Here is a 144,179-nt window from a genome sequence, read left to right on the forward strand (position 1 = left end):
ACAGTCATTTCATACATCTGAAATTCTGATAGAGTCTTCATGCAGATAGGTTTTAATACTTGCTTTTTACGGTTGCTAGAAAACACTTTTTCAGCAAATTAAATCAACCACCTAATAAATCCAGATTGCCATATTTGTTATAGCTGCTGTTCATCCTGTTAAGAATTTTTCCTGTCTACTGTGGAGCAAATTACTCTTTGATTTGGACACAGCTGTTCCCTTTTATGAGTTTAGATGGTGCTGTAAGGTCTTTGCTTCTAGCTCTGCTCAGTGGGCTACTGAATCTGATTGGGGAACTTGGAAATAGGACTGGCTAATTGAAGCCGTGGCTCTTTGTTGTAGATTTGGAGAAAGTGGAGTGCTTTGCCTGGTAGGGATGATTCATCTCATGCTTGCATAGTTTTGAAATGTAATGACAGACTGTGAATCACTGCCACCATTGCTGAGCCAACAAATGGTTTCAGAAATGCCTTAAAATTACTTTTACGCCTTTGGTGCAAACACGCATTTTGTTCTGGGAGGGCGAGGGAGTGAAGTGCACTGAGGACGAGATTTTGGAAGTTGCTTTAGACAGAAATGAAGTTATCTGTTTTCACCTCTGTTTTATAGCTGTCGCTGTTCTTGTACAGTTAGTGTTGGTGCCAAAGTGGACTGCAGTTTTGTTAAGAAGCCTACTGATGGCTTAGAAATACTGATATTAAAGGAAATACAGATCCCATGCTTTACATGCGCAATCACAAGATGGTGAAACACTGAAGTTCTGAGTCGTGAGGTGAATGCATAGGACGAGCATCTAGTAGATTTTTTTGGTTTCTATTGTCAGAGATATTAGGTGGGGAGGGGGGACTTGGTGCATATTCATACAGAGGTATTTGCTTAGGTGCCACTTCCAGAAACTTATTAAAAAGTTGCTTATCCAATTATCTACCTCAAAAGTACTCTATGGGAAATGATCATCAAAAGGCAGTTGCTATGGCACTAACAATAACGGCAGTGCTGTTGTTCTGAGACTGTTTTTTGTACCACTCAGCCTAGTTATTTTTAGACTTCAGGTATGTTCTTTATTAGAATGTCAGATCGCATTTTGAAAGCAACCTTTATGTTTTGCTACAGGTGCTGATATTGAGAAGAGGGAAGTGGTTTGCGGGAGCAGGTTGGCATGCTTTGAAACTGACTTAATGTAAATGTTTACTTGTGATAAAATTCATATATGAAAAGACACAGAGATGTTAACAAACACACTAAAATCTTGCTGTGGCAATAAGCTTGATTGCACTTCAGCGTTAACAGTAGCCTTGTCTACTATAAGTCTGTGATGTTCTTTATTTTTTTTACTTTATGTCTTATATTTTAATGTAAATGCTGTTCTACATTGTTCTGGCACAAAAAATACTTCTGTACATGTGTTTTTTAGAAGGGGACATTCAGGACCTAAGCAGCTACTGGAAAACATCTATTGGATGTATCAGAGCTCTGTGACAGAGAAGTCTATGTTCCGTATCCAACAAGTACAGGTTTTGTTTGTTGGTATGTGTGTTTGTTTTCCACAGGGGAGAAGGAAGAGGAAAGATGCCAAAACCAAATGAAATAGGGTAGCCACTGGAGAGTTATTAAAGAAGTTAATTGTTCACAATATTTGTACAAAAGAAAAATGTCAGATACTCAACAGCTGTAAATCAGCATCGTTTTGTGACATAATAAATTATACTGATTACAGTATGTACAGAAGGTTTTATCTTCCATTGTTATAGTGAAAAAGATGTTCATTTGGGGTTGGGAGTGTACTGTAAATGATATGTCTTTCATCAGGCAAAATACCTCACCAAAACTCCTTTAGAGGCAGTAAATTTCCCTGGGAACTCTAAAGAATCCTGGAAGTTGCAGTAATTCTGTTCTCTGAAGTCCCTGCAGAGGTTAGTCATCATGAATGATTTCATATATCACTACCAAATGAGAGAGACATGCCTTAATGTAACTATATGCAGTGCTGGAAGCAAACAAAAATCAAAAGACATGCACTCTTATCAGACGTACTGAAGAAGATCCAGTACTTCAGAGAATTTTCCCCATAGTAACAGAACTTATTTTTCCTTCATTATTGCACATTTTACCTTAAATAACTACATAAATATGGACAGTCTGATTTTAAGAAGAATAATTATTTCTTCTTGGTGATGGTCCCAAGGATTCACACTTCTACCCACTCAGACTGGTTTTAAGCTCATGTAGCTCTGACTTCAGTGTGGTACCTTACAATTCATCGCCTGGTAGCTAAGTGAAGAAATAGGCTTTCAGCACGGTTGTGAATAGCTCACACTGACTTCAGTGGGAATTTTGTTTTGCCGAATAAGACCCTGAATCTTATGAGGGTAGATGCAGCATGCAGCAGGCATCTTCTGTGGGACCTGTGGGTGCATTCAGGAGCTGGGGATGCTCAGAGCTCTTCAGGATCAGCCCAGCACCTCCCAGGACTGTGTCCTGACACTGTCCTGATGGGCAATGTTCCCTCAGCACGTGGTACCAAGAGGTCTGGCTGGTAAAAACCATGGAACTGCTGAGCAGCAAAGTGGTATGACATCAGAGATTTTACTGTGACTACTAAAGAAGTGTAACGAGCATCAACCTGGGATAAGCCATTTATTTGTTTAACAAAACAGAAAACAAGGAGATTGTGTCACAGAAGGGAAAAATACCTTCTTAAAAACAAACAGAATATTCCTGTGATTATTTAGTAGTCTATTTTACCCCTATGACAGCCTTCAAAAATTAACTGATGCCTCCAAGCATTCAAGTAATGGTGCTCTCAAAGCTGTGTTAGCCACATAACTCAGTGAAATCCATGGGGGATCCTTAATACAAACAGAACCCTGGAAAATGTTGTGGTCAGCATCAGCACACCCAAAACTGCAGTAAAAATGGACAGAATTTATGGTAGAGAGCTTTTCAACTTACAGTTAGCTATTAGATGGGATTGTTTGCATTGCCTTCTTCAGAGCAGCATAATAAAAGTCAGCGTTTTATTTACATCTGTATGAGAGAAATGTCATTTGGGGAGCAGTTTGTTAAATAGCTGTAAATAGCATTTTTACTGGCCTCTTTGCATTGCTCTGTATCACTTTGGTTTTTTTGGAGTGTATCACTTCGGTTTTTTTGGAGAAGAGTGAGCCTATGCAGCTCTGCTGCTTCCTGCCCCCACGGCTGCAGAATCCGTCCCGTGGTTTCTGCGGGAGGCTGGAGGAGCAGGGTTTTCTGTGCCTCTGCCATATTTCTCTGCATGTTGACATCGCAGTTCCCAAGACAGCTAGAGAGGTAAACAGCTGCTGAATGCTTTCTTCCATATCACTCCTGCATCTTTTCTGGTGCTCAGGATCCCCAGTAGCTAAGCATACATGAACTCCTGAGGTTCAAATAGATCTTATTCCTTGATTTTCTGTTTCTCCCCACCTTTTCAGATGAGTTTTATGGCTGATTCCACATATGCACTATTCGCCTCTCTTCTTATCATTCTTCACCCTACTTCCAATTACACATCCTTTCAGTCTCTGTGTTATATATCTCTTTCCTCTGATGTTCCCATTGCTATACCCAGTCTCTCAGTGGGTTGCTTTTCAGCACAGCAGGCAATTTATCACACATGTGCGCACATGTATGCACACACCACACACAAATTGCCCCCTTCTGCCCCCCCTTCCAAAAAAAAAAAAAAAAAAAGAAAGAAAAGAAAAAAGAAACAGAAGGTGTCCCCTTTTGCACTTTCGCAGTGTGACTTTGCCAAACAGAGTATCAGTATCAGTTGCCTGATCCAGTCACTGGATGGTCTGTCCACATTAACCTGACAAACATGCAAAGGAACTTAAGAGTAAGATGACATAAAAAGAATCTTCTTTAAATTTAGTTTAGGACACTCAATATGTATATGTATGTTCTCAGATACACAGATGTTCCTTGGCTTCAAATGGGAATGACAACAATGGTGGCATAGCTGAAACGCGTCTCCCCTCCCAACATGGAAAACCTGACACCTTCAGAGATTCCTGCCTCAACAGCGCACCAGCCTTGCCAGAATACCTTTTTCCTCTGGCATATTGCTTTGCAGCAGTCTCCAGTTTTCATATTGGTCTCCTGAGCTGTACAGAAATGCCAACCTAGAATAGTTTATAACAACCAATATAAATTGTATTCATTACTAAGTACTGTATTGCAAGACTTCCTTGAGGTCATAACCAATGTTATATGCCCTTGTGCCACTGGCTGTACATAACCCTAATAAAGTATACTAACGCACTCTGAGATTTTAAATAAACAAGATAAATTGTGAAAGGAGGGAAGATATGCCATCCCTATTTACATGCAAAGAACTGAGAAATTAATAGGCTTACCAAGATAGAAAGATATTCCATAGAGAAGTCTGTATTTGGAGCAAATTTCAGGGAAACAGCTTTTTTTTGTTATGGACATGTCAAAAATATACAAGTTTCTGAGTAAACAAAAGCTTAATTTGTCAGCTGTTGTACTCACAATATGCCAGGCAGAAATGACCCTCTGAGCTTCTGAGAGGCACGATTTGGAAACTATACAATGCTTTTTGGAGCAGGACAAATCCCAGGTATTTCCAAACTTGGTAAAGGACACTGTATTTTCAGTTTTGCTTTAACTCTGCCTGGATAGAGAGAATAAACCCATCAACCTTACCCCAGTTCAAAGGGTCAGTCAAGATATAACTGTGCCACCTCAACACCTCAATGCACCTACATCATGCATAGTTGGCGCATCACACCATGTATGTGAAATGCATAATAACCATGTCTGATAAAAATACGCATATTATGAGGTCAGGTATGGAATGAGGCATCAGTACCAGAATTGTACTAGAAGACAAAGCATCAATATTTTGTGGAAACCAATGGGTATAAAAAAAAAAAAACAACCACCAAACAGAAATAGGAGTATAAACAAGAGCAGATGCCATGGTTTTCCTTGAACAGCAGTGGGCAGCTTCCATTAACTCTTGTCATTTTTCACGGTGACAAGGAGGACTGACTCCAGCTGGATCAGATGTCATCCAGAATTACCAACAGGAAACTAGAACCAATACAGCTGCACAGGCTTGACCAAAGACAAGCAAGCCAGTAGGGGTATGAACGAAACACCGGGCAAAGCTGGTGCCCTAGAAGTATCTTATCCAAACGTACGTGGCTGTAATGACCGGGGGTGCTGGGGTGCCTGTACAACTGTACCCTGTCATAGCTGCTCTGCTAAAATGAATTATAGGTGCAGATGACAAAAGCTTTCAACTGAGGGCCCCTGACACCAATTATGTGCAAATATTTGTGGGAAAGTTTTTATATTTATGACAGCAATTCGGCTTAGCCTATGCCCCATCTGTGTGGCAGCCTTGCTTTGTCTTGCACTCCTTACTTTAAAGGACCGGGAGAAGTATGGAGTATGCTGGAGTATGCTGTGGGTCATATATGTGGAGTCTCTGCCCGTATAAGCCAGGGTGTGGTGGGAGGTGACACGAGTACCCGTATCTCCTCCCACACTGAAACAATTGACTATCCAGACCTTATTTGAGAAACACTCCCAAATCCCACAGGATATTCGTAACCTAATGTGCTTTATAGAGATGTTTTTTGCTCAGTGGAAACTGCTCTGGCAAAGAGAAACAACTGTTTTTGAAAATGTAATTTTAAAATGCTGTGCGGATAGTGGCTACGCCTGAGCACCAACACAGAACCAGCAGTGGTCCCAGGACACTCCTCCTCAGCTCCGCAGGGCTGGGGATGGAGGCGAAGTGAACGACATGCTTAACCACGTGCGAGGTATGGATTATAAATGATCTGTGGGATTTGTTTTTCCAGACATGCATTGTTCCATAAAATTGTTCCATAAAGTTTTCAGTGAGCACAGGAAAATAGCATCAAGGCATTCCCTATTTCACTTCCCGCCAGCTGAAGAGCTCTGACAAGGATTCTGGTTACGATCTAGACGCTGCCATCACTAACACCCATAGAGAACTATTAAGTTTAATGGGACTGTACAAGTGTAACTGAGGTCAGAATTTGGCCATATTTATTTTCCACATATGTCCATAGTTACAGACCGTAACTCTGGGAAAACCAGGTTTAAAAAAAATATGAAAGCTTTTGCTTTCCAATAAAAATGCCAGTCTGGCTACATGGCTTGGATGTTGTTGTTTAGCCTTCTATTTTTACTCATCATCTTAACAATGAATAAATGACAGTTCTGAGGGACAGAAACCAGAGTTTATTAAACTTTTCTGTAAGGGTGAGAAGCCAGCCAACTTAAGTCTTCTCTCTCTTGTACTATGAAAAGTTAGTGCCCATCCTTGTTGAGTGTCGTCCGATCACTCTCTAGCCAAATGCAAAGTGAAAGAAAATGGCTCTATTTCTTTATTCGTAATCTTGCCTAATTTAATCAAAAAAAAAATAAAAATAAAAAAAGGTTTAGGTTTTAGGAACACCTTCAACTTAGGATTGATGATTGATTGATGATGTATATCCATGGCTTGCTATCAGTATTTTAACAGCTATAAACCAGTGTAAAATCCTTGTATAAATCTATATGATATTAGCTTATTCACTCTGATTTCCTCATTAAAGAAACCAACTAGCTTTGTTTACTTTGTTCTGTAGTATGTTTGTTAAAACATTTGGAATTTTATTTTTCAACCAGAGTAAAATAAACACAAAAGTCTTGAGCTTTAACATTTCTCTTCTGAGACTGGGCGTATTTCAACAGTTTTGTGCATTTACTAACTGTATCTTTCCTCATTTCTGTGATACACAGAAAACCAGTGACAGAACAACTTTCTTCGTAACTTTGTACCTTCTCTGATTCAGAACAGGAAAGAAAATCTAGCACAAAATTTGCCAAATTATTAGACTAAACCAGTTTTTCGAACTTGCCTAAGTCACTTGGAAACATGAAAATAGTTGAACTTGGATTCTAGTGGATGGTATTTGCAGAGCCTAAATGACTTTGAAATAACTTACAGAAATATGGTAATAAAATGTTTGCCGCTGAATAATATTATCTATCAGAGGTTACAAAATGGTCTGGAAATGAGTTAGTTTTGACAGAACACCAATGCTAACAAGGCAGAATTCTGTGGTAACACTGTGAGTGGTGGCACTGCCCAGAGACACCTCCTGCAATTTTCTCTTTTGTCTTGAATTTATCCCGAAGGGTAGATCCCTCCCCCTTACAAGTAATGATCAGAAGAATTTGCAAGTATAGCAAATCCCTGTTTTGTTTATTCATTCTTTGGAATATCCAAAGAGATGGCATATTGGATTTATATATGAAAATTAATTTTTTAAATTGTCTGTAGATCCTTAAACTGGGTCTAGCAGACTCAGTTTAGCAAACTCAGTTTGACTGACTCTACCGGGCCATTGGTACATTGCTGAAATTCCTAGGCATTTCTGTTCAAACAAAAGGTATGTTAGTGCTTCTGTTCATTTCTGTTACCTGTTCGTACACCCTCATTTGTCACTGCCACCTTCTTTTTGAGATAGACTGACCACCTCTGACACCATCCTCCTGAATCCTCTTTTGGCCTTGGAGAATGAAATCTGCCAGACTCAGTCAAATGGCTTGGTACTAACATCAGTGGCTTAATGCTCACATTTAGCTTTAGGTGGAAATCTTGTAATTTATCCTTCTGAACCTATGAAAAATAAGCATGCTTCAGAAAGCGAACTCCAAAGGAAAGAGCAGGAGGAAAAAAAAAAGGCAAAAATCAAAGCATCTGAAATGTTATCCAATGCTAATTATGGCAATATAACTCAGCAATACATTTATTTTATTTTTTTTTGTCTAATGAGGCTGGATATATGCAGGATTTGATAATTACTACGTTCTAATACAAATTTTTCCTAATCTTTGCTTCTTGTTTGCTCTATACATGAAGAGTTCTGCTGTAAAAGCAGCTGGGATGTCCTTTGACCTCTGAAGACATCAAAATGAAAGTCATATCTCTGAAAGGTTAACTAATCTGTGGAAGTACAGGTCCCTTTCATTTCTTTTAATACACATTACATAGCCCAAGATTAAGCCTGTTTTGGGTCCATTTATCAGTCATAACCCATTGCTAAATAAGGGTTAGGAATACCAACGACAGTTCTGACAGCTGATATGCTGAAGATAATTAAATTCTAATTGTTTTTTACCATTAAATTAATTCCCCTATGGCATACTTAGAATGTCTTTTTTAACAGGGCTTCTGATACTAAAGAATGAACTTTTTGTTAAGGATAGAGGGAAAAAACTACTTTGAGTTTAGTTGAATTGTATTTTAGCTACTTTTTTCTAGTTTTTACATATTCTGTTTTGCAGCCCTCCTGTAACTGGAAGATTACTCTGAGGAAAGTTGATTATAAAGGAGAAGAACTCAGTGCTACAAACTGTTATTTCTGCAATGGAAAATTATCTAATAGTAGAACATCATACCAATAAGAAGGTAAGTAGAGAGGCCTCTGAAAGTTAAGGGTTGGTATTTTACTTCCTAAATGGGGATACACTAGAGTAGCTGGGTGGGGGTTGGTGATTATAAGAGGCTGGGTTCAAATTAAAAAAAAAAAAAATCATCTAAATTCGGTACTTTCCATGAGCTTGGGGAGTTTGGTTGATCTCATTATATCATACCGGAGGCCAAATGTGACAATTACTTTCCATACATCCCTACTCTTGAAGTTGTTCTCATTCGGTTTTGGCTAGGGTTATCTCTTATTAGTGTAGGATTAAAATCAGCAATTGTAATGTACTTGAAGATTAGTTATAGAGAAAAAGTCTGTGACAGACAGAACAGATGAAATCACAATCTTTCTTATCTCCTGTCCACTACAATACATCAGCAGAAGAGGTGAAATCCCATGTATTTTAGCTGTAACTGTATCATTTTATATTTTTTATTTTTTACAAACTGTTAAGCAGGGATAATAATAAGCTTGGTTTAAATACATTCTAGGGAAAAAACATTCATCCAAAGCTCACCATTTTCAATAGAGGCACCTGTGTGAACTCTTACTTTGTTTAGTTTACATTTTCAAGATTTTTGAGGAATTAGAGGGGAAAAAACTTCGTATAGTCAAGTAGATCTAAAGCTACCCACAACAGACATAAAAAGGCAAAAACAAGAATAGAAGAAAAGAAAAAGATAATTGCTTGATGCTCTGGGACAACTAATAATTTGTTTCTTGTATTAATCATCACAGTGGCAGATTTCCAGTTTCTGACTGTTTATATATAGTTCTGCATGGTGGGTTATGAACATGTATGTAAATATTTTCGTAAGTACTGTCTTTTCAAATGTTTACGTATTCATCTTCTCCTTTGAAATAGTAAAATAATACATCAACACAACAGCAAATTCTGCACTCAGCCCATCTAAAAACACTGAGCCTCGAGTATATCTAAGCAATTAGTAATGTATTTGCAGCACATTCCTATGTTAAGCTTCATCTCTCTTCTCAATACAGTGTCATAAATTGTAAGTAAGAGAAATGGCTTGGCACACAACAACTTGCCAGGCAATGAATTTGAAATAGTCAATGATTCATCATCTACCTCTTCAATTCTTTTTCTTAGATGCCTTTAATGTGCCTGTAAAATTCTTTAAATTGCGGGTGGCTATAGGCCTTTCTTCCTGGTCCTTCCCCAGATAGGTTTCTGCTAGGGTTGATTTTTGTGTCTTCTTACCTGTTATATCTTGATTGCTTCATCCTCAGCTAAGACAATTTCAGCCATTTCATTAGTTTTGTGGTTTGGGTTGGGTTTTGTGGTTGGTTTTTTTTTTGTTTTGGTTTGGTTTTTTGTTTTTTTTTTGTTTGTGGTTTTTTTTTGTTGTGTTTTTTTTTTTGTTTTTTGTGTTTTTTTTTTTTTTTTTTTTTTTTTTTTTTTTAGGGAGAGTAATATATCTCATTTTCTTATCCGGAGAAAGTCTCTGCTTTTTCTTTTAGGAGTTATGGCATACTTTTTCAAATTGTAAAACTTTTTAATCAACTATTTGCTCACTGAACCTGCCTGTCCTGTTTATTTCCATTTTTGCTTAAGACTTCTTTAGCTCAAGTGGAAACTATTTCATAGTGTGCAAATCTGTATATGGCCCCAGTTCAATGCAGGACTTAAACATTTACCTAACTTGTCTTAAGCTACTTCCAGGACTAAGCTCATCCACAGGTCTAAGCCCCTTGCTGAATCAAGATTTAGCTGTAGCACACACAAGGCAAATAATGCCAGAAATCATCAGAGCCCCATTGATGCCCACAAGCTGAGGATTCAGCCCAACAGTCTCTGCTGATAACCTTGATTTGAGTAATTAACAACAATACAGGATTGTTCCTTTGGGTTTCCATTTTGCGACTAACATTATGCATGCAAATGCATTTCAGAGCAGTTCACCTCCCTCTACTCTTGCAATCCAAAAGTTACCTTAATCTAACATAATTTTCTAGGTTGCTTCTATGGTTAATAAAAAGCAATGGGTGTCTTAGAAAGCCTGGATGACTAGCTTGGATTAAGTTTTACCAGAGTTAGGTAATAGGAATCCTATTCTTTGCATTAATTAACTTTCCATGCTAAAGTACTCATTTCTGAGTAGTATTCTAGAATAACATTTTTAAACTTTGGATCATAATGTAGTGTAAATATTCCTAAGGATTAACAAAGTGTGCAAAGTTTAATCAAGTTTCTGCAATTCTGTAATCAAATGCATGCTCTGATTTCTTTTAAAATATGAAATCTGCAATAAAAACATAAGAAACAGTGTCTTACAGATGCCACAATTTGCAGCATGTAGATGGCAAAAATTAACTTACATTACATACTGATGCATACAGAGGAGGTTTTAAAATGTATCAGAAACTGAGCAAAATCTTCCGAGTTTCACAAGAAATGTACTGCTGTCCCTGCTGGCTTGTCAGTCAAATCTAACGCCTCTCTTTCTGGACAAGCTGTTGGCTCGGGGTGCATGGAAAAGGGTAAAGGAACCAAGGGGAGGGGCAGCTGCTTCCTGTGCTGGAGATATCTTTTGCCTTGGAGACCAAATATTGTGAAATTCTTACCAGTCATTTTATATCAAAAAGATAGCATAATAACAGAGAAATTGCCAGACTAGCTGAGATCAGCGACGTGCCTTACCCAGTAGCTTGTCTCCAGGTCTGACCAACGCCACACGTTTCACAAGAAAGTATTAGAAGTATGTATGATGGACAACTATGCCTAATACATTTTTTATAAATCTTGCTAAAGTCAAGGCCTTAATTAGATATTATTAGTGTGAGCTCAAGAAACTAAAGCAGATATTTCTTTTGTGAAGTACTTCAACGTGCTGGATTTTTACTGTTTTGAAATTTTATAACACCAAAGCATCATAGTGAAAAAAACCCGCTTGATTTACTTTCTTATATACCTTTACTTATCAAATTCCAGCTGTAAAAAAAACCCCAAAAATAAAATTACTTGTGTGTGGGGTAGGGGGAAGGGGGAGTTTCCATGCGTTGAAACTATAAGGGTTTTTAGAAATGTTTGGATCTGTCAGGTCAGCGCATCATTGGGTCAGATAGTTCCAATGCTGCAATAATGAAATATTTTGCTGTCCCCTGAACCCTTTTGATGACAATAGCACTCCGTGCCTGGAAAAATGTTTAAATGTTTAAGGATGTTTTTTCAAACTAGATGTCCCAAAGACATCAAAGTACTTTTGTCAAAGGTCTGTCTGACAGTTACTTGTTTGTTAATGATGGCAGAGTATGTAAGACTTGAGAGAAGCACATTTTTATTCTCTGACTAGAGAAATTTTTTTTCTTTCCTTTACACCTTTCTACTCATTACTTGTCTAAAAAAAGCAATTCTAAATTTGTTATTCAGCTAAACTTAGGTTTTAAAAGAAGGACTTATGATACTTTGGGGTTTTGTCATTGGAAACACCTCAGGTGAGGTGTTAAGGGGACACAGAGGGAGAGGGTGCGAGATACCCCACTTCCACTCCTGTTACCAAAGCAGGTAACAGAGCTCTTGAAGTTGTGCTTCTCTTGGGACTCTTTATTAAGCATTTTGGCATATGATCCTTTACAATCTCCTGAAGGAAGACCTCCTCCCAGCTGTCCTTCAAAAGCTCAGTCTGGGTCTGGGGTAGGAGGGGTCCATGCAGCAGCAACACCAAGTACAACCCCAGGTCTGGTAGCCTGGGCCCCTCAGAGCCTTGCCTCACCTCTCTGCTGCCACCCACTCACCTTGGTTTTCTCTTTTGTTATTTCTCTGACTAAGGACTGTGACTTTTCTGAAGGCACACCAGAAAAAAAAATCAAAAATTAGTTAAACACAAAAGCCTCATTGATTCCCCATGTTTGCTTATCATTTTGTTCTGGACACCTAACCTGACACAACTATTTATTTATTCTTTTCGTCTGGAACCAGAGATTATAACTGTAATCACCTTGTTCTGAAAATGCCACATGCAGAAGTACAAGCACACATAGTACCTGGCCTTATTTAGATGCATGAGGCATTTAAGATTTGGCTGATTCTCTGTCAGTTCCACTAGAGTTGTTCCAGATAAACACAAATGTAATGTTTTTGCTCACTGTTTATCCCCACACTGGGTGATGGGCTGAATACTCTCAAATTCAATTTGTGTTACTGCCTTGACTTAGGGCTGAGGGTCCCATAGCCAGGGTAGATTGACCAGGTTTGTCCTGGAGCTGACACTGAAGCCTGTCTACGTAATTTGACATTTTCCTTCATTTAACTGTGGCAAGCTGTAACTGGAAATGCCGTGGAGTTGTCTTGAGAAGATACGCTCCCACCTTCTCTTTGCTTCTCAGGCACAAACCCCCCTGTCCACCAGCTGGATTTTTGCGTCTCTTGAGAGCTCATATATGCAGCAGTTTATCTACAAAATGGTTATAATTTTGCCTCTGTAAATGAGTCATATTTCTCCATCGTGCAGATATACTTTGTTCATGCTTTGATACTGTGGCATCCTCTGTTATGTCTTAGATAAACATAATCCCCACATTACAGCACAGTGTCATAAAATGTTACAGAAACAGACACAACATAGGCCAGAGTGAGGACCTCCTGGTGTAGATGGCCTTGGAACATTATTTTCCAGCCTCTAAAAGCATTTGCAAATGTTTTCACTGAGGATACATTTTCCATTAGTATTTCCATACATATTTCCTACAAACCAGCGTCATGTACCGCGTGCCCCGAAAAGCTTTCTCTGCATGCTGCTGCTGTTCTGTGCTGTAAACAGCTGCAAAGCCAAGGCCAGAGAGGCACATGCCAAGGTGTGCGTACACAGTATATATTTGTACAAAACACATCTATTTTTCAGAAGTGCTACCTGTGTGGAGATTTTGTCTTTAAATTAGCCCAGAGGCACTAGTTATATTTGTTACTTCAGGGCCATTGCTAGGCATAAGCCTTCCAATTTCTGTCTCCCACCAAAAGCTTCTCTTTCTCTTGCTCTTGACTTCATCACAATACATTTCCCATACACACTTGCCAGTGATGTGCAATGTCAGATTCTGATGCAAGTTAAAACTATCATAGGATCATAGAATGGTTTGGGTTGGAAGGGACCTTAAAGATCACCTAGTTCCACCCCCCCTGCCACGGGCAGGGACACCCCCCACCAGCCCAGGCTGCTCCCAGCCCCATCCAGCCTGGCCTTGAACGCTGCCAGGGATGGGGCAGCCACAGCTTCTCTGGGCAACCTGTATTACAGTCCTCGTGTGACATACACCTAGCTTTCAAATATTAATTTTAAACCTGTGATTTTGGAATGGATTGAAATTTTATCTTTTTTTTAAATTGTTTTTTTAATCTGCCCTACTAATAGTAATTCGTTCTGTCATATAACAGACACTATTTGCACCTGACTAGTTACAGGGTGGGCTTTGTTTGGGGTTTTGGGTTTTTTTTCAAAGAAAGTAACCACGCAGGATTTGAATGTGAAGCAAAAATGGGCCCATGATCTGTATATGTTTAGACAAGAGGCAAACACTGACTTAGAATGAAGATCAAGACTTCTGTGAGTGTTTTTTGTCCTTTCCTATTCTTGCACATCCACCTGGAACATCTAAAGGCTATATTGTAAATGTCAGGGTTAAGTTCCCTCTTTCTGGTTCAGTGGGCATGCAATGATAGACAAAAAATGTTCTCCTTCCAAGTTTAAAAATGCTTGAAAGTTTTATCATGTTGAAGGTTTTCTGGATTTGTTTTTTGTAACTGCAGTAAAAACTTACTATTAAATGCCATAAACCCTAGAAAATACACGTAAATATTATCACTAAATTAATTTTGATTGAGCATGCATTCAGTTGCTTGCCTTAATGTATTTCTGTATGTAAAAGACATGAGTTTTGAAAGACAATTGTAACTAGGTAAGTAATCTTGACTCTGTTTATAACTCGAAGATGTACAATATATATAGTACTTATAAACCTACACATACATACACCTACACACATATAAGAATACATGCAACAAGAAATGGATTTGAATTCCCTGCTGAGTGTGGCGGCAAGCCCAGAGACCTGCTGTCCTCACCGAGAAGGGTAACAGGGTACCAAACACTGGGCGGGCAGTCAGGTATCTCCCAGGTCAGCCAGCCTCAAGGGCTCAGCCATGGAGGTGAGGTTCCACGGGAGGAGGGCAGGCCGAGTCTGCAACCCCACACTGAGAGCAGAGAGCATCCCCTTTCCATTGCATCTCCGGGCTTCTGGCTGGGACCACAAATATGCTTACTTCCCACTAATGGTCCCAGGGCCATGCCAAGCGTATAGAAATGGAAATATCATTGTATTCCTTCTGGGAAAAAAAATCACATTATCCTTTTTTTTCCTTTTCAGACAGACTACATTTATGCGTTCCCTCTGTTTTTTTCTCCTGTGCTTCATTTTGTATTTACTTACACTGAATTTCATGTGACATTTTATCACCTGTTGCTCTCTTACAATCTCTTGTTTTTTAGTCTTTTACAAATCTGTCTCTTACAGAGCTTGACAGAATTTGGTCCTGTGGGTCAAACCTGGCCTTCAATGAGCAAATTGCAGAGAGCAGCCAGAAGCTGCATTGCCTCAGCAGGAACCAGCCCTGACCCAGCTTCCAGCTCCTCCCTGGGTACTGGGCAGAAGGGCTGCCAGTGCTACCAGGACTGCCATCTGCATCTACTACCGCTGGTGCTGGGTTTTCCTAACATGGTTCCAGACTTCTGGAAGTGTTCCTGTTCCACATCAAGACAGGAGAAGGAGGTTCAGCTAGCAGCCTGCTGAGCTGATGCTGGCCCCCATTTACCTGCTCCCCGACAGGGAAGAGGCTGGAGGTAACCAGAGCAGCTCCTGCTCTGCCTGCCTGGTTTTTGTGAGCTATACATTTCTACTGCATTGACCTGAAAATCACTTGATAGGGTAGAGGGATATTTCTTAAAGGACGATTAATTCAAGTTAATTAATTCTGATAAAGAAAGCTTTGGTTGAACACGTTAACATTTTGAATTTTTTAAAACAGGAAAAAACCTCCAGATATTTAATAAAAAATTTCCTAACCACAGATAGTCACAACGAGATCACATTTTTTTTCTGACTAAGTTAATTTGTGGAGATTGTAAATAAATATATTTGCCGCAGTTTTGGGGCACTGTTAATAATTTTTCCTATTACTGGTTTGGATCTGTGTGATTTCATTAACTGATAATTGCTTTTGATGTGGAATGCAGAAGGAGATAAATGGCTCATGAATCAATAAGTGACGAGATTTCAGAGTTGCTTATTGATTTTTATCTCCAATTTACTCTGCATTGAATTTAATTATAGCCATTACACTCCATTTGTTTGAAAAAATTGCATGTAAATATTTGCCTGAAGTTTCTTTTGTATAATTCTACCTCATTTGTTTAAAAATTTGTTATGACTTTCAAGTGGTCGGTGAAATTCCTGTATTGAGAAAATATCCATGTGTATCATCCCTTAATCATTATGTGGAATCACTTGATCAGTTTCATGAACATTTATTAAAAAAAGAGTTTATGTAAAAGTCTTCATCCATGTAGTAGTAATCCTAGGTGATTTCTTCTATTTCAATGGTCTGCTCACCTGAAAGTGTATTTTAAGTGGAAAAGAACTATGCAAATAAAGAAATAGTTGTATGACCTGGTATGGAACTACTTGTTCCTACATTTTTTAAGCAAAACTTTCTGATTTTTCATTTTATATTTTAAGACTAAACTTGCCTAAATTTAATAAGGATAAAAAAGTCTTAAACTGAAACTTCTGCTTTTGAATTTCAAAACATGTTTAATTTAATCTAAAATAATTTTCTTCAAGTATTTGGGTTGGTAAGAAAATGGAAATATTTCTGTTCCATTGTGATTATATGTTTCTGAGTATCAAACTGAAAGAACACTTTTCATTACAGTGATACAGACATTTATTTATACAGATCCAGGGTTTTTAAAGGAAACTGATAATTCTGCTGTCATGTGAAGGATTTTCTTACCATTATAGCTAGTTTTCTGCTAAACCTAAATTTGGTGTTATCATTATAGGCTAGTAAATTGCCCATTAGAAACATCAGCCCAGTACAAAGATTTAGTACTTTTTATTAGTGATTTAATAGAGGAGTCAGTTTTCTATAATATGACCTAGATATATTTTCAATTGTTAAAAATCCTTTGTGAAGAGACCTCTGATAAAGGAAAACTGTCAAAATTATGATCATGGAATGACACCCGTTTGATTCCTTGAGAATCATGGAAATCACATGTAGTGAGGTCCAGTCTCAGTCAGGTAGGGTATCACAAAAAAGAAATCTGGGAACTCTGATGTCTTTCTTAATTTCTGAAAGCAAATCTCCTGTGGACTGCACTTTTTCAAATATACCGATATTTTATAGAGCAGTCTGCTTTCTAGCTGTGAGTCGGGGATTTTCTTTTATACTCATACTATCTACGATAGCAACTTTGTGTGGCTAAATTCCCTTTAGAACATCCCAGCCCCAGCGTATTTAGTGCTCAAGTTTATGCATGAGGGTCCTCAATTAGGAAATGCAGAATCAAACTTTTGGCCCTGTCATGGGAATGGAAAAGCTTAAAAAGGAATATATTTTTAACACCTATTAGTAAGCCTTGCTTCAGAGCGAATTAAGATCAGTTGAAGTACTTCCATGCATTTAATTTGGCTGTGAAGGAGCTCTGAGCTGATTGATACTCATGACAAACACCTATGCAACTTTCTACTTTTACAGAACTACATTACACATTAAAAAGACGTTGGTTATTTTGTATTGTCAAGGAAATAAAAACTAGGATAAAAATGTTTAATTGTGGGTGGTGTTTTTTTAATTAGAAGTTGCTTTTTGGCAGAATACAAGATTATTCAGGGGGATACAGAGATGGAGAATCTCAGAGTCTGTTGAAAATTTTCTATTTCTATTCAAAAAAACCCTCTCCCCCAAGTTATGTGGCCAAAGCCTTGAAGATCTGCACAATGGAATCCCATAAAATACCATTTTTTGTTCAAAGTGTTTCTCAAGGAAATTTTCTTTTCTTAGCAACCCTAGCAATATATTTTACTGTACTTATGGCAAGCAAAACAGTAAATGATTTTTTGCATTAAGTATGGAAAGGAATACAGAAATTTTAGACTGTAAAATTTCACAGCCATATATTTATAAGTTTCTAAGGAGACCCATATAGAAATGACATATTTTAATTTGATTCAAATAAAATAACATAGATGATTCAAATGGTTGTCTGGCAGATTTTAATTGTAGATGATCCACTTAATTAAAACCTGTTTAAAAATTTTTAAGCAGGAATTATATGGTGTGGCAACATGTTTTCCTCTAGGTTAAGTTTGTTTTGGCACCTTTTCTATTGATGCCTCAAACTGGAATAACACCTTAACCTCATTTCCTAAGAAAAGGAGTTAATGGAAGACATTTCTCCACTCATATAATGTGAGGTAAAGATTGATGCAAAAAAATATTTAGTTTCTCTGTTATGTCTTCACTCTCTCCACTGCATCTGTTACTCTTGAGTAGTTCACAAGACCCACCTACTCTCCCTCAGGCTATCAACTGCTCATATATTAAATTATTTTGTAATTGTTTTATCACTTTCAGTCTCTTCTCTACAAATTCCTTAGTACCTTTCCTGCTTTTCTCTTATACTTTATTGTCTTTTACACTTTTTCTTTGTGGACATTCCTAGTGTGGATTTCTGAATTGGTTTAACCAAGTTTCAGTCCTGTGCCTAGTTTTCCCAGAATTTCTGAAAGGTTTCTAATTTTTTTCAGCTTTTCCTATGCTTTTCCCCAAAAATTTGATATGCGCCTTCCCTAAATCTAGACTTTTCTGCTTATGCAATTCCCACAGTAAATCTCAAGAACACAGTTAAATGCTGTTTTGTGTTTTGTCTGTTACAATTATTTTCCTTCCTTTTTGCCTCCCTGTGTCCAGGGCTAGAATTACAATCAGTGATATAGTTTACCTTATCCTTTTCTGCCCCCAGATTCAAGCAAACTCTTTATTTCAGCTGTAATTGCTCCTTGAATCAATGTCTCTGAGTCATTTTGGACTGAGAGAAGAATTACCTCTCACATACTGTAAAACTGGTTGTTCCAATGTGATTATTTAAGCTGCTGAGACAGTGCTTCTCTAAACAATTTTCTGCTACAATAATTGGCCTGTTTCTATGCGTGCAGTCATTTTCCTGCGTCATTCTGTTGTTAGATTTAGTTGTATCTTCAATGTCCCTTAGCAGAGATTCAGTATTCTCAACATTGTCCAAAACTGAGAACCCAGCTCTGCTAATATGTTTGAATTCTGAGAGACAGAATTAGTAATTTTCTGTAAAGATCCCACCCTTTAATCACAAACACATTTCTTGCCAGCTGGACCACAGCTATTCGTGAAAGCAGAGGCCAGAGAATGGAAATCTTCCACCACTTTCTGCACTGCTCAGAACATTTCAGGCTCCCCACGCTGGCCTGTGGCACTGGTCATTGCCCTGAGCATCTGCCTCTCCAGCAGATGGGGAGCCCAACGTCAGCTCCTTGGCCACATCACAGAACTGAGGGTGGGGGAAGAATGATGTGAAATCCTAAAACCTGGGTGCTTGGGATGACCAACTGAGATGTCATCCTTCACCCTGCAGAGGCTTGGCTCCCCTGGTTCTCTCCCACCTCCCTTTTTTCTGTGGTGCCACCATCAGACAAGAGGGCCATGCTAGAGCTGCCTTGGAGCAACATGCATGGTGACAGGTTGACCAGTAAACACAAGTAACTTGTTAGCCAGGTATTGCCATGTGGAGCAACCAGCAGCTGAGTCCTGCCTGGCTTCAATCTTTGTATCCTGTCCAGTTACTGATTTCTTCTTCTCTTTCCGATCTGCTTTGAAGTGGCCAACAGAGTTCAGAAAGTCATCGAGAAGAGAGGGACTCAAAGACAGGTAGACAGGCAAACAGGGAGCATGGTCACCTGAGCCTCATTTCATTAGGAAATAACACTGAAAGGGTGGGGGGAGAAGAGAGGCAAACAGGAGTCAGAATTAACATTGCAAAATCTGAAATATTTCACTGTCAAGTATAATTGTAAGGAACTGTGAAAAGTCAGCTAGTTCAGCCCTCTCAGGAAAGAGTAAGGACATGTACATTGCTCCTGATCAATGGTTTCAACTGAAGAAAATGTTCAGTTCAGGTGACCACAGAGCTCCTGGGTTGGTGCGCCCTTTTCCTGAAGGCCAAAGTTGTCACTTCTGGAAATGGAGGTCTTTCTCCAGTCCCAAATATACAGAAAGAACAATCTATCAGTCTCTTTTTCTTATACGTCTAATGACTGATGGTCTGCTTTGACCCTTCTTTTTCTTCAGCTAAAAAAACCCAGCTCCTTCTGTGTTTCCTTGGAATTATTAAACCTTATGTAATGTCTGAGTCTCTTTCCTAAAGTATCTCGGATCCATCTCCCTCTTTCCAGAAGTATGATATTCAGAACTAGACATCAGACTACACCTACAGCTGCAACATACAAAAATGCCTTATTTTATCTTCCGTATGACACCAATCATTAATACATGCAAGAACAAAACCTGTCTTGTTTCATGACTGAATCATACCCATTTGACGCTTCAAAGGTATGACCATGTTCTTTTCTGAAGTAGTGCTGCCGTGCCATATTTCCCTGTTCGGTATTTCTACATGTTTCTCTTTCCTTCATGTAGCATTTTGTCTTTTCAGCTTGTTGATTTGGAAAAATGTCTCTAGTTTATAAAGACAGTATTAAAGTCAGTTCTCCAAAAGGAGCATTACATTGTTTCTCCCTCTGAAGTGTAATGTCATGTAAAAAATTATTCAGACTAAGACTAAAACCATGGCAAAACAGAATAAGTCACTTGTGGAATCCCAAGAGAAATGGCCTGGCATTTTGACATGGACCCGTAGCTGGTTATTTAATAAGCAGAGTGGTTCATCTACCCATTAACATATGCTATTGCATCTAGACAATATTTACTCAATTAGTTTGCGGGACTGTCATGCAGTACTAAGTATGGATATGTCACATCTGCCTTCTCATCTTTCAAATAGGACAGTTACTCTGCCAAAACAAATGTGACTTCTTGGACACTATTTGTCTTCAGAAATTCATAGTAACTATTTTTATCACTTTATTACACTGCAGATGCTTCAAAATAGCTTTTATTTACTCGTTCTAGTATTTTTTTTAGCTTTTGAGTTTTCACTAAATGAGGATGGCCTCCTTCTTTTTCCACTTTCAGTTTTCCAAGATCTTCCCCACTGGCAACAAGTTTGCAAAGATAATTGCTGCTAATGCAGGTAAGTCCATACAAATCTAGAGGGCTGCATTAATCATGCAGCAATATGGATACTGGTACTGCATAATGTCAACTAGTATTCATAGCTCATACTTGGATTCTGCAAATATCACACAGGTACTTAACATTTTCATTGGTTTGGTGACTAAATTTAATATAAAAAATATATAAATTATCTACAGAAAGATGGACAGATCCCTTCAAGCAGTAAATCTGGTTTGCCCACATTCCATTTTTGCGGCACTGTGTTGCTAATCAACAATTCAGTTAGAATATATTTACAGTATTGACATAACAAGAAAACTGCCTCTGCATTTCTTTTGTCCTTTTATAAATTCTTATTCGGGAAAACATTGTTCTTCAAGAAATCACATAACCATACAATCAGCTTCAAGTATATGTTGAAGTCCTGTAAAAGACGAGTCTGTACTTGAAAGCTTTCTTGTAGTGGGACCTCAACATATGAAGGGTTAATCAGTAATGGAGTTTTCCACAGCGCTTCTCTGAAAGTGGAGCATTTTGAGCTTAATTTTTCAAAAAAAGAAAGGTGGTCTGAAATTTCTCCCTGGAATAGTCCCACCGACTGACTGGAGATTTAGAACCATCTTGAATTCAACAAGGAATAGCATATGGTATTTTGATGTTTCTCCAAGGATTTAAAGCCACATTACAACATTAAGTAGCTTTGCAAAAACAATCATAATTGTTTATTACAATTATACAAAAATATCAAATTATTAAACTCTGACTTTTTAACATCTATAAATATCTTGGTAATCACAAGCTTTCATAATAAGGACTCAGTCTCATAAATACTTTTATGAAGGTTTAAATCCTCTGGTGTACCACGGATGCACAGCCTGCAAGCATGGCTGTAATTCCTATCATGATCCTTCCTCTGAGATTTGCCTTTTTACGTCTGCATCATTAATTCTATGACTGGATTCTGAATCATAAATGAAAAAATTGTATGTTCAGCCAAGTTGTTGTCGTTATTACTATTATTATTATTATTATTAGTGTGAGTGTGTAAGGGATTTACTAGGTCTCCATCCTAAATTATTTATATCTGCCAGCTACTGCTCCTTCATTCATGTTTTCAGGTTTTAGTTGAGGAATTTACTTGCTGTTAATGTACATATAATTTAAGAAGTTGTTGTATTCAAGCTGAAGATTCATGCTTAAAAATGGCACCTAAAAAGAAATCTGTGTTTCACTGACGTGTGAAAGCAACTCTCCTTTGAAAGATAGGTGTAAAGGCTGTGACAATATAGGAGGCAGAAGCAGATACACACATGAGAAATAAATCAAAGACGTCATTTGAGACTGAAGAGAAGATATGGGATGGGGTGAAATCCACACAACAAACAGGCACATTAAAGCAAAAATGGAAACCCAGTAGTCTGGGAAGACCCTTGAACTCAGACTCACAACACCTGTGGTGTATTCATCACAACATTGGTAACTTGGTGTGGGATTATAGACACACTTGATCAAACTTCTGCACCTGATTTGCACAGCCTGTATTTAGCCATCTTCTCTAGTAAGATCAGATGAGCTTGAGCTACTGTCAGTACTTTTGAACAGTATACAATGTGACCTTGAACTTGGCTAAATCTACCAAATGCAAGTGTAGTCCAAGCAAATAATAATAATAAAATATTGTAGTTCTTTGTATGTCTAGTATAGTATTTTTACTTTCCTTCTAATATCAGGTTTATAAAATATTTCTTTTATTACTTCAGATGCAAAAATTAATCAGATTCAACCAAATGGACTTCAGTAGACCAAAAAATGAGAGTCCGTTTATTACTAATTAGTTATATTCCCTCCTTTGTTGTACCCATCAGTCCTGGAAAAAGAACACAGACTGAACAAGTGGTGCTGAAACTGTTAGGGTTCTCCATTATGCATATTCAAATACTTGGAAATTCAGTGGGAGTTACAGGAACAGATTTAATAGCAAAGGAGGACAAAGTGAGATTTTAATCCTTCTTTCCCATTAATATTGTCTGGTAAGGGGTGTCTGTCATATAAGGAAGGAAAAATTGTATGATTTGGAGACCCGTACGGCTGCATCCAGCATTAGATTTATGTGAATCCCCTTCCAATAATGTCAACAGCCCTCTTTCCACATTAATGGTGTCTCTGATTCTTAAGTTTTAAAAGGAAGTCCAGAAAAGGCAGCCTTTATCTAAGGAAATTAATTTATTCTCAGCTGTGGAGTTTGGGGATTCTTGTAGTCTATATAGAAGAGAGTGGTAGGATTTAATTAAATAAAAACAATGACAGTCTTGCTTATGAAATTTTACAGGAAGCCCTGTAGAATTGTGCCTCTACTGCGAGTTCTTTAGGTTGCTTCTGAAAAGGTCATCCTTTCCTATTAAATTAAATGGGAACAATCTTGAAAACTTACTTTAAATTTGTTTGTCTTTATTGGGAAAGCAGCAAGGGGGCTGCAGTTTTTCAGAAGTGCCTTACACAACAAGATTATTTCTACTGACTTCAGTGGGAGCAAAGTGCAGCTACCCCTGGGAAAGTTTGAAGGTCACATCTGAATATTAACAGTTTCCAAAATAGCCTTTTCAGGTTTGGATCTTAAACTTAACCTATCAGAGGGTCCTACTAGACTAACACTTCTGATATTTTGTTCTAGCAGGTCCAATAGTCACTTAATTGCAAGCACCTAACTGTCTGATTCTCCTCCCTTTATCATTCCAAAATCAATTGGCAGCAAGCCTACATGTGTTCTAGGGATCTGAAATCAAAACGTGCCATCAGGCTTGGAGCTACTAAAGATACCGGAGAAATATTTAGACTGCCAGCTTTGTTTCTTTGCTGTCTTTGTGAAATACAGTGTGCTATTATGGCAAGGACAGACCCATCCTTTGATGTGCCTTTGCTGGAGTTTTCTTCAGATTTGAGTAAAAGGTTCCTTCATTGCTGCTGTGAGCAGTTTATTAGCCTTTATTTCTTCCAGATACTGCTTCTTGTATATTGCCTTCCAAAAAGACAACGCTCTATACAGGTAAAGTCTGGTTAAAGTGGGGGATCTGGACTCCAGGAAGTTTCCCATGGAGCAGATGATGAAGGTGTGAGAGCAGCAGCAAGACCTGCCCATGATAGGAGGGGACTGCATGAATGGTTAGCAGGAAAAGACTAAAATACTACGACTGTGGATAAAATGCTTTTAAAACATCATCTTTATTAATATATCCTATTACTCACAATCTGTGTTTAAACCCCCTAGACCAGGAGGTATCAACCAGCTCTCAGAGGCAGGACCCTAGGGCAGCTGGACCACACTCTGGGATGGGAGTAGACCCTGGCATCCACCATCTGGTTGCTCTCTTTTCCTGTTTTTCAGTCCCAGCTTGAATCTCTGGAGGACCATGGCTCTGCACCACAATAAACACTTGACTGCCCACAGCTACAAATTCCCCATGGCTTGGGGCAGAGTCCATGCATGGCACTCTCATGGGCAGCAGTAGAGGCAGGCAGTGACCTGCGGGGTCTCCAAGAGGAGCACACCCAACACAGGAAGCCCTGCAGCATGCCAGTGAGGTGGTCTGTGCTTCCTTAGCTGGTAGGACCTGATTTCTGGGTTCGGATGGTGAAAAAGCTGAAAGAAATATGGAAGTGTTCCTTGGGAAGTACTAGAGTGAGACAAAAAATATGAATTGAAAAATGATCCTTAAAAAAAAAAAAAAAGTTTGAACTGGAAAAAATGTCCAGCATTAGAGATGTTTCTATTTTTCACGAAAAATGCTAGGCCCTCTATTATATAAAAATATTATTATACATCATATTGATATGGTTATCAATTTCAAGTTGCAGAAGAAAAACATACACACAGGAAAATGCAACAAAATGTTTTAGTTTGCCTGCTACCCCAAAAAACACCCTTTAGATCAAACCAACAGCAGATATTCCTGGTTTTTATTCTCTTCTTCCCCCCTTGTCCCCCCAAGCCTTGACTCTTTTCTCTTTCTCATCTTAAAAAGAGCAATATGGGTATTTAATTCAGTATAAGACATTGCAGGTAGCTTTAAATAATTTATTTCATTCTATGAATCAGTTACAATTCAGTTCACATATTAGCCAGAAAAAGGAATTGCTCTCCCGCCTTTACCCAGTCCTTTCATGATTTGAATTTCTCCAAGAATGCCAAAAATACAAGTTTGATACCCACCCTTGCACACGTAGCGTGGGTTCTGTCCTGATTGAAACAATTAACAAAACTCTCAGCAAACCCTTGCTCTGAACAAGGCAAAGGTGACCTTTAATCTTTCAAATCTCGAATTAGTCTCTTTTCCCTGAGGTATTTTAGCACCAGCATCTGCTGCTGACAGCCTTTTAATGTCCTTCAGCAATCACCGGGATGAAGGGAGTTAGGAACGGCTCTCCATCCCACACAGGAATGGTGCTAACTAGAGCAGTGACAGTGTCTGTCAGTTGGTGACTGGGCACCTTTGCAGGAAACTGGAAATGACTCCCCGGGTCCCTTTCAGAGAGGAGGGCACCGCGGGGTGGCTGCGTCTGCTGCACCTGAGGGCGAGTGCGGGCAGCAGTGTGGAGCCAGGGCTGGTGCCCAGAGCACCCGCTGCCCTCAGAGCCCATTTGTACCTCTCTGCGGCAGCCTGCAGCCTGGGAACTGGTACCCTGGGAACTGCACTGGGGACAGCCATGCTTTTCCATAAGAATATGTTCATTTGTTTTCACTGTTAGACATGCTGAGGAGGTAAAGCACAAGGATGTCATAAAATATTCTCAGTAGAATCATTAACTGGGAATAACCAGTTGTTAAAGGTGCCCTAGTAGTAGCCTTATTCAGTGAAAAGGGGAGAGGAGAATCAGTTTTCCCTGACCTCCCAGGTGCCAGCACTGCAGGGGGAGCTGCAGAAGAGCCCCGGCTCTGGCCACCCTTATCATCTGCCTTGGCAATCTTCTGGGCCAAAGACTGCATCACCCCTGCAGGGAGTCACCAAAACCCCTTTACCTTTGCACAGTCCCCTGGGGATTTCTGGCACCCAACAAAGTGACTTGGGAGCAGTCTCCACCATTACACACATGAAGTGAAAAAAAAACTGGACCAACCTGATTTTTGTCAGTTTGCAGGGCAACCAAGTTCTCTTTTTCCCACAGCCCTCAGGACAGAGCCCCTAGGGCCCACGCTGGGGCTGCTGCACTGGGGGCTCGGCTCTTCAGGATGTGCTGTGCCACATCCCCGCTTCTCTGACCTCTCCCTTGTTGTGAATCATTCATATTGCACCATTTGTCCTGTCTGTCACTTTTGATAACCCAGCAACTGCTACATCCACCGGCTTTTAATTACCCTGCCATTTAATTTGTTTAAAACATCTGTGTCCAGTTTCTATCTGGGGTCATTTTAATTGTTTGTAGCTAATAGAATTTGAAAGGAATATGATTTTCTTATATTTCGTTCTAAGATAATCCATTGTGGTTTGCTACAATCATCTGCTGCTGTTGATTTGCTGCCATACAGATGATTTCATTACCTGGAGATCGTTGTCTATTACCATAAAATCCCCATTTATTAACTGCCATATCAATTATCCACCCTGTTGCTTATTGATCTCAAATCTCCTGAGCAGCTGATCTCCTGGGGCACATTTCATTTTGAGTACAAACCCAGGGAGTTCACTGGAGCCATGATGAACCTTGTTCCTCAGGCCTACTGATCTGCTGTACTTTTATTGAGATGCCCACTGATGGTGCTATCGCCTGACAGATTTGGCACCACAGCAGTTTACAGCTCCTGTGATGCATGATTCTGCTGATACTGATCGGCTGTTTGCCACCGCTCTTTTTACTTTCCCCCTCCTCCCTGTGATTCCCACACTTTATTTGGAGGGAGGGGTTTGGTCCGCAGTTTCCATCTGCCTGCTCAACATTTTATTTTGTTTTCCTTCCTCTCCTCTAAGCTTCCTCTGCTTAGACACCTGCCCTCCTGTACACTCCTCAGTTGTGGTATCACCTTTTCTGTGTTTCTGTTATGCCATCTGCAAGTCCCAGAGGCATCTCTTCATTTTCCTCATGTCAGGCATTGGTGTCTAATTTTCGCATTCTTTGCTTCTACTTTGTGCCAGGACTCCTCCCTCCTTCCTCCTTCCTGGCCCTGTGGGAACCTTATTCACCCCACCACCTTCTTCCTGATTATCTCTGGTACAAAGCACAGACAGTATTAATATACAGCATTAATATAGAGAGATGCTTTGTGACTGTCTTGGCAGATCTGGCTTATCTCCTCTGTTGGGAGGCAATAACCTTCTTCCCTCGTATAAAACCTTTAGATGATATTTGAAGAAACACTGTAATAAGGTGGGAAGTATCCAATGTGGTCTGTCAAGCAAATTTGGATTCTACTAATGCATATACTTTTGCAAATCACTGTGATTTTCTCAAAAAAATTATGTAATTTATCTTATAAAGTACACATAAATAATTCTACACTTTGCTGAGAATGCTGGTATAACTATTAAAAAAAAAAAAAAGAAGCAACAATTCAGAGCTGACTGAATTGACGTAAGACTTAACTTAAGCTAAAACGCAAGTCTTGGGATCTGCATTAATGACTCCGGTGACCTCTGATCGATGAGTTAAAAGCAAATATTTGTGCTCTTCAGGAATTAGTGCTCATGCTAGGCATAGGCTCAAGCAGCAAAACCTTTGCCTGTCTCCTGATCTGAAACATGTCAGCACCATCGGCTGCTCTGGACCAGAGGTGTGCTCCGCTCCTCTCAGGAACTGCATCGTGCTTGGAGTAGCATCACCTTCACAGGAAAGTGGCCTCAGCCTGCGTGTGGGTTTCTTCCCCAGTCTGTACTTTGGTTTATGGGGTTTTTGTTCAAAAGCTGGCAACAGGCAGCAACAGACAGCAACCGAGGTTGCCCTGGAATTTAAGCAACCTCATATTTTCATGTGTAAAATTTCCTAGAAAATAATTGCTTAGCATGTAACTAGAATAAGGGTCTCTTGCCAAACAGATTCCTGTTTCTGTAAGCATTAGTGTAGGAGCTTCCCTCAACCCTGCTTAAAGTTGAATGAAAAAAAAAAAAGGGTGACTAAATAACACAAATGAAGTGACCAAAACATCTGACCTGTCTTACACAGATACTTAGAGAACCGAAAGGTTGTTTCTTTTAATTTAATTATATAAAAGCACTAACAATTTTATTTTGAGGAAGCATACTGTTATCATTGTAAGCTTTAAAACTGTATTTTATTTATTTACTTTTTTAAACAGAAGGTCCTCATTTTAGCTGGCCTTGCTGGGTTCATGCTACTGAACCAAAATAAGTGGCAATAACTGTTGTAAATATATGCTTAAGAAGTAACTACTAGAGATTTTCTATTTGCATTGACCTTTGATCTGCTGGGAATACGTCAGAGGGAATGAAGCTGACTGCAAGTGCCCCGAGGAGTGCAGTCCTGATGCCTCCCGTGACGTGAGCTCTCTACGTGTGGAGAAGGGCACAGAGGAGACTCCTATTAACATTAATGACTAGTGTGGGGTTGTGGCAGAAGGGTGGTTAAATACCATTTCATTGCCCTTCATTAATGCTACTTGATTCATTACTGCCTTCTTTGTCCTGGAAAAGCAGTTTAAAGTCTTCGGACAGCTCTGCCCTTACATATATCTCACCAGTGAGTGAGTAAACATAAGAAAGCACCAGGGCAAAGGGTTAGGGAAATATGAGCTCCAAAGAAAGACTCACAGACCATCCAATTTAGCGCTGTTTAAACCCAAGTGTAATAAGATGAGGTGGAGGCTGAGCACTAGGCAGCGAGCCGGTGCCCATGCCACGGTGCTGGCAGGGCTGTACCCAAGGGCTGGCTGCTCTCTGCACGCAGCCTTTGTTTTTACAAAGCTGTTTTGAAATGGCTTGACCTATGTTTCATGAGAACAGACTCAGCCTGGAGACTGCTGGGAAGTTAATGAGGGTTAAGCAGCTTCACCTCGATATGTCTCTTCTTCTTGAATGGCACTTTAAACTTGGCCCCACATGTATTGACTGACCAGGAGTTGTTATTCGAGTGCACCCACTGGCTACTGGAGTTCAAGCATCATCTGTGATTGATTGACTGAGGACATCTAATTACGCTGTCAGCATGGCACTGTGAGGCTGTGGAGGGTAGGAGAGCAGGAGAGCAGTCTGAGAGGAGGAGGATGTGGTGATGCAGGGTTAGGCAACTCCTGAAATTGCTGAACCTCCTGGGCAGAAGGAGTCAGACATCACCAGAGATATCATTGCCACAGAAATTAGATTATTGTAATTTATTATTTCATGGCAGTGGCTCTGCTCCATGCAGTCCAGGTGGAGGCAAGATAACACAGAGGCTGCACCTGTGACTGCTGCCAAGTGACCCTGGAAAAGGCTGGTAGTACAGACTGGTCCTGGGACCTGGAACTGTGTCCCTGTTGCTGCCAGCAAGTCCTGCCTTCCCTTGCTGCAGGAAAAAATGGGAGCTCTTCCAATGAAGGTGGCTGTGCTGAGTATAGAGTGTTGGGGACAGCCCACAGGGCAGAGATTAAAAAATTCAAAGTTACCCAAGACTTTCCACAGGGACCAGCCAGTTCACTCGGACCAGTGTCCAGGTCACCGCTGCAGAAAAGGAGATGTGGAGCCTGCCTTAAGTTGTATGCCATGCAGCAGCCAGGCACAAGCCTGCAAGGTTTGAGCCCAGGGGTTTGGTTAAGGAATAACCTCAGCTAAAGGAGAGGTCACCTGAGCACATGGCTTGGCAGACCATCACAGCCAGCCCAGGAGAAGCCAGTGACCCTGGTACAGGACAGCTACTCTGCCAGGTGGGAATTCGTCCAAATGAAAAGAACAACAAAATTTCAAGTGACTTTTAGAGAACTAGTTCCATGCTGAAGGAACAACAGCTGGAGGATTTTTTTCACTAACAACTGTTTTCCACCATTTTTTTTTTAAATGGGTTCATAGACAGGTTGAGTAGGTTTATATTGCATCATACTGGGAACCACATTTATTCTGTCGCCTCTGAAAAAAGAAGAACACATATCTCTTTGAATGAACTATGTTTTTTAAAATGCTCGTAATGAATGGAAAACCGTAGAACTACAGTATTTCAAAATACCAATAATGATGCAGATGCAGCATATGTATTTCCATAAGCAGAAATTTACACTTTGGTGACCATAGACATCTTCACTATTGGTTGTTGTGTGTTATTTTTTTTTTCAGTTTGTATTTGCCTATTACTGTTTAGTCCCTACTATATTATATTAAATTAATAAATCATTTATATTGGTCAGGGTATATGAATTTTATATCACAGCACTCAGACTTTTTATTTTATTTTTTAGTTAGCAATGTGACAGGAACACATTTAATGCCAAACATTTAATGAAAGCAAATAGAGCAAACATGAATAGCAAGTCTTCTAATGAATAAATCTGAATAATAAAAATCCCTGTGGAGCATAGAGGCAGATAGGTTAATTCTTTCACTTGAATTTTAATCCTGACTAAAAAAAATATCGGAAGAGTTTTCACACTTAACACTAGGCTGTCCATGAAACTCAGAGAAAATGAGCTTTTATTCTTAATATCTGGTCTATAGCTTTATTTGATTAATTGAATCAATGAAAGGATACTTATAATGTGATCTCCATAGCATCAGGGAGGATGGAACACCAGCAGTGCTGCTCTGGTTGCTGGTAAAACTTGTGGCAAATGAAACAGAAGAGCACTGATTGAACTGGTTCTGAAATGTTATCACAGAAGTATAAGACTGACCCCTCACCTCCACAACTCTTAAAAGCATTTCTCCTAACTAAAATTTACAAAGAAGAAGGGATTACAAGTCTGGTATCCATCATTCACTCTTCTCTAGTCTTTGAGCCTTGTTTTGTTCTCTTTTCAGTGGCTCTTGGAAGGAAAGACAATTTTAAAACCCAGGAGAAAAAAAAAAACCTCCATTGATTCAACCGCAAGTGAAAGTAAAAACTGATTTTTCACTTCGAAATGCCAGTTGATCTTAATTTAAGAAATATTTCAGCACTATTACTTGTTCATTTTAAAGGTTGCTTTTATTTTGATCATGAAACACTGCTGGTTGAAATAAGGGAAATGTAGATCTTGGAAGCACTATAAAAGTGTCCTGATTTCAGCTAAGATAGAATTAATTTTCTTCTTTGTAGCTGGTACAGCGCTGTTTTTTGGATTTAGTATGAAAATAATGTTGATAGCACACTGATATTTTAGTGTTGCTAACTAGTGCTTTCTTCAAGTCAAGGACTTTTCAGTTTCCCATGCTCTGCCAGCGAGCAGGTGCACAAGGAGCCGGGAGGGGACACAGCCAGGACAGCTGACCCGAGCTGGCCCAAGGGATATTCCATGCCATAGAACACCATGGTCAGTATATACACTGGGGGAGCTGGCTGGGGGCTGCTGATCACTGCTGGGGGGCTGGCTGGGCATCGCTCAGCCGGTAGTGAGCAATGGTACTGTGCATATTTTTTTTTCCCTTGGTCTTTATTCATCTTTCCATCTCCTATTCATTATACTACTACTACTACTATTATTATTATTATTATTATTATTATTATTATTATTAGTGGTGCTGTTGTTGTTGTTGTGGTTGTTGTTATTATACACTTTATTTCAATTGCTAAACTGTTGTTATCTGAACCCACAGGTTTTTCCTTCTTCTGATTCTCCTCCCCACCCTATTGTCATGGGGCAGGGTGAGTAAGGGAGCAGCTGCACGGTACTTAGTTGCTGGCTGGGGTTAAACCATGACAAGAAGCTATGGATTTTTTGGTTGAATAACTTTAAGCAGCTTATAACCTTATAGGGGAAATCAAGTTTCTATCAGCACATCAGAGTTATATGTCCAAGACTGGGTGATCTGTACCGATCTCAGCCTTAGCAAAGTCAATACATGTCTTAGGAATTAAAGGAGTGCAAAAGATGCCTACACAGTCTAGACCATTTCTGTGACTCTCTTTTTTAACTTTTTCTTTAAACTTGGCAACAGAAAGCTTATTAGGATTATTCACCAGCATAAAGAATATTTTTATTTCCTTCAATCTCCAATATAACATTTCCTACTCACTTTAAGGAATTTAGAATTGTAAATTTACTGCATGACAAACACTATATCTAAATGAAATCAACTCAGTGCAAAGGCAGACTTAAAATAAACTTTTAGTTTCATGAGTTGTTTACAGAGTGTTTTCTCCTTTTGCAAATATGGATGTCAAAACTAGATACTTATTTGTAGCATTCAAGAAGCACATGACTGAAGGCTAACCTTTGGGTTTGGCTGCAGAAATCATTAGGTCAAAACATCCCACAACATGGGTAAGATGTTAAGACCTGTTGGTTCAGAATTGCATTTCAAGAGTGTGATATCAAAGCCAACAACAGAACAACCTTTAGGATGGATAATAGCAACATGCAGAAAATGTCCAGTCGCAGGCATCCAGGCATGAAGATGGCAATACATTTCCTGAAAATCAGAACATTGTCAGTTTTTGTTAACAGCATTCAACAGCTGTATAGCAAAAATCTTAATACTAACTGTCCCTACAATAAAAGGCCGTTTTATTTCTTTGAAACAAAAATCAAGATAAGGCAAACACCAAATATTTTGTACATGCAAATACACATACACAATTCTTTTCTTTTAAGAAACAAAGGAAGTGAGACATTTTGTTTCTTTGATTTTTTTCTTATGAGAAGAGGTTTTATTAAAAGCTGATAGCTTTCAAAAAAGAAATGACAGCTCAAACAATGTTTGAAGAGAAAGAACCAGCCTGATAGCAGTTTTGGAAATTTGCAACATACATAGGAGCCAAAGAGGGTATACCATATCAGGCATTGAATAGAAGAAAAAAAAATAAATAATTGTGTACCCCTGCCTGGGTTATGGGTGAGCCAGGAATACCTTCTCACAGTGACATGAAAAGCAGATGCTCTAGCTGGCACTGTCACCTATACCTTCACACATCTCCAGGCTATTCCTCTGGGTGTACAAGTGCTTTACTAGGCTGACAGGGTCTGGCAAGCTGCTAGGTGTCTGGATGGCTTCAGATTTTCACACCTGAACCACACAAATAAAAATCAAAATAACTTCATGATGAGCAATGTTGAACCACAAATTTCTCTGGTAACTCTGTTGATGTTGACCATCTCCTTTAACAAACAGTCTGGAAGCAGGGTGTTTTTCAGATGAATGGTGTGGAGCATGCCTCTGAAATGGAGAACAAAACAGCAATTTGTAAAATAAGATAAATCCAAAGGTAAATGAAAGGGCAGGGAATGCCAGAGCATCAAATGAGCAATATGATGACAAATGGAACACCGTATTGTCTGTAAGGTGATATTAAGTAGCTAGCTATATGAACAAGTCAGATGGGTTCTACTTTCTTAATTTACAGTGAATGCTGTAGAATGAAGATCTGTACAGCAGTGGTCAAAAAACCCCAAAGCAACAAATAAGATATTATCGTGTAAAAGGATGGGACAGACTGTCTCTCTGAAAGTATTATAATGTCAGTGATGTGCCCTCTGCTACAGTATGTGCTCAATCCTGGTCAATCTATTTGAAAAAGAGATAAAGGAGATGTAGAAATAGGTGATGAAAATTGCTAAGAGCAGGGCACAATTTCTGTGATGAGAGATTGCCAAGACTGAGATTGTCTAGCTTGAGAAAGAGATGAATTTAAAAGAATATGACAAGACTATATAAAATACCAAATGCTATAAAAAAAAAACAAACAGTGTTTGTTTGTTTGTTTGTTTTTCTTATTTACAGTTACATTTTCTCTTAATGCAGGAGTAAGCAAGTCTCCAGTGAAAGTCAAGTAACATAACCTTAAGGTGGCAGGAAAATATGCAAAATTTAGTAGTAGAATTCTCTGCCACTGATCTTTCAGGTTTAGCCCACTACTGAAACCATTCATGTACCTATGCAGCTAAGGAGAAGAGGCATTGTTTCCCTAGTGGTTTAGACAGCTCTCAGACTGCAGAGAGGCCCCAAATGCCTTTGCTGGCCCTCCCATGTCGCCCACCACCTGGAGCCTGGGACCCCATCTGCGTCCTAGGGCAGTGGGTCCTCCTGCAGCCCCGGCCCCACTATCCCAGGCAGTGAGATGTGGCTCCTGAGTTTGGTGCCATGCTTGGTTCAGATGACAGGCAGGCAGGCACACTTACTGTGGAGACAGGGAGAAGGAAAGGAAGGAAATTATCACTTGCTATTAAGATAGGCTTAGCACACATGGATGTAAGGTTTGGATATAAATGGATAATGTGCCATCCCAGAGCTCAAGCACAAAAGTGTGCAAGCATGTACATGTAGACAGTAGCAATATCATATTTATTGGAGTAAAAATAGTAATTTATAAAATCACTATATCTCCAGTCACAAACTAACATTAACTAATGAAGACAAACCTTTCACTGTGGGCAAGGTTTTCAATAATTCTCCACTGTGAATATTCCTGCACTTTAGTTCCTTAAGGAATATTCCTTAAAGCCTGTGTGCTGTGAGAATCAGGATTGGGTTGGAAGAAAATTCGTACCAACCAACTTTTCTATTCCTGTCTTTCCACATCCCTAAAATATCTGTCACTATGTAACAGTAAATGGTGTACTGATATAAAATTTCGATTAGCTATAGAAGTGAATTTATTCACTCACTTGTTAAAATGATAAATTATAAGTGAGGAATCCTGAAAAGAAAAAAAAAAAAGGAAAACTGTGTGTTTCCACTTTCAAGGATAGTATGAGAAATAAGCTTCATGTCATAACCATACTGTAACAAAACATAAAAATAACTAAGAAAAATCAGTGTCCAGCTCAGAGAAGATACTCTGGATAGCCATGTCAGATATTTATATTCTCAGTGGAAGAGAAATAGCTCATTTGAAGAATGCATCTGCCATTTAAAAAGCTGGTAGAAAAATTCCTGCTTTACTGTATCCTCCAAATGGGTAAATAAAGGTCTTCAGAGTCTGACATGCAGATCACTGAACATGTTCTGATAATCACCCTTCAGAAAGCAAGAGAAAACTTCTGCTGATTTATATTGCTATGAGAAACTTTTGGTTTATTCCAAAACAATGCAGAGGCTCCCAGAACAGAATATGGAATGAAGTGCAAAGCAAATGAAAATATAGGAGATTGGTTTCTGAGACTGAAGCACACTCATTGAGAGAAGAAGGTGTTAATATAAATGAAAAGCAATTTAGAGTTTTATTCTCATTCACATGCTGAGAAAAAGTTGAAGAAAATTGATCTGGGGAATCTATTTTTAAAAAGTGAAAAGAAAAAAACCATCCAAACATAGGGTGACAATAAAACAAATATACATTTATTTCTGCAAACGGTTGAGGTTTAACCCCAGCCAGCAACTCAGCCCCATGCAGCTGCTCGCTCACTCCCCCCACAGTGGGATGGGGGAGAGAATCAGAAGAGTAAAAGTGAGAAAACTCTGGGTTTTCTCCGTGGGTTGAGATAAAGGCAGTTCAACAGGTAAAGCAAAAGCTTCGCACGCAAGCAAAGCAAAGCAAGGAATTTGTTCACCATTTCCCATGGGCAGGCGGGTGTTTGGCCATTGCCAGGAGAGCAGGGCTCCATCCCATCTAACAGGGACTTGAGAAGACAAACACCATAATTCCGGACATTGTCCCCCTTCTTTCTTCCCCCAGCTTATATGTTGAGGATGACATTGTATGGTGTGGAATATCCCCTTAGTCAGCTGGGGTCAGCTGTCCCAGCAGTGCCCCCTCCCAGCTCCTTGTGCCCCTCAGCCCACCCGCTGATGGGGTGGGGTGAGGAGCAGAAAAGGCCTTGGCTCTGTGTAAGCCCTGCTCAGCAGCAGTTAAAGCATCCCTGTATTACCAATGCTGTGTTCAGAACAAATCCAACATACATAGTCCCATACCAGCTATGCTGAAGAAAATTAACTCAATTCTAGCCAAGACCAGCACACAAACACACAGAAAATTGAGAAAAAGTTGGAAGAGAAAAAAACATGTAACCTGCAAGTGGCAACAAAAGGAATTGCTTTATCTTCATGTAGAAAGACAATCTTCATGTAGAAAGAAAGAAAACACTGTCATGTCTCGAACCTTACATTCAGCTCAGTCCTGCTAAGAAATCTTTGAAGGTAACTAGAAAGGAAGCACAAGGAGTTATTAAGTAATAAAATTTTTAGATAGCAAAACAAACCCCTAAGGTTTCAAAAAGGACAATTTCATCACTAACACAGTTCTTCTCAAAGATAATAAAAACTGAGCGGGGGGGGGGGGGGGGGGGGGGGGGAGTAGAAGAAATAGAATGCATCAGTACTTTTTAACATGCAAATTATTAATTTGAAGTTACTCTGAAGACCTGTTCCTTTAAAAAGATGTTCTTTTTGTATCAGCACTGCTCATTGCCTTTTTCAGGAGAAAATTGATGAGAAGTTCACTCCAAAACCACAGGAATACATACAAAAGCCTTTTCCCCACAGTAGTAAATGAGTCGTATGTAGAAAGGAGCAGTCTGATAGACATGTAAATTCCGCCTCTACTAGCAACATAACTACATGTGCAGCTTTGGGACTGTACGACACATTGCCCAGGAGAGGACAATCAGTCTCGTAAGAACGAAGTCATTAAGGACTACCATAGGACTGCATGAAGGGATAGTATTTTCCCTTTGCTGGATATCTTGGGAGTTGGACTAGACGACCTTTAAAGGTCCCTTCCAACCCAAGATACTCTATGATTCTATGATCTGTTAGGGATGATTCTGCTGAGAATGTGAAAAAGCAATGAGTAGTGAAGAGGCAGCAGTCTCAGGTAATGAGATTTCTGGCTTATACTTCTGTCTTGAATTACTCCAGTCCCTGCAATGTAGAATATTATTTTGTGTTGAAAATGTAGTCTCTAAATATAAAACAGAACATGTATTATACCACTAAAATGACTTTGATTTGAAGCTTATATTATTTCTGAAGTTTGTTAGCTTTTATCTGCTCAGAAAAGTAACTTGGCATTTTTATTTCAATTTAATCACAATTAAAACCCCTTGATTTGTGACTTACACTGTAAGAAGACAATAGACAAATGAAAAAAAATAGAGATAGTAGAATATTTTGTTATAAGAAATGTACATTTTATCCACCAGATCTCATTTTCCTTTACACTTTTCATGACTATTGAGCATTTGGAAAAAGGAATGCTAGCACTAGCAGTGCTGGCTTGGTGACTTTTGGGACACAAGTTCTAGACACATCCTGGTCCATGTTCTTCCTTATGCCAAATTGCCTGGTTAATTCTCTAGCTGAGGCTTGGCAGATCTGATAAAACATGACAGAAATCTTTTAGAAAAAAACATTAACAGCTTTTTCTGGGAATTTAAGGGGCACTCTGATATGTTGAAGGCTAATCTACTTATGTACTTTCCTTAGAAAGCTCTTCACAACGCTGGTCATCTTTATGCAGGAACTTAGAGCACTGCTCCATACAGGTCAGTAACCTCTCTCTCTCTGAGTTGTAAAAATTCATGTTCTAGTTTCTGTCCTTTATGTCAAAGAAAGTTTCTCCCTGGCTTCTGCTTGTTAGTCTTTGTCTTCTGCACTGGACCATGAAGGTTTTTTATTCCTTTTTTTCTGTTGTGAAACTATGTTCAGCAACGATGGTGTTTCTCATTAGTGACATCAACATGTATTTTGAGTCTTGCAAACCTCTAGGGCATAATGCTGTTTTTCAGCAAGGAGTTGATTATGCATCATGTTCCTCTCAATGCAGTGCCTTTAGACAGTGAGGAAAATTCCAGAGCTCTTCTCTGGGTAGGGTAAAGAAAACAAGCACCTCAGTCCTACTCACAATGTACCTGTGTTATTCATCTCTTACCTAAAATTACTCTCTTTTCTAAAATTACTTATACAGAAGTCTTTTTCCTCTCAGCATTTCATTTTCCTGCCTATGAACCTGTCATACTGTTATTGTCCAGAATGGACACAATATTCCACCTGAGCACAAAGGCATTATTATACCTGCAGTATTATTTTCTACTCCATTACATTTAGCTGTGTTTCCCTCTTTGGTCACTGTTCTGTTTTGGCATGACTGCCGTTTGTCATCATACAATCTGTTCACTATGCGAGTATGCTGGCTTTCCCTAGGTTCTTGATTTCTTCTAGCTATGCCCTGCCTAAATGGTTTGTACCTGAAAGGGTGGTCCTCTGATTGCCCCTGCATGTGGGCTGGGGGGATGCTGTCTGGGTGATCCAGAAGCAGATTTTGTGAAGTGAATGTTTTCACTTGAAACTTATGTTTGAGTTGTGGCTGGGGCACGACTGGGGCAGAAATACATGTTTGGTAATTACTGCATTTACTTCGAAGAAGCAGGGAACATATAACCCAGAGACTTAATGAACATGCTGCTGCTCAGCTGCTGCTGGGGTGGCTGTGCTGCTTACACTGACCTTCTATATTCATCATTCCTTTTCCTTTATAATATTCCATGGACTCTTTCTCCATTCAGAGCTCCATAATGATGGTGGCTGACAGGTAATATAGCACATAAAGCAAGCAGTTCTGTCTCATAGCTAAACAGACCACAATCAAAAGTAAATGAAGTAACAGCTTCATAGTTAAGAAATTCAAAGTGCAGATTCTGAAAAATGCATCCGTATTTATATCTCCACAAACACATTTAATTCATTGCAGTTGTGCATCTAGCTAACTTTTAGACACACAAATCTAGAAGTTGTAGACAGCAGTAACTAGGCGCTTCTGACTTAGACTGCGGGCATATATGTTTAATTTTTTCCCACTTTTTATTTTGCTCCTACATTTAGTTTTCATTGCCACATTTTAAAAGATAATGGAATTAAACTTCTATATAAAATAGAAAAGCTCAAACAGTGAAGCTTGCATTTCCTTCATCTTAATGTTCAAAGCAGGTAATTGGCACTATTTCAAGCTTCCTTTCTCTTAGGCTTCTCTCAGCACTTACCCCCAAGGCAAATGTCAGCTACATGGTTTGCGTAATTCCTGCCCTTTGTTCTAGACCCCAGAGGATTTAGATGCTTAAAGTGGGAGTTCAGTGGGGTCTATATGCCTAAATCCAAAACTTCAGCCCTCAAAATCGTCATAAAATCTGCCAACTATTTTTTGAGGCATCCAGTGCCTGTAGACACTTGTGTTTGTAACGTTAAAGACCCTGAGTCACCATTTTTTTTTAATTTTATTTTTCATGTATCTGAAGTGTCTTTAGTCTTGTCAAGGTTAGGTGACCTAACTTATACTGGGAAGCACAAAGTGTTGCTCTAACTGCTGTCTCTTAGGGTCTGCACTGGTAGACTGCGGCGGGCTGACCCTGGCTGGACGCAGGTGCTGCCACAGCCGCTCTGTCACTGCCCGCCCCAGCTGGGCAGGGGAGAGAAAACATGAGGAAAGGCCGGTGGGCCGAGATAGGGACAGGGAGAGATCACTCGCCAGTTACCGCCACGGGCAACACAGACTCGACTTGGGAAAGCAGTTTAATTTCTTGCCAGTCAAAATCAGAGCAGTATGATGTGAAATAAGAAGTAAACCTTAAAACACCTTGCCCCCCCTCCGCCTCCCCTCTTCCCGCGCACAGCCCACTTCCCGCGCGCTCTGCCCCCTTCCGGCGGAGGGGGACGGCGACCGGGCTGCGCTCGGTGCCCCACGGGCTGCCTCCGCCGCCCCTTCCCGCGCAGCGGGACGGCCCTCGCACTGCCCCGCTGCAGCCTGCCGCCTTCTCGCGGGGCGCAGTCCTCCATGAGCTTCAACAGAAGTCTTTTCCAGGGGCTGCAGTTCTTAATTAACTGCTCCAGCCTGGGGCCTCCGCGGCGCACAGCCCCTCAGGCACAGCCGGCTCCAGCCTGGGTCCCTGCCGGGGGGGAGTGGCCGTGCTCGCAGCCCGGCCCCAGCCCGGGCTTCTCTCCTCAGGGCGAGCTGCTCCAGCGCGGGCTGCCCGCGGGTCACAGCCTCCTTCGGGCACCCCCCTGCCCAGGCATGGAGACCTCCCCGGGCTGTGGGGGAGGATCTGCTCCCCCGTGGGCAGGGGGCACAGCCTGCCTCGTCGTGGGCTTCACCACAGGCGGGGGGAGCCTCTCCTGTGGTGCCTGGAGCCCCTCCTGCCTCGTCCTGCACTGGCCTGGGGGGCTGCAGGGCTGTTCCTCTCACAGTGCCTCACTCCTCTCTCCAGCTGCAGTTGCACAGAGACTTTTTCCCTTTCTTAAAACGCCGTCCCTGAGGCGCTGCCGCCGTCACTGCTGGGCTCGGCCTTGGCCAGCAGCGGGTCCCCCTTGGAGCGGCTGGCGTTGGCTCTGTCAGGCATCGGGGAGCTGCTCGCAGCCTCACACAGAAGCCACCCCTGTAGCCCCCCGCTACCAAAACCTGGCCATGCAAACCCAGTACACAGGCAGAGTTCTGTGCATCAGCAGTTGCTGGAGGAGGTGGCAGCATCATCTCTTGTGGCTCTGAAGTAACACTTAAAGGATTTCTCTCCAAATTTCAGTGGTGCTTTAAACCACATCTCCCATTTCCCAGAAAACTACCCAAGTGAAAAAGCTGTTTGCAAGGGAGAGGGAGACAGAAGGCAGAGGAGAAAGGGATAGTTCTTGTTTCCTTCTATGGAAAGAAAGCCACATTTAATGGAATAATAAGAGGGGTGGGGAATGCAAAATGGAAGGCAATGTTTTTGAAATAGTGGCTGAAATATAGTCCAAACCCTGTTTCCTAAACATGGACTTTGTGTGCATTTTACATGAAACAGTAACTGGATAAAACAATAATATGGTTATGGGAGCAGGAAAGAGGGAATTGAGTCCCTCCATGAAATTGCTGGGCGCAGGAGACATCACTCATTTTGCTTCCTGTTCTGAGTATGGTGAGCTTTTTATGAAACATGGGACAAAGCCAACAAAAGGGAGATGAGCAACTCCTCCTCTGTGAAAGGAGTACAGCCTACGTCTGTGGCAGTCTTCAAGGGAGGGTTCGGATCCCTTTCTTTGGCCACTTTTCAACCATAAGGCCGACCTTCTTCGGTTTTGGGAGAATGGGGCTAAGAACCAGGTTTAGTGAAGAGGATGGGCATGCAAATGTTCAAGGTGCAGCAGACAGCTTTTAGCTACCTGCTTCCCCTATTCCTCCTCCTCCCACCACTGCCCTTTCCCTTCTGGTTACTCATGCAGATGCCAGAGCCAGACCTCAGTGCAATGCAATGAAAGAGGCAGGTTAAAACCCAAGATTGAGCAGGCAACCACCTAGAAATAGGCAGCAACAATAACAAAGCCCCCAGAAAGCAATAACAACAAAAACCCAACTGAAAAACGCCCCACCAAAACAAGAATTCACAGCTGCCTTTTCCTCTCCTTTCCCTAGGCTTTGATATCTCTCTTGAGGCCTCATGCAGGTGCTTCTGTCTTATCTGGAAGCCAGGAACACTTCTTTTAAAGAACTGAGCATAGAAAGAAAATAATTTTATATAAAATGTTCATACCAGGTGGGAAACCCTGGTTAAATTTCCCCACCAAATATAAGAGATTAAGCTCCGTGCTTGCTGTGCTGTAGAAGACTGCCTTAATCACAAGGCTACAGTCACCTAATTCCGGGCCCTTGATTCTTCCCTTTGACGCTGCAGTGCCCTAGACTGTGGTATGCTTTTATCACCACATTCTTCTGAGTCTGTCAGCGCCTTATGCTCCACTTCCACACTGTGAGCTCTGCAGTTATCGTGTTCGTGCAACAGGAAAAAACTCTCCAGTGCTTAGAATTTGAGGATTTCTGAATCATGTTTCTTACCCTCAGTGCTGTAGAATCAATCAAATGAAGAAAAAAGAAAAAAAAGAAAAAAAAAAAGGTTATACATAGCAGAGCTGCTATGAAATAATTTTTTGCTATACCTCTCAGTCCTATAAAGAGCAGTCATAGTATCACAGTGGGATCCACTGAAAAACAAGATTGTTTTGACTTTTGATCTGGAGTGGGAATTGTCCCAGTATTTTTGTTTTGAAGTCCATGACTTTTCAAGTAATTCTGATTATATTTTCACTTTATTCTCAAATCCTTTGTCCATCAGACTCAGAAATGGATGGTGTTTTCTGATTGGCTTTGTTTGGCTTTTTATTTTCTAAATGCAAAAAATAAAGAAAAAGAAAATTAAGAAGATCAAAGATGTTTAACCTAATACTAGTCTGAGTCATCGAAGTCTGCACTATTCTCTGCAACTGAAACAAGCAAGTAAATGAAAGGCACTTCTCAAGCTTTTCCTCTCAGTTTAACAACAGAGGGACAATAAAACCCTTTACTAGAGTTACTAATAAGGACATTTCACTGGGAATTTTGAAAGAAGAACAGAAGTCATATATTGAAGTTTCTTCTTGTACTTGAGCAAACCCCCTAGGCCTGAGTGAACCAAAGCTCATAAGAGGGCATAATTTGTAATTTCTTAGTAAGGGTTATGTTTCCATAAATGACCCACAGCCAAGCCCCAGTGAGTATTTAAGTGCCTAAATTCAGTTGCTAGGAATGGCAGCCAGTAAGTGCTCAGGTAAAGCTTTCCATCTCTGGCTGGGTGCCCCAACCTTGGGACCTCAGTGGAAGGAGGTTATCCCCATTACACACTAGCATGAGACTGGAGTGCAGAAAAGTAGAGATGACAGCATTGTCACAGCAGCTGCCAAAAAACAGGGGAGGTGACTGTATATCTGTGGCAAGGTGTTGGCAGTGGGGAGATGCAGGTGTGGCTTTTGTGGGAAGAGGTCTCAGCTCCCCATGCAGGGGACAGCCATGCCAGCCAACAGACCCACTCCAGGGCAAAGATGAGCCCATCAGCCAAGCCCGTGATGCCTCTGGGAAAACATAGTTAAGAAAGAACAGAAAACACTGGACAGGCAGAGGAAGAGAGGAAAAACAAGAGTGAAAACCAGCAGAGGTAACACTGAGGTCGGAGGAGGAGGTGCTCCAGGCACAGGAGAAGAGTTTTACTGACAGGGATGGGGTCCCGTGGAGGACCTATTCTGGAGCAGGATTATCCTGAAGGACTGCAGCCCACATGGGAGCAGGGGAAGAGTATGAGGAGGAAGGAGTGGCAGAGAGGAGCTGTTATGGACAATCAAGCCCACTTCCCACCCTGCCACTTGGCAGAGGGGAGAGGAGTCAGAGTGAAGCAGTGCCGCAGACCGTGGGAAAGCAGAGAGGAAACGTGTTTAAATGTTTGTCTTTGTTTCTCACTGCCCGTATCTATTTTAATTGACAATGAATTAGATTTTTTTTTCCATGTTGAGGCTATTTCACCCCGACGGTAAGTGGTAACTGCCTTTATCTCCGCCCACAAGCTTTCTCATCCTATTTTCTCCTCCTGTACCCCTGAAGAGGGAGAGTGAATGAGCAGCTGGGTGGGCCAAGGCTAGCCCACCACAGAAGGTCAGAAACACATGCCCAAGAAAACCCTCAGCCAACTCTGGGCTCCCCAGAACAGGAGAGAGATGGAGTTACTGGAGACAGTCCACCAAGGGCCACTAATATGATGAAGGGACTGGAGCATCTCTCCTATGAGGAAAAGCTGAGACAGCTGGGATTGTTCAACCAGGAGAAGAGAAGGCCTGGAGCAATCTTACCAGTGTATATAAATACCTGAAGGGAGGATGTGAAGAAGATAGAGCCAGGTTATTTCCAGTGGTGCCCATGACAGGACAAGAGGCAATGGGCACACACTGAAACATGGGAGTGTCCCTCTGAACATCAAGAAAGAGTTTTCCACTGTAAGGATGACTGAGCACTGTAAGGATGACTGAGCACTGGAAGGGATTGCCTAGAGAGGCTGTGGAGTTTCCATCCTTGGAGACATATTAAAAAGCCATCTGGATACAGTCCTGGGCAAGTGGCTCTAGATGGCCCTGCTTCTGATGAGAAAGGAGGTTGGACGAGTTGACCTCCAGAAGCCACTTCCAACCTCAGCCATCTGTGATTCTGTGTAAATGCCAAGGGTGAAAAAGACAATTACATCCTTTCTAAAAATAGAAAGGTGACAGGACATGGAATCCTTTAAAGATCTCTTGCTGGTTGTGATAGAAATTCAGCAGAAAAGATATCACTTCAGAACAGAAATGTTGAAATAAGACTTGATTGAAATCTCTGCAGACCATACTGATTAACTCTGAAGAAGTTTTAAATGCAATGATTTTCCCCAGTTTTATTTAACCCAGTGAAAGGAGAATGAAGGGACAGAAATTATCATTGTAACATTCTTAGGACATTCAAATATTATTTCTAATTTAGCCAGGAGAAATGGTATCTGTCACTTTGTAAGACTGTAGTTCGTTATCTACAACTATCAGTTTTACCTGCCTCTTCTTAATTTACATGACAAGCTGATAACAGATCTTTGTCATTGTTACTGAATGTTTGTACTTTCATACAGTCTTCATAGTTTTATCTAACATAAATATTAAACTAGATGAACTTCGATTTTTTTGTTCATATAGTCTACCCAGAGTAATGTATTTCATCAGATTATCAATGCATACATAAAGTATTACTAGATGTTAACTCACTTTATAACAGATTTATTTTTCTTTCAACAATTTGTGTCATCAAAGTAGAAAACAAAATGAAGTAACACATTCCAGTTGTCACTGACATTTTGCACTACACTTCAATCTCTGTAACTCCATTAATTTTTTTGATTCCTAGGCCTTGCACTTTCTATTTTCCACTTCCAAACAATTACATAAATAATTAATTTATATTAATATATATTATTATTACATTAACATATTATTGTTATATATAATTACATCTATATTATGTATATGTGTGTATATAAAATCGATTATATAAATATATAATATTAAAATAAATATTTACTTAGAAGCACCACCAACTGAAATTACATTGCCTGTGTTTATTGAGGCTTGTTTTGAAAGCAGAGCTTCTTGAAGCTTGCACATGAACATTGCACAGCAGACATGCTGTTCTCCGACTTTATAGTGGCAATTTGCAGGTATTCTGTGTTTAACCTCTTGGTAGTACTCCTGTCCTATTGACTGTGCTGACTGACCTGGTGGCAGATCTTTCGGTTTGTTCCAATGTCAGAAAACTCCAAGAAGCCCAAGTATTTCAGCTCTTCCAACTGAATCTCCTAGTTAAACAATACACTCCAACAGATTTTGTTACCTATAATTTTCCCTTTGTCGATATACAGTGGCTGCCCCATTTCTAATTATACCTTTCTAAATGTAACTTCATCCTATATTTATATGATTTAAACATTTTTCTTGTATAAGAAATTCATGTGTTTGTCTGAGTCTTAAAAAATAAACATCGGTAAAAATGAAAGATAGGGATAACTTGAAAAATGTGTATTGTGTGTTATTTGACACATTTGAATAATCAACTACTACTTTGACATATTGACTTTGACTACATTTGACATATTAATATTGTAAATGTGTCCTGATACACAGAGAAGTAGTTATTGTATTTAAAATATGTGTGTCTTAGAAAGCAAGTGACTGTTGTTCCTGTTTCGTCAGGCATGTTTTGCCAGAGCCCGTACCAGCCCCTAAATCGCTGGGCATGCAGAGGATAGGAAGCATCATTCTGGCTCCCTAAATCCCTGTCATCGCTGGCCTGTAGTTTTTACTTGTATTTTAAAATCGCATCGTTTTTTTCCCCTCTTTTTTTTTTCTACAAGGAGCCTGGCTAGACTCCAGCTTCCAAGGCCCATCTCTTTAAGTACTTGGGCATAAGTCTATACGCTCACTTAGACACCTAATAAAATACCAGCATTTTCAAGACTGTCATTTCAGCTGATATGTGGCTTACAGATCTCTTAAGTCCTTCAGATACCTATTTTGCTCCTGAATAGTTTTGCAGATCTATGCAGGAGCTGTGGTTGCCCCATAACTAATTAGTTGCTCAGAGTCCTAGCTCAAAAATAAAAGCAAGCAGGGCAAATTAGTGGCAAAAGATATATCTGATGAGTGAGCCCTAACTCACTGGCATGCGAGATCAAGCTTGATAAATGTTTGCAAACCTTGGCTTGGGATGCTAGAAGATCAGGAGAGTTTATATAATAAGTAATGCAATATAATACAATACAAAGTAACACAATACAATGTAATATAATAAATATAATCTACAGAGGCTACTGTTGTCTCTAAATTGTAAATATTTCCTGCTAATGGTGCAGGTGCCAAACCAGTCAAAAAATCATCAATGCTGGGTAGGTTTGAACAGACAGCATCTAAAAATCAGCTGTCCTTGAAAAAGCAGAGAAGTTAGGCTTAGTCTGGCTTTAAGTTTAAGGGTGTTGAAATTTAAATTGCATTGTATTTGATGGGGTCATTTTCCAACATATTTAACATCCTAATGATTTCATTTCAAATACCTTCACTATAGGGCAGATAAAATCCTGAACCTTGACTGTAACCGAAGTCAAATTTTATGGCTTTGCTGCTGTTATTGGTAGGACTAGGTTTATAACCCACATTTTCTAAGCATGTGCAGATTTTTATTTTTTTTTGTAGGCTTAGGTTTGATCATTTCTGATGTTTTATACTCTCATTTACCAAGTCTGAGAAACCACAGAGGGCAAAAAAATTTATAGCAAGCATCTTCAAAGCGTGAATGTATTTTTCACACTCTTAAGGAAATTGTCGTTTTACTCAGTTGTCATTCTGACTCGAATAAATTAATCTTAAGAACATTAAGGGCCATTCATACCTAAAAATATCACTGAAGGGCCGTTCATACCTAAAAATATCACTGCTTATGGTGGATCTTGGGACACAGGTAGAGTAGTTAAAGCTCACAAACTGAGTTTGAGCATTGCCCCAATGTAGTGCCAAAGGCCACCTTAGCCAATCTGACAGAAAATGAGTACTCAGCAGATATACAGTCTTCATGGAGCCTTCTTGACTTTAACCCCTTGAGCCATATGGCTTTACCTTCTGGAATATCCAAGCTGAAGAATCCAAAAGGAAAAGGATAGCACATCTTTCCTGCAGCACATATTTCTGATAAGTAGATTTATCACTAACTTCTTCAGAATACCTTTAACTTAGCTTGGATATTTGACTTGAAATTCAGGGTGAGAGGGCAGAAAGGAAGTAATAACAATGTCTTTGTGTAGATGAATAGAGAATAACAATCTGTTAAACTAAAGTGAACTAGTAAGTTGAGTTTAAACTTAACTAAAACATAAGTAAGCCTTCTGTAAGCCATCAGAAGACTTAAAAGAAAGTCTTAAAGTATTCTTCTAGGTCCAGAAGACATTAATGAGCTGAATAATAATACTTACTATACTTTGAAAGCAGTAAAGCAGCTATCTAAGGTACACTGAAATATTTTATGAAGCAGCAAATGCCAAATGGAGGTTCAGGCTTTCAAGCACAACTTCCATTTATGTGAAAGTGACTTGCACAGTCAGACAGCTACACCACTGGTCCTGCACATAAATGGCATTTTCTATGAGTGTAGTAGCAGTTAGGCACCTGAAAATCCCATTTGCCATCGTGCCTCAAATTTGTTGGTTACTCATGTCTTCCAAACAAATTAGGCACACACAGTTTTCTGCTGCACAGATGTTTTGACAAAAATGAAGTACGAGTTGCAGCCTGATTGGAAATTTGATCCATATCTTATTTATGATCCATTATAGCAAAATGTTGGGCCCCATTCAGTAGGAGCTGTAACTATTCAGTGTTACACTCGGTGGAGGAGAAAGCTATGTTCCATTTTATAGCTGGTGGAAGCAGAGGATAAACAGGAGTGTACAGGATCTCTTGAGGCTATTTCTTCAGGTCTATTTATTGCTTGATAAAGTTTTTTACATAGATTAATTAATTCAGGGTATAAGTTATTAACCTACTGTATTTGTAGGTGCAAAACAAGTGCCTAAATAAAAAACGGGGTTTAGGTAGGTAGGGCCCCTGCACCCTCCTGCAGAACAAAAGCTCTTGTAATTCTGCTGCAAGCCACTAGGTGGGGAGCGGTAACCCGGAACGGAGCCCCTCGGGGCAGAAATCGCGCACACCCGCGGAGTACCAGCAAACCCAGTTCCCCTTTCCCGCAGCCCTTGGCGTGCCCAGCCCGCGCTCCGCCGGGACGCTGCGCTGCCACCTGCGCCCCCCAGGCCCCCCAGGCCCCCGGCCTGCGCAGGCAGAGCCCCGCTCGCCCCTGCCTGGCTCCCGCTCCCACAGCCGGCCGGGAGGACGGGCGCCCGGCTGCTTGAGGGCATCCTCCCAAGTCAGATGCCACTGGGTTCGTGAGGATTAATCTATTAATCTCGTAATTTTACATTATGCACCCACCTAATGAGTTCCTCAGCAATCTAGATAGTATCTTCTCTTTCCCCTTTTATCCTGCTCTTTATGTTGCCTTTTGTTACTACAGTTTTGGAATTTAACATCCTTGCTCTGTTAAATTGATCCAGCAGGACCTGAATCGCTGACCAGTTGCTGGAAAGCCTTAGTTAGCCTCATTTTTCTCTTCTCAGTGATTCTTTCTTTAAGGACTTCTCCACCTCCACCACACTCCCTTGATACAGCTCTGGTGGCAGAACATTGAGTTTTACGGGGAAAACATATTTCGAATTAGAAGCCTCAGTGTGGAATAACAAGCGTGACAGACTTTTTCTTTCTGAATGTAAATAATGACAGACCTGGAATATTTTTTTTCCCCCCTTTCACTTCCCCAGGGAAAAGCCTTTTTTTTAAGCCTTGCTGAAGGTAAAGCTTTAAGTGATGTAGGGGTGTAGCTAGGTAATGAGAATGTAGACAAGACCACAGGTCATGGTGGACAATCTACAGCAGCAATGACCAGTTTCTTGTATCTGAGCCAGACCTCTATGCTGCAAAGTCTCTATATTTTAAATAACTTCAAAGCTGAAGGTCCACGGAAGCTCTCCTGCCTCCTGTCCCTCACCTCTTCCTGGCCTGACTCCAGCTCTGAAGTGATGCTTGCCCAGATGTGCCTGGGCTCTCCTAGAGCTTAGGCTAGCCCTGAACAACGACCGAGCAAGAGCACAGGGACAGCATGGTGGCTTTAGGAACCTAAAACTGGCACCTAACCAACAGGACACTGGGCTTTTTCTGAACCCAGGGGTAAAACAGCAGGTTTCTGCCAAGGAGGATTTGCAGCAGGATCACCCCAGCTCCTGGGCTGATTGAGTTTGGAGCATGATTAGCCTTTATCCTAGATCCATAGGAGCTTGCTCTTCTTTCTTAACAAGGTTTCCATGGGGTTTGGTTTCATCACTATTGCCCTTCTGAAGGACATTTCATTTATTCAGCATCTTCCCTGACAGTTTACCAAATCATTTATGTCAAGCTTAAAATGAAGGTCCTTGCTTTTAATAACATAATGTCTCCTCCGTCAATCTGTCAAGGGGGTCTGCATCTCTAGATAATTCTGTGATAGAGGCTTTCATGCAATACTGTTATTCACAATTAACAGGAAAAAAATTACTGAATTTTGTCTAAAAGCAAAACTCAACAGCTCATGGCTGAAAGTTGATATCAGTAAGATTAAAGTGGAAATAATGAAAATATTTTGACTTTCAGGATAATTAGCCATACAAATACATTATCTAACAAATTTGTGGTTTTTTTTTACATTTGTATTTATTTTTCTGTCTTCCATATCTATCCTGAATTAATTTTTCTCTCCCATGTTTGATTTCCCTTTTTATCATAGCACACAAAGTCGGAGGCTTTTTTGGTTATCATATAAACCAAAATCTACCTAAACACTGTATGAACTGTGATCCTCTAATTCTTCTGGTGCTATTACTCTTAAAACTATCATTCTTTGCTGTACAAGTTGCACATCTCAGTGCTGTTAAGTTCCAGAAAATAGCTATTTGGTTATGCTGTTTGTAAATGCCAGTCCAGTGACTTCCCTGTAAAATTTTTGAAGAAATGGTGTGGTCTATAGTTCCTTGTTCACATCTAAGCTTTAGAGAGACTTATGGCAAGTGCTGGAGGCCATGATGCCTGCGAACCTCTCTACACTAAGCTAATTCTTCAGTGGATCTGACTTGAGTTGTACCAGTAGCTTAGCAGGTGGTCTAGACAGGCAGCCACCTAACCGTTTCTCTTCCCATGAGCATTAACTAAGAGTTAACCCAGTGCAGGTGTGATTATATTCAATTCTGTGCAGTGTGTTGTGCAAGTCAGACTATGAAATGGTAATAGCTTCTTCTTAAACACTGTTACTGCTATTATCTTAATTGGCTTCACTCTAGGTAATACACTCCCTGGCCTCTGCTTTCATGGCAGGTACACACCTCTCCTTTGTTACACCTGGTTTGTAGAAGATGTCAGAGGTCCCTCAAGGCCCCTTAAAAATCACCCCAGTGATTCGCTCAAGTGACTCACAAGCAATATCAGCGTTTGGATCTTTAGGCATTTGTCCACCGTGGCTTCAGGGTTTCTGAGTTTCTTGATTTTCCAAGCCACCAAAGTCTGGAATGGCAAAAGTAGTGTGATGGGACTGTGTTTTGAAGCAGTGATCTTGCTAGCATGTTGCAAGACCACTCACAGTCTATCTGAGGCCAAGCGGGCTATGAAAGCATTTGAAATGAAAAGGAGAGTGCAGAAGAAAGCTTCAAAAAGCTTTCTCGTGGCTTCTTGAAGGTGTAGATATCTAGTCAGGGGCAGGGAAATAAGAAGTCTTGCCTTGGCACAAGTCCTTAGGCACCAGTGACCCTTTTTAAAATGGCTGCTGTCAAACAGCTTCTCTTTTTCCCAGAGACAAGATGAGGGGAGACCATTGCCTGCCTTGATGACCCATACTGACTTTGGCCTCCTTTAGATGGTATCTGCATCCCTCTGGGCTTCCAAGCTGTAATCTTTGTAAGGGCAGGTGTCCTCTTTTGTTCTGCTGTTCTGTGGTTATGGATGCTGAGCAAGCATGGTCATTTTCTATTACTTAGGTTGTTACAAACTACAGAGAACTTCAGAAATGCCCACTAGCAATACATGGTCGTAAGAGAATGCAAAGTAACCACATCCAGGACAAAAGCTTTCATCTGAAGCACAGAAAGAACTTAAAGACATCCAGCTTCTCAGCTGGATAAGAAAACATATTTTCACTCCAGGAAAGTTCATAAACCCACAAGTTTGTCTACTAGGTGCAATATCAACTTATTCAGTCATTGCATTAATGCTATCTGCTCCATGTGATTTATTGTTATTGTTTTGTGCTATGGCAATGTCAAGAGGCGATAGATCTGAGGACCCCCAGAGCTAAGTAATATATACAGATGCAAGTAGATTGTCTCTGGGTTTGAGTTCCCCCCCCCCAAAATCAGGGACTGTAAGAGAGCTGTGGTCATGGAAAGCAGTGTCTTGCCCATGAGCACACACAAGGATGGACCAGAGTTGGAAGTTAGACCTAAATTTCTTGCCTCATCTGGGAGGTCCAAGTCTGCTCTGCCTCCCAGCTTCACATCTTTCAGCTTATGAATTAAAAATCCATCATTTAACGTAAGTACCTGATATTGTTTTGGAAGTGGCAAGTCTCCCAGAGGCTCTCCCATGTCCTATTGTGATGAGCGAGATGAATTTCACACACCTACCTGAAAGTGAACACACCAAGAAACAACTGAATGAAACAGCCCAAGAGGAAGTTGCCTGGAAAGACCGTTTTCTTGCCCGGTTATTCTGTTTGTTGTGACAACTTGCATTTCCCTGGAACACGTCCAGATTACAAGGTATGCAGCTGACTTTATTACACATGACAGAAAAACACCATGAAAAATAACTCATCTAAAAGCCTTTGGCCTTTATCTGTTGTTCTTTTCATTTCCATTTTTTTTGTATGAGATTCCCTGCCTTTGAGGGTTAGCCAGTGCCTAAAGGGACAGTGAACCACGGGGCTACAGGGAGTACAGGGAACAAAGGGAGGAAAAGTAAGGGGCTGCTCTTAGAAAGAAAAGTAAAGAGCACCTGTCCAAACTAAACCTTAAAAACCTTTTTTTTTCTAGGTACAAAAATAGTATGTAAAGATTTTATCATGTCTGTGATAACCCCCAACCTTTCTTTGAAGTACCCACATGCTTTAAATGCCACCTAGCTACAAAATTCTTCTTAAAATTGTCCCCACTTTTCCTTTTAGCAGCTTCGCCCACGAGGAAGGCTAACTCCATTTTTGGGTGGGTTGCATAGGTACCCTAAGCTGTGGGGCAGACACCCAGGGTCCCACGCTGTAGTTCCTCTGTACATGCCTCATAGCCCCTTCTCCCAGCCAGTCCAGATATATCCTTACCCTGACATACTTTGCCTTGGGCATAACCTCTGTTCAGCCCCCAGCAACATCCTTTTCATGACAGTTTTGCGCCCTGTTTGTTTTTTCCACGCTGCTTGTAGTCAGCATAGCGATACCTCCGTCAAGGCAACTGCTGGTGAATGCAAAACCACCACAGGATAGAAAAACACTCTTCTAAAACCTTTGGTGGTAACTGCAGTGCTTTCTGTCAAGCTGCTGAGCTCAGCTTTTCTATCTGTCTCTGCTGCTTCTTCCTTCCTTGTCTTGCTTCACGTCTTCAGGAAGGGGGCAAGTATCCCATAGAGCACTGTGGTGGCCGGGCTCTCCCAAGTCTTCCCCCACCATGTAGCAGGTGGCTTGTGCTGAAAGGGCAAGGTTAGTCTGGAAAGGTGAAGGGTGCCAAGGGAAACTGCATAACACAATGTTATGTGTGAAGTCAAGGAAATCTGTTAAGCCTGGGAAGGTGAGTCTTCATGTGAAGATGAGACATTACCTGATTTAAATTTCTTATGTTCGTTCATAAAGTTGTCTCCAAGAAGTGAAATCCCCTACAATGTCATTTGCATGCTATTGGTATATGATATGCTTCATCAAACTGGGCTTTTATTCTAAATAGATGGACTTTTAGTAGGAATAAAAAGTAGATGCTTTTACTTCTGCAATGTTTTGCTTCTGGGGATGGTTCATTCATAAAATATGACCAGTTTCATCACTGGCCATCATTTGCCTTTTGTACCAAAATGCATGGTGGGATGATGCAGAAGACTTCTTAGAAATGTAGGCAAATTGAATTTTCCATCTCCCTCAAATGAGGTTTCTGGTGAGGCTGGGCAAGTCCTGCCTAGGGAAGAAGAGAGGCAGGCAGGAAGGAGAGAGCTGGGATGTTTTTTGAAATGTCTGGTCACTAGATTGAGGTCCTGGTTATTACAAAATGAGAGCTTGAAACCCTGAAGCTTCCTGCCTAATGGGGAATGCCTTCATGGTCTATGTGCCTGCAAATAAATTTGGTTAAATTTCCTTCCATCTGTGTGCTCCAAATGACTGACTGTAATTTGAAAGTGTCAGAGCTCACCAGAGAAATAAAATTGTGGAGGGAAGTTAGTGCCGTGACCGTCCAGCTGAATCTGCAAAGCAGTACGGGAGCTACAGGCGCTGAGGCAACAGACTTTCATGTAGCTGCCAGCTCTGTAAGTGGACATACGGAGCTGTGCCAAGGAGTGCACCAGGCTTTACTGCGGTCCCTGGCTCAGCCTCCTGCTGCAGGAGGGCTGCAGCACTGGGGACCAGATGCGAGTCAGAATGGACTCGGCTGTAGCCAAACTGTCCTGCAGCAGCAGGCACCATCCCTCATGCCCCCGCTCTCCTCCAGCACTAGCAGCAGCGCTTCCAGTGCCCTGGCAGGAGCTATGCATATCTTTATGCCCGTGACAGTCTGTTGCCTCAGGCAACTGCCAGTTTATGTGTCTCATATATATATGTGTGTGTGTGTTTGTGTGTATGTGTCTGTTAGTGTTATTTAAAATATGAAATGATATTAAACTAAACCTGAATGAACTAACAAAATTTCAATCAATGGTCAACTCTAGCAAGGCTTTTCACCTCTACACTGCTGTGTAATGAACTTACTTCATCCACACATGATTGAATTTGCCCTCTAACTATTTTCAAAGCAACACAAAATTCAAACCAGTCCTTTTTATTATTATTATTTCTGGGTATCATCAGTAACATGCAAAAATGCTAATGACTATGTAGAGGCTTTATTTTTTCCTCCTCGGGTTAGTGAAGGTTAGACATGGAAATAAATTTTAGACACCCTAAAGTACAATTACAGCTGTTCAGCATGTATACCTGATTCTTCTCGTCTCTGCACTTCCTCAGAATTTATCATGCATTGTTTGATTGATCATCTGCGTGGTCACTTGCTTTTTCTAGGGCAGTATTAGAAACAGAAGGGTACTAAGATGCCAAACACTTGTGCTAACAGTTTGTGTTTGTAGTGGAAACTGCTCTGGTACTTTTTCTGACTGTAGTTTTCCTCACAATAATTAAAAAATAATAATACAAACATAAGACAAGTTAAAACCAAAATCTCACAATTAAGCATCCCAGAGCTTAAGAAATGACCAGGGTGAAAGCCATAGAGCCAGTGTGTTATTTATAGAGGCATATTAGTCTTGGCTAATTCTAAATGAAAACCAAAGTACCAGAGCAAAAGAAAGCAACAGAAACTTTAAACATCAGAAAGCATGATCCCAGCTAGCCAGCACTGGCAAGGAAAACTCTTGAGGAAAAAACTGGAATCTTTTAGCAAATAGTTAAAGATGATGCTAAGGGAAGCACAGTGCTAAAAATCAAATAATCCTTGAAAAATAGGTGACCTTAAACACTTCTGTGAAATGTTCTGTTGCTTTCATCTGCCATTCACCTGTTTACATTTAGTTCTTATAATGTTAATTTCCTACAGAAAGAAAACTGAAGTTAGTCGATATTGTATTTAATTCACAGTATTGATTATTATACTAGATAACATCTCTTTAATCAACATGTCATGTGTATTTGGCTGGCTCATGTAATAATCTATTTCCTATTGTTTTGGAGACTGGTGGCTCCTCTGGAAGTGACATCTGCTAGAAGCTCCTCTCTGCAATTTTGTTCCTCTTGTGAGTTCTGACACCTCCACAGTGCAGTCAATCATTTGGAGCACACAGATGGAGGAACTTAATCAGTCCGATTTCAGGTATTATTGTCCATAATATGGAACCCATCAGGTTAAGAAAAAAACCCAACAGGATTTCAGTGTCTTTTTGTGCCATAGTGAAGTCTGTAATTTAGTGACCAACCATCCACAGAATCATTGGGTCATTGAATTATATAAAAGTTTAGGCCTGAAAAAGAGGTTTAAAGTTTTAGCATTCTCTCAAAGCAGGTTTAGCATCCAAGTATGATCAGGGGGCTCACGGCCTTGGCTGGACTCTCAGCCATCCTCCCATGACTGGATATCTGTGATAAGAAGGAAGGAGCATGGGCTTTAATGGAGGAACAGCTGCTGCACCACCTTTTAAGCCCCATTTGCTTTGCTTTTCAAACACAAATTTGGGACTTTCACAAGTCCAAACCTGCTCTTGCATCCACAGCTCCCAGAAGCATACACAAGCAGTGTATCTGTTCATCTTTGAACACACCAAGGTATAAAACCATATTCTTGAAGACCTGCATTAGAGATAGGACAGGCCTGGCTACTGCTGTACCTGCCAAGGTGGATTCTCCATTTCAAACATGATTCTTACTGCAGCAGGTGATGGGGCTTCCTGTCATGTACAGGGTCTGCCTTGTACTGCAAGACAACATGTAGTTGTAGACAACTGGACGGATGCTACTGCACTGATGTAGCCCACATGAACAGAGGCTAAGAAATGCCTGAAGGCTTGGCCTTTCCCCAGCTTTTTTTCATAAAAGAAGAAATGTAGCAAGGAAACAGCCTCAAGTTGTGCCAGTGGAAGTTGAGATTGGATATTAGGGAAAACGTCTTCACTGAAAGGGCCATCAAGTGTTGGAACAGGCTGCCCAGGGGAGTGGTTGAGTCACCACCTCTGGAGGTATTTAGAAGATGGGTAGACGTGGTGCTTGGGGACATGTTTTAGTGGTGGACTTGGCAGTGCTAGGTTAATGGTTGGACTCAATGATCTTAAAGATCCTTCTAATGTAAATTACTCTTATGTTTCTATGATTAAACAGCAGATTCCAAGATGAGAAAAGCTGGAGTGTGTGAAGCTGTACTCTCACCTTCAGCCAGTCCATAGTCAGAAATAACGTAGGAACATTCTGGAAGGGCTTGTCATGTAGACTTACTGCCTAGCAAACAGTCCACCGCTGCATGTAAAATGTCCTTTTCCTGCTCAAAACAATTTTTACTTTCCCCTCTCCTCCAGTTTTGGCCCATTTTACAGTTCTGTTTACACTCAACTTTCCCTAGTGAAGTAGGAAAAGAAAAAATCCGTAATTATTCCTGTCTTTCATGCAGCATGTTCTTGATGCAGTTCATGATTGGGCAAAGGTATAGTAAGATGCTTACACATCATCTCAGGAACTGGGGTCTAGGCCTAGGATACTATGCCCCCTAAGTTTGCTTGCTGTTTTCCTTGCCTAGCAGCTCAGTCTGTTATCTGCTCCAACAACCAGTTTATATCTTTGTCCAGTCAACTGCTGTAAGGTATGAAAACTCCAGGGGATGTCTTTGTTACTTGGCACTCAGATAATGGAAACTGCCTTCTGCTCAGAGCCCTATCCTTCCTGGAGTCACAGTTTTCAAATGTGTTTGGACTTCACGTTGTATTATCAGCACCTCACTGCTAAAAGCGATTGTTTAAGAATATCACCTGAGTTTACCAGCATGTTAACATTCTGGTAATTCTGTCATCCATTTCTATTCCAACAATATAATTCTGATTTGTGGTGTTTTTTTGGGTTTTTTTTTGTTCCTTTCATATTGCCTTCAGAATATCCTATAAAGACAGCCATCTGTCAGAAATTCCAAGGACAGGTCCTCTAAGCATATAATCAATCTTCCTTCTTATCTAGAAGTAAGGCTTGTCTTTTTAAAATCCCTTAAATTAGTGATCTTGCTTATTTTTACATATGAAAAATCAGGAAAAAACTTCCAACTAAATTGCATTTAGCAATAGGTTACTATGTCAAACAGGGCACAGCCCACAAAAATATTTAATTGCAAACTAGTTGTCTTATTTCAGTTCTCCAAGTTAGCGCTCTGAGTTAGTGATTTTAGAAGAACAGATGATTTTATTCATATGTGCATAGGAAGATGCACTTCACTTTTATTTCACTAGATCAGCTAAAATCTTGTCCAGACAGGGTCCAAATCTGGAAGCTTTTACAAAGCTGTGTTTATGAGGACCGCATACTACTACCTTGCAATGTAGCACAGGACAAGCCCAAATCTAGCTGAGTAGAGATAGACTTCACCTAAAGCTAGAATATCTGCCAAGGGCTTTTCTCGGTTTTGCTGTTGAAGCAAATTCCTTAGACTTCAAAAAAAAAAAAAAAAGAGAGAGAAACTGTGTTAGAAATAGGGACCAGAAGTAAGGGCCCCAGAAGGCTGCCTGTTTTACTCTCTGCCTGCAACTCTTGCATTGATGTCTGTCCAGAAATTCAGTGTTGACAAGACTGGAGAAAGCCTCAGCCCAGCCTTGGGCAGCTATATTTTCAGCCTGCTAGGTAGGAACAGTTGTGGCAGCGGGGTCTATTAACCTGTTAAACTGGGAAGATCAAGTCTCCCATGTCGCTGAATGTTAAAATGGCCATATGTTAAAGTGTGCACCTCTACTACCTTCTTTCTGAATAAAATATTCCCATGTTTTTTAAATGAAAATGGAAAGATACCTTCCAGGAGGGGTGGGCTCTGACCTTGAGTGGAACAGAAAGTGACTGTGTCTCAGGTATTATGTCCTAGAGAAGAATAAATTTAAATAATACTAGTATTCAACGTTATGTGTTAAATGGCTCTACTGACCTTCCTAGAGAGCTTAAAGGCTTATTCAGCTACCCTCTTGAGAGACCCAGCTCTTCTCATGCACATATAGGATTTATGATTTGGAAGCTTGGATTCAAGTCCAGGGAACAGACCCTGAGAAACCTATAACCTCTCTGTTCAGATACATTGCATTATCTACCGGGTCTTTCAGATCTCTCTGGGAACTTAGTTTTTCTTGAGATCTATTTCCATTCTTCATTATATTTATTACTGAAGGGTTGGACTGTCATTTTATCACCTGCATCATTTACCTGTGCAGTATTGGCTGCATCTAACATATGTAGTAATGTCTTTGCAACATGGTCTTTTCAGCCTAAAACCAGAATTATAGTTTTGGTTCCTAACATCAGAAGCTATTTTGAGAACAGTTAACAGCCTCATAGTTGACACAGCATGCTGACCTAATTAAATCTCAAAAAAAAAAAAAAAAATCATACTGCAGTTAGGATCTTTAAAAAGATGCCACATTGTTCTCTTCTTCTTTCCAGACTATTCATGCCAACCCTGTGTATTGCTCCCTGCTGCAGTAAATGGAAGTCTTGCAAAATAAAACCAGGAGCACTTTGTAAATTCCTTCCCCTTTTGCTCAATATCTAGCTAGAACTTTCCCAACAAGTTTATCTACTTCTGCAATACACCACACAGGTAGTATCAATGAAAATAGGCTCCCCAGCCATGTCCTTATCAGTCTGTTGTTTTCTTCCTAGCTGTGATTATTTCACCAAAATCAGCCTTTTCTGATAACTTTTGTTAATAGACAATAAGAGCAGTGATTTAATTTACTGATTATTCTACTTTGGCTTTTTAAACAGCCCCAGTATGTTCACAGTGAGAATATTTTTTATAGATAGGAGTAGATGAGGGAGAACAGTAGTGTCACAGCTTAACGTAAATGAGTTTATTAGGTTTATGTGGTTACCGGCACCGGGAGGAAATGGCTTTACTTAGGAAACAAGCTATATAATATAAGATAAAGTGTTTCATCAAGAATGAATGCTATTATTCAGCTATTATTGCTGAATAATGACTCAGCAAGCCTAAAATTGGTCAACTGGGGAGCTTGGGGAGTTTCAGCCATTCATCCTAGTTTGCCTGGCTGAAGATAGCTGGTTTGTTTTGACATCAGTGTCTTACAGTGTGCAATGTCTCTGAACATCAGTAATGTAAAATTTCACATTTTTCTTTTCCTATCCTCCTTTTTTTTATCCCAGCAAAACTTTCCAACCATCACTCAAAGCTAAAAAAAAAAAAAAAGCCAACCACTGTACCTTAATTCCCTGTTGTATTTTCTGCTTCTAGCTGAAAAGCTATCTTAACTTCAAGCTGTAAGTGGGTGAAACCAAGAATCATGGGAAGTCTCACCAAAATTAAGTTGTTTGGGTACGGGAGGGAGGAGTGTTAAAACCTCGGGGCACGAGTTGATGCAGGAAGCTGCCAACAGGTCTTCCTGCAAACACGCTGATGGCACCCTGCAGGGGTGAAAAAGATCTCAGTCCCCCATGCTGGAGATTTCCCCCTCCAGCCAGATTTGCTTCACTACAAAAATGAAAGGACAGGTGATACTTTCGTTTTGTAGATGAGGGGGAAATGGGGTCAGTTACTTCTCTCGTTGCAAGAAAACAGAAAAAGCAGAAGGATGAAGCGGGTTTGTTTCTAGCTGAGTGAAAGCAGGCATTCAGTTTCTGTTTTGCCTTGCATCTCAGAAAGTTCTAATAGCAAGGAAGGGCTGTAAGAAGCTGAATCTTCAGTAACAGCTGAGTAACATCTCACTGCTGATGCTTATAGCAGGATTTCTATGGAGCTGGGCTGTGGTAAAACTCATACGTTAATTTTAAGTTCCTTTTTGAAGTTCTATGCAGCTACTTTGGGGTAGTGGGATGTGATATTGGGACTCATGTCTTTGAAGTGTAATGCCTCATCTAGCAGCTTCTTAAGACAGTGAGCAGAAGGCAGCTGAACCCTTGCATGACAGTTGTTAGACACCAAGAGGATAGGTGTTTTCCAAGCTAGCTACGTGGTAATATGTTTTAGATATGTTCTTTCAGGGCTGTTCTACAATGACACTCTGTCCTCTAGATAAGTCCCACTCAAGCCTGCCTTCCTTCTGTAAACAGGCAGTACTGCTAAAGGCTTCTTGGTTTTGTTTTGTTTTTCAGAAATAAGGAAGAAAAACATTCTTTGAGTCTTTAACTGGATTGTTTGGTACCAACAGCTGGAGCTAAGTGTCACTGGTCAGTCCGCTGTCATAAATACAAGGTCAAAGTGGTATCTGAAACTGTTGATGTGAGTGATCCAAAATGGCCTTCTTTAAGAAAGAATGGAAAACATATGTCAAACATATCCTTTCCAGTCTATTCTGTACTATCCTTGCAACAAGACTTCATGGGTGTGATGTCATGGGCAGCAATGAATGACAAAAGTCAGCAGAAATAACCCTTCATTCTGATGTTTTCTGACATTTTCTATTTAGATAACTGCCAATATTAATGTAATTCTCATTTTCTATCCAGAAACTTGAATGAAAAATTTCTAACATATCTGATTGTATACTATGTTAGACTTATCAGTTGTTTCAAAAAGACTGTCACATTCCACTTTTTTAAAGTGAAAAAAAAAATCACCAGCAAGAGTTGGCTTTCTGGTCCAGGAGTCAGTGTTATTCAATTAAATGTGTTGGCATTTCTCTATACATCTTTTCTTGAACAGCAGTCACAATTAATAAGTCCATCAACTTTCACTGCCGCTCTTCAACTCAATTTGTAGTTGCCAGGTGCTTTTTGGAAATATGGGAAGATTGGCTGAAATTCTAGAAAACTCCATCTGGACTTTTTTTTTGTTCCACAGAAGCAGTGATACATAATCTGTTATCAACATGTCAGCCACTGCTAACCAAATATGATCACCCGAGGCTGTGAAGCACCCACAGCCTTTCTGGTTTAGCACAAGAGGAAAAGCCTGACTCTGAACTTAAAACAACCTAGCGTATCATGCTGCTCATCACAACCAAAAGCAGGTTTTTTAAATGCTATCGTTTTGTACCACAAACCTTGCAGCAAGGGGAAATGCATTATCTCATCTCCAGTAATAGTTTATAATGACAGCAAAGTTTTTTAAATGTGATCTGTCTTCTGTTGCACAAATAGGGAGAGGAAGTGCCAGGTTTTATAAAATAGCTTAACCCTATGTTTACACCATATAACGTATTTAGCTGGCAGGAACAGATTCTCCAGCTCCACAAACAGCATGCTTCTGCTCCCAACAGATAAGAAAATGGTATGTACAATGCATTGATTTTCCTTCTAGTACAACACAATAACGATGCTAAAGTTGTAAATCTGACATTAGCAGATATTTAGAATGGATATGGATGAAGTGTGCAGTATTTTATATTTAGCGGGGAAATTACAAGAAGGCTTTGTATATTATTTCCTACACACACACACCTGCTTTTTTTTTTTTTAATCTTTTTGTCCTTTATACTTAGTTTCTGGTTTTTTCTCTTTCATCCACAAGGCTTAGTTCTATTTGAATTATTTTTGGATATTGTCCCAGATGCCACAGGTTGCTGTGGTAATTTATAAATAATATAAATCCAGTAACCATAAAATTGGGTTCCATGTTTCAAATTGTTTTCTGTGACCTTCTTCTCTGTCGTGACCCTTTTTCATAAGCAGTGGTTTGCATCACCAATTCCACCTGTTCTTTCAGGAGATTGACTATTCCTGTTTTGTGCTGGTAAGAAAAAAGTAGAAGCAACAAGTAATGTGTCTTGCTTCATGTATATTGAAATGATCTGGGTAATGTGATATCATAACTAATAGCAATAACCTTAGCAGTTTTCCACAATAGTCTATCCAATAATTTGCTATTAATATTGTGAATTGTTCTTCCTGGCTATGTTTACTTGATATGTCTAATGGTTTTGCCCTCATAATTCTCCCTGCCTCAGTTAAGCTAATAGCTATGACCCTTTCCTGTTAGCCTGTTGCTGCTCTTCATCATAAAACAAATTTGCTGGCACTATGTAAAGTACAGTACTCAGTTCTTGCAGTCCAATTTTGACCCAGTGAAAGAAGAATTTTTTCACCTCAGAGGTGCTTATGGACAACAGAAAAAAGGCCTTTGGTCAAGGACTTCTGATCTTTGAATGTGTTACAAGCCACTTTACTGGACAGTGCATACATACTGACAGTGCATATGGTACTGGGATATAGCACTACCTTTAGCTCTTCAATAAGAAAAATTTCTGATCTCTTCTGGACTGAGACAGACACCTTATGGGTGGGCTTGGAACTATGCCAATCACTTTCATATGTATGAAACCCATTTATATGGATGGGAGGGAAAATATACCTCAGTTAATCAAAGCTCTTCAACTTATTGTTCAAGAATTCGGCATTTATTTACAACTGTCATGGCACCTTGTCAGAGTGTTATTTACTGCCTTTGCTACCAGTTCAGACAGAAGGCATTGCCAAAATTAGTTTTCTTCCAAGATTTCAGTTCTTTGATTTTGATACAGCTGTGATCTTGCCTTGGCAGTATTTTGCACTTTCCTGATAGCCCCAGTGAAGTGATCTATTAAACCAGCATTACCAATTTCAAAATGTCTTTGCCACCTAGGTAACTGTGTCGACTGAGGTCTGATGGTAGTATCATTTCATCAGCTGGTTCATAAACGAGGACTCTGAAAGCCGGCATGTAGCTGTTAGAACAGTAATAATCACTTTTGACCAATTTCTAGAGAGAACTATGTCAGATAGTCAGACTGACATAGTCTATATCAGATATCTAAGCTCCAAGGCCCCCCTTACAACCTCTCGCCAAACTTCAAGTGTGACAGAAACATGGAGGTTAATAACAGTGACTTCTTTACAGCAAAGAAACATGACTCCTTGTTTAGAAGTAGAAAGCATTAAGCTGTTGTAACTTTGTTCTAAACGCTTGTTTGAAACTCTCAGAGAAACTGCACTTTCCTAATTTCTTTCCTCATCCGTGCTTTTGTATCTCCTAACAGATCCTCTTTGTAAATACTTGTGTGGTCAATTCCAATTCCTCTTTTCAGCAGAGTAACTTAAAGACTTTCATTGTCCTGCCTGAAAAACATCGGTCCCAGCAGACATCTAAATCGCATCAGGCAGCATGTAAACTTTGTCTCCTACTCATCAATCTTACCAGCTTCTTCTGTGAAAGCACAAAGTAAAGTGGCTGTGAATAATAGAGGATGCACATATTTTGGAATGCCTTCTTGGCATTTGTTCTTGGCATGTCAACGTAGTCAAATCAGCTGGCAAAAACACTGGAACACCTCCTCTCTTTGATAAAAGAACTAGTTACTTTAAAGAAACATCTATCATGAAAAACAAGAGGCCAAAAGAATTTGAAAAAATAGAGGATGTTAACCCTAACAAATAGGTAATAAGGCATGGCCTTTGGAGAAGGAATAAACTCCATAAATACACCAAGTTAAGAAATAACAAGATAATATCAAGGAGAACCAAATGGTTGATGGGACCAAACAGAAAATTACTTGAAATATGTGTGAAATATCCTAATTAACATACTAAAACATCACCCTCGAGCAAAGAAAGCCCCCTACTAACAAAGCCCCTTCCCCACAGAACATGCTGTGAAAAGAAATAATACTGTACCTCTAAAAGGAGATGAGGCTCATAAGAACCAATCAGAATTGTGACCAAATGTAATTAAAAACAATTGTTTGAGGTGTATAAAATGTTTTAACGTGTGTTAAGAGGCACACTAGCTTTGTGGATTTGCCACCTAACATCCATTTCTGCATAGACATGTGACAAACAACTGTCTCGGCTCTGCGTGGATCGGCTCTTGCACACTAGGTGAAGAACCCAGATCTGGGATAACACCTTCAGTGGGCAAATCCGTACAGAGGCTAATGACACCCAGAAGGCCCATCCTCTGGATACTGTCATCGGTTGTGTCATTTCCAGATGGACATTCAGTTCTTGGCTGACAGGTTTGTTGGTGTTCCATGGAGATGTGTTTCTGGGGCATGAGCAGGCTGGCCTTATGAGGAACAAAACAAATGTCCAGGCTGCTTATTGAGACAAATCCTTCTGTTGTAATACTTAGCTGGATGGATCCAGCTTACTCAGAGTGGCAGAAGGGCAAGGATCACATTAAAACTGTAATTGTTCTGTCTCTGTTCCTGATCTGGTATAAAGATGCAGTCTAGATGGGTACAACTCAGTCAGGCAAGGTAGCATGTGCCTGCTATTTCTGAAGTTATATTTTATGCCAGGGACTATTATTTTCTCTGTCTTGCCTGCTTCATGGTTTGTGGTTATAAAATCCTCCATAAATTATGCACTTCTCTTAATTTCTCTGGACACTGCCTCAATAACCAGTCTCACCCCAACTGTATTTTATAAACAACTTCACCAGGTTAATCTCTGTTGCCTGCTCCACAAGCCACAATTACTGATAGCTACAGTCTCGGTGGTTTTGAACTACTCTCCATGGTAAAACTGTTCAGGAATATGCCTCTGCTTTAAAGCAATGTTAATATGTTTCTTTCCTATATGCACAATTTCAAGTTAGCTGTCTTAAGGATATTTGACTAACAAAACTAAAACAAGAAAATTGCACTAAATATTAAACACAGAAAAGTGCAGTGTTTTGGAAGTCCTGCCTTCTGGAATGAATGATATTAAACAAATTAAAGCGAAAATTCAATTTGTATTAAGTTAAGGAATGAAATTCATAGTGAATTAATCATGGGAGTCAATTGGTCAGGCATTGGAAATGCTAGAAAATCACACCAAACACTATAAAGGCTGAAAAGTTCTTTTCAACAATCAAATAATTTGAGTTATTTGCCTGCAAATAAAGTTTTAATAATGACACTAATGTTTGGATATATTTGTGTAAAATAAGTAGTGGCTACTTATAATCCAACCAAAATTTGTATTCTTGCTTAATTAATCGTGTGTGTGTGTGTGTGTTTAACCATAGTTGTGGCACTTCAGTGAATTTGTGATTTATTAAAAATAACTTGAGATTAATAAATGACAGCTCTTACTGTAATGAAGTTCTTCCCAGCATCAGTATTAGCTTCAAAACTTTACGTAGTTAAAAGTAGAGTGAATGTAAGTAGGTACACATAGCTGCTGGAGTACATTGCTAGATTTATTTTGGTGATAGCCACTGCAAATACGGCAGTACCGGAGTAGTAGAGCCTTTTGGGGGGAGGCTTTTAGTGCAAAATTATTATTCTAAGCCCCAGAAACTTTTGAGGCTAATTCTTGTATAGCAATAATTAGAACCCCAGCATCTTTTACTGATAGTGCAAAGGTATCTGACAGCTTCTTACCATGTATAACCTAAGAATAATGAGTCCAATAGGGTTAACCATAGTCATCTCTGCCAATTTGCCAAGGAAAACAGCTAAAATTGAAAGGTTCTTTCTGGTCAAAGCTCATGTTTGCTGATGAGTTTTCTACCTACTTAAGAGTGTGTTGTTTACTAAAAGAAGGTGTGTTGTGCTAGACTTCTATGTTTGAAGACTTTTGTTGTTTGCACCATACATGACAGCTTCCCACAAGAAACTCTGCTGAGTTTTATGTAGTTCCTCTGTGTGACTTGTAATGCATCCTTTAAGAAAAAAACATCTCTTTTGAAATTTACATCTCTAAAACGTGCTTGTAGTCATAAGGCAACAACTTCTGCCTCCTTATTAGCTGACTTTAACACTGTATAGTTATTTATGGAATAGATTGAAAGTATAAATGCTTCTTCATTAATCTATGACTTAGGTTTAATCAGTGCTGAGATTTGGGGTTTGGGGACCATTAAGGCAGTTCTACCATTTACCCTGCTCTGTGTCATCACTACCAGTTAAACATAACTTTGTAAATGAACAGTATTCTTGCCATCTATTAATTGCCTCCTGGGATGGAAATGCCTTTTAGCTTCATTCAGTGTAGCTTTTTGTATGCAGATTTCTCAACCATTAATCACTACACTCAGGACTCACAATCTTTCAGCATTAGACTTATGGCTGCAGGATAGGAATTGTTTTTTGGCTGGTTTGGGGTTTTTTTTCTGTTTGCTGTTTTGTGGGTTTTTGCGTGTGTGTGTGTGTGTGTGCGTGTGCCACATTTTGATAGGGAATTAGGAGAAACATATGTGCATTGAACTCTAACCACCAAATCCCCTCTGTTCTGGACAGATAATACTAGTGTCAGTGGTTAAAGACAACATTTCCATACTTTGAGTAAAAGGTTTTTACAAATATTTTGGAGAAGAGAAGAAAAAAGACATCCAATGATTTTTTAAGTTATCTTTCCTAAACATGACTTGCCAAAGTCTTATGCTAAATAAAGTAATATTAAAAATGAGGTAGAACTATTTTGATTTCATAAATGCACAGATAATTGTAAGTTGTTTGGAAAAAGGACACTTAATTCAGTGAACTTATTTAAAGGAAAAATAGAAGGAGCTCTGTGATCTTCATGTATTTTTTAGATCTGCTAAATCTTTTCACTACCCAATTATACTGACCATAAAAGTGAGAGTAAAAAATATTAACAATAATAATAATTTGCATATTAAATTTATTTGTTAAAAATGTTAGTGTACTTTTTGAGATCTTGGAGGCTATATGATACAAGTTGCTAAGAAGTGTCCTTGAGGAGCAATAATTTCTTGTGTCTAGACTGGCAGTTTTTACACCACCTCCTTTTAAGCTTCCTCTTTCACTCCCTCAAATCTTTGCACAGCGGTTGCTTCTTACCAGCCCACCCCAGCAATCATAGGTCACCCTGTGAGGAGCACAATATGTAGCTACTGTAGTTACTTTGCATCCTCTGAACAGCCCTGGAAATTTTGCACTTTTTAAGAGAATGAGTGACTATATTTCAGGATTTAGGTGCTAAGGCATGGAGACTTAGCTAATTGCCCCAAATAGTAGAAATATCAAGTAGCAGGGGTGGGAATTAGTAACATACCTTGAGGTTCAGTGCAGTAATTTGAATTCTGAGATGTGGCATTCCCATTGGGCCAGAACAAATGACATAAGGTAGTGAGACAGCCTTCTGTCTTAAACTATTGTTTCATTTCCTAGTTAAATGAACTGAGGTTTGGTCTTTTCATTTCAGCAAGGCAAACAGGCTGAGAGATGGTGGTTTTGACCATTTTGAACTTCTGTGGACTGTCCTCCATAGAAGGACACTCACTAAAGGCATAAAGTTTTGTGTGATAACCTTTAAAATTAATTTTAAAACTGCAAAATGCTATCGTGCCTCTGTGCTGCGTAAAAGGCTACTGCTAAATTCTATAGAAGCATAGGAGGTGAGTTAGAAATGCATAGCTGTTTTTCATGATTCTGTTTTGTTACTTGGTACTGTTTAGTAAGAGATTATAGAAAAACCTCAGTTATGGAGCTTTAAAAGGAGAACATAATCCCTTTGTGTTTGCACTTAAGATAACTTTGAATTGGAGCTTTGTGAGAGTACAGATCTAACATGCACAGTTTGTGCAGATGTCTTCATACATTTTGTGAACTGTAGAAAAGACCTAGTTACGTGCTCAAGATAGAAGATAAAGCATTCAGTGCTTCACCGCAGCTAGAGAAACTACTGTGCAATTGGCTTGGCTAGAAATTCTTACCACTACTAAGTAATCATTGTAGGAGGCTATTTCCCTACACACGGTTTTCCTCTAAAATTAGAGAAGGTAGACCAATATAAGCAATTTGCTTTTCTTATTAGTTTGGAGGTTTAAGCAGCTTTCCTGAGCAGAAACACCCCTGGAATACAGTACAAAGCTGCTAAAGGAGATATTATCTCTTTCATAATGTATGTAACAAACACAAGCAAAATTCTGGTGAGTGGAAGGGAACTGTGGAGAAAAGTGTGATAGAAACATGAGTAGACTGCAACAAGGACAGCATAGAAAACCCTGTACAGGGCCACTAGTTGCAACCGCTTTCACTTGACGATTTATGGGAATAGTACTAATGCACACAGCCTCTCAGAAAAAAAGATTTTTCCCTGTCTTAGGATTTCAGTCATTCTCCCAGAGCCTGGGCTTCTCATCTTTTTGGGATCACTGTCTCCTGTCATCCTGTCTCTGAAAAATTATGACTGAGTCAGTTTCACCTGCTGTGCACAAGCATAGCTACCCATAATGAAGCACCAACTTCAGCAAACACCTTTTGAAATTCTTCTTTTTAAAGATGGGGCTCTTTTCTTGTAAAAGAGGTCCATTAAAATAGTAAGAAGCTCCTTGATGTGTTCTTCACCAAAGAAATATGTGACACGTCATAGGCAATGTTCTGTAACTACCTTACTTTTTTTTTCTTCTAACGTTTCTTTTGCTTTTATTGTTTCCCCATGTATATGTATCTGTTTGAGATGACAGGCTTAGATCTAAATGTATAGTAGTCATTTTAGAAATTAAAAAAAAAAAAAAAAAAGAAAGAAAATGCCCTTGGCATCATGGAATAGTTTTATGCTCCTTGGGAAGTGCATAACACTCAGCATGGAGAAATAAGGTGTTTCAGTCTTTACTAGTTACAGTTGACTCCATGATGGAGAAACGAGTAAGAGATCTCTGCTGATTCTGTGGAACAAGCCAGGGGCAAGAGTAGACAGAGAAGTAAAACCTGAATTTTTCTGGCAGTGTGACTCTGTGTGTGTGTGTCACTAGTCTGGCTTTCCAGCTGAGATCTCCTGAGGATGCAAAGCTCGGTAATGACTTCCTGAACCCTGCAGCAGACACCTCTGTTGCCACTTCTGCTTGGCATCGTCCAGAGGCCAGCATACGGCCTGGCAGAGAGGGAACTAAACTGTTGCCTCACTCACCTGCATTTAGCAGAGTAAATAACACCAACTAGCAAGTTATGAGATGTAAATAGATGAGTAACTGCCTTTGCTGTGAAATGAGGTCTTACTGTGTTAAACAACCATGCTTCAGCCCGTATCACAGAAGAGGCATTCTCATGCTCCTTGTGTAAGCCAGCTTTGATTACTGAGTGCCCGTATGATGTTCAGATGCATATGATGCAGTCCTTACTATCAATATTTACTATCTAATAGTTGTATTGCTACACAGAAGCAAATAGAAACATGTGATAGGTGATTCAGGACAAGTTAGGATAGTAGTAACTAAGGTCAGGAATGAAAGGCAGCATCACTCAGAAATTAAGCTGTTTCCTCTTTTTTTTTTTTTATTTTTGTATGATGTCTAGCAGCCATTACTTACTTTCTTAAAGCCTACAAGTCTGAGTGACATATGCAATACCTATACCAATTAAAGCAATTTCAGAGCATTTTTATGAAGCTGCTTTCCTAACAGAAGTGCACCTGTTGTGTCCTGTTCCTTTCCTCTTCCTGCCTTCAAAATCTAATGGTTTTCTGGGCAGGTTTGGCTGTACTTCAAATTCTGCCCTTGTTTTTCTTGCATGATGACTACCCCTCACAGTTAGATACCTATATAAGCTCAGTTGTATGCTCTTTTTCAGCTCCAGGTGGAGGATCTTAGTGAGCATCATGTAGCTAAATAGCTACTTGGTATTCATTTAGTGACTGACTTCATCTACATTACAGGAATGCACCTGGGAGGTATTTGAAAGCAAAAAAGATGCAAGTGGGGACCAGCTTTTGGTGACTACAGGAATGCAACATTTCTGAGAAGTGACATATCAATTCCAATCCAAATCCAAAAAATAGGTGAAAAGAAATTAGGAGTCATCCAGGTGCAAAGAGAGAGTGGCTTAGGTAACTTTGGAAATTGTGCAACTGCATGATGTGTAAGAGCACAGTTAATGAGAAGAAGTGATGGAACTGTGTGAACTCACAGGCAAAAGCTGCTAGACAACTCAACAGAAGCAGGGAAGGAGTTGTATGAAATTTTCCAGCTCTGGAAAATGCAAGCTTTAAAAAAAGGCTGAGACTCTTCCCTGCCGTGAAACTCCCCATAATAACAACACCCTAAGGTGGGGAGTCAGCTCTCTCTACCGCTCTGTAGTTTAGTGACTGTGATGTCAAATTCGTGAATACAATTTGTGTTGTGAAAACAGACTGGAAACATTAGGTACACTAAAATAAAAGCAAAAGAGAAACAGCAGGGTATTCACTGACTGATCTGCCCCTACCCCATTCTACAGAATTCAAACTCTGTTGTGCGTTACATTTGATGAGATGGAGATGTTCCAGTGGAAACACATCACACATGAACTCTTAGTCAACTCCTCTACTCCTGAAAGAGGTGATTATTTTGGCTGATAACCATTGTATCATCTGTAATCACACAGTCACCATGCAGAGACTCCACTACTTACAACCACTCTCATTTTAGTATCCCAAATAATTTTGAAACCAAATATTATTTTATTTTTCACTCCAGATTAGTTCACTAAAAATAATTAAAAACAGATGTGACTTCTCCTGACCTGGAAAAGCACTCTGCGAAAATTATGAAGCTGATTTCCCACATACATACATCCTGATGTCCTTTAAGTGTTAATGTTGATTAACCACGATGCTGACGGTAAAGCACAAAAGCACAATCCTGCATTGGGCTCCTAGAAGTTGTCCACAGTGAGAAGCCAAATGTAATGTCTGACAATCACATAATAAAGGTCAAATCAGTCTCAAGGAGTCAAATACAATACAAATATGAAATAAGTATAGCAGTCGATGGCTCTTCTGTCAGGACAAGCACATGCTGTTGAGCGAATGAACTTGCATTTCTATTCTGTGGGGAGGCAAGCATGTAGTATAGCTGCAGTCCGCATCTTTGGTACAGATCACAATCTTTCTGCATGCTCCCTTCCTAAAGACATGGTCACAGAGGCAGCCTGTGCTTTGAAGCATACTGTTTTGTTATGGCAATTCCTGAATGGATTTTTTACATGTGCACACAGGCAGTCTTAGATGTGTGGGTTGCGGGGAGTTGTTCTGAATGCTCTCAGTGAGCTTCCAGTACCAGCTCAGTGAGCTTCCAGTACCAGAGATCTACTGCAAGGACACTAGAAATAGTACCAAAGGGATTGTGTGTTGCAGGTTTTGGGAAAACTAATCATTCAGCGTTCTTATTTGCAGCAACATAGTCACTGGCAGCCCAGCAAGCTGTGCAGATCTCTGTTTATTGTGTTTTAAATGGAGCTGGCTTTTGGTGTGTATAACTGGGAAGTTACAGTGATATTAATTAAGTCCCACATGTAGAAGCCAATTTTTAAAGACTGCAACTGTGAACTTAAAAAGATAAAGTCTGGTAGCAGCCCATAAAAGCTCTAAAATTGAGGTTTCTTTCCTTTCTGGAATATGTACCATAATTAGTCCCATAGATCTTTGGTTTTACTAGTGTGATGGCTTTTTATGCTGCAGACTAGATGTTCTAACAGGATGTGTATGTATAAAGATAAATGGCGTTCTATAATAGCACCCCCACAACATATTTGCTAGATTTGTAAGCCGCTGTTCCGTAGACCCACACAGCTTCCTGTGTGCTTTGTGCCAATACTTTTAAAGGCAAGTTATGTTATTTTTTGGCTCTGTGTGTTCCTAATGAATGATTAAATATTAATTACCTCCAGTGCCTGCTGATGGCATGAGATGATCTGACAATTACGAATACTTTCCGTGTTTGCTAACATGCTCAACCAATATTACTCTGAAGAGCAGCGCTGATGTCAGTGGAATAGAGGTAGGCAAAGTGGGAACAAGGTGTCTGTGCATTTTATTAGTGTTTGAAGAAAAAAATCACTACTTGCAGCTTGGGGGAAAGAGTTAAATCATAGCAGCTATGCACACTTTGTTAGCCAGTGCCAGTTTTTCTGGCTGAATTTCAAAGATTCTCTTCAGACTGCCTCTGAGCTGTAGATTTGTAGCTCCCAAGCCTGCTCCTCAGAAGAAGTGGCCCGTATTCACATGGACACTGGCAGGTCCATTCCTGCTGATACTATGGTACAGCATGGCAACTTCATGATCCTTGCAGGATCCTGAGAATGCTGATGCCAGCGTGCAGCAAGAAGGGGACAAGTCTTCTGAGACTTATCTCCAGCTTCCCCACTTGAGAGAAATTGTTAATACTCATCCATCAGCTCCCAACACGTCCAGCTATATCAGCTCTATGTTCCCAGACATAGGTAGACTTAAAAATCCACAGTGCAGCTTCAAAGACCCTTCTGCACCTGTGTTTCCTTCGAACTCAGAAATCTAGACCGTGGATGAGAATTGTTCCCACCAGTTGCTGCATGTTCCCCTACACCAGGACCTGGTGTGGGTAATCATCAAGTCAGAGCTGACAGAATTTTCCCATCAAAACAATGTTAAAAGATGGAAATCAGTTTTCAACCGAGACAAAAAGTTTGAATAAATTTTTCCTGTAAATCTGATGATCTGGAATAGAAAGAGTGAAAAATATTTCAGGTTTTAGAAGTTTTAAAAAAAATATGTTTTATTTTTGATTGTGGTTTTCATTTTTTTTATAGTATTTTTTTATCAGAGAAAGCACTTTCTATATCTTATTCTTTTTCGCCATAAGCAGAAGAATATGGGGAAAAGAAAGGATTATGACCATTTTCCTTTGAAACTTAGAAGATGTCAATGTTGAATGCCACTTCTAAAAATATATAGAATGCTTTTCATACACTTCTTTTCAGCCAGTGCGATTCAGGTTCTCATGTTCCACATGACTATTAATGGATATTAACAAACCAGAACTGTGCTGTATAGTGACTGCCAGATGATGCACTGGGTCCCTGAGGGCTGTGTTAATATTCTTCCCGTTCTGGCTTAAGCCTCACAGTTTTAGGCCTGTTGACCAACAGAAGCAGGGATTATCTTAGCCCACAATAAGGAACCTGTATTTTCTCTCTTGTTTCTTGATTGCAAGCGTGATGGAAATACAGAAGTTTTTTGCTCCTGTGGGAATTGGGGATCAGATTTCTCTGCTGTTTTCTGCTTCCACGGGAGATCTGGGAAAGCAGACATCTGTCTTTAGCAGTCTGGGTAATGCTGCTCCTTTCTCCTCCCCTTGGACTCCTGCACCACAGTCTTAGCAAGACTATTTATTTCCTCTGCCCTCCAGCATCTGTTTTTCAGTCTATCCCTGCAGAAATTTCAAAGGTCTACAATAATTCTAAGACAAAAGGAAAATCACTGGTTCCTGACAAATTTTAGAGCAGAATCTATCACTGAACCAAGAAAAGAGATAGCCAAGCAGGTGTATATTTCATGTAACCAACGCATGCCTCAGATGAGTAACAGTGATTGTGTTCCCTTCCTTTTTCTTTCTCTTTTCCTTTTATTTTTCTTCCTTCCCTCTCTCTCTCTCTGCCCCCCCCTCCCCCCCCCCCCCCCCCCCCTTCATCTGTCAAGACAACTCTCTTGGCTGTTGTTCCACCTGATAGGTAGCAATAATAGAAACCTGATTGACTGTATATGTTAGAGATCATATGTTTGGCTATTTATGGAATTTGGCTGTTTATGAATCCCTGATGGGGAACATTTCACAAACTAGTGAAAATAGTTCTTGTGACCCTTCCACCAAAAACATTGTGATGAACAGATAATCATTTTTAACATTACATGAATCCTGAGACAGAAAAAAATAGCAAAACACTAAGAACAGGAAATAAAATCAGGTACACACGCACAAGCACAAAAGCTACAATAATGAAAATGACAAAGCTAAAATGCACAAACCAGCAAAAATAGATTAAAATAAAAATATTGAAATAACAGTGGATTTTGTTCTTCCTGGTTTGGAATACAGCTTGAGACTATCTGAGGCATACAGTATAGCCCTCTAGCTAGCCTTGCTATGAAAGTCTATACTTGTACGGATTCCCAGAAACTAGGTGTCAATGTACATAAAGCATAGACAAGGTCATATCATTTTCCTTTGGCCACAGTAGAAAACCCAAAAAAGTAGCTACCATGACCAGTGTTAGTTCCACTCTTGAAGATAATAAATTTTGATATTCTGAATCTTTTTCAACCCACAGAAGGCATGATAGGCTTGTATACAACTAATATTACATTATACAAATACTGAGCACTGATTACCCTAGCACCAGCATCCTTAAAAAGGAAAACATAAAAATGGTTAGGGATTTTGAAGCTTTTTATCAAGATTTAAAAAGTGAAATTTGCCATGAATAGTTCACTGTATTCTATTGGCTTTCATCAGCCAGAATTAAACATAATTTGCTTTACCTGGTGATATAGTCTGAAGAGCTGGACACTACCAGCAATATGAGAGTAATATCATGTTCTTCTGGGTAATAGCTACTTTTCAGTCATGTGTGTTCACCATCATCCAAAAAGTCTGTTTTAAAGAAAGCTCTAGTAAAACGTTCAAGCAAAAATTTGCTTTTCCATGGATATTCTTTTATTTTTAATTCAGTTCATACCACCTTAAGTTTTCTTATGACTTTGAGAGTCTTGTTCACATGTGAAATACAATATTCTCTAAAGGCAGATCATAGGGTGATTAATTATACAGTAGAAGCCTATTTCTGTCTCATTCAGGACACGACAATACCTGCATGTTAAAAATGGCATTTTCACGGACAGCATCCAGCCAGAAATATTTGTCTTTTGTTTCTTTCCTTTACTTTCTGCCAAAATCCAGAATTTGTTGCATTGCTTTCCTGTTCATCCTTCCCAAGCAATCAGATGACTGATGAGGAAGTCAGAAGAGGCTAATTGATGTACCTGTCTAAGCCCAAGCAGAGGAAATAATCCTGGTGGGTCTTCATATGCCCAAATCACCATCCTTAGAGCTTAAGTATTGTAAGCTATTATCACTGTATATTAGGTACAACCTAATAAAGGATGCTACTCTTCAGTCATTCCTGATAGCAAAATAAATCTGCCTTTTGCATATGTTAAATGTAAAATTTTTGATAAATAGATATTCAGGTTTGTGGTATTGTTCGAGAGCAGTCCAACTGATGTGAAGTAAGATCTGGTTTTAGAGGTCCAGTTTATGGGTGTATCATTATAAACAGATAATTTTCAGATTTGTTCAGATGACCTTCAACAATCACAGTCAATCCCTCTGAGTTTACTGTCTGTGCTTCACAGCCTCTTGCAGTGTAGGAGTCACAGGCAGCACTAACATAAAAGCCACAGTATCTTTGGCTTAGGTTTTGTAAGCTCAGGCATGCACAAAGCAGTTGTATATTAACAGTTCTATATTTTTTTTTTCTTTATCATTGCAGGAACTGCTCAGTAAGACCAAATTGTGTTGAAAGGAATGGGGAATACCTCTGATCTGACCAAAACGGTAGCTCATTCTGGATTAAAAATGACTTGATCACGTGGTGGTCACCTGCTCGCTGGCAGAGCACAGAAACTTGAAAAGGGCTTGACTTAGAGTAAGCACTACATAGCAACAGCTAAACTATTAGTGTGTTATCAACATTATTCTCATACTAAATCCAAAACACAGCACTGTAACAGCTACTAAGAAGAAAATTAACTCTATCCCAGCCAAAATCAGCACACTTCTTTACAGTAGACTCTGTCATAGTACATTTGCAGTTATCAAAATCTTTCAGTCAAACTGATCAACTTGATACCACATCAAAGTTTACAGGTATGACTAAGCTTACCAAAGACTTTTCATTAACTTTAAAAGAGCACATCCTTCAGATTTACTCAATCAGATCTCCACACAGCTTCACTTTTCTTCTCCAGTGTTTTAATCACTATCCCACCAGTTATTAAAACTTTGATATTTTTTTTTTTTAGCACTAACCACTGCATTAGACTCTGACTCCTATTTGAAATGAAAAAAAGAACTGCATAATCCCGTGACGCTCTGTGAGAAGAACATTTATTTTGGGGGATGTTGCTCAGGGCCAGTTTGAACAGAGTGGGGTGTGGGGAGCTGTGCAAGTCTCCTCTCAGCTATCTCAGAGTAATCTAGCAACCTCTTTCTTCAGCAATCCCTTCCTCCTCCTTCCTGTTGCTCCCCTGGAACAGCTTCCTGTTCCTCCATCCTCTACATCAGCCGCTTGCTGATTCCATCACCCATGCCAGCACATCTCCTCTGAGGAGGCTAGTGGCTGAGCTGAACAGCATGGACCACTTTGTGTCCTCCCTTGCCAGCCATCACCAGGGATGCTGCGATGCCTCCACTGTCTGCAGTGTCTGATGTCCACCACACAGGAATCTGCATCCCTGACCAGCTCTGCCTGATGGGGATTTTGCTCCCTGTGCGACCACTGGTGAGAGGTGAGAACTCGGCATATAGGAAGGCAATAGGTGGGAATGAGAGCTTTTCACAGGAGGGAGCAGAGAGAAGCAACTAGGGGTGGGAGCACATATCAAAGCAAGTGGAAAGGAAAGGTTCTGTTCATCAGCTAGCTTGTGTCTGCCCCACCAGCAGGTATTATTTATGTGTGGTGGACGATCCAGCTGAACTTCTGTGTTGATTGTGTTTCAGATGGTCTACATTGGTAAATTACTGCCCATGTTAACAGAGTATTAGATAGATGTTGAGTAAATGGAAATACTTAGCTCAGGAGAAATATTTTGCCTAACTTTGGACTCTAACATCGCAGAAAAGAACCTCCAACCAGGCCCTTCATTTAGTTACAATTTTTTTTTTCTCCTTTTGACTCATACTAGTAGAGTTAATATATTATCAACACAAGAGCTGCACTTGAATAAAAACTGAACAAAAAAAGTCAGTTGCATTCTGACAGACCAGGAGAAGATATGAATATTTGCTCTGTAACAGATTCAAAATCTCAGGATGAAATTTTAAGCTTCCACGTACTGTGGAAGCAACAGGGTTTTAAATTCTTTCAGAGCTCTTAAGACTGAAGCAAGCTGTTGAATTAGAGCGTGACAGTTCTTCCAGGCTAGATTAATCTATTAGTTATTTTTTGTTGTTAGATAAACAAATGAGTTATCTAAAAATGTGGCTCTGTCATTGCCATATGGTTCCTGACCAACAGAAGAGAAAAGATCTCCCAAAGAACCTTGTTAGCAGAAACCACACAGCAGTTCCGTGATGGTTTACAACAGGAAACACAACTCACTCTCTTGAAAAGTAGTAATTTCATGCATGGTCCACTGTGTTTATGGATATGAAAAAATGATGACTTGTGCCTAATAAAAATGTTTATGTAGGTATTACATATTCATTAGGAAACCACTGTAGCTCTTCTTGGTGGTGGAATATAATGGTTTGATTTGTTCATTCAAGATGCTGGCATTCCTCAGATGAAAAATATTTTATATTATTTCTAACTTCAGGTATAGAGCATCAATCTTACAAATTATTACAGAACACTTAAACCAAGTGCCTATGCACATTTCCTAGAATCATAGGATCATTTATGTTGGGAAAGATCATCAAGCCCAACTGTAAACCCAACGCTACCAAGTCCACCACCGAGCCATGTGCCTAAGCACACTTCTACATGTCTTTTAAATACCTCCATTTAGGATAGAGGGTGAGGTTAATTTCCCTTCCAGTTAACACGGGCAGTGCTGGTTTTGATGCCTTGCCCTCCCTGCCCATACACACTGTAAATTCACATACGACATCTTACTGGCTGCATTCAGATATCTGTGTACTGAAAGATACTGAATTTCTTCCTTTGTATATGCTGGCTATGGGCTGTCAGAACGATCTAGATCTCTATTTCCAAAGTAAGTCCCCCATTGTTTATAAGTCAGCATATGTTTCTGGCCTCTTCAATTTAGCTTGCTAAAACCATGTCTATCTCAGTTGGGCGCTATTCAAGTAAAGCCCCTGAGGTAATTGCTTTACTGGCAAATTGATTAAATTTGTCAAATAAATATTATGTAACAGTAATGACAAGCAAATTATCACTGGAAGAATGGAGTTGATGTAGAAACCTCCCTTAATAAGTCAATATCTATTTTGTCCCCAGCATTTCTGAAAAGGAAATACAGTTGTAACGGAGCAACTAAGACAGAAGCAAGTAGGGAATTGATAAAGGAGCTTGTGTATGGCAGGTTTCCTGCTTGAAAAGTGTTATTGAAAACATGACAGAGACACTAATTGTACTGAAACATCCATTGCAAAGCAACTGTTTAAATTTTGTTTGCTGATATGGCATGAGAACTTGTTGCAACACACTGACATCTGTGGGTATTTAAACATATTTGATATGCTGAGCTAGCATGGGAACTAGTTTCAATGCCTTCTGACATCTGTGAATATTTAAATGTGCTTATCATGTTTATAAATCTTTGCTTGTGTACTTCACAAACAAAGTAGACGTTGGTTTGGTTGCCAAAGCAAATGTAAGAAGACAGTGAGACAGTTTCAGTGACAGAGACTTGGTATGGTGTAATTCAATGTGTCACAAAAACATCAATATCCATATTAGTTACAATTAATTCCAAATTTTATCTTATACTGAAATTAGAAAACAAGAGTAGGAGATGCAGAAGATGTCTAACCAGGAAACATTTCCTGTAACTTTAGGCATAATGATGGGTTTTAAGGGATAAGGCCTTATTGCTCACTTTATGCCTCATTTCCTAACCTGTCCTGCAATGGGCTGAGTGGAACCTTCTCAGCCTTTCAGAGTGAGTGGAACAGATGATAAGGGGGGCACTATGGAGGATCACATTCATCATGTTCAACACCAGCTATGTCTACTACCGTTTGATAGAGTTAAGCAGGTCTGAAACATAGTCATAAGGCCTCGTACATTATGCTGAACTTGAGGTTATTTGGCATCATGGGCAAATAGCGTGTATGGGCAAAAAGTGTATGGAGTGGCACTGATTCCACACCACAACACTCCAAACACTTCTGTAGTGTTCCAAGCATGACACCTGCGGTGCTGCAGGACACCAGAGTTGGTGGTGCTGAATACAGAAGTCACCATGGGCTAGCAGGGACTCACCATTTGACCTGAGCAACATGCTCATCTCCCAGAACAGATGTCACGGTATGGTCTGAACCTGGAATCGACTGAGTGACACCTGGGGTGAGGTGGGGGCCTCACAGCCCAGTAATGCTTCAGCAAACCCAGAGAGACCTCCCCCATACATCTGTAGCCAGAGGGAAGTTTACAGATGATACCACCAGATTGCCTTCTGGCTTACATCTTTTTTTATTCATACGATCGTCTCATTTGTCCTTAGTTCCCATCATTTCAGTGAAAGTTTCTTCAGTTATGCTGCAGTATATTAGGATAATGTTTTCCTGCTGTGTAACCAAGTACATAAGTACACGTTTAATAAGCTCTGAATTCTGGCCTTTTCTGGAACACAAGCTATTGGAAGGCAGTTTCTTGCATTCACTTGTGGGTTTCTTTTACTCACTCTGCAGTAAAATTTATTGTTGAAGTGATATTTTGTTGCTGACAAAAATAATATGTAACTCCACTTGTTCTACACCTCCTATTTTGCTTTCAGCATAGAAATTACTGCATTTCAATCACCTGTTCTCACTTGGAAACAAAGTCTGTGATAACAATAATAGTAATTCCAGCACAAAGACCTTTCCTCTTGGACTTCGCCTCTTCAAGCTTTGGTATGAACACGCTTCTGGGGAGGTACCACAAGTTCTGTGGATGCTATACAAGGTTAGGTAGCAGAGAAAGTGACAGCTAGGGGATGTCCAACTTAGTTTAGAAGCAAGCCACGCTTTAAGGAGATCGATGATGGTAACTGATAGACCTATCCTTTATTTTTACAGTTGGGAAACAAAACAGTGATTTTTTTTCTTAGCAAAGAAGTGAAGGAGGAATTCATGCAGAGATATACATAGATATATAGATATATCTAAGACTACTTCTTGAATTTGCTGTAATCTAGATGACTAATATCACACTTAATCACAACTCAAGAAAGTAAAGGTTTCAGGGGCTGTGTTATGCATGCATACACATCAGAGAGAGATAAAATTAGAGAATCACCAGTGCCTCAAAAATTCTATTAGGAATTATATATTGAGGCAAAAAGCTGAAAGCAGTAAAAGTCCTTTTTATGAAAATTACCTTTGCCTAAACTGTCAGAAGAAATCAGGAACAATTTAAATAAAACATTACCTCATGAGGAAACACAGACAGTAATTGATGATCTCATTTCAGTAAAACATCAGGTCCAGATGGGATTAGTATTGAATTCCCCCCAAAATATACAGATATAATTTTACCTTGCTCAAAACATATTCACACTTCTATAAAACAAGTATTTTCTTCCCTGTTCGGAGGCATAGCTACCATATTAATTGCACTGCATGTGCTCTCAGAATATTGCAAGGGGAATATTTCAGTACTTTCCAAATGAAAATAAATCATACTAGAAAAAGCACGCATTTAAGTTTTTTCTTTGTATTATACATAATATCATTGATATACATAATATCTTGCAAAAGATCGTCTGATGGTGTGCCTCCAACCATGGAAGAACACTGCCTTTGGCCTGTGAGATGAGGCCACTTAGACTAAATCGAGATGTTTTTACTGTGTCACAGCAAACTTGGTGGAAGAACATCTTGGGTTCCCTGGAAAATAGCAAGGCCAAGCTGTTACATTATCTGTATTTTGTCAAAATGTAGCTGTATGTTTCTGAATGGCGATAATCATAGCAAGCAGGCATCACTGATCAAAGGTTCTTTTGATGAGCAGTGACAATCACTTGTGGACAGTCAGTGGCAACATACACAGAACCCTAAATATAAACCACAGCCAATAAAAAAAAAAAAAAAAAAAAAAAAACTAACCAAAAACGGTCTAGTTTGACTCCTTACCATTAATTTGAGGATTGTCTGATATCTCTTCTACTTGCTTCCCTGTCAACCAGATACTCTAGGGGAGCTGCACTGCCCTTGGTGCCAAGTTACTCTCCTTGCTGCTCCCATGTCACAAGTCACAAGCTCCTGAACTGCTGCAGACAGATGTTAGTAGAAGCTGGTTTGGATTACAGGACTGTGCTTTGCTTTTGTTTGTTTTTAGCGGTATCATCTTTTTTTTTGCAGAGATCAGGAGTTAATTCAGCTCTCACAGAGTGTCCGCCGGGGTGTCTGTGTTTCAGCTGGAGGCTGATGCTGGGAGACAGCCATCGGGTGTCTGATGCACAAAGGCAACGTCCCGCAGCACAGGGGAGAGGTGGGCTGTCTTGCCGACCCCCGGCACTCACACCCCCTGCCGCTCTGCCCACGCTCAGCCATGGCTGGCACCACCTGAAGAGCAGGCAGCAGAGTACAGGGGGGCAGATTGGCATCCCCTGTTTTGCCCAGGAGAGAAAAGCATCAGCAAGCATGACAAAGTACAGGTTAAGATGACACGTGCTGCGACTAGTGAAAGAGAGGGGTGTAAGAACTTAAGAAAAGGATAGAGCAGAAAAGCACTGCAGTACCTCTCTGAAGTGGTGAGCATTTAGTGTCAGAAAATGGAGTATGTAATCATGGAAAGAAGGCTCAAGTGTGTCTAAGTGTGGTCTCAAGTGTGTTTGTTATGTTTTGCCTGTTTGTAGAATAACTTGATCACCTATGAAAGTGTTGTGAGATGTAAAGGTTCATGGTGTTAATAATTGCTTGATTTTAGCCATGGATTTCACATGTGTGGTCTTCAGCTAAAGCCAGTTCAGTGCCTGATGCGCAGCTGCAATTTGAGTTAAGATGGACAACAAATATTGCAATTGCTCACCTCTCACAGCATCTGTTATGGGTCGCAGGTTCTGCCGCTTGGCTCAGCTACATTGGGCACCAGTTGTTGTAGTCAAAGCCCAACTCAGTCAGCCTCACACAGGGCACCAATTGTTGCAGCACAAGCAAGGATATCAGGCTGCAACAAGGCTTTTACCATCAGTCAGATTCTACTGGCCACACTGTTTCTCCTTCCTCCAGAGACCAGACCATGCTGCTCCTCCCCCAACCAGCACCTTCTCTCACCCACTCCTCAGAGTTATTTAACCACTTTGTGGGACGAGCTACAGCTGCACATCGTCCATGTCAATCAACCCGCTGCCTCTGAGGCAAGGCCACAGCTGCATGTTCCCAATGCTAACCAACCCACTGCCTTCATTCCTCTACAATGCCCCATGTATTAATCCTTTGATACTAAGAAGAAAACTTTTCCTAATCACTTACTGAAAGCAGTTAGTAGGAGGAGATGTCTTCTTTAATTCCAAGGTGCAACTACAACTTTTCTATTATCCTTGAGGGTGAAGGACCCCAGACAGAGGAGCTGCTCTTTTAAGAGTAAGCAAATAAGAACAGGAGCATGGTATCACAGAAACCTTTGACACAGTGATATCCTGAAGTAGAACAGAACAGGAAGTTTACTGTAAGGGATCTAGAAGTTTTTACACTGGGACCCTATTTGCACTAGCCTTCTATAAGCAGCAGGGAGGGATAGATACTGGCAGAGGTCATTAAATTTTGAGGCATCTCAGAAATGGACTCAGAGCCTCTGAATATATGGGGGGACTGTTAGGCATGTTATTTCGGTGCCTAAAATTAGGCATGGGGAACTGAAACCTAATCAGTTAAAAAACTCTGAGACCTTCATTGACAGCACAGGAGTGGAGATGACTAGCTACCTTCTCGGTACTATGTTTCTGGCAGGAAAATACAGAACAGCAGCTGCTAGAGCGCTGTCCACTGCCTAAATGGTATTGATGGCATGTATTAAGCACTGCCTCAACCCAATAAATGCACTCTGTTGGTGACTCTGCACAGAATAACACTGCTTATCAAGGCAACAACACTCCTTGGTTGCAAACCATGCACCTGCCTACTCATGGCTAAAGATTTTCACAGCTGATGTGTTCTGGTTACCATTTTCCCCTGCTTGGGCTTGACTGACTGTTCCTTGGCCTGTAGCATGAGGTGAGAATTAGGAAATGTGAGTGATGGTCCTGGAGAGAGTGCAGTGTCCTCTGTGCTTCATAAAGCACATAAATCAAAGGAAATATGGATTCTTCTATTTTTGGTTGTGGTTCTTTGTTCCTCCTACCTACAGGTTTTCCTCTGCTGCCTCTGCCAGCAGTGATTCAAAGAGTCATTTGCCTTTAGTAGTAAAAGAACTTCCAGAGTGTGGCTTTGATATTGTTCTGTTTTTCCTGTTCAGCAAGAGGTTTAATACTTGCATACTGTATCTGTTTGTTTTGTGTATACCTTTTCCACCTCTGTTCATTCCTATTATTATTCCAGCGGTATGATGTGCAAGGTGTTTTCCTTACAACCTGCAGCTCAGTGACCCTGAAAGGTAATGGATTCAGAGCTCTCAACTCTACCTGACCCGTTGTTCACAATGAGCTACTTGTCATATACATCACATCCCTCTGGGGTCTGAACCGTGACACAGAAACATTTTACACAGCACGTGGCAGAAGAGAAGGGTACTGTGGACGCTTTCAATTGCTTCTGCAGTCAATTGGTATTTAATGGACACATTTTGTATTTATTTTAAGTATTTGGTCACAGTAACTTAAAAGCGCAGAATATCCAAGAGCGCTGAGATAATTTCTGAGAGCCTCATGCCCGTACGTCGCAGTGTTACCTGGCTTTAGCCTATGCCTTCATGGTATGCAAGTAAAAGGACCATTTGTGCATTCAGCTCTATAACTGTGGTCATGCTTATGAATCCAGAGGTGCACCAGGTATATTCTCATAGGTCTAACATGAGGTTTAAGCAGGGGCTTATGCGAACAACACGCTGGAGTCAGGGAAAGGCTACAGTATTGCTGCGGCCCAGGGATGCTGAAAGCAATGAGGTTGAGATGAGCACAAAGCCTGAAATTGTCATGCTGATTGGAAACATCTGAAGCCAGTCTTGTCTTCTCCAGAGAACTTAGCTAATCCTTGTCCTAAACCAATGACTATCCTGTTTAAGCAGCAGACACTCATTTTGGAGTCCCTGAGGCTGACAGTATTGACAGTTGCTGTTGTTGTTGCTTGTTCTTCTGCAATATCCTGAGGCAGTCATTGCACCGGGTTCTGCCTACAGCATCTGAAGTCACAGTCGTGGCTTCTTTCATTATCTTCTCCAAGCTACAGCAGATTTCCGCTAGGAGCTAGGTGTTTGTAAACCAGGAGTGGATTTGCCAAAAATTTAAGCAAGGTATTATACACAATCCAGACTGTACAGGATATGTGGACAAGGTTAACATAACATTTCCTAATATTTAAATTTGTCATTGAAGTTCCATCAAAGAAGAACATAAGAAACAGAAGGTATACCTCAAAGACAAAAACATTACCTGTTTTCCCCACATGGCTTTTTAGCAAGGGAATTGGTAATTTTTTATTTTTACAATATTTTTTTATTTATTTTACAATAAAATTGTAATCTGTCACCCACTGAATGGGTGCTGGATTCAGCCCTTTAGTACAGCATGCCAACACAACTTCATTACCTTTAGTACAGACAAATTGCTGAAACTTGGAGTGGTAAGGCATACTTTAGATTAGAGACTGCTCACACTGGTCTCCCTACACTCTCTTCTCTCCCATATGCCAGCCGCTGCGGGGACTTTCCTGCCTTGGCCCTACAGCATCCCCTTGAGCTTTGTGGCAGCAGGATGTTTCAATAACCCTGTAACTTTGAACAGCAGAAGTTTGGGAAAAAGCCTGGGATAAGGGAGGGATGAACTGGTCTCTGAGGACATCAATAGGTCTCAGTGATCTTCAGATACAGCATGATCAATGTTGTACCTTGGTGTGAAAGACTGCCTTCACAACTTACACTATGAACTGGAACTGCCCCTCTCCATGGCCCTCAGAGGTCCTTTGTCCCTCCTCTGTCAAACTCTTGGCCAAGCATCTCCTTTTCCCCTTTCAATTACCACATTTCAGCTGATGGCCACTGGATGAGGGTGCCCAGTGCAGATGCTGAAGGTGTTCCTGGTGTAGCTCCCTCATTTTTGCTGCTTGTGCCTTCCATGGTCCTGTGGAAGAGAGTCAAATACCAATGACTAAGAAACTAGGAGGTTTCCACCTCTGGGTGTTTTATTGAGGAAGAGAGAACCCACAGAAAGGAGACACATAGGCTTAAAACCTCCCCACTCTGTCTGGGAGTGCAGCACAGTTTTGCTGTTCTCTTGCAATAACTCGTGTTTCCCTAGCAAATGCTGGAACAGGATGAGGAGTATCTATTCTGCATAAAGGTGCATTTACTTTCCCATATTATTTTGATCAGCTCTTCTCCACAGCTGAAGCCACAGTGGACAAGTCTGCCTAGGCAGAGGTTACCCTTGAGACAGCTAAATCCGCACATCTTGGGCACCAGTGGCCAGCTTGCCCTGATAGTGCCCTGCTAGCACGACACGAAACAGTGACATCTCTGCAGCTCCTGACTTTCAGTATCTACAGACATTTATCAACCCTTTTAACACCTGAAATTCTGTGAGTGCCCTGAGAGCTGTTCCTGTTACTACATAGTATAAAACACTAATGGGTTTGTCTTTGAGGGTCTTGGTGGGAGAGCTTTGACTGGGCCCCACAGACAGGCATTTTTTTTTTCCCCTATGATGATAAACTATAGGAGTCCTCAAAAAATATTCAAGAAGAGAGCTGTACTTAAGTGCTTTCTAATGTTTATGTATTTTTAAGAAAGGGACCAAAAAATTATGTGGCATGGGACTGAGAAGAGAATGTTTTGTTTTCATTAGAGAAGCGAACGAACTAAATGTTAACTTTCTCCTGCTTTATTTTATTTTTTTTGTAGACATAACATTAAACTACAAGAGCTTCTGCACTGTCTCTGTTAATCTGCTGTTATCAGAGATGCAGTTCTTTTGGGGTTCAGTTGTGCTGGGGTGACCGACACAGGGTACCATGCTCCCCTCTCCCCGCCGACCTCAGCCTGCAACATGCCACCTACGGCTGCTGCATGAGGCCACCTGAAGCTGCTTTTGAGACATTTTTACTTTTGGCTCAGAAAGATGTTTATTAGGAAAGCAATCATACTTGTACCGATTTTCAAGCTACGGCAAATCACGGAGGCTCCAGAAATAATGGGAAATACAGGAAAATATGGGGTTTAGAGAACTGCAATTAACAGTGTACACTCAGAACATCTCCTATTCAACAAAGAGCATGGCTTCTTAAGTCAGCCTTCAGTTTTTGTGTGTAGTACAAGGCATCGCCCTAGCAGATGCAGCAGTCTTGTATCCAGCCACTAAGATACCTGTTTTTTGTGGGGCTTGTCTCAAGTGCAGATGTCTCATCCTGTTCTGTCACCACTCTGGAAGGCAGCAGTACTGTATCTATAGTAGATGGATGTCTCTCAGCTACATATGTTTCTGGGGAAAACAGTGGTTCCTTGGGCTGTCACCAGTCAATCTGGCTGTCTCAGGGTCTCTGCTTTTGTTCTGGAACAAGAAACAGCCTAGCCTAACAGTGCCTCTGCAGTACAAACGGCAAAGTGAAGTGGGAATAGGCAAGCAAGACAGCATGAAATCCAAGCGAGTATAAAATATAACCCATTACTATGAAATACTTCAGGATACAAACAACTCAGGATTCAGATTTCAGAAATACCTTTGTGCTAATTATCTGCCATGCAACCTCTCATTTGCCCTTTCCTGATCGTTTTTTTGCACAAGAGAAGAATGAAAAAAGTGATGGGCTCTGGGCTGCTTTTCTGCTGAGTCTTAGCAGAGTTACTGGTGAACCTGACACTATGAGCATATCCATCAATACTATAACAGACTGTAATGCAGCTCTTTCACAACTAGCTCTAAAGCAGGGAGGACAGCTAAATGGCACCATTTTCTTAATGTAATAACCTTTCAATAATTTAATCAAAGCTACTGAGAAAAAATGCCCTTTGAAAAGTTCATGTAATTGTACAGTCCTGTCTTTAATCTGAACCTTTATCTCAGAGCTCTTAAGAAAAAAGAAAAATCTGGCAATGTATTTCCTCTGGTTATTTCAAAGACTAACAGGCAACAGCAGAAGCTTCCTATTCAAAGCCTAGCATTTTCCATTTGTCAGAGGCCAGGAAAAGCCAAATACTTCTGAAGATGTACAGGTTCACTGGGGGTAAAAGAAGAAAAGGGAAAAAGGCAACAACAATCTCTAAAGGGACTGCAGTTGGAAAGTGGTGAGTCTGCTCACAAGATTTATTAGCTGTTGACCTCCTTCCACCATTTAAGTTATAACGTGATGACAGCCTGGCGGCAGTGGAGAGAAGCCACTCTTCCTCCTTGATGCTGACCTAGAGAATTAGGATCATGAACCAGCCACACAGGAGTGCCTTACAAAACCATTCGTGGCGATTGCGTTGCCAGCTGCTCCCCGGCATCATAGTACATCAAGAGCAGGTGTCCATTCCTCGAAAGCCCAAACCATTTCACATCCTGCAGCTGTCCCTGGTCTTCAGGGAATAGATGGAAGTAAAATGTTGGAGTGGTTCCCTGGACTGTATGATCTCACCTTAAGTGATTTTTTTTTTTTTTTTTTTAATTGGGAAATTCAGTATGTTTTCGCTCAGTTTGGAAGTTTTGAAAATACTGGAGATGGAACAGCGCAATGACTGGATCTGGGAAGGAGTGAATCTCTGGGGTTTTACAGAAGTCTGGCAAAAGATGCACCTTATATTAGGGGGGTAGGTGGTGAGGCAGTGGCGTTCCCACCCTGCTTTCCAGGCAGCCAGGAACAGATGACAGGCCCTTGAGCAAACAGCCTACTGTCATGTCCCTTACCCCTAGAACAGAGCATAAACAAATTTACATAGGACTGTGATATCAAAAAAATTAATGAAAACCCTTTTATTGACCTAAGGTTAGATGTAAGCAAGCAACAGAACTTTTGGCTGGTTGATGAAATCCTCACCCTCTCCCCACTGTTTTACTTAAAAAAAAAAAAAAAGTTCAGAAAAGCTGATGTAAAAATGGAACCCCTTCACCTGAACCATACAATGTTTCACTTTGTGATCACTTCAGTCCTTAAAACATGATATTAAAATACTTGACTTTAAAAATAAAATGCCATTTTGAAATGAAAAAGGTTTAAACTATTCCTTTGGAAAATGTCCAAACAGAAGAAGACCTCTCTCTCATCCTTTTCTTCTTCTTCCACGTGCCAGCTCCCATCCCAGAAAGGGTAAAACTAGACCCTGAAATCACAAAAAATTTATAGTCTCCTGAAACTACCACTTTAGGTGAATTTATTTTTCACTCCCAAATCCACTGGTGTCCAATCTAGACAGAGGTTTAGGCTAGCAGACTACTTCTTTTCAGTTTCATTTTTTATTTCTTTCTATAGTTTTTTTATTCCCTGTATTGTCACTAAAAAGTCACACTGCCATCAAAAAATGTGTACTCTATTTTTCCTTTTTCTTACTTTTGCCTCGGTGCTAAAAAGGAATTCAAGGTTCTGCTTGGTTAAAATATTATGGAAAAAAAAACCCATCCTGCAAAAAATGGTGTTTAAAGATAAACATCCAGATTTTTGCAGGGCAAAATTAACGTAGAAAATATTTATGTATAATTTTTGAAGTCACTGGGTATGATCAAAATTTCCAGCCAAAAGAATTTAAATAGCTTTGAAGAACATAAAGTCTGTCCTGTCTACTGAGATCTGACAACAGCTTGACAACAACTTTACCATTCAATGCAAATAAGATTATCAGATAAGTCCGTCTAGGGAGAAATACTAGGGGGGTAGGGAGTGAAGTTGCAAGTGGCTATATTTGTTCACCTATTACACATTAAAACTACCTCTACAATTACAACATTAGTACTGGTTGGTGGTGCTGAGTTATTGTTAAACTGTTCTGGCTAAGAAAAGAAAATCCAGAAATTATAAAAATGTATGAACTCAGCCTTGCCACTCTGTTAAAAAAAAAAAAAAAAAAAAAAAAAAAAAAAAAAGCAAACAAAGGTTAGGTCATATCTTTTATAGATAAATCTCAGTTTTAGCAATTACTCCAGAGAAGCTGAATTGGACTTCTCATTCTCTCAAGAGGAGAAAGAAAGCGTCTTCCTGAGTACTTAATTTAGACACCACTCTTACTGAACGAGCCTGCTGGACCACATGACCTGCCAGCAGAAGAGGCTTTTCTTCTCCAAGTGGTGTTAGACCACGGCTGAGGGTTTCTGTGTAACTCTGAAGCACAAAGCTGGTGTGGGACCTCGGCTGCTCCCTGGGTTGGCCAAGTCACAGGGGATTCACTTTGATTGCCTGTCTCCTCTTGCCTCCCTCCTCCAGGGGTATGAAACCTGAGGCTCACTTCCCCCCGCATTTTAAAGCATCGCTCCCCCTTCCACCTCCTGACGCTCTTCACCTCCACCCCCCTTGGGCGAGAGGTTCCCAGGGAGCAGCTCTTGTCATCCACAAACACAGGAATCAGAGGGCAGGGACAGGATCTATGAGGCACCTTTCCCAGCCCTGAGAAGAGGAAATCCCTTTCCACTGTCCCCTCTTCCATGCTCTGAGCCCTACAGTGAGGAAATTAACAATAAAATTAAAACACCCTCACGGAGGAATTGCACTGTTGCCAGCTCTTATGGTTTTATTGTGATTTCACAGCTTCAGGGTAGTTCTCACAGTCCCAGTTCCTGGAATCAGGATCTTACTGTAGATCCTCCTTTTCAATTTTAAAGAAAGTTTTTAACTTTTGTGGTTATGGAGAAAAAAACTTTCTTGTGTGAAGTGACTCCAAGGTAGGGAACCAGAAGGCAAATAAAAAGAAATCCCTAAAGCATGACTATTATTATTTAATCATCATATTGCTGGGAGAGGAAAAGAGCATGACTCATGGTTTTTAAGGGTTTTTAGGGACGGCAACAGTTGAATGGGGTATCTTCAGTGCTTTTTCTGCCTGTTACAGTTACTGTTTAGGTGGCAGAATTAATTAACCACATTTGAGGCTAGCAGGGTCCATTTTGGATGTGAAAGGACTGAGACTTCAGAGAAAAAGAGTCAAGAAATGGGCAAAAAGAAACACCATGCAACTTCTTTTGTCACAATTTTGGTTTCCAAAAGAGCAAATTTAGGTCTGCACCTTCATTAGATGTGCACACACTACGCTGGTTCATTAGTGACTATGGGAATGCTGTCTGTCTTGATTATGGAATGTTTCCCTGACAGAAACAACATTTTTACAGGCTTTTGGGTTTTGTCATTTACTACTTAAGTATTTTCTACTCCTAAGATAATTTCCTGCAGAGGAAATGCTATCGTTCTCATTTGAGTAGCATTTTTTAGCAAGTGTTATTGTTTCCTATCAGCAATTCTGTGTTTTGGGACAGAACCAAATTGTCTGTTTTAAATTCCATCTCTGTTACACTTTCTCCAGCATTGCTTACAAGATAGCAATTTCACAGCCCATAATCTGGAAAGACTATAATAGAATCTACGTAAGAGTTTGTGCTGCATTTATATCAAATTACAGGTGATAGCACTGCTTCTTGTGTTCATTATGATCATCTGGTACCATAAGATCTTGCTTTCACAGGCTCGCATGATTTTAGTGGTGAATCTGATTCTATGGTGGTGAAATGTGGATGCCTATAGCAAATGCCATCTTTCTACCAGATTTTGTGTAGACTCCTTGACTTACCTCTACCCATAAATGTCCTACGTAACCCACATATGTCTTGCAGAGGACTACTGTGATGGTGGCACTCCCAGAAGCAGATATTACCGTCTCAAACCTAATCCCTTTGTTTAAAATTAAATATGTAAGAGACATAACCATAAACCAGCTCCAGATAGCCATGCGTGGCCTCTTCAGTGCATTCTAGTGCTGTTTGCTGGAGCCAGTGTTGTACCTTTCTGGTACAAATAAAACCAGTCACAGCATTTAAAGAAATTTTTGTCATGTTCGTCTGTGTATGTGGGCTTGCCAGCAGTTCAGTGTTGCAAAAAATCCTGCTTTTTCTAATGTCACAGTGAAGTATACAGGGGTGAGACTGCAAGGCATTAGAGGTATATTTCTACTGATCCAAACTCCATCCCAAGTTCACAATCATTGACTTTTCTACCCACCGTCTGGGACCTGCCACCAACATGCTCATCCTGTGTCCTATTCCTCCAGTCTGCCCTGGGGCTTATCTGAATAATTTTCCGGCAAAAGGGGTTGACAATTATTAGCAGGTGGACTCAAATTCTTGTGTAAATCAGTGTAAGTCTAACGAAGTCAATCTGGATTTGTACAAGCAAAGGCTCCAATGTGGAGGGGCACTGAATGAGGTGCCTGGGGGCCAGTTCTTTACTAAATAGCATAATTCAACCTTATATTTGATATAACTTTCTTTTAGAGTTCTGGCTAACCAAACGTGTCAAGTTTCCAAATGAAAAAGAGTATAACTGCAGGCCTCAGTTGTGTAAGTAGAGGAGACATTAAGTAATTTAGGGTCATTACTCATTGTCATAAGGAAAAGGTTTGCAGGAAGATGTAACAGATCACTTCAAATACTTTATACTCTAGTTATATATTTCAACTGAGCTGATGAATTTCTTTTACCTATCCAGACAGCTCAGCCAGCTGACCCACTGTTATAAATGGCAGCACGATAGAAGTCATCTCCTTGGAAGCTGGCCCTGAAAGATATTGTGGTAAATGATATTTTTACGCCTGCTTAATCTCCTCCTCAATTATTTGCTACCTAATTCAGCTCATCACCAAGAAACAGAAAACTCAGCTTTTCGCATTTAATGGAGACACTTTTCTCCAGGCAGGGATTCCTGCAAGCTGCACGTCTTTACAAAGCGATACCCTTGTGCTGTCCACCCTGAAGTCGTGGCAGAGGACAAAAGCTCAGGAAATTAAATCACATGCCTACAGAAGTTAGCTGGGTCTGGATCCTATCCAGAGCTTTTAGTCAAGCTGGCAGCTCTTTGCCTTGGCCATCACTGCTGAGGCTTCCACACCAAGCTTATAATTAACTGTCAAAAACTAACCAGAATTAAAATATAATTCAAAGCAAACAGTTACCTTAAACCTATGCTCAGAGTTTTCTTATAGTTTGGAAATTGTGACTCAGACAAGGCTTTTCGAGCCTGTTGCTGAAGAGGAGAAAATTCATCTCTCTCCAGTTGTACAGGTAAAATTAAGTAACCAAAGGCACAGCTCCTGAAGCATCCCTTGAGGCGGGTGTCTGAGGCCGTTCCTTCACATGCCCACCCCTAAACAGCCCCTAACACCTGCTGGCTGAGCAGGGTGGGGGGCTGTTATATGACAAACATTATCAAATAGCAGCGTTTCTCTGGTTTTGGCACTTGCCCGCTGAACTCTCCTGGGCCTTAAAAGGAGAGCAAACATATGTTCTCCTGGGAGATTCTTGGTGAAAATGTCCATCATATTGTGTTCTCCAGAGAGACTCGTTATTTACTGGATGCAAGCACATTTTTTCCTCAGGTATTACAGTCTGTGAAGATGTTATAAGGCTTATCCTTCTTGTAAGGTGTCACATAAGATTTAGACATTTTAAAATTTACATTCTAAAAATGTACTGTAAGCATGCGTATATTCTTCTTGTTGGGTAAAGTGGCAGCGTGGATAACTAGATGTACTAAACCCAAGATATCGCCACAATATAATTTAAGGAGATATGCATGGAGTTTATCTTGAACACGGCTAAGATCCTAAGAGATAAAATATGGACTCCTACTCTATATCCACCAAGTTCTGAAAACAATGGATGTTCGTATCTTTTTTAACTTTGAAAAAAATTCTGAATAGGCAAAAAATATGTACTTCTCCCCATTTGCCATCATTTTATGCCTTTCTCACTGCTTTTCTCTGTCTCTACCCATGCATTTTCTTCGGGTGTTTAACGGTTCCCTCAGGGCAGGACCAATTATTTATGACATACTTCTCCATGTAAGATTTATTTGGAAAAACTGTTCCTATGGAAACTGCTGTTTTCAAACAGGCTTGTATTAACTTCAAACAATAGGATTGCGTATACAATAGAGAATACATCTTTTAATAGCAGGAATATTCTAATGACTTTGACAACCAAATAAAGTGCTCGGAGGAACAAAATGAGGTATATTCTGTGATATGATCAAGTGGATACTCAGCTGTCAGCTGGTAAGTACAGGGAATTAGAATAATTCAGTTCATTTCACCAAAGTCCAGTTTGAGGGTCTCTTAAAATTTCAAAGCAACATTTTTTAAAATATCAGTCAGCAACCTGCACTGGAATGCTATTAAAGTGCCTCATCCTCAAATGAAACACTGAAGGTTTTTATTTCAGAAATGTCAAAATTAATGTGGATTACATACCTACGGTGTAAGGCTTTGGCACCAGAAGTAGATCGAGAGGTCAAGATTCTACAGACACTTGACTTCTGTGGCTTCAGGATCAAGCTCTTATAATTACATTTTGTCTTTGTGGTGTTTTGCCATTTGTTTTCTCCTCACTCTATCCTCTGCTTATCTTCTGGTCTTTGTAGTCCTCCAGACAAAATGAAGTACAGCACAGCTGCAGCATAGCCCACCTGAGCAGGATTTTAATGAAAAAAAAATAAATTTTTTTTTTTCCCCCCCCTGAACAAACAATTTGTCTTTTAAAAAAGTGATTTCACAACCTACCTCATTAATTGCCTTGGTGGTATTATAAGATTCCTAGAGTTGTAATATGTTGTAATAACCTAGTAGGACCAGGGAAGGCAGGTGGAAGAGGGTCTCAGAGCAGCATCGCAGTCCTCCAGGTTGGACCCTTTTTGGTCCAGTGAAGAAGTCAATGCCGTCAGTGTAAAGGTCTTTGCTACCTGCCTTTGCATGCCCGGGCTCGCTGTGCTTGTTTACCTTCTGAGTCATCTTAAGAGAGATTCAGAAAAAATAACTTCCATCAGCTTTCCTGCTGGATATACATTCTGTACACTCAAGTGCCCTTCACTTATTTAAATGATTAGCCAAGAGCACTTCAGTTTTTTAAAAGGAACTAATTTAGCCGGGGACTGAAAAAAACTCCAAGGCCACAATGCATGAAAGGAAATAAACTGTGAATTCCAAGCTGGAGAGTCTGAACAGCCTAAGATAAGCTGACTGCAGGACTATCAGGAAAAAAATCCCTCACTTTGCTGCGCTGCTGCTCCTGAGCGCACTGTCACATGTACATGGAAGGAGAAAAGTGCATAAATTCATTTGTCCATTGAACGTCCAAAAACATGCAACATCGCCAAAACAAGATTGAAAAAAAAAAGTGAACTACACCCAAAAACCTTGACTGCTCAGTTTTTTTAGCTGATCTCATGAGACTGGCTGGAATTGCTTGGATTTGGGGCCATTATAAAGAATTATTTTCCACCCTCTCTTCTGTAATGAAAGCTACATACTGCTATGGTCCTGTCAAAGAACATTTGGTGATGAAAACTCTGACACGACCGGTGACTCAAGTCATCCAATAGACTGTCAGATAGGTTTGATAGGTAGTCTTGGTTTTTAAGTAGACCTAGAAAAAACCAGCCCAAATGGCCCTACAGCCTTTGCCAGAGTTGCTTAAGTTCAGGCAAATAATGTACTAAATCTGGCCTCTCTGTCAGAGCAGAGGACATTTTCCCTTGATGAGCAAGACAAAAATAATTTTAAAATATGTTATCCTAGGATATCTCATATATAATGCAATAGGTAAACAAAAAAAATATTTTTTTTAAGTAGCTGAAGTAAATTCTGTGCTGATGGGACAACAGAGAAGGTCCTTCCCCGGTAAGAACCATTGGAAACTGTCCACTCTGCAGCAAATGGGGAAAGTCTCAGCCCAGTTGCCCATGATGTCTTTTTTGCTTTCACCTGTGGGTTTTTAAAACAGGATGATTTGGCCTGTGGTGGAAGGTGCATTTGCCTAGACTTGCCCTTTCTGGTCCCTGAACTGACTTTATCTCTCCTGCTTGTGGATTGGATTTTGCCACTTTATTTGTGCAGAATGCCATGATGTTTCACTGGGTTGCTAGAGGCAGCATGCCTTCTGTCCTGCAGACTCCTTCCCTGGGGTTTAACAATCCATTTCTGGGAATAACTTACTTGCCCACTTGGGTGTGAGAATGAAATACACATTAATTTCTTTTTCACCCTCTCATCCCAGGCAAACAAGAGGCTAAAAGACTTGAATGAAGGAAACACAGGAATTTCTATCCCCATATCTGGATAGTGTTTACCTTTTAACTTCTTATAAACTGCAGATGTGTCTCCCAATTAAAAAACCAACAGAAACCACTTTATTTATTTTCCTGGAAGAAGAACCAACGTGACCTGCAGGCCCATAACTGAATGAATTTTTCCAATTTATATTTCCAGTGTTGTCAGCTCCTTTGATTTTGACTGTTATTTTCTAATCTCTAATTCCAGAACCTGGTCCACTATGTCCCTGTAAAAATCTTCACTATCAGCCCATTGTGGTAACACTGGAAGGCATGACAGCTCAGCACACAGAAGGCAGATGGATTAATTTTCATAATTAATGATATACATTCTCATACTAATGGTTGTTGGGTGAGTAATAATTTTTAATGTTGAACGTGACGAGAACTTCCTGAGTCAGATTTTAAGTTGCATGAAAACTGGAAGATAAAGCATATTGAAATATGGGTATATTGCTTTTAAAGAAAATGAAAAAGAAGGCATTTCTGCTTATGTTTCAGGTGTGCTTGTTAGACGTAGAAATGCAGTGTTACCAAAACCAGGGCTCTGTGGTTTGCTGAAGACAAGGGAATTTTCAGAAAGGCCAATGACCCTGCTCTTTTTGTGTTGTTTGATGTGATATTCATCATTTTTTTCCAAATCACTTCAGGGCATTTCTGAGAAACTCTTGACCTACTTTGAGTGATTTATATTCTTATTAAAAAAAAAAAAATCTAAAAGAAAAGGGGAGTTTTGAGAGTCTAAACATCCCTTTTAATCCCTAAATGCAGCATTAGGTATCGTAGGTTGCTGAACCTCACACTACTTCCACTTAAATACACAAATAGCTTGTTTTTCATCAGCACTTTCTCCAGCAACTGCACTTTTGCCTTTGAACATTTATCCAACCACCCAAATGCTGCACAAATTGTCACCAGCAAGATTTATCTCATATCCATGATTCACAAAGAAGCATTTTCCAGCTTTTTCCGTTTGGGAGCTTGATCCTTGCAGCCTGCTCTAAGCGTTTGAACTTTCCATGCAGCTCCACCTTTTTGGGATTCTGGCAGCAAACCCCCCAGCCCTGGGGTCCCCCAGCCCCCGCAGAACAACCGTCCCGCACGGCAGAGGAGAGCAGTGAGCCAGGGCATCCAAGCCTCCCAGCCAGGGACACCCCCCTGCCCAGTCTGCGGTTGGGAGCTGAATGTGGAAACTGCATCACTCAGAAAGCTTCCCTTGCGCTTAAGATGTGGAATGGGGAAATTTCACCTCTCCTGTTTCTCCCCTTGGTTAATATATTTCTATATTCACTGGAGAATGGATCTACATCTAAGTATCCCAGATTAATACAAAAGCCATCGTATTTTTGAAACACTCTGAATCTCTATCTACCCAATGAACTTTTAAAATGAGGAAAGAAGGACAACAGCCACTCTTTGTTCCTCTGTTACTGGGGAAAAAAAAATAATAATAAAAAAAATTGACTCAAATTAGACACTTCAGTCCAGGAAGGGGTTCATGGCTGCGAAAAAGGTGCCTTTCTATTCAGTCCAAAATTAGAAACACTGTACATTTTGGAGGAAAAATCCCTGAGTCTCTGTTCTTCTCCAATTTCCTATGGGCTAGTATTACCTGATTCTGCAGCCAGCTTGTTGGCTTCTGTGTACCCGCTTTTACAAGTCCACACCACTCTCCAAGCAGCAGATGGGGTGCCAAATCTAGGGTTACAGATTCCCCTGGGATGCCAAGGGCCAAAATTTTGGACATCGCAGTGTGCCAGTGTTCAATAGTGCAGTGTCTAATCCTCCCTTGTGAAACCTGCATTTCTGTAGTTACCAGACTGAACCAAAAGGAGTTGCTACAGTTTCTTGTATGATAAACGTTTTAGTGAAACAGGAGCTGATCCAATGCATGATTAAAAATTGGAAATCTTAAAAGAAAACAGACTTTCCTTTCTCTCCTAGTAGAGGAGAATTAGCAGGAAAGTGAATAACATATTCAAAACCTAAGTATCTGATGAAAGAAAAAAACCAAAGGTTTTTTAATTGTGGAGGGGGGGGGGGGGGGGGGGGAGGGAAAATTACTCAGAGAATGGAATAAGTACTTTTGTTTTTAGAAAACTCTTTGTTTCCTTGAGATGACACACCAGCTTCTTTCCAAGTACATACCAGATATTAAAAGTTAAAGAAAATTTCATACGTTTGAATATTAAAGTATTTTAATCTTCAGATATTATAGGATAACACAAATCTCTGGTCCCCTGCCTGTTCTTCCTAAAGAGCTTGTATCCTTCCATCCCAGCACTTCAGTCATAGCAGCCATCCCACCTTGTCTCTGTGAATGAAATTGGAGAATGAAATTAGTCAGTTCTGTGCAGAATTCAAGTGGTTCCTTTTCTCTGACTTCTGTGTTGAGTTTATATGCTTGATGATATTTCTACTTACGGTATTATTAACTGTTTTTAAAACACACAATGTAATGTGCTATTCATTTGTTGGTTTCAGCTAATCAGGTATAAATCAGCTATAAGAAGCAACAACAATAAGTGACAAAAGGCAAAAAAAAAAAAAAGTGACAATCACTGGGTTTCATTAAATGCCTAGATCAGTACTGAAAACCAGACTAAAGAGCTTTATTTTCAGCAGGATACGTGCTTTAGAGATTTGTCTGCTATAAGAAGATAGCAATACCTCATCATGCCTTTCTGCTGTCATAAATATCTTTCTTGCTATTGCATATGAAAACCTTGGGTCCACATAGCAAAGGCATTTGCGAAGAAGAACCGACTCCTGTGGCTGCTTGCAGCCTCTGCCTAAAAAAGCAGCGAGGTTATATTCCAGTTCCCTCTGAAACTTAAGGGCAAGAGGAAACTGAGTGCTCATTTCTGCACAATTAGATTTTGTGCACCTTTTGATCCAGTCATTTCCAGTTATTTGTCTCGAGTTTTCAAGTATTTAAGTTTTCCCTTGAGAAATGGTAAGGCAGAATTTCACTTGCTGCTAGTCCGGGGATGGGTGCTATCTGTTGCACAGTACGGAGCCTTCTCCCAGCAACATGTGCTGATGCTAACCAGCATGAATTTGCAATACATGTGCTTGGCACCCGCCTTGGCTGCCAATCAGATTTTCAAGCCAGTCAAACTCGTTATTATGATCTCTGTGGAGAATTATTTCTCTTTCTGTCTTCCTATCCATGTTTCCTATTCATCACTAAAAACACGGTCTGATGGAGTCCAGCTTGAATCCTGCTGAGAGATGAGAGGAAAATTTTTGGGGAGGGGAAAAAAACCTCACACAAAACCAACAGGATTTTTATGGAACAAATTCCTCCAACAGATCTGGTTGAGCCTGAATCTTCCCAGTTCTAGTGCGTGCAACAAAACTCTTCTACTGAAATAAGTACGTGCCAGCTAATAGCCAAATGGAACGCAAAGGAATCTGCCAGCAGCTTATTTTACTTGAACAAACCGGATTAAAAGAACAAGAAAAGAAAGATCTTCGTCCTAGCGATATATTTGATATAGCTTTAATATTACGAAATGTTTTGATGCTCTCATGATAAATGCTATGAAAAACACCCATGTCCAGTTGCAGTATTAAAATTGAACTAATTCAGAGGCCAACATAATGAGCTTATTTTCATCTTTGTTGGAAAGACAACATGAATACACCTAGTTCCCTGTGAATCCCAGACACTGGTAGCTACAAGGGGGTCCCAGCCTGCAGGGGCTGGATGTTTGGGAGGGAATAGCAGAGAGCACGAGCGCAACTGCACGAAATGCAGAGGGCATTCCATAAAGAGGGGTGAGGCAACTACATGGAAGAGGATTATCCTGGAAAAGAACGGAGAAGGGCGTCAAGCAGGTGGAGGTGTCCTTTTGTTGGAGGTATTTTAGGTGGGTTTTCTTCCAAATTCTGAGAAAATTAACTTGGTTTAAAAACCATAATGGGATCTGGACTGTGGGAAGGCAACTTGCCCTTGAAGGTGGTTAGATGGAAATGCAACAGCCCATGAATGTTCTACTTAAAAAAAAAAAAAAAAAACAAAACAATGTTCATGTTAAAACCTGACTGGAAGATACTCAAATCACCCTGACTTTCTCTGAAGGATTTACTGATATGATTTTAAAAATCCCAGCCAAAGTTTCTATTAATCGCCACTGAAAGGTATTACAGCACTATTCATATTACAGTGGGGGGGTGTTGGATGTTTCCCCTCCCCCCAGGAAATCACTAGTTAGTGAAACCGTGCTAACCTTTCTATTCATTTTGATATTCAAGCAAACATTACAACCTGGAGAACTCTTAAGATGTACAATTAAGAGAGCAAGTGAATCATAAATATAAACAATCCTAGAAGCATGCTTAAACCTTGAATGGGAACATAAGGTCAGCTTTGGTTAACCATTTGGATAAATTTAGCCCTTAATGGAATCTAGAACCAACAGAAATATTTCCTTTTTTTAGACATTCTAATGGAAAGGGAATTAAGAGAAAAATTGTCTTGCAATGTAAGCACAAAATTGTTGGACTAAATCAACAAATGAGAATATGAAACTCAGAAGCCTAGGCTTGTTATCCAAGCTAAAAGAAATGCAAAACATATGTATGGCAGAGAAATAAAAGAGAGAACAAATTCTGACTATAGTCATAATGTATGAATAAAATAAAATCTCAGTGATTGTACTTGTGCTACCTGGTGATAGATTTTAAAAATACTGCCTTCTTAGTCAATTAAGGGGGTGGTTTTGTAGTAGGTTACAAATACGCTTCTTTGACCTGAAACCATCTCTTTAAAATAGCAATTTAATGCTTTAGAAAATGATTATTTGCTGCAGATTTTTTTAACAAAGTATCTTAATAAAATAGGAGCTTGATTCAATCTATATACAGATTTTAAATGCATGAGCCAAAGCCATTATAGAAACACATTTCTAAACTATAAAGCATGTACAGAAGTCCATTTTACGTTTAATTGTCATAGCAGGCAAGCCACTTCCAACAAAGCGCAAAAATAATGATTTTAGATAGAAATTTTTCCCCTTAAAAAAAACCTACGGAGGATACTATTTTTATCATCTGACTGTGTTCAGCTGAATTTACAAGCAAATAGTATTCAGAAATATGCAGAGCAGATTAGCCTTCTCCTTAATGAACTTCAGTACCTTCCGGGTAGCTTCAGCCAGAGGGATCCCCTGCCTGGCTCCATGTTGCAGTCAGATCCACATAATGTGGCATCGTAAGTTCAGACATAGGGCATTCTCACCTGTGCTGCCTCCATGGTATTTGCCCTGGGGGTGGAGGAAAGGTGCTTTGGGGTAGGAAGAAATGCCAGCCGCCAAAATTGTTGGCTGGTGCAGTTTAGGTGTATTCCCAGCTGTGGATGGTTTGAGAAAAAGGACTACATCCTGAGTGAGGAACAACTAGTTCCAAGGGTGTTCTGGTTCCTCTCCTGGGCAGAATGTAGAATAAAATCACCCAAATATATCAAGGCAGAGTATTCTAAGGTCCTACCAGAAACCCAAAATCTACAAAGTGGTACGACTGGGAAACGTCAGTCAAAACCTCCACTTCAGGAGAGACCTTTCTTGCATAGTCCTGGTTCTGGGCTTAATCTTGCCTGTGGCACCACTCCCTCCCAGTATTTTAACAAGCAGATGTACTCCAACCTGTTTGCACAGATGGCAGCAGCACACTCATAGCTACCTGCTTATGTCTCTCCTGTACTCTCTCTGCTCCTTCTCAAGTTCGACCATGTCCTTATTCCTTGAAATAAATACACAGAAGAGCAAAAATTCCTTGCAGAAATGAGCTCCAACATCTTTCAGAAACCCTAGCCTTGGAGTTTCCACAGAAGTCTTTTTCTGTCCTCACACTTTGAGACCCTTAGTGGAAATATATTAGGATGCCATATATGCCATTAGTGAAGATATATCCTTGTGAAATATGTGGTAGGTCATTTCCCCTGCTCTCTTAAATGGGAGTAAAAAGAAGTTATTAAGGATAGAATCTCAGCCTTGAAAAGGCTGCAGTGATTTTGGTTGGGAGGAAAAAGGGGTGTGAAGAACTAATCATGCTTGCTCTCCTTTCCCCTTCATTTCAAACTTCTATTGCCTGTCTGGTAAAGCGACACAAAATCTTGGGAGGCAAAAAGTGATGACTCCTGCCAGGCTCAGGTCTCGGCCAAGCAGGCAAGCACACAGGGTCTCTAAAAGCACCCGCCTGGCTCCATCTGGAGCTTAACCACAGTGAGCAGGTAAGATGCAAGAGCAAGTCAGACGATGCCACTTCCCCACAGCAGTCACAGCTGCGCTCATATAGAGGAAATATATAGTATTTGCAATGGCCAAAGCGTAATCCCATCTGTATTTTTATATTTCCAGTGCTACTTGAATTGGGGGGAAAATGCTAATGGAAAATTAGAGCTCTGTTATATATTCCACAGAAATAGTGGTATGTGAAGTAATTTTACTTCAACTATAGAGTTGCTGGTGAATAAACAATAATTAATGGATTGTTTTAATGTGTTACTATAATTTTGATGTCAGTGTTGGGCCTGAAATAATGAAAAGCTATTTTAAGGTGTTACTGAGAACGTGCCACTCTCGTTTCCCATGGTAAACTACCAAATGTGAAACTGGTCATTGAAAAGCTCCAAAGGAATATGAAAGGGAGCATGTTAAATACGCTTATGCTTTTAGGCAGAGCTAACACAGGCAAAAAAAATCTCTTAAGATGCATATATCTCATGTGTACCAGAGAGAATATTGTGTGTTTTCTGTGGTCTACATAGTAGGAGAGAGCTAACGAGAGTACTAAGTGCCCAATACCTAACACTTGCCCTCCTCAGCAGACAACTTTGCTGATGCTAGTAAGAAATTACAAGAATAGTGAGCAGTGGCTGGAAGGTGATTGCTTCCATGTGTCATCTTTTCCTTTTGTAAGGACCCTCTTGGATCCCTACAAAACAGATATTCAGATTTTTCTAACCATTTACTCTCATCCTTCCATCTCCTTGTATGCCAATAGGAAAGGCAAGAAAATGAGATACTGCTTAAGAGAAAGTTTTGGAAGCACTGAGTGATTTGCAAAGTGAAGTGCTGTGTCCTCCTTAGATTCCTCCTTAGGAATCTAAGCTCCTAATGCAAGATTTTTGAAAATTTTTACTTTTGATATTTCTGATCTTTTCTCTGTTTAATCATCTAGTTCATTAGAAGAAATATTTAGTGCTGTGTCTATCTTATTGTGTTAAAAAACTGACAATCAATACTCTCAGTAGTCAAATAACACTTGAGGCTTACAAGCTCTTATGGGGTGGGGGATAGTAAATAATCTAGAAAAACATGCTTTTGGCTCAGCAAATGAAAAAAATATTGACCTATTTATTTGTCAAAATAAGCAATTATCAGGATTCATTAAACACATTCCCTAGTAGTTTTGACTGGAAAAAATTCCTATGTAATCTCATACTTTCTACCAGCTGCTGGTACTTGCCATTGCCTGTCCTTTTGCAGCCATGCCCATCTCTGTACGTGCACCTGAAGAGGCTCTCCCTGCCCTCTCTTACCTGTCAGCCCAAGCTGGTTTTCATTATGGTTTGACCATATGGTTTGACCATATATATATAACCACACAGGTTATATTCTCCTTTCAGCCTGTAAATAGGTTAAGGGGTTGAGCATGGGAAAATGAAAGGGTCTATAACTCTTAAATCATTATGTGTACAAATAGGTCTCTGCTATTTTCCCCATGGTTATTCACATCTCCTGCATCTGTCCATCCTGCGAACATACAAAACTCAGGTAAAGAATCTAATTATTTCTACTGTTAAAATATGACCATCTGGTCAAATTATGCTTGTCTCGTTCCCTTACTGTGTACAGGTACACTTGTCTTTCACACTGATGAATTTAAATTGTTGAACTGAGTATAAAACATAGAATTGTTCTTTTCCCTTTCCAGCTTGTTTTTGTATCAGGCAATACTTTTGTATTTATTCTGTTGTTTTTAATTAAAAATACTTCTATAATGCATTTAGGCACAGGAAATTCAACTCTAACCACAGGGGAATCGATAGATCTGGAAGTGTTACCCTTGTGAAGCTTCTCTGTCACTACATAACACACCAAATATAACTTTATTCAGTAGGCCGGATATTTTTATATAATAAATGGGAAATATCATCGTGTAGGTTTAATGATAAGTACTACCTTTTTTTTCCCCACTTTATAAACAAAAGTTAGAGGCAGAGCAATTACCTTTTAACTGCTTTACTGCTCCACTGAAATGTATCTGATACCCATCTAGCCCTGGAGATCTGGCTTTCCTGAAATCCCAAATAAAGAGGGGGCAGCAGCAGACATTTTAAAAAAAAAAAAAGAGGGGGGATTTACAATCATATGAAAACAAGGAACTCTAATTTGCAGTTTATGTCATTGATATGAGCTCTGTTTATCTGGGAGCAATACATAATACTGAAAAAAATGTTTAATAGCTGCCTTAATTTCGGTTAGCTTGGTCAGTGCTCCTTCGGGTGCACTTTGTAAGCCATTGGGGTATTATTCTATCAGGTTTATTGCTATTTTCTCCATAGAATCTCCAACTTGTGCTTTTCATTAAGAACAGTGTTATCTTCTAAGTAGCACATTGAAGCTCTTTTAGAGTAACAGTCTCTTCCTACAGGTTCTACTTGCTTTTGTTTTTATGAAACTTTTCAAATGTAGTATGATCAGTTATTCTAAAATGCCTTCAGTCTGTTCTGCAGTGTGGCTAACAGATCTGTCACGATTTTTAATTCCTGCTTTTGCATCTTTTGACAGTATATTTCATGTTATTTCATCATTTTCATTCGGAATCTATAAATTCAGTTAATTCATCAGAATATTTTGAACTATTGCTTTTGCCAAAGGGAACAGGAGTTTGCTTTATAGCAGCATCCTCTTGTAAATAATTTATGTCAGTGACATGCAGCAGGCACAGAGTCTGGATTTCTGTTTCATATTTGGGAACATTTTTAAGAGAGAGAAACACCCTTCTAGCTTGTTTTTAGTTCAGTTGTTGCCTGTGTTTAAAATTAATCTGAACGGAATTGCACTAGGTACTTCACCTGTTAGATTTTTATTGATTTTAATTCTTATGCTTGATGAGCTTTTTCACTGATCAGTCTTATTCTGGAGTAGAAAACACAATCGTTTCTCTGGTATGATTTTGCCAACAAGCAGGACAGTATAAGCAAAGTAAAATCTGGGGAATTATGCATACATATAAGGAAGCTTAATTTTAATTCCCCAGAAAAGTTCTGGAATAAATCATCAAACTGACCATTTAGAAGGAAAAAGAAAATAAAGGAGATGGGTAAAAGCCAATACGGATTTGTGCATAAACCATGTTGAACCAATTCTAACTGAAAGCAGCATATGAGGGCTCACAGGCAAGACCCACCCATGATGTTACTGTGAGCAAATACGGAAATGTGTTCTGTGTGAACACATGGGTAGGGTCGGTTCAAAAGTGTTGTTTTGATCAGCTGTCTTTTGGTTATCTATAGTAACTGCTGTAAACATTTAACAGACCCAACTGTTTTGATTGTAACAATGATTCATTGATAACTGCTTTTGGGGTGCATTTTTAAGAACTTCTCTACATTGAAGAACAGAGTCAGAATTCAAACTAATCTTGACAACCTGCTTTGAAAAAAATCACGTACTACTGGATATGGAAAGAGGGAGACGCCTCATGTAAAAAGGAATAATCTGCCAGGGAAAAACAGGTCAGGGATTAACTGGTGGGGTATCAGCTCTGCAGAAGGAGATCTAAGGGGCTGAATAGGAAACTAAATAGGTGTTAATATTGTTACACTTGCGAGAAAGGCAATAAATCTACTTGAATGCATGAACAGGGATGTAGTATATAAAACCCACTCAAATAATTCCTCTCTGCTAAGCACTGGTAAGACTTCATCTGGAGTGCTGCAGACAATTTTGGGTACTGTGACTCGAGAAGGACTTACACCAATTAAAGAAGGAAAACAACAAGAATGGTTAATAGTTTAGACATTGTGATATGGATGGAAAGCTTGAGCTTACACTTTCTATACCTTTTAGGGGTCATGACATCACCAAAGATCTTGTTCCTGAGAGAAATTTGCCAAGTATGGAGTCTGTCCTGGGGCACAGGAATGGACCAAACAACTTTTTGAGCACTCTTCCACCTTTAGTAAACCAAGAAACTATCAATTCTTACCCCACCATCTCTGTGTTGAGGACTCTGTACCTGAATTACTGACTACACACATACTAAGAAACTAAATACGGAAGAGGCCTTGATAAATGACCATCCATTCTGCTTAATCATTGGCATGAGCCCTGGCATACTATTGGTGATCGATGCCAAGGCGTCATCTGGGGCATAAGCCTGCCCCAGGGATTGTTCCTCAGCAGCTGAACATACAAAGCCACCTTGTCCTGGGGGCTGTGGGAGGAGAGGTAAGGAGCTCAGCCACAGGAACACTGTCCTCTGCCATTTTCTTCAGGGCACAAGAACAGCCCATACCTGGCTGTATCTATTAGCGTAGCCAATAGCATGGGGTCTTTGTAGACCTCCAAGCAATTGTTGGGTCTTCTACACAGAAACTGTAAACTCATTTCTGTCAGTCAATGAGCTGCTCATGAGTACCTTGGACTTCTTCCTCTGGCTCCAACTAAGTTTCCCCAAGTATCCTCAAATTATCCTCAAAAAAACCCTGTTTTAAAAATCCAAACCCCTCCAAATCTAACTAAGAATAACTGCTCCCATTTCCTCCTCGGTTTGATTCTGCCTGTGCGCACAGGAGTTCAGCTAGTGAAAACGAGTTGTTAAGCAGTGCTAAAGCAGAGGGGCAAAACATATGGCTGGTGATATTACAGCACCCTCAGCCCCCTGGTCCAGGGTGACAGAAACAACGGGGGGAGCAACAGCAATTTGGAGGGAGCATGAGAAACAACATGGGAGGTGGGACAAGGGACAGCTACAACAGGGAGAAAGAAGCACCTTTTGAGGGGTGCAGCTGTGGTCGGCATAATAAACAGCTGTCACCACCCAGCAGCAGCCCTGTCACTGTCAGGTCTTCAGAGATTCAGTCAGATGGTGTTACTGTCCCTGATCAAAGCAAGTGCCTGGTGGAATAAATATGCTGACCTTATGATCTGCTCCTAGTAAACACCAGCGATACTGCTCATTCTAACTGTGGGCAATTCAGACTGCTTTCTCCAGTTGTGTTTGGTAGAAATCAATTCCTAATGAACAGTGTAGGTGGAAGATAAATGAAAACATCCTATCAGTACTGGCAAAATGTCACAAAAGCTTATTTGAGCTTCATCACCAATTTATCTGACTGGGTGTGAATCCCCTCATACTCTCGCTTTTCACCATTATTGTAGCAAATAATCCTAACGGTGTCTCCCTGATGAGAGCATTCCCTCTGGTTGCTATAGGAAAAATAACAAATATCTGGTAATGCAGCCATTTTCGTTACATACTGTTCAATTAGGAGATAACAAGGAGGTGATTTTTTTCTTTTCTTTGAAGAAGCTGGACATTTTGCTAACCGAAAACCAATGCTGCAGGTAAATGACTGCATGGCACATGGCATAAAAGTAATTTATCAACAGTAGTTGCTACCTTGGTTTAAAAAGGGAGCTGGGGGGAAAAAAAAAACCCAACAACAAAAACCTCAGACCCCCAGCTTTTGGTAGTTTGTACTTCAAAGCTTAAAAGTTCCAATATTCTTTAATTACATGGGCAAGGTCCCTAGAACTTTTTTTAAAACTTTTTAAGAGAGGTTTTTAGACTCTCACAGATAGAAACCTTTCTCTATTACAGAAGCTGTATTTCCTAGGTGACAAGTGGAGAGTCTCATCACCTGTGGAGTCAGCAGCTTGGACAAGATTAATTAGCGAAGCTGAGACAGTTGTTGTGCCTGAACCTGCGAGACAAAGAGAAAAAAAAATCCTCATTCTTAGACCAGACTTCAAAAGGAACATAAATAACTTCTTTTATATATATATGTATGACTAAGACTGAAGTTTCATTCGCCTATTCAAAGCTGATATATATTTCAGATATAGAAGAACAGCTGAACACAAGTGATAGTCAAGCACATAAAAGTTAGAGATAAGCTATAATATTTTTTTCAGGACAGTTCTCACATTTACTGACATAAACTTAGAGTTACTTATGTCAGAAAACTGCAATTCTTGTGTGGGTTATCTATGACTACATCTGTCAGCTTGATGTATACTTAATTTGGGAGCTGAGTTTTAACTCATATTTCTTGTAACATAGGACTGAATTTCATCATTCAGTAAAGGGAAAGGGACGGTCAATCGAATGAAGGTGAAAAACTCGGTTCTTTTTGAAACAGGCATGAATCTACCTAGCTGGGATATGGGACTGTCAAATTAATTCTTAGGATATCTTAAGAATTTTCTTATTTAAATAATTGTTTAGCGTTATTCCTTATATAAATGTGTGTGTGTCCATGTATATGTATATGTATGTATATGTATATGTATAAGCACACTTAGATCTGACTTCTCACAGTCATAGTGTCCTTAGCTATAGCAGTTCTCTCCTTGCACAGATCCACCCCAGCGCAGGACATTTGGTTGCTGGCTGTCACCCCACATCCCACGGTCAGCTCTGTGCGTTCGCTCCAACGGCACAGCAACGCTGAAGCAATATAGGTGAGTCCTGCTAGTGATGGTGTAGCTGCTGCTGCAAAAGCTCTGGGACAGGGACTTCAAGGCAGCCTGGGCTGGCAAAGAGCAGTGGTTGCAACATGGACATGACTGCTGGAAAAAATAGGAGTGATCCAGAAACAGAGTGCCTGTGGCCTGGAAGGAGACACTGTGGACAGGAGGAGAGAGAAACCAAGGTGATCTGGAGGAAAAGCTTCTGAAAGACAAAATGTCTTGTCCTGGGGACATTCAGTTCAGCCACAAGCGTCTGGTTACCTGGCCAGCTAGAGGAGTAGCCGAGGTGTCTTTGTAACCTGTGAGCTCTTAGTGGTGGTCACAGCTAAGAGTACATTGGAGAAGTTCCTGGGCTGTCCTGGTATGGGAAAGGTGGGAGGCTGCTGCATCTCTTGAGGAGATAGAGCTTAGAACTGCACTCATAACCTGTTTCTTGTTTAGTTGGTTTGGGCATTTGTTTTGTTCCTGCACCCTGCTCTGGAGAAGAGGATGGTAAGGGAGAGCTGCCCTCCAGCCACCTTCTCATTTGGATTGCTTTGCCCTTTCCGGGCACTCCCAGATAGTAGGTATCTGGGCAGGGGTAACCTGCAGGGTTTCTTTTTCTTGTGTTGCCATAAAATTCCTTCTGCTCTTTCCCTGAAAGAACTGGTCAAGAAGCAGACAGAACTGGAAAAAGCAAACCCTGCCTGGCCTGGCCATAACAAGGAACCAGATCCCTCGTTTAAAAAACTTTGCCTTGGGAGGTCTGGGAGAGATGCTGGTCTGCTAAGCTGTGAAATAGCTTCCCAAGGGAAGGAACAGAAATCCGATTGTGTGAGACAATTTAAACTGAACTGAATGGAGCACTGGCACGGGTACTACAGGGAGTACTTTTGTATGGCCAAAGGGATGAGTAAGACAAACTTAAAGGCTGTTTGTGTATCTTCTGGCATTCACCCATCAGAGGCAAAGGCACCTGAGAAGAAGCTTAGCAATGGAGCAAATATTGTGCCTGTGAAAACTAATAGCAAAGTAGGGAATTAATCTTTCTTCAACATAGGATAATGCAGTGAAAACTGGGGAAAGAGAGGTAGGCTTGATACTCAGAAGACTTTGTTGCCATATAAAGTGATATGGTCCTAAGAAATAGGCTGTCAAGGGAAATAGTGAGAGAGCTCCAAAGGATTTAAGCCATAACTGATGTGTCCAAGCTGGTCCTGGGGGAGCACGGCTGAGAGAGGAGCTAGTTCAGTGCGAAGGTACAGTCTGGAGTTACTGCCTTCATCCATGGCACAGTGTCCTGCTGTCTTCCCAATCAAATGTAATATCAGTAAGTATTTGATGGTTTCTAATTTTGAGTTTTGGTTGGGCTTTTTTTTGTTTGAGGTTTGTTTGTGGTTTTTTTTAATCTTCAAAAGTACACAAAAGGCATGGCATTGCTTTTGTTAGCAGTGGGAGTCACCTGGGAAAAGCTACACCATATTATGGTGGGGGAGTTCCTAATGCAATTTGCAACCTGTGAGGGAGAATTTAACACTCCAGGATGCTGAAGATAATGTAGTGATGCAAATACCCATGAAACAATTGCTGTTTCCTTTGGGCCAGATTACTGCCTCCCCATTTTATTACCTCCAAGCTTCTTCTATGCTGGATTCCTCTCACTTATCCCCTGGTGTGTGCATTATGTCACCTTTGGCTCACAATGATGAATTCAGAAGTGGTGTGAAAGGGGACAGGGATCAGGTACCAGCATGCTGCCAGAGGCCTGAAGGAGCAGGATGCAAAAAGGACTTGCCTGTGTGCTGGTTTTAGCTGGCACAGGGTTAATTTTCTTCAGAGTAGCTGCTAGGGGGCCATTTTTAGATCTGTTCTGAAAACAGCACTGATAATACAGGGATGTTTTCATTATTGCTGAGCAGGGCTTGCACAGAGCTGAGGCCTTTTCTGCTCCTCACCCCAGCGGCGGGTGAGCTGGGGATGCACAAGTAACGGGGAGAGGGCACAGCTGGGACAGCTGACCCCAGCTGACCAAGGGGATGTTCCACACCATACGATGTCATGCTCAACATATAAGCTGGGGGAAAAAGAAGGAAAAGGGGCGCAACGTCCAGCATTATGGCGTTTGTCTTCTCAAGTCCCTGTTAGATGGGATGGAGCCCTGCTCTCCTGGCAACAGCCAAACACCCACCTGCCCATGGGAAATGGTGAACAAATTCCTTGCTTTGCTTTGCTTGTGTGCAAAGCTTTTGCTTTACCTGTTGAACTGCCTTTATCTCAGCCCATGAGTTTTCTCACTTTTACTCTTCTGATTCTCTCCCCCATCCCACTGTGGGGGGAGTGAGCGAGCGGCTGCATGGGGCTGAGTTGCCAGCCAGGGTTAAACTCTGACAGCCTGAAGATTCTTGGCCAGAGAACTTTACTGGCAGATGCATCTGACTGTAAATACAACTTGCACAGAGAGTTTCTTTTACAAGCTTTCCTCTCTGTATCAGTTACTGAAATAAACTCAAAGCAGCAGAATATTTTGTTGCTTTTAGGTGTTGAGCGCTGACTTCAGAGGAGAGGAGCAGGAGCCCTCCTGGTGCTGCCGGTACTCCCTGGGCAGGTGAAGCTGTGGGACCTACTGCAGAACATGGAGAACCTGCAGGACTGCTTTCTCCTAGTACCTCTATCTGCAAGAGTAATTTTCCTTACCTGGAATCTGCAGAAGTTAATAATCTTGCTGGATTTAGTAGCTTTTAAATCAAGCCCCCATCCTATTCTCTCTGTGAGGAAATCTAAATCTTCCCCATAAAACCAGGACAATGCTAGTGTAAGGGATGGTGGATGAAAGATTTCTGTAATGTGAACACATTATTTATGAAAGTGTCATGAAAAAAAAATACCCACCCTAGTAAAAAATGAATTCACAAAACAATTTGCAGTGCAAATCTCACTTCTACAGTGTGCCTGCTGAATTATCTATTATAAATTAGCTCATTTTGAAATTGGTGAAGCCTGCAGAATGCTGCATTCCCTCTGGACCGGGAGCTCTACACATACTGTCTCGTAGGGGATAAAAAAGTAATTACTGAAGATCACCCTTTCCCAGACAAGTGCTGTGGACTGTTCAACCACTCATTTACAATTTAATCCCAGGGTCCTCCCTGAAATAGGTTTTTAGGTGCTAACTGGAGGCTAACAAAATGGTTATTTGAATTCATTACATTTGATAAAACAGAAAACTTACTTTCAGTTGTGTGGAAGAATTGAAGCTGCTTTTTGTGGGGAAAAAATGAAATAGGATTATTTGATGGTTCATTTTAAATTATTTTTTCCTTTATCTCTCATGCTGACTGACTGCTTCCTATTTCAATTTAATTTCTTTTTTCTTAACATGTAGTTTGAGTGATAAATAATAGTTTACTATTTCACCAGCTATAATATTTGAAACTTTCTATAGATAAAAATACATATTTTAAAATGTTAATTTGAGAAGTATTTTTAAAAGTCTAAGCATACAATACAGCCTACAATGGGATAAAGAACCATACATCTTAAAAATGACAGGTTGTTAGTGGTCTAATTGCATATATTTGTTTTCGAAACAGTTAACAATTGCAACCAATACTAAAAGACTTGTTTTCTAGTAATGAAGTATGTGCTACTTGAAAACAAGATTATTTTTTTTTCCCTAAACTCCCCCTATGTGGCTTTTTTGCTATTACTCTGTGTAATGAAAGCAGTAAGTTCTGTTTAGTGTGGAAAACTCAGTTCATGTTCAAAGGATACGATTTTCTTTTGGTGTAAGTGAATTGACAACAGTTTAGCACTGCTCATTTAAACCATCTGAGATTCTGCTTTTTCTTGTGGCCTTTTCCGCCTCTTTCCATCCATTTCAAACAGCACTGCTGAAAAGGTACTGAGGTCCAGGTCTGCAAAGTTGTTTCCATGCCTATCTTTCTTTGAAGTCAATGTGATTTATTTTCCTAACTGCTTTTGAGAAGCAAAGACTGAAGGATACGGTAATGTAAAGGCATATACAAGGTAAAACGATCCCAATTTAAATTTTAATGTGGTTGCCTTCAGTCCATTAGGAAAAAAAAAAGGGGGGGGGGGGGAAATAAGAAAACAAAACTAAACTAAACTAAAACAAACCTAAGGAAAGCAACCCAGAGGCCTTGAAAAATACATTTTATTTCTTGTTGAACCTTCCTTCTGGTAATCTTAACATGAGTGAAACATTGTACAGCAAGGAACTCCCAGGTGATCCCATCATTTTTGGCTCTCAGTCTAGAAGCATACGTATGTCAATACCACAAACTTGCTTTGCCTAGGCTGTAATACCTGCTTTCTGAGTATCACTGAAATGTTTCTGTGCTACAGTGACAGTAGCATAAAATTCTGCAAAATTCAGTGGGGATCATCACAGGTACAACAAATAGAACAGTGTTCACTTAGCTCACATTTCAAATTAAAAAGTCAGGCTCGTGATACACTAGAGATCTCATTTTTCATAGATCTCCAATACCTAAAATTCTCAACTTTCATGTAAGGTGATATATTGAGAAAGCATAAAATGCAGCAGGTAATGAAAGTCATGTTAGTGCTTATTATTACTCACCTGCAGAGATAAGTGAAATGTATCATGTGTACTGCCAGCAAAAATAGCACTGGTGTTTGTCAGAAGATGTTTTCTGCCTTGCAGTGATTTCAGATTTATATATCGTTTTGAAGTGTGTGCTGCAAATCTGGAAAAATTATTACACAAGGTATCATGTAAAAGGTCCCTTGCAAGAGGTGGTGTTGGGCTGACAGGGTGCCACACTAGGTGATACCTGGTAAAACAAAGCACAGATGTTCCAGTTGCTGCTGTGCTTTCCTACTTGGTCACTGAGAGCATGTTGCAGTTTTAGGGTATTGCTTGGAGTCCATCCAAACCATCTTGCACCCCTATAGCTGGCAGCGAAGCAAAATGCCATGGGGTCAAACTTGCACTTTATGGAAAAAAAGCAGTTTATTTGACATCCTAATTAAGTCACATATTGATTTCAGGAGTTCGTAGCTGGCACCATTAGGTATTTTTGTGTGAAGCAGTTGAACAATGTAAAATGGGGGAAGTAACTTCTGTGAAAACTACATGGAATACATCTGTGGAGGGCCTCCTGGCAGCTGCCAGCCGAAAACCCTGTGGGATCATTGGAAATCATCTGCTGGCCATAATGACCAGAGGCAAAGTTTGGAATGTCTTGTAAACACCACCATCACATTTAAACAAAGTCCTTTCCATGAAAAGCATGAGTTACTGAAGATCTGCTGTGTGAATTTTTCCCAGTGTTTTTAAAGGAATTCTGGTTGCTGCTGATGGTGTTTGACTCTTGCTGTATAAATTCGTGCAATGTAAGAGGCTAAAGTTGATGCACAAGCCATTGATATGAGCGACTCAGCAACAGATGGTGAAATATCACTCTTCCAGTGTTTGGGACACAATATTAAACAGGTAGGTACTAGAATGCTCTTATCACAAACTCTGTTTGGATTGCAGGCAATGTGAATGAAATACATCCATATTTTATTGTTTTCATTCTTAAAAAAGTCCAAGTCCTGTTATTAAAACAGATTCATACTTTTTATCTTGAGAACTAAACTTCCCCCACTGTAATCATTAATTTTACACTTATATGAAAATGTGTAAGTAGGTGCCATAAGCTGTATTCATTTCACATTTGAAGTGACATCACGTTAACAGGGAAAAAACCCCCCCAGGTTTTCTTGCAGTGAAACAAGCTGATTCACTCAGAACTACATCAGTCAATTTCTTTATGCACACCACTTTGTCATGTTACAGGTGGAGGACCATGAGTGTCTGCTATCTAGTGCTGGAAGCTTAAGTGACAGAGAGATTATACAACATACTTTTATACAAGTCTTTTACCCTTTCTCTCACTTTTTTTTTATTTTGTTTTAAATGGAGGCATGTAATGTTATTAGAAATACGTTGACGCACTAAGATACCAACAGATGATGCTAAAAATATGTATTATCCCAGAGATCCCTCATAATGCTTTTCCATTTCTTTTTTACTGATGACAGTTCACATTTACATGCTCCCGGTTACAGGCTCTTTTCAGCTCAGGGCCTTGTTCATTCCCTTCGGCAGTGAATGTCCTTAACACACCTCCCCAGATCTTTTCTCAGCCGTAATTTCAAGAACCCTTTTCTCTCTGTAACCACTACAGCATCCTTTCCATAGATACTATAGATCATAGTGTGATAAATACAGGCAAGAGAAGACTTGCTTGGGTCTGGTGCATGTAAGAAAATTTGCAAAGGGTTAATTGGGGAATTATACATTTCTGTTATTTAAAGGAGGCTAATAGGAGAATGTTCTTTGTGCCCCTGCTTTGATAAAGTAAGGCTTTTAACAGTCCCTAGCAATTTAGCCTCAGATTAGAAGGATTACTGTGTATCCTTACTGGTGCTCTTCGTCGAAAGGTGATAGCTAGCTATGGAAATTGATTCTGAATTGGTCTGCTTATGGCCGCGGCAAGAGAGTCCTGGTTAAGCTGGCTTATCCCCCGCTTAGTCAATTTAGTGTAATTCAGTCATCTGACGCAAGCTGAGAAAGTTTTAATCAAAGCTTAAACTGGGGCAAGTGAATACAGAAAGAGAGGTCTGCAACAACTGAACTGGAGCAATTTAAAATCTGGTACCTTCCCAAACCCATGGCGGTGGTGGAGAGCCTCTGAAGCTGTAACACGTAAGCAGTGACAGAGCTACTTTAACAAGAGCATCTGCGGAGACGTATGCTATTTCTTTAAAAGCTGTAGAAGGAAAAAAGGCAGCAGGAGCCCTGGGGAAGACACGGTAGTAAATTAAATGAAGGAAGACAGGGTTTAGAGCCAATAATAGTTTTCTGTATTCTAATAATGATCTCTGAGAGTGCTGGTAGAAATGCTTTGTGATTTTTTACAGCTGCTGCAGGAGAGCTTTTGTCCTAAAACTTCAGCCAGTGTCCTGTTTGAACTGAGTCCTTAGCGTCTGGCCCGGTGACATTTTCACTCTTTGGTCTGTAAGTATAAAGGCCAAAGGCTTGCTTTAAAAAAATATGTTAAACCTGATTCTTTTTTAATCAGAGGTTTCCTGACGTCAATTCTTGTATCTAAAAATGATGACTCTGAGACACCACGGCAATGATAAGCCTCAGTCTCTACAGCTAACTTTTCTGTGGACTGGGTTTAAAGGTTGGAGTCTTTCTGGTTTCTTAGAGCAAGAACAGCCCAGCAGCTTCCCTAGGTTGCACCCAAAGGGAAACTTGTTTATGTTGCTGGGTTACCACCTCAGAACCTACCTAAGAAAGAGGAGTGGAATGGTGCTGGCTTCCAGCCTGTTTGGAAACAGGCAACAGAGGAGCATATGCTTTTTAAAAATAAAATTAAAATGTAGGCTTTCTTTTTTAGCTCAAGCTTTTATCACAGGACCTGCCTCAGCTGTCATGTGCTCAAAGGTGCCTGAGTGAGTTTGTTACTCCAGTGTGTTCCCTGTCCCCCCAGTAAAGGGAACAAAAATGGTGCCAAAGCCACCGTCCTGCACAGGTGCCGGGGCGAGGGCAGATGTCAGCGGGGCGATGGCTCTCAACAGGGCAGGGACCCGCTGTGTGCCGGTACGGTGCCACTGCCAAGCTGCTGAGGGATTTGTGGCTCCTAGCCTACGGCACGGGTCCTACAGTTAGGGATCCCTTTGTCCACATTCCTTCTTAGGGGCCAGGAGTGCCTGGAAAACAGCCAGCAAAGGGAAAACCTTGCATTCTCTGTTTTATCCTCTCCCTGGAGAGTGCAATTAAATGCTACAAAATCAGGCTGTGTCTGCTGAATCCTTCAAGAATGAAGCTGAGGAGGAGGAGGAGAAATATGGCTTGTCTTGAAACCTGTATGGAATCACACAGGTAAGCACTCCCAAACCTTTCAAACAGTTTCAGTTTTTCTCTGCTCGACATTGTACCTCAGTAGATCTTAGTCCCAGAAGCATTTGAAACCACTGCCTTGAGCGGGCTTTTGTCTCTTCATCTTAAACGCATTGTTTGTCCCAAGATGCTTCTAAATCCAATAGTCCGTTGTGTTCAGTACAATAATATTTTTATAGTAGTGTTCCAGCTACTTGGTTTATAAATGTCAGTGCTTTGACAATGTAGTGATTGAGTTATTTTTCCATGAAGTTATCAGTATTGCTGTTAATATTTTTTGCAGGTCATAGCAAAGTAGGGATGGGAAGTGAAAGCATGCAAGTCAAAAAAGCTTCATTTCCCCTTCAGCCAAGGTACAAGGCTTCTAGTCTCCCTGGGTAAAACATAATGGGCACAAAAGTTCTGCAGAAACACCTGCTCAGGGTATAGGATGATGAGGTCCTTTCCTCTCTTACTGTTCGCAGAAAATGTTGCATTTCTCAATATGTTCTCTGTGAAGATGCTTCTATACATTTCAATTAAAAAATAACATGGAGATTATTGAGTACATTTTTCCCCAAAATCTGTTTTCCAGGATTTGCAAATGTTGAAATCATCTCAGCACATATTTTTCATTTGCCATAGGAACACCTTTATGTCTTCTTTAGGTCTTGTATTTCCCCTGTTTTGATCTAAACGGTGTCCTTCAGTCAGCAGTGAGCGTACATTGGATCCCTCTCTGAGATCTTCCACTTTTTCCCTTCCTGCCAATTTGCATTTCTTTTTCAGGAGGCCAGTCTTTCCTTGCAGTTTCAGTGCGGTCTCATACAATTACACCTTACCCATCCTCAGCTCTCCAGGTACACTGCACTCTCTCTTCTGCAAGTCTGTTAGCCACTTTAGAACAGAAAGATCAATTGATTTATTTGTTTTGGCTTTCCTCCCATGCCACCTTCAGGGCTTCAACAGTCTCCATGCCCTACCCCCCTTCCCCCCCTAGCACTTTCTTCCCTTTCACCTGCACAGGCTGCTCTGTCCAGTTCTCCACGGTCTCTCTCCATGCTGTAACTCTGTGTTCATGAGTTTCAAGATAAGAACTTGCAATAAGAATTTCTGCAACTCATTAATTAATGGAACCTAAAACTTCTGTCATAAATTCTTTTCCTGTCCATACACATTCCCATTTGTCCAAATTCTTCCTTACCAGTTGTGCTGACACATCTCCCTCCCTTCAGAATCACTTCTGTGTTCAGGGAACCCACTCTTCATAGAAAATCCCAAGTTTTTCTTCCAGCCTTCAAGACACTGTAGTACACGTCTGCTCCTTGATGCTTAGCTGCTGCTGTTCTGGCATGAATTTCATTTTGACCTGTTCTGCCAACGTGTCAGGCTTTGAATGCTTGTTTGGTGCCTGACTTCTGCTACTGGCTTCACCCTCTTTTGTGACGATACTTTATGCATATTTTCATTGCACTGGTTTGATCTGTAAGGCTGCAACAACCTCCTCCTTCAAAATCTGCCGTGTTGCTTTTCATTATGATAGCAACACTATTAGTTAATTTACTAATGAAGGCTCTATCATAAATCCCATTCCCTGTATCTGAGAACTACAGCTAGCCTTGCTAGATTCAGAAAATGTATATACACACATACTAACCCCTCTAAGTATATGAAAGCTTTCCTGTTATCCTTGTCTTTCCTTGTTCCTTAATGCTTATTGAACTTTCTGGTTAAATAAACAAACCAGGTTGGGGGGCCTACATCCTCAGAAGCCTTGTTTGGTTCATCCTGCAGCCAACAGATTCTTTCTATTGTTTTTCTGTATCTATTTTAAAATAATATAGATTTTCTACCCTTTGGGGCCACAAGTGTATGTGACTGTGTTTCTTCCGCTGCCTCCAACTTAATTATAGGTTAAATAACTAACTGAACAATTATCCTTATCTGTGTCATGAAATACCTTAAAAGTTATGCAATTATTGGGGTTTTGTTGGTTTTGGGATGTTCACACACCCCCAGGGGAAAGAAATTCAAACCTATGAAATCTGATAAATAAACTAGAAAATTAATTCCTAATTACAATTTTGGCTGTAAGTGCATTTCAGTACATCTTAATAAAACTCTGAGGGATGTCAAAGGAGCACATCTATAACCTGAAGATTTTTGTTTTCTTGCTTTTCTAGAATTTGAAATTTAATATAAGGTAGAAGGCATGTGTGGAAAACAAAGCAAGTAGCCATTGCAATTTCATGGATTTTTTTGTTGTGAAAAATTACTTTTTAATTAATCTAGCAATGACACAGGAAGCTTAGAATATTTAAATTATGAAAATATTGTATTGTTTCACCCACAACAAAATAACTTATTGAGTCTATGAAAAGATAGTGATAGTTTTTTTCTACCCATAAAATGTACTTAAGACAGCATAGAAATGCTGAACAAAGATACCTAAGAGCAAGTATATAAACCAGGCAGAACTAATAAAGCAAACCAAATGTCTAAGAATGTGGCCTTGAGGTAAAACCTTTAGCCTTGCCTGAAAAGTGAAGCAACTTTGTCAACATTTGTAATAGCGACCTTGAGTGTTCACTGCATCATCACAAGGTCACATCCCACCAGAATGTCTCTTTAAGGATGCGCAAGAGGCATGTGCTAATTCGCTGCCTTTTGTCTTTCAGCCAAGGACATTTTGCTTGATCCAGGACCCCCATGGAGTTCATCAGGAATCTGAAGTTCACCACAGCTCAATGACTTGGCTTGTTGTGTGAAAGATCTCTGAGGGAGTCTGAGCGGCCACTGAGGAGGAGGGCTATGAGCTGGATGCAGCTGTTAGCCCCGGGACTCATGCTGCTCACATTGTGCTACCAGCAAAGTGATGTTGTGTTACCATCGCTGTCCAACAAAGGTCTGGACTGACCTGGGAGACCCTGTGAGGAAAACTGGGCTAAGATACTGTCTGGAATGGAGCTTGTTGGCAGCATGCCTTGCCCAGTTTTGTCCTGCAGTGGAGCAGACCTCCCCCCTGGAGCTGTTTTCTTGCCTGCAAGGTGCCCCCATAGCTCTTCCTCCCTGTGGTTCTTTGGAGAATCTGATACTTGCCCTGAGGACAGGGAACAACAGGGTTTTGGGATGAGGTGCACAATGAAGTTGATTAGCCCAAATTAATGTTGGGGGGTGGGGGGTGGGTGGAGTAGAACAAGATCTGATGTAGGTTGCAAAGCAGGACCGCTTTTTGATGAACTGTGCTGGTTTTCATTGTAAAGTTTGTCCTTGAGCTTTTATCACAGGTGAGTGTAGATGTCAGTGTTTCCTTCTTGTGATGATGAATCTCACTGCCTGAAAAGCACTGCTCTTTTTTTCAGCAGAAGGACCTCCTGTGTAATGGGCATCAAGATGTGAACATCATATTAGTTTCCAGTAACCCCACAATAATTTTTTTTTAGGTATTGTTTAAACTCACAACTGAATCAAATGGTATGTGAGCACCATTCCAGAATGAGAGACTGTTTTCTAGAAGTGACTGATGTGTACCTCATGGTCTCAAGCTCCTGGTTTCATTCTTCATCCTTTACAATGACCTTAAAAAATCTTATTCCTACCCTGGGTGAAGCTCCCTTGATGCAGATATTTTATTTCCAAAGGTACTGCAAGACTAAGCTCCATAAAGCGCTTAGGCATGGGTGAGCCATTCATTGATTTTTCTGGACCCACAGACATCACAAAAGTTAATTATATGCATAAGTAAGTGCTTTGTTGGATCAGGGCCTGCATCTCTTTAATATTAAAAAAAAAAAAAATTAAAAAAACCAACAAAAAAACCCCAACAACAAAAGCCCCCCAAACCCAAACCGTGTTTAGCAGTAACATAAAGTAAGTAAAAAATACTGTCATGATAGCTATTAGAATTTTATACAGTAGTGAGAAGAATGGGAAAAGATATTTAAGAAAATTCAGTTTATCTGGGACTAAGTATAGCAGATATTTCTTTTCTAAAACCATTTTTGATGAGTAATATCAAACTAGCTACATGCTTGTATATATTTGTTAAGGAAAAAATACATATGTTATGATAAAATTAATGTTTCCTTGATAATCAAGTATCTAGAGGATCAGACATTTCCAGCTTCAGTAAAGTGTATAGATCAAACATGAAAGTATTATCAACTGATGAGAAAAAATGTATTCAAGTTAAATATCATAGAACATATTTTTATTTACTACTGGAATGACTGTGAAAGAGAACACTGCTTATTTTTCAGGTGTTGGTTTTCATGCTTTGCCACAGATACTATACATGCACGTATTGCATAAGAAATTGTATTTCAGACACTCATTTTGATTCCAGTGAACATTACATTAGATTCTGAAAAAACATTTTGAAGGTAAGTAGCAATTTTGATTTGGCACAATACCTGCTGCTTCTTAAACTGCCTATAACATTCATGCTTTCTGCATTAATACAATAATATCAGAAGCATATTATTACAGCTTTTATACAAAAGATGTGAATAAATTGAATGTATTTTGGGTTTGCTTTTATTTTTCTCTCTAAATAAAATAGTGCTTGTCATCTGGCCAAACTGGCATTTTGCTGACAAGCTTGAAAAGAAAATTAAGTCTTTTTTTGTAATGCTACAAGTATACAGAAAAATTTTCATTTTCAAAATGAGATTCAGAAAACAAAGTTTTAGTGAATAAACAACATGTTGAATATGCTTCTGTTTGTTGGAAAAGTTGCGTGAACAACCATCACCAAGCAACATGGTGACTTATTAATATAACAACTTAAATAAGCAGATAAAATTCCCAGAAAACCAAAGCCAAAGAAAAACTTTAACATCCTTTACATTCAGTACACTTCTAAAATTGTTACTCCAGCATGTTCACTCTAAAGTAAACGTACCTGTATTAGGTAGGAAATCTACTTTTTCATTTTACCTGCAAAATTTTCATTTCCTAAATGAATTCACATAGACTTTGGAACAAAAGTCCTCAAACTAGAAAATTAAGGTTTTCTGGTTTGTTTGTGTGTGGGTTTTTTATTTGTGTTTGGTTTGTTTTTTTGTTTGGTTGTTGTTTTTTTTTTTTAATGGGGAGATTTTCTGTTTTCTGTTTCAGTAATCCACCTGCACTCCATACGTACTAACTGATGTTAGTGCTTTGGAACTAACTCTAGTGCTTTGGAAAAAAAAAATCCCCAAAACTAGTAATATTTCAACTACTTAACCTTGTACACTTATTTGACGGTTATAGTTGTGCATGCAAAAAGTGTTCAGACGTTGAGTAAGTGCTGATTCACAGCTGGGTTTATGTTTGAAACTTTCAGCAGTGATTTTGGTCGCTTGTTTCTGTCCTGTTTTATAAAAGTGCAAAGTTTAGGTCTGTATCTTGTATTTCCTGTCACTTTGAAAGATGTTCATTGAAACTTGAATTGCAGTCTCTTTGGAAGCATATGATATGACAAAATCATGCTAAAGGAAAGATTTTTTTTAAAAAAAATAGGTGATTTCCATATTTATGCCCCTATTAATCACAGACTACATACTGTCAGAAAACTCTGTCCAGTGTAGAGATGCGGCAACAACATAATTAGGCTGTTAATTTCTAGTTAGATTCCAAATTTCCTTTTTATTTCATTGATATTCAAAAGATATTAAGTATCATTATTTCATGAGAAATCACCCTTGTTCACCTTAGTTACTGAAGGTAAACATATAATTATAAAATAGACCAGATAACAGAAACCAAATTCTCTTTTGAGAAGGTATTTTCTGCCAGGACTGAGGATGCTGGTAAGGAACTGGGACTAGACCCATATGGGTGGTTAGTACAATGCAGCAGTACAACATATGTGGCAACAAGTGGGGAGAGAATATGAAGAAATTAATATAGATTTTTTCCCTAATTTGACAGCACAGGGTGTGTTGCTAGGACTCATACCTGGACTTCCTCAAATGTCTCTTCAGGTTTTGCCTTATTTTTTTGTCTTTTTTAGGTTCAGCACTATGAGCAGTTTTTACATCTTTCTCCCCCACATGCTCTTACTTGGTTAATGAACCATGTCCTTAGGACGCTAGTAAGAGTAATTGCTTCTGCCTTCTGTGAATCCAACATTATTAGCTATGTTCACCAACAGTGATTCACGCTACCATATTGAGAGAAATCTTTATTTCTAGTGAGTGCGTGAAGGCAGGAAAGGATTTGAGTCTGTGGGAGATGAGAAAGCATGCTGCACATCCTTCTCTTACGAAAATTACAGAGATTAAAATATTGACATGCAGAGAGTGTTGGCAGAAGTAGAAACAAGTGATTTTATCAGCATAAGCTCTGCCCCATTAAGATCAGTTAGGTATACACCTTCCGTTTAACTAGGCTACATCATGAGGATGAGAAAAGAGAGCACTAGTCACTATATATGAGTAAGTTTTCAGTGTGTCCTTGTTCTTCACCCACATCTTTGGAGACTGATAAATGCTTCAGGGATGGGTTATGTCCTGCTGTGGGAACAGCATGGCCCTGTTCTTCCTGCCCTCCAGCCCCGAGGACCTTGTGCCTTGGGGAAGCACAGATGCCTTTAGAAGATCCAGGAGGGAAAAGCCCAAAGTTACTCCACTTCAGATGGTAGCAGCAGCCGCACACCTTTCTCCCACGTGGCTGGAATGATTCAAGTAAATCCTGGTTTTGTCTGTTATTTTCATCCCTCTTCACCTTGAGGAAATGTGGAGAAACAAGTCTGTGCCTGAGCACAGCAATTGCATTATCACCTGGCCAGTGCTGAGATGAAGAACAGTTTTTCACTCCCAGTTCCAGAAAAGTCTGCCAAAATTTGATGATCATATCAAAGACTCAGTTCCCTTGACATTTTTTTTTTTTTTTTTAATTCTCCATTCAGAATGAGGTAGTTATCTGGCGGTGTGCTCGCTCATTGAAAAAGCATAAAGGCAACAAGCTCCAACAGGCAAAAGATTAATATTCTCTTGTGACTTTATTTGATTTGAGGATGAATATGTTGTAAGTGATGTCTTGAACTGGCAGCATGTGTTTTCATGTGTGAAAGCCATTGTGTAAGGAGTATGTGTAACAGCCCTTGGCCATTGCTCTAGCCTGGCTGTTCCCAGCAGAAACGGATTGGCTACAAAGCCATGCCACAGCCTGCCTCTAGGGCTGCAGAAGACTTTTTTCATCTTACCTGCTTGATATTCACACTTCGTACAAATTCTGTTTATTTAGGCATCGTACAGATTAAAAACAGTTTGGACCCCAGAGAACTATTCTGAATCCGATGCGTTGGATTTCCTTGGAAAAGCCACATTTTAGTTTTGAACTAAGAAATTTAATTAAAAATTAATTAAATTATTAAATTAAAAATTATTATTTTAAAAAATATTTAAAAAGAAATTTAAAAAGATAATTCAGACGTGACTTTTGAGGCAAGATGACAATCTTTTCTATAACTGTCTGGCAAAATTAAATTAAATTATATTCTGTATCTATTATGTACAGCAGATGATTGAGAGCATTCTGAGGGGTGGGAAAGGAGGTGTCATTTTGCCGCTGTAAAACCTCTGTGGTATAGTCACATTTAGGCCTGGGTGCAGTTCTGGTCTCTGCCTCTCAAGAAAGATGTAAAGGTACCAGAAAATGGGCAAATGATCCAAGGCATGCAAAAGCTGCCTTAGAAGAAAAGGTTAGAAAGTCTGGGCTATTTAGTTTGGGGCAAAGACTGAGGGAAGGCATGAAGGCGGCAATAAAACAGGTGGTAGTAAGCTGAGTGTGGATCTACGGTTCACCAAATCCCACAGTACAGAAACCTGGGGACGCTTGATAATACTGAAATCAGCTTAAAAAGATTTAAAAGTACTTTACACAATGGGTGGTACACTTTGGAAAAATTTGCCACAGGAGACTGAGGATAGCAGGTGGTATCAGCGGATTAAAAAATTCAAAGAATACATATCAACTTGGAAAAGTAGGAATGTGGCCTCCAATATCCCTAATTCAGTGATGGTGCGTCCTATGGAATAAGAAGAATGGATAGAAGAAAATTGGCCAGGTTTTGCCACTGTCGAGAACCAAATCCTTTGCTAGATAAAGTATTGGCTTAATCCAGCATGATACTTCTGGTGGTCTTCCTATTATTCTGGAAAGTTCTTCAGTTATCACATCTCTTCTCAAGAATACTGATTTGGAATTTTTTTCCTCTGAAATAATCTGAATATTGAGATAAATGTGTTTACCTTGAATCTTGTCCTGAGGCTACTCCTTCTGAATTCTTCAGTGAACTATAGGGAACCTTCTTTTTCATTTTATTGTGATATGCTTTGATGGAAATTTGAATTTTCTACCAAAAATTCTCTTTATATTTTTTGTCACAGTTTTCTTTGAGCCTTTTCATTTGTGTTAAAATTTTCTCAAGAATTAGTCAATTGTTTAAGGCAATGAGACTTCAACTGTGACTTTAGTAATATCTTTACAACATTGTAAGCATAGCAGGTTGTTTATCTCAATGACGACAGCACATGCTGTTGGGCAGGGTAGTGCAGTTCCATTGAGTTACATGAAGGAGTTGACTTAACAGGTCCCCATACGTCCTGAAGAATATTTATCTATTATAAGTTCAAAAGGCTGAACCCAAATGCCCACTGGAGACAGTTTCTGACACAGCCAGCTGGTGTTATTTAACTTGTATCTTCTCTCTCTCTAGCCAAAACTACACTTTGTTTACCGATGCCCTTGACTAAGGCGCTGCGACCATCCGAGACTGGAGCATGTACAACAGAACTTCGCAAGGCTTGTGCCCTACACAGTATAGTATAAAGTCAGCTTTTGGAAGGAAAGAGATTTATCCACATCTGGTAACTGAACACTACTGGTAATTTTTAACAGTCCCAATATTCATGTAAAATAGTGTAAGCAATATACAGAGCTGAGATTTGAATGTTGAAACAAACTTTTTCCAGAGGGCTGGGTAAAATCTTTTTTAGCAATGCCTTAGCTCTTGGGGATCTATTTGATGACATTTTTCTTGTAAGTGTCTGAGAAAAAAAGGTTAAATTTGTTACAGAAGTGAGCTATCTGTTCAGCCTCTTCTGTGAGGTTTAATTCTTCCTCACCATCAATCTCTCTGTTTTTATCTGTAATCCCCCAAACTCTGTCCCACTCCCAGAAAAACTGTCCCACTCTCAGAAAACCTGAGCCAAGGGCTTTTGTAGTGGAAGTGATTTCAGACTGGTTCTGTTTGTTTGTTTGTTTGTTTGTTTGTTTGTTTTAAAAACTGGAACAACTCTTATTTGGCAAGTGACCCCTTCCGCTTTTCCTGAATTTCCCAAGACCTCTCTTGGTAACAGGATGTCTTGCTTAGAGAGATAATTATGCCAAACAATTAGCTATGGGACACAATTACGAATTTGGAACCTGCAAATCTCCTATTGACTTGTAAGTTTTAAGTATGTGACTGTTATTTGAGGCTTGTTTTGTTTCTAAGGAATTCCTTAATTGAATCTTCTTTTTTAATTCTTCCCCCTCCACGTTCTTAGCAAATTGCTGGCAACAATAGTGGCAAATTACTGATTACAAAAAAGTTTAGACATAATGATAATTTAGTTCATTTTAGCACAGCCTCCCACAGGGAACTTTTCTATACCTATTTCCTGTTCTGAAGTCGCACTTAAACTATTCCTGTTCTTAAGAATTTACTACTTTTCTTTAATAATTAAGATGTAACTTTTATTTTGTAATTATTTAAGGGCTCATATTTTTTTCAAACTAATTGTCTTTCTTCTTGCATTAACAAAATTGCCATTTCCCAGTGCAGTTTCTTAATATTAAGGCATAAATCAGAAGATATTACAAAACACAAATGACTCAAATCTCTGTTGTCCTTTTCTGTTCCTGTCTGTGCAAAGTGGATGTAAATATTTCCAGCTCTGAAACAATGGCATCTGTACAGCCTTTGCACTTGAACTTCAAGCTGATCAAGTGTAAATGACCACATAGCCTCTAGGCTCAGGGACATGATACCCCTGGTTTAGTGCCATAACCCATAATAATAAATAACAACTACAGCAGCAGCAGCAACAACTACCCCCCCTAACCTCTGACACAAAATTCCTTGCAAGAAATGAGGCTCCTTTTTTTTCCAAGGTGGGCCTTGAAATCAGTCTTAGAAAGAGCTTTGGAATGCAATCTCACCCAACAAACTACTTATACGTGTGCTTACTCTTAGCACTCCTGCTGTATTTAGGGGCTCTGTTTCTGTGTGTGAACGTGAAGATGAACTTTTGCTGTTTATTTCTGTTAACTGGGAAATTTTCAATCAATATTCAGAAATAGCATACCATACTCTGAACTTGTAAAAAACCCAAATTTGATTGTGTTCCTGTTCCAAAAGATCTGCTTTCATTCCTTGTCTCTATTTTCTTCCATCTACTAGTTTTCTCCCTAAGAATTACTGTTTACACATCAACATAGTGCCTGCAGTTTTAGCTTTGAGCACGCCCACTTTTGGCATGTGCTGGCGTTTGATTTATGATTTGTTCATCCAGGCCTTCAGGCTTCACAGATAGTGAATTTATTTCCTAGGTTTTCAAAAATGGGTCAAAAAATCTTTAATGATTTAAAATCAAATGAGTGTGGGTCAAGACAACACCTGTATTGCCTCTGTGACACGCATTACAAAATTGTTCATGGCTTGTAACCATGTTGAAGTATTCACTAAGAGCAGGGACTGGAGCTGCCTATTTAACCTCAGACTCTGTATAATCACTGAATTATAAACATCTTCCTCCTAGGAAAAAAACCCACAAAATATTGCATATAAATATGCAATAAAATATTATGATGTAACACAGTTATGATGGATAAACAGTGATTTTTACCAGCAATGGCCTCCTGTTGAAGGAAACGAATGACAGTACTTTAACTGAGATCAAAACTTCCCAGCTGATGCAGAGAGCGGTCTTAATAAAATGAGAATTTTACAGCCAAAGAAATTGGCAAGTTTACTTACGTGGAGGAGGAAGAATTGCTCCATTGATTCAAACAACATTTTTTCATTATGGAATATACAAGGCTGCATACAGTTTTCAAGTCAAGATATGGCTTGGAGAGAAAAAATTAAAAATGCAGAGAAGGAAATAAAAGGCAGAATAAAGTAATGTTTAGAAAATCACAGTCAGTAGTTCTACAAATACAGCTTGAGAAATTTAGTCAGAGATTTTAATATGTGGAAGAAAATTTCCCCACCTAAGTTAGGGACTTAGCCACCAAAGCCATCAATTTATTATTAATTAGCTGTAGTTCCTCTCCAAGACTGCACATCTGAGTTGTAAATGGACAGCCCTTACCCGAGGTGACTGCAGTGTGAGAGCAGATATGTCCCAGCCGGGAGTGCCACCTGCATGGCCATGGGTCTGGGCGCCATGCTGGCCAGCTGTTTTCACGTGAAGAATTTTTTGCAAATAGAACCAAATGCACACTAATGCAGGACCGTCTCCTGGAGACGATATACTAAATGATCCTGCAGAGGATAATATTTCTGCATCTGAGAAAACACGGATCAGGTTCACATTGCTCCCCAGGTCATGGAGCTGGACTGATGATACTAATGAATCCACTTCCACAGCGCTTAGACCTCCAGATAGTGGGACCATATTAGAGATGTGTTTCCCATTGATGTAACCATTAGAGGTGGCTATCAGCCACATCTATTTTACGAGGTTTTCTGCTGTTAAATTTGTATTCTGTGATGACTTACACACATTATTCCACCATCTTTTAGGTTAAACTGCATAGGTCAAACTGTGCACTAAAAACAAGAATTTATTTGCAACATTTACCTATGAAATCTAAGCCGATGTGACACATTCAATTCATCATTAACACATTGTGATTTGATTATTTCCATGCTAGAAGATCCTTGGGCACATCAGAGTCTCTAAGACAGTAATGTACCCACCTCTCCGAAGGATCGATCAGATCTTCTGATCCAAGTCCAGCTCACTGCCAGGAGAAAGAGTTACAGCAGGGCTGGGATCCGTGCATCTGGGGTCTGTTGTAGCAAGGGTGTTGAGAAGCCCCCCAGTTTATGCCAGCAGCTGAAAACTGAGCAGCCAGATACACTTCCAGCTACAGCTATCTCATTTTGGACAGAGGCCTGAAAAACAAAGGCTTGATTTTCCTCCTCTTTCTACACATGCAAATTTTTTTGACTTGCCTTGCTTTGTATTTTGGGCAAGTTTTCCTCAGGAAGCCTTGTATGAGTTGTTAGTGGATTTTGTGGAGCAGCAGATTTCAAAATTCAGATAGAATTGCTTTATTGGTAACGACCATCAGATTTTCTTTGATACTCTTTCCAGCTCTGCCATCTCCCTCGCTGGGGACTCGAAACCATATTTACATGCATCCTTGACAACCCCATCTGCCATTACAAGGCATGTGGATGGTGGAGAGTGAAGCTGCTTTCTGGGACACAGTAACTGCTCTTTGCCGTGCCACTTTAGTGCTTTTGCTATAACATTCAACCAAACAGCATTTGAAGTTAAGTTACAAGAGCTTTGTTCTCAGTGAGAAGTGAATTATTAATACCCTAGCCCTAGAGAAGAGGGGCAGGGTGGGCGGTGAAGTGAGGTTGCTGTGAAGTGTGCACAAAGATGATCACTCGATTCAAGCAGTTATTTCAATCAGAAAGGACCACCCCTGACTTGAAAACAGCAGCGTGGTCTTTTCTGTTGTTCAGTGCTAGTCATGGGTGATGGAAGAACAAGGCAGTCTTACAGTCTTGTTACAGTCTTCTAATTGATCTGGGCTTTGCTTAATCTAAATTAATTAAGTTATTCTTTGCTCATTACACATTATTACTAATGATTGGGAAACGGCAATTAGGAACAGAGTAAACAGCAGTAAGTGGTAGCTGCACAGATGAGTCAACAAGGTGGCCCATGTGTCAGAAAAGACAAAAAGACCAGTGGAGGGAAATAAAAGGGACTAAAACATTTTTTTCTATGACTAATGGAAATTGAACATAAATGGTTCAGTTTTTCAGTCTCACCCTCAGACAGGCAGATGTGCTTCATTGCCTCCCTTATTAATTCAGTGACTCCAAAATGCATGTAAGTACAGACTTTCATTAGGTTAAATACCTGAGGATATAGGACTGGATCAAACATTGAACACACCCTTAAATAAATGGGGGGAAAGAATAAGAACATTTTGAAAAAAAAAAAAGAAATAGTTCTTTTAAACAGATTGTAAGCCATATCAAATAGTAAGTATAAAAAGACGTGTTTTAAGTAAAACTGGGAAGTGTAAAAAGCCAATCCCTTCAAGAACAGATGCTACCAAGTGCTTTAAGTAAATACCTCAAGAAATTGATATATCATAGTGGAATTTAATATGCGGGGAAAAAATTAGACATATATAGGAAGCTACTAGCATGAAGACAGTTTACTGTTTTTTCTGATCACTTGTCCTCTATCAATGCTGATACCAGTCAGTGTTTTGTAAATACAGTTGAAACACTTCCAAAGGTTCCACAGCTGCCCTTTGTTAGATGGCAGTATTAGGCCAGTCGTGGGTTACTTACAGCATTAATAAAGCTTTAGCATTCACCCTACCCCACAGCGATCATCTTCTGTTTTTTTCTTTTTTTACCATTAATTGTAAGCAAGGCATAGTGACCTAACTTATATGCAGGCATAGAACAGGAGGGAAAATGGATACTTCCCATTGCTTGTTGTAGGACTAGTCCCAGAAGTTGTACTTTTATGTATCAAGGTTGCAAATCTGACAGATAGGTACTACTGGCAAATCTAATATTTTAAAGCATAAAAGCCAGAACATCAAAATTCCTAAGAACTGACTTCAAGTCATCAATAAGAAATAACATTTTAGAAATTTCTGTTACTGTCTCTTGGATTTTGAAGTAAATGTGTTTGGCCCAATCTTCCCCCAGTAACTGTCAGAGTTTTGGGTTGTTTTGCTCTTTTTAATGAAGATGAATGCTCACCTGCATCCAGGACTTTATAGCTTAACCCCACCCCCACACCCCACACCCCCCCCAAATAAAAAAAACTCAACCAAAACACTGCCCTGCTAAATATGCCTAGGTTCATGAAACTGTCATGAGAATCAACAGCATTTAAATGTAATAAAAAGGGAGGGCTATGTCTGTGTTTGACCTCTGGTACTCAGAAGGAGTCTGGGTTTGTTAAAGATGCAGCACAAATATCTTGCTGTAGAAGGTACTCTGACATCCAAATTAATCTTTTCTCTTTTTACTGGGTGGAATTCAAAAGACTCTGTAAGGACCCAAGCACTCTAGTAAAGACAGTTGTGTCATAGAAAGCAATGTTAGGATTGCCTGCCATGAGCTAGACAAGCTTACTTAGAGAAATATGTATTTAGGATGTGAGCAGTATTCTAGGCCACTTTGGAGTGGTTTTAATGAAGGGGAAAAGGAGATAAGATTGAGGGTAACTGACTCACAGTGTTACCATCCACCGTCTCTTGTACGTGCCTTGCGGTGCTCAACAGCTCTTAAGTTATTGCTTTAAACATCTTCCAGGTGTCCATTCTGACATCCTGACCCACCACCACACCCTTCTGCGGTGAACCCTCTTCACCTACACTGGCTCCACATCAGCCTCTGACCTTCATTAATTTGCAGAGGTAAAACATGGAAAGCAGGAGGTGAAACAAATCAGCAAAAGACATTAATATTCTCTCTACAGACAAGGCATTGGGAAATGCAAAGGTCACTCCATAGGACCTAAAGAGAAATTGGGAGTGTCATTATTAAACAGTAATACCAATCACCGTGAAAATTGTAGCTAGGTTGGAATCCCGATATGCCAAAACCCTGTATGCCCAGCTGCATAAACTCATAACAGTCGTTCTGAAGAGCTTACAGTCTAAAGCAAACTGGTGTGGTAACATACCAGGCTGTGTCAAGACAGATGGCAACTGTAAGAGATGAGCGAGGCAGCTAAAGGGAAAAGGCTGGTATGGGAGGCTGGCGGCAGGCCCTATTCCTTTGGTAGGTTCAGGCACGTATATGATATTTGTAGTGCTACGGAGAGAAAGGGGTTGCCTTGCATCCAGCACAGATCAAAAGACTACATATTACAATATATATGTGTTATTCTGATCCCTGCCTTGATCAAACCTCTTCCATAGTTCTCTTTCTAACCCTTATTGCTTCTACCATTTAGCTTTTCAAGGTAAAAAAAAAAAAAAGTTTTTCAAAGAAGTTCTTTTTAACCTAGCATGTTAATCTCTTTTGGTCCTTTAACAGTACTGGATAAATATGAGCCACTCTTCATACACAAAATAAAATAACTAGATCTGAAAAATACATCTCTGCAATTGAAATGGTATAGAAGTCATATAACATCTGTTATACTTCAGCATGACAATAATATGTGCTGGTTTTCTGGTTTTAAAGATCAAGTTTAATAAATATAATAACCTAAACTACATTCTGAAGACAAATAACCTAGATCAAAGCGAACTACAGGAACAAGAAAATGTGCCAGAGAGAAAAACAGAAAGAAAACATATAATTTTTCTCTTACTTTCCCAAATTATATTTTTGTTGTTGTTGTTTACACATGCTGTCTTTTGATAGACATTATGAGTTTTTATCTTACCCTGACTATTAAACACCACAACATGTATTAAGGATTAGCATAACCATATTTTGTTTCTAAATTGTTTGTTTGTTGTATGGTTTTATTTATGAAAATCTGTCTGCTCTGCTCACATGCATGGATCTGATGCTCACATTTGAGATTTGTTTCAAACTCTGTGAAGCCATTCACTAAACAGAGGGCAGATGTGACTGTTCCTAGGTCATTTTCCCACTACAGAAGCTGATCAGGTTTCCAGACCCCAGCTATAGTCTTGAACTGGATGCTTACTGGGGTGGTGTAAACAAACAGTTGTCTTATGTTAGAGAACTGAATATGAGGTAGGTAGGTGAGCAGATAAAATGTTATTTTCCAGCACCTTCAGAAAACACAAAGTAAAATACCTCATCACATGCTACACCAATCAGAACTTTCCTCCAGGTCTCTCCAAAAAAGGTATTGAACAAATCTCTACCTACCTCATAAGGCTTAGCCATCTGATTTGCTCTGATGCGTTCTTTTATATAAATGAAGAAGGTGCCTTGTAATCTTGCAGAGAATGCACTGAATCCTTGAGGTGTGGCACCAATTACTGGTACAGATTTTAATAAAGAAAAGAGTTGGGTGTAGAAGTTATTGATATATCAACAGGTAAAATTGTTTGTCAAATGAAAATGGTCAGACGGCTTATAATCATCCATGTGTGCTACTGATCTCAAAACACACTCAATCTGTGAGAAATGTATTGATTATTTTGCTTGACTTCTTTTCTTTCTCTGATTACCTTTAAACTAAATGTCATCCATATAAACTTTTATTCCCTCCAGGCCTGTCACAATTTTGCTCATTTTTTTCTCAGATAATTTCTAAGGAGTTTTGCAATGCTGAACACAAGATAATAAGAGCAATATTTTTTATATTGCATTATAAATTTCTCCAGCTTGGTACTGTCAAGGAACAGCCAGGCTCTGCTATCCATACTGAGAGAAAAATAGTGTCTCATGCTCCTTTTTTTGCTCTGTTGTGGCAGCACAAAGAAGAGCTCTGTTTGGAAATTTCCCTGTAGCAAGGAAAACATGTCTTCCACAGGCAATTCTGTACCACCCCTTCTCCCTAAGACAGCTCTCAGATGTGCGGTTGTTTGGTAAGTGGTGTGCATGACTACATACTCAACTTGTCCAAATATCAGCCTATTTAATTTATTGCAGATCAGACTTCCAGAAGGAGATGGTGAGAAGCTAACGAAAGATCTGAAAAATTCTTCTTCTGGCTCCCAATAATTTTCATTAACAGAAAAAAATTTTGGGCCCATTTTTCTTTATCAAAAGGTTAAATTTTACAGGTTTCTTGAACTAAGGTTTAGGAGCAAGTGTGAAAGAAAGAAAACTACACTGCCAGAGGATTACAAGAATAAGACGTTTTCTGCCTTCACCCCAAGCCTATGCTGTCTTAGCTGTCAATGTCAAAACACAGCAGCCATATCAAGAATCTCCTGTTTTCTCTTTGGAAGGGGAAGAGTGACAAAGAAGCTGTCCTTCACTGCTATTTGAGATAACAATCCAAAACATTACCTCCAGAAAGCCATGCACATTCATGGTCTCTGCAGTGTGTCCGTGGTCATGAGTGTTTGTAATTATCTCCAAGCTAGCAGATGGATCCATGTCCCCTGACACATCTCAGTCTTCTTTGCCAAAACTGGATGAAACTTGGGTAGAAGAGACGCCTTTCCTCCCTTTCCAGGTGATCTTGTCCCATGGCAGCTTCTTGCTCAGGCTGAGCAGCGTTTTTCCTCTCTGTAAGGCATAGAGACATGCATGTGTGGAACAGAATAATTTTCTATCTAATCTTGTTTGAATATTTGCTGTATATATTAACCAATTGTAATTTGACAGCTGTATTGGATTGTGTTATACAAATGCCTGTTTGGTTAGAAGAGGAGATCAATAAACAAACTGATGACCTAGTGTTCCTTATATGGAATTGATATTTTTAGGTAATGTAAATTGCGTACAAAATAAATGGTGCAACTAAAATATATATTCAAGACAAAGGTCAAGGTAATAGGTTTTGAGGACTTAGAATATAAAATAATTGATTAAAAAAGCAGTTAGTTTCTGAAACCAAAGCACGTTGTTGCCTTACTGAGAGTTCATTTATTTCAACTAGATCTGTTAAATTTTTAAATTGTTCTTGCTGTTTATTTCATACTTTAATTACAGTCCATATAAACTAAATCCAGGCTTCTCTTAGCCATGTTTGTTGTGGAGCTATTCAGTGATCATTTGTCTTCATTGGGGGTGGGGGGGGAGGTAGAGCTGTAAATTAGCTTGTTTAATGTAATACTAGGTTTCCAGTGGTATTTCTGACTGACTTGTGTAATTATTTGTTAGCATATACACTTTCATTATTTTTCTTAGACACACTTTGCACTGTAAATACTTTCTCCATTTATTGTGTTTAACTTTGCTCCATCACATCTAAGGAATTGGCTATATTGTTCCTTACGTCTTGAATATTAATTTTACACATAGCTGGAAATCAGTGCTTTTGGGAATTCTTAGCAAAAAAGGCATTAAGTCCAAGACAGCAAGTCTAAGACATTGAAACATTAACTCTAACATTAAGTCATTAAAAAAATGAAACGAGGCCTGACTTTGTTCCCAGCAAAGAACTGAAACCAACTTAAATTTTCAGGGACAAAAGTGAAAGTGGAATGGCACTGTGACCAGCTTTGAACTGTCCACTTAGGATACTGGACTTTGGAATAGCTGCTGCATCAGCAGGGCTGTCCTAAATAACAGGGAGGTCCTGGGATGAGCAGGTGCACAGCAGAAGCTCAAAGGCTGCATATCATGTATGCAGGAAGACTGGACTTGTTAAGGCGAAGTAAAGCCCGGTGACAAAAGCATGGCATCCTAGTAAGAGACATGGTTTTGTCACAAAGGTCAGACTAGGATCTGCAAGCAGGGAAAGGGAGTGCTCCTTAGCTTGATAAATTGACAGTGGTTTTGGAAAAGGAAGAATATGTTACCATTCTGGAGTATGAAATCATCTCTGATCATACAGATGACTGCCTCTTTGCAGCAACTGAGCCAAAAAACTGTGTTCAGTTTGGTGTGGCACTTAGGCTGACACCTAACACCACTGATACCTGCATGATCTAACCTCAGCTTTACTCAGGACTGCCTTGTAAAACAATGTATCAGCACATCCTAAACCTATAGAAATGTATAGGATGGCAAAACAGAGCATGGAATAGATTATGTATTCATGTGCTTCCATACAGGGCACAGAAATGTTTTTTATTTAGTTCCCTGAGGTTCCTTACTCTGATGATCTCAAGCTAGTTGTTTTTCTTTATACCACTTGTCTCATCTCAGAGGAGATCAGATGAAGTTTTCTTGCAGGACCCCACACGATCCCCAGCCCACGTCTGTCCTCTGGGTAGGCTATGAGCACAGCGTCTGCAAGCAGGAGTAGGAGGGTGCATGACTAATCCTGCTTTCCCAGTGTTGAAAATATTCTCTTTCAGCAGCTTGTATAAAAACTGAAAATGAGTCCAATTAAAGTGGACTATACCAATAAACAGAGAACAGACAGCAACAGTTGAGTGATTATCTAGGGTGAAACTGTGGTAGCCAACTGACTGCAATATGCTCTACTGAATTTAGACTATATATCGTACACCCAGGTAGGTGGTATGTATTGCGGTCAGCTACCTTGGACTTGTTTGCTGTCTTATTGATTAGGTGTTCAGGTCTGAGCTGTTGTAAATTCTTCTACTTCTCAGTGCATACTGTCAAATATACTGCCTGGGGAGCTCATAGCTACAGTCCTGTTTAAAGACAGAGTTTTAAATTGTTTCTTTTCTCAGTGTTCATTTTTTCAGTTCTTCTTTTCCATTGCCTACTGCTTTTGGAGCCTAGTCATGAGCACAGCAATATACATTCAAATTGTTATTGCTGCAGTGTTACAAAAGCTGTGTCTATCAGCTGAAGTGAATCACTGAAGCTACCTTATGACATAAGCTACAGCTATTTTTCATGCAATTAAAAAATGTGGATGGCATAAATACATGACTGACCAGATTTATGCTTTCTCATTCATGCTGTGAAAAAAAACCCACACTATAATCATTAATGTAAGCATTCAACATTTTGCATGGCAGGTGTTTCAAATGTTATGAATGTAAAGCGATAATCACTCTAGGGCAAGACAAGTTTTTTCCAGTATGCTCATAACAACGAGAACAACAAAACCAACATTGATAGATAAGTCAATCACAGAGAGATTTTTAAAGAGTTGTGAGAATGTTTTCCAATGATTTTTATTACTTTTCAAGTACTGCTGCTAAATACTGAATATTATCATTATCCCTCTATGCATATAGAATACTTGGTCTCCATTCAACATATATGCGATTATAAGAAAGTATATTACAAGTTGCAGTGTTGGTATAACTTGTCATAAAGCTATTGCATCCACTATTAGATATTCTTCCTTTTGATTTTGCCAAACTCACCCTTTCTGCCACTTCAAGCTGAGATTTTCATGCTTCTTGAGAAAATCTTCAGACAAAACTATTCAGCTGTTTCTGAGTATAACATAATGGGAACAACTTCTTATTTGGCCAATTTTAAGTAAAATCAAGTAAAATTAGATAACAGTTGTGTTCCAGTACATAGTGCTGAAGGCTTTTCATCAAGGCCTTCATATTTTGCAAAGAAACGTTCTTTGTTTTCTGTTCCTTTCAGTGTTCACAGGAAATTATAAGCAAATTGCAAGTATTGGAAAGATTTCTGTACTGAGAGATGTATATTTTCATATCCTCATACACTTATAATGTATAGTATAAACTCTAAATTGACTGTAACATCTGCAGCTGGTGGTAAAGAAAAATGCAGTTTTGACAGCCATAGACTGAAATGGGTCAAGCACATACGCCAAGAACCTAGCTATAATTCTGTAATGCAGGAAGGAGAAATAAAACTGTCATGAAGGTGGAGAGAAAGGGAGGATAATTGGAGCTCCAGAGGATAAGAGAGGGAGTCAATTTTGAGAAGACCCAGAGAACAGAGAGAAACAAGGAATCTGGAAGGATGGAGACTGATGTTGGATCTTGCATCCGCTAGCACAGGTGTAACCACCTGTGCCACTGGCTAAGGCAGAGATACTGTGGGAAAAATATCAGCTATGCGTGTAATTACAGAGCGTATGAGAATGCATGCACCAAGGCCAGTCAGCCAAATTTAATTCTGCCCTTTCCTAACTAGCAGAAGACATCATTTCACTTACATAAATTTAATTCATAATTATACAATAAATTTGATAAGTATATATAACATCATCATATTGTCCATTAGTGAATAGTGAAGGAGCTTAGCCCTACATGAAATATTATAGTAAAAAAGAATTATCATGCAAATGTTTAGAACTGCATGTCTTCTGCAATTAAAAAACCCCAAACTTTATTAGTTTTATAAATAAAGCTGTGTGAGATATCAAGTTAGATTTAGCAGTAATACAGAGTTAGAACCATTTTGGCTATATAGTAGGAAGTACATTTTTTTGTGAAATAAACCAGCTGGACCTACACTAAATAGAGAGTGGAGTATAAAAGATGGCTAGTAGCCCTATAGACACAGAAGGCCTGGTTCCCCCAAGGGACAAAGCTTCTCTCTGCCTCTGGGTCAGCAGAAGATCCTAGCAGCATATGAAGCAGCCTTTCATGGCTTACAGCTGTACACTTCAGTGCCACCTAATGTTCCTGTGCACGACTCTGAAATCCATGGACTATCCACCTGGCAGAAGCAAGCTAAATACTGGTTTGCAGGAATCCTAAAATTTCTCTAAATTACAAGAGCAGCAAATCAGCTCAAACTTGGCACAGAAAACCCTGCAGTGCTTCTGTACCAAGCTGTGCTGTATCCCACTGCAGCCAGGACAAATGCTGCAGCAGGAAGACCCTTCACTCCCAAGAATTTTCCCATCATTTAGGTTTAAATGAATCCTCATTGCCTGGCCTTGAAACAGACAATTAGTGTAACCTGTATTGGTCAGGGCCATTTTCTGACAGGTCTGCCTAACTACTGGCTTTGATTTAGGCCATTATGTGCAACAGTTTAACTAGATAAATTAGGAATGCAGTATGTTTTGGTGGAATAGATAAAAATAATCAAAAATATAGAAAAATTCTGAGAAACAGAATTTGGAGAGAGAAGTGGCCTATATCAGAGGAAAGTCTAACAGATGCAAAAGTCTAGGTATCTGGCTCATATAGCTCATATCTAATCTCTTGACTTCTTCAATATTTTCAAAGAAAAACATGCAGTGTCCAGTTCCTTAGCATTACAGATGATCAAATAAGCAAAAAGAATGAGTTTTCAGCTCACATCATACGTAAACATCACAATGAAATTTCAAGTGAAACTTACTGGATCAGCTATATTCTGGTATTTATTACATTATCGTATCTCTTTCTAACATATTTTTTCAGAGACATTTAGCAACTACTGCTAATACCCAATGTTCCAATTCCTATCATTTTGTACAGCAGGTTTTGACATTTAATAGCTCATGTATCCTTCAATTAGTCCTTTTTTTCTAAATCTAATGTCCCAAAAGAAATACATGACTTTCATTCAATTAAAATAAATAATGGATGTGGAGTAATATGCCAAGTATAGCATTTGTCTCTGGCACAGAACATATGCAACTGTCAGATTCCCCACTCAGATCAATGAAGTGGGATAGAATTGAGAGTGTTTTTTCACCTCCCAAAAGCCTTAGCTAGCCTACAAACTGATGGGGTCTCATTTCACTTGTACAGATCAGAAGAATTTAGTTCAGTTTCTTTCATGGTTATTGCAGTAATGCCTTTAAGACCTATGCAGGATTGGAGCCTTCTTTTTCTAGGTTGTACACAAATACAGTCTACAAATATCACAATGTTAGAGGGCAAGATGAAGAGCTGAGAGGAATGAGAGGTTTGTAAAACTGAAGCTCAGTGGTAAACCCAAGAAAATAATGCACTAGGAGGCAGGATAAGGAGGTTATTCGCATTAATAGCAGAAACCTCCAAACAAAACATAATATTGAATGATCAAATTCCTTGAGGGGTCAGTGAGAGATCTTCCTTCAAAAGGCACATCAGAGAGCTTCAGGGAGACCTTGTGACGACCTCATTACATCTTCTTGGCCCTTGGACTATACTATTAAATCCATTCTGAGGGCTTTTCCTTTCGCTTACACCTGTTTTGTTTGTTTTGTTTTTTTTTTTCCCCCAGCAGATAATAAAATAGCCCTTATAACTGTACTAGAGATATAGATATTACATATACAGCATTGCGCTTCAGTAGAGTTTGTTTTCCCGGAACAGTTTTAGACTGTCAAGTATTTAGACTGTCAAATCAATTATTTGTTTTCTCTGGTAGCTTGTCTGGCAACTAAGCTTTTTCTTGAAGGCAACATTTGTCTTCTCATTTAAATGTGAAAATTGGGTCTAAAAATCACATCTGCACAGGAAACATTATTTAGTTACTGAGTAGTGAACGTTATTAATATGGCCCTCACAAACCCTGAAGTTTGCAGCTACTCTTTTTTGCTTGGGAAAAGATAGGAGGTATGTGACTGGAGAGGTAGATTAAAGGTGTGTACTGTCTAGCCCAGTTATAATAAGTCATCCTTTTTTTGTCTTTTCTCTGGATGGCAGACTTAATATTTTAGTGATGTTCTAAAATAATTACACTTACCTCAAATATTCTCCTGTTGCCTTGTTTTCTTTTTCACCTTTCTTGTTATTTTCAGTATTTTTCTCCTTTTCTCTCCAGATTATATCACAAATCTACAATCTACTTTCCACAGCTTCAATTTAATCACAGGTCAGAGAGAAAATTTTTCACTTTTCTACTGTATCACAATTCAAGGTGTACACTCTAATCAGCCTGGAAAACTTGTGTCAGATGATAGCTCCTGCCTCCGGTGATTTTATGGGATCTTTTCCAGCAATCATCCCAATGTAGGGAAAAAGGAGCGCTATCTGGTCTCCTGAAGTCTGCTGTGAGAAAGTCTGTCTGTGTCAGTCATAGGCTCTGATTTTCAAAAGTTAAATCTTTCTAGATTGTTTAGCTTAAGTTGCACCAGTGCTACCGTCAGGAATTACACCTGAGCCCAGCCCGAGGTCACTGGGCTGAAGAGGCTGCAAGCCTGATTATGATGCTCAACCAAATGAAGGAACCTGCAGAAATGTCTGTGAGAGACACAACTTGGAGATGGAAGAAGTTGTGGAATTTGTGCTCTTTTATTTCCGGAGCTCCAAGGCAATATAATGCTTCCACTACAATAGCCAAGAACACATAGAGAATGAAGGGTAATTTTAAAACCAGATACACCTGATGTCATGTAAAGGCTCACTAAGAACTCGCAGCTTTGCCTGTTTTCAGAGATTAAGGAAGATGTGTTTCTTTGGTTTTGTTTCTTTTGGATAAAAATTGCAAGACTTTCTTGACATTTGATGTTTGAACATATTAAGATGTCTTTCTTCTATATAAGAAAATGTTAATATAATGTATTATAAACTGAAATTCTGCTTTTAATATAATTGTATACCAAATTTCCTCAATCAAATTCAAAAGTATGGGTTATGAGATTTTGCTTTTGAGCTTTTTATACTAATTTTAAAAGAATCAAACTTGTCAATAAATTCTTGTTAAAATGTCAGGAAAATAAACTTAATATACATACTAGCAATCATAGTTTCAATGGCATACCAGACAGTACTGTAATTTTTAGCTGTCTTCAGGATCCCATGAAGCTACACTTTCCAAGGTCTGAGGAGGAAGTTCCAATCGATCAAGTGCTTCAGCAAGGTATCACTTTGAGGCAAACAGCTTTATTTGCCCCTAGTGTAATACAGATGCTCAGAAATCACTTCTGATCAACCTTGACTTAATCAGGCCAAATAAAAACTTGCTTTTTTTACACTAACTGATGTAATTCAGAATAAAAAGGTGCTGAAGTCAATGCTCTGACTGTCAAAGCTAGAAAAGCAGAAATATGGTAGACTAAGTGTTTTAATGTGGTTTCCACAGCTGCATCAACAAGTTTGGATAAAACATTCTGTGAGAAGCCAGTGTTTCATGGTGCACCTTGTGATATGCGCCAGGTTCAGACAAACAGGTTGATTTACAACAGCATTGATTTCATCTAGGAATGTGGATTACATTTAAGACAAAATCTCAAAATCACCTTTAGGAGCCCAGTGTCACTAAGGTGAATGAAATAGTGCCAGTGCTACAAGTATGAATGATAACAGAAAGATTCAGAGGTCACTTTTTGTGGAGTCCTCTGAGATAAAAGGTTTTAAGTTAGACAATTACCTAAACATCCTGCTTAATTGTAGTTCCTTATACAACACTGACTGTATTTCCGATTCCTTCAAAAAAAACCCCAACAACCTGGGCATCTATTAATTATCATCTTACACATTTACTGCATGCAACCAGTTAACTACTGATCAGTTTGAGCAGTTTTAGATATTGAAAACTTAACCTCAATCCCTATTTTTAGACAAAACTTGAATTACAACCTAAATATAAAATGAGCATAATCTCCCAGTTTAAACAGAAAAAAGCAAAACCAAGTTGCATGTCCCTTATAACATCATCTCACTGTGGCCCTGACTTGCATTAGAAAAGTGCTTGCACTTTATTAAGAAATACTTGTCATAAAGTGTTCAATGAATGCTTTGTTTTAACTGCCTGTTTTAGGGGACAAATCGCTGCAAGGTTGTCCAGGCTAGACAAATCATTAAAGCATGACAAAGTAATTATGAAAGGCTTTTTTCCACAGACAAAGCACCTCGAAAGTCTGTAAGTGTCTAGATTTTATGTAACCTGGTATAGCACTAATGATCATACTATAAAGTCAGTCTGCAAAACCAATAAAGTCAAGGAGGTAGGCAATCCTTGCATACTGATTAACTAGCAACTCCTCAAATACCATTTCTCAGTTCTTTGGTAGTAAAAATAGAAAAACAAGGCATAATTAAATGCGAGATGTGTAGATGATGAAACACTGAATTCAGCAAGGAGCTAGAGAAGCCTCTGCCTGCATCTCCTGGTTAATTACCTGCGCTGCAGCAAAGTATCTGCAAAAGCTTCCTCTGCCAGGAGGGACATAGTTCATGTTGCTGAGCTTCCAAGAGCATGTTCACCCAGGACAAGCCCACAGCAGAGGCATGCTGAATGATGGAAATAACGAAAGAAATCGGTTTATGTGCCATTGCATGTAAAGTGAGAAGAAAGAACCCCCAAAGGTTTTCTGCCTTTTGAGAAAATGTACAGGCAAATCACTTTCCACGCTCCCACCCCCACCCCCCCCAAATTCATACAGGTTGTATCAGCACAGCTTTCACAAGTCTACAGGCATTTATTAGGTTATATTAAAAAAGTATCAACTCATTATAACGGGACAGTGCTCTCTCAACACCTTTCAATTTCTTCCTTTAAGATAGCACCATCACCTAGTTTTATCCAGACTGAAAGTCAGCGCCCTGGACTTCTGTATTGCTGCACAGGATTTTAAAAAATTAAAAATCCACACACAGACCACTAGGTCAAGACATTAGCCTGCTTATTACGGGAAGCTAACAGATCCTGGACACTGAAGTCCAGAGTCAGTGGGAGAATGTAAGAAGAGAGTTAGAAAGCATGTGGGAAGTATGTTACTTTAGAGATTGGGTTTATAAAGAAAGACTAAGAAAAAGGAAAAAAGAACTCCAGAAGGACAACTGGCAGAAACGTAGACAAAGCAGTAGACGCTGTGAGAAGAGCATTACGTGATGCTGGTGGGAAGCCAACAACACTGAGGAGGGTTAGTGAGCACGGTGCTGTATGAGGTGTCTAAGGGAGATGCTCAGAAGGGAGTTTTCATTTTGCCTGTTCCACTGGAAACGGAATTCAACTTCTGAGAGAGTCTCGGCTGATATTTCTGGGTTGTGCAGGCATGAGGACTGAGCCTGCATTTATGGGATGTAAGCTCTTCCAATATTCTAGCATACGTTTTCAGTTGAAAATATTCAATATATTTTAGGAGTACCTTATTTTCTGGAGACCTGCTTTGAAACAGAAGTGAACCAGAAGAACTAAATTAAAATCATAACTCTCCATTGTCTTGGGAATGATGGGTTATTTTCTGCCAAGTGTTTCTGAAAAGCAAACTTTGATGTTTGTTTTTTGTTCCCAAAACAAAGTGAGTTGCTACAATGCATTAGGTAGAGCTGTAAGTCATCTCCACAACCCCCATTATCTATAAGTATTTTTATTTTCTCTTTCAAATGCAAAGTCCTTGACTGGAAGACAATGATCTATACATAAATATTTTGGTGGATAGTATGAAGAGTGGTAAATATATAAAAGTTGTTGTGACAAGTATAACATATAATAAATCAATTTTAAATTAATATAGGTGAACAGAATGTATTATCTTGTGCTGTGGAAAGTTTGTGCAGCTAGCTCAGAAAACTGCTCATAACTCAAAAATATATAGGTGGGTTTTTCTGTTTAAAAATTTACCACTGCCTGCATAGCATCCATTCTCAAGGCCCTTGACCTTCAGAGACTGGATACAGTCACTCAAAATATCTAGCACAATTATTATTTGAAAAAAAGAAAGAGAGGAAAAAGTAAAGCAAGAGAAGTGATGTGCTGCCATTGATACTCATCAGTGCCGTCGTTGTTTCCTGCCATTGCCTTGTCTGCTAACAAAGAGCTTCTGCACATTCCCCACAGCCTGGTGCAGCATTGGAGAGAAGCAGTGGCCATATGGTAAGCAATGTTATGACTAATTTATTCAATGTCACCCACTGAGGAAGAATTCTCTGTGACAACCAAACCACCAGACACTGTGGTTTATTTTACTAGGGAATGGATGTTTTTGTGGTGGAGGGGACCATAAGTTCTCAGGAGTTGACATATGTCCATGGGGCTACCCCATTCAGGGACCTGATCTGGGGGCAGAGGGTAGCCACAACATGGGGCAGAGAAACTACCTCACAGGTGGCTACTGTCCTGCAGCAGAATGACCAGGTGGTCTGGGGGAAGGGGTCCCATCAACAGCCCAGTCATCCTCAAATGAAGACAAGGTGGTACCTCAGGTCCTATGTCAATCGGGAAAGCCTTCTCAACAGCTGAAAAACAGGTCTCGCCACAGGCATCCCCATGACTCAGCTCAAACCCCAACAGGGCTTCCACGTGAGAGGCAGAGGGTTCCTGGGTGTGGGACCCTGGTGGCACTAATTAGGCTAGTCAGGACCTATAGGTGCACACAGGGCCTGGCACATCTGCCCTGGTATGTCACTCGGAGCAGGTCAGAGATGGTTTGTGCAAGGAAGCTACTAGAAACTGATTTGGCCGTGGAAGGCTGACACTGAAAAACAGTTTCCTCCAGATCACCAGAATGGACAGCCTGTCTTAAACCTAGACTTCAGATCTGAAGCATGGAGAAATTAAGAACTGTAAGCAGCCATCCAAACATATCTTGCATCCAGCAGAGAGGCCAGTTCCATTCTTCAGGTACAAATAAATATATATGCTGGAGCTAATACGTGTGGAGAGTAGTGAAGCTCTGAATTTGTCTGCTGAAAGACTACATGAATAAATTTATGACACTTCAGGCAGGTGGATATTATCCATCCTTCATTTCTGTGGGGTTATTTTACTGCTTATGTTTAGTCCAGCCAATGTCCATCTGCAGGCTTTTATGATAATTTCCACACTTTTAGTTGGAAATTGACAGTTCAGCCTGTTATATATCAAACCAAACTCTTGTGGATCATGTCTGCCCTTATTCTTTCCCAAAGTCATCACTTATATTCCAAAATGAGAAAGAGCAGTTATGCAGAGCTCTCTTTTGTGCTGTCCTGGATAAGAGCTGTTTTTGAGAACAAGCTGCAAGTCAAGTTGCCAGTGCTGATATTGAAGAGCCAGCACATCCTGCCTCCTATTACCTCTGTGCTTATCCCCGAGACTTTTACTTCCATTAACAACACCGATGCCTTTGGAAATTGAGTGCATTCTAATCATGTTCATTCCCAACTGAAGCCCTTACAAGCTGCATTTAAGTACTGCTGACAGGACATTCTGTCACCCCCCAGTTTTAGGCTGCACTCCATGATGATGATATATTCCTTTAAGATCACCATA

The 144,179-nt window shown here is 39.9% G+C and overlaps 2 long non-coding RNA genes across 7 annotated transcripts; one reads left to right on the forward strand and one right to left on the reverse strand.

The window, feature by feature from the left end:
* Positions 1–29,804: 29,804 nt before the first annotated feature.
* LOC308072295 lies at positions 29,805–104,291 on the reverse strand. Of its 5 annotated transcripts, none has more exons than XR_013931625.1 (4): positions 93,195–104,291; positions 92,886–93,100; positions 51,383–51,466; positions 29,805–50,351 (listed from the first exon to the last, which is right to left on the reverse strand). It is a non-coding gene; the product is annotated as an uncharacterized lncRNA (long non-coding RNA). The 5 variants fall into 5 exon arrangements; XR_013931628.1 differs by lacking the exons at positions 29,805–50,351; positions 51,383–51,466 and adding exons at positions 83,882–84,591; positions 85,833–87,353; XR_013931629.1 differs by lacking the exons at positions 29,805–50,351; positions 51,383–51,466 and adding exons at positions 83,882–84,591; positions 85,833–87,764.
* LOC308072296 lies at positions 51,473–64,753 on the forward strand. Of its 2 annotated transcripts, none has more exons than XR_013931630.1 (2): positions 51,473–59,517; positions 59,863–64,753. It is a non-coding gene; the product is annotated as an uncharacterized lncRNA (long non-coding RNA). The 2 variants fall into 2 exon arrangements; XR_013931631.1 differs by having other exon boundaries at positions 51,473–59,262.
* Positions 104,292–144,179: the final 39,888 nt, after the last annotated feature.

Source organism: Falco punctatus (genome assembly GCF_963210335.1).
Source record: "Falco punctatus genome assembly, chromosome: 12".
In the NCBI taxonomy this organism is placed as follows: domain Eukaryota; kingdom Metazoa; phylum Chordata; class Aves; order Falconiformes; family Falconidae; genus Falco; species Falco punctatus.